Source organism: Thermobia domestica, unplaced genomic scaffold (genome assembly GCF_964235325.1).
Source record: "Thermobia domestica unplaced genomic scaffold, izTheDome1.hap1.1 HAP1_SCAFFOLD_534, whole genome shotgun sequence".
In the NCBI taxonomy this organism is placed as follows: domain Eukaryota; kingdom Metazoa; phylum Arthropoda; class Insecta; order Zygentoma; family Lepismatidae; genus Thermobia; species Thermobia domestica.
The window spans coordinates 1-127,064 of NW_027656244.1; the positions used below are offsets into that span (position 1 = coordinate 1).

General features: G+C 36.4%; 2 protein-coding genes across 2 annotated transcripts; one reads left to right on the forward strand and one right to left on the reverse strand.

Annotated features, from left to right (window-relative positions):
- Positions 1 to 3,947: 3,947 nt before the first annotated feature.
- On the forward strand, positions 3,948 to 76,453 carry LOC145677021 (transmembrane protein 26-like). The gene is made up of 8 exons (XM_081747727.1): positions 3,948 to 4,141; positions 34,910 to 35,060; positions 36,755 to 37,466; positions 43,441 to 43,607; positions 44,250 to 44,446; positions 51,723 to 51,861; positions 54,001 to 54,110; positions 75,754 to 76,453. Exons 1-8 carry the CDS (start codon positions 3,948 to 3,950, stop codon positions 75,845 to 75,847), a joined length of 1,764 nt encoding a protein of 587 aa, XP_081603853.1. The 3' UTR covers positions 75,848 to 76,453.
- A 4,825-nt stretch (positions 76,454 to 81,278) lies between these two features.
- Positions 81,279 to 89,223, reverse strand: LOC145677020 (uncharacterized). The gene is made up of 2 exons (XM_081747726.1): positions 88,664 to 89,223; positions 81,279 to 81,987 (listed from the first exon to the last, which is right to left on the reverse strand). Exons 1-2 carry the CDS (start codon positions 89,213 to 89,215, stop codon positions 81,604 to 81,606), a joined length of 936 nt encoding a protein of 311 aa, XP_081603852.1. The 5' UTR covers positions 89,216 to 89,223; the 3' UTR covers positions 81,279 to 81,603.
- Positions 89,224 to 127,064: the final 37,841 nt, after the last annotated feature.

The following is a 127,064-nucleotide window of genomic DNA, read 5'->3' on the forward strand; positions in this document are numbered from 1 at the left end:
CGCTGCAGCGGCGTTTGACTCCAGTTTGCACTCGTACAGCATAGACGCCCTTATGACGCTCTGTGGACATCCATAAGCTTTAAATGTGTGATTGATTTAATGTTTTTGATTAGTTGTTATGTAGTGTTTGTGTATTGCTTTAAATGTTGAAATATTTTTGGCAGCAGTTGCAAAGTTTTTAAGCATATAGGCCTAATTGTATTTTTTATTGAAGTTATTATTTCATAACATTTATTTGAGGCGTAATTCTAGCTCACGTATTTAATATTGTGGAGAATTACAGAGAAATTGTTACTTAAAAAAAATAACATACAGATTATGATGTTTGGAGTTTGAAGATAACATGTGATGGATGTCTCAGTTAAATTGAGACAGCTAACGATATAATATTATGTAACACTATGCCAATGGTTCTCAAACTTGTTGTTACCGAGACCCACTTTAAATATTAAAAAGTACTTTGTGGCGCATACTTTTATGGTGGTATTTCAAACCAATTAAATTTTGTAAATCATATTTCTGATTTTTTCACATAAAGGTAACACAGAGCTAACACTATTTTCAACTCAATGCCGTACCCCGTGACAGATTTTGACTCAGCCATTCTCTTTCCATCTTAACCCAGCATCTCTACTGACTGTACAGCAGAGCAGGGTTCTGAGTAACCACTTACTCTTCACCCCATTAACAAACGCTTTCAATTTTCATTTTCTGAATAGTACTTACTTTACAACATATGTTTCTGCATCAAAATAAAAGTTTCACAATTAAAAGGAAAACTTCTCGCGACCCACCAAAGAAACGGCCTGCGACCCACACTTTGAGAAACCCTGCACTATGCTATTGTGGAAATATCTTGAGGTTTTATATTATTACTTTTGCTGAGGTTGTTACCTAAAGTGCCTGTGGTTATGGCGTAGAACCACGCCATCGAAAGAGTGACCCGGAAAATTGAGTTCATGTACAAGATGGAATTTGGTTCAGACGTTCAAATTTGTTAAGGCAAGATTTACATAATGAGGAAGTTCATTATGTAAGTTAAACTGTTTTTAGCACATAAAGTGAATTTGCAGACAAACTTACATAATGACTTTTAACATTTTGTAATATTTTTTTTTTTTTTTAATTTTTGACTTGAAATTATGTGAAGGATTTTTTGTTGTTTATTTATTTATTTTTGACAATTAACTTTATATTTGAAGTTAAAGTACAAGAGAAATATGTTTTTAACTCGTCGGGTATAAAGAACCATAAAAGAAATCATATTTAATTAAGTCATTGTTCAAGTGGATTATTAGTATACTGTCTTTAAATATAGACTTCTCTTGCTTTCATTCTCGCAAAATCATAAATAAAGCCAGAGTAGTCCGGATTCATGTTCAAATTGAAATCATAGCAAGTCCTTCCAACCGATTTCTGGCTTTCTAGAGCGCAAATAAATTTCAATTAATAAGTTTTAGTTTTTTTTTTAAAAAAAAAAAAAAACTATCCGCTTGCAAATATTATTAGCAGTGACAATAACGATACAATACAATGTAATATGCAAATAGGACGGCCAGATTAGTAAATTTAATATCATTATCATGAAGTCAGGATTCAACGAGAAATAATTGTTTAAATAATTTATCTTTCAAAATTTAAATTTATTGTGCTAGATTTTTGCTGCCGTTCATAAATTTGAAGCCCTATGCAAATGTATTTGCTGTACATACGATAGAGCCAGCGTTGCATAGACCTCCAATTTAAGGTAGAATCCGAAAAACTTTAATAGTTGAATGCTCGCTAACCAAAATCAAATTCAGAACCATGTACAGGTAAAACGCATTTACTAGATCAGTGTTTTTCAACATTTCTTTCTTTTCGTTTGGGGCATACCAAAGTACGTTTCAAACTTTTGCGACACCCTGCATGTGATTTTTTTTCCCTAGATGCAAAAAAGCAAGCACATAAAAATACATACAATACATATTTTTAAAATTATGGAACGACTATGAGTTACAAATGAACAGCGTTAAAAGCGAACTTTCCAGCTTTAAACTTGGAAGACAAGTGTGAAATTAAGGTTGGTGTAAAAGGACACATTTTGCCGATAGGTGTCACTACGGTCTCCGTATCTCATGTATTTTTTACCTTTTACGAAAATTTACAATTTCTCTTACAAATTTTAACCTGGTGACTTCAAATTTTTAGAGAAGGAACTTCATAACCTATGGAAGGCAACAATTCGTGCTGATTTTTTTATTTAAAATTTTCTTAATTGTTAAGACAGTTCCATTGTTAAAGTTTTGGATATCCATCTTAATAATGAAGACATTTCAACAATGAAGAAAATTTTAAATAAAAAATCGGCACGGATTGTTGCCTTCAATAGGTTATGAAGTTCCTTATCTAAAAGTTTGAAGTCTGTAGGTTGAAATTTGTAAGAGATATTGTGAATTTTCGTGAAAGGAAAAAATACATTAGAGAGATACGAAGGCTGTAGTGACATCTATCGGCAAAGTTTGTCCCTTTAAACCAACCTTAAGTCGATTGGCGATAAATTTTTATTTTCTTCTAAAGATTATTTCTTTGCGGAAATTTTTAGAAGATATTAGAAATTACGAGACACACCTGACATATATTTGCGACATACCAATGTGTCGTGACACATCGATTAAGAAACACTGTGTAAGACAATAGACTAGTGTGGCAAACAATGTTATGCATATCAAAAACGAAAAGTAACAGACACTTACAAGATAGGCAAATGAAAGCGAATACATTTTAACCATGTAAGAAAAGAAAAAGAAATAGTATTATGTAGAGTGGAGTAGCAAAATGCTGGAAGGAGAAATTTAAGTTAAACCCGGAAGTGCGAGAGACCAAAAATGGAATATCAAGAAACTGAGATCGTTTCAACTACGCTTTCCATATTCCTACAAACGTATGTTTCAAGAAAAATAAAACATGGTAAATTGTGGATAAAAGCAGAAACTTAAAAGAACTTACAAGTATTCCTCACACATATGTAAAATATAGAAACATGAAGAAAAAAATACTTTAAAATATAAAGCAAAAGGTGTCAAAATAATGAGGAGAACGTTTTAAAATATGGAGCACGTCAAAATATAAAGAAAGAAAATGCCTTAAAATATGTAGTAAACTTAGTCAAAACATAAACGAGAAAAATGTTTCTAAAATGCAGAAGAGTCAAAATATTATATGTATAAAGAAAAGTTTTTCTTGATTTGAAGACGTATCAATAGCTAATCGTATACTAGCTTTGTCTACGTTATAAAATCCTTAATTGTTTTATGGAAAGTATGCGACGTACGGGCAGCTAAGAGAAAGCTGAAGAACGAAATTCTCTAAGTGACAAAGATCAAACTTACGTATCCATTAATTCACGGTCAATTGTTTTTATGATTTATTTATTTATTTTTTACTAAAGGACTCCATTAAGACAAAGAAATAGAAGTATTTTGGTTACATTATTTTATCAAAGAATCACACAATTGGCAACACTGCTGTCTAATGCGCAGTGATGAAACCAAGAACTCCAATCATGGTGAATTTTGTCCGAAATCTGAGAGTTCATTTGTTCTTCATCCCTTGTCCGTAGCAATAGGATTCATTTCATCAATCTTCTGTCTTTTTGAACGCCATATATCGTGATAAAAAAAAATCCTTCAACCTGCAGAAAAGAAGTACAATTTTGTGTGTGAAAATAACAAAGCAGAATGAATCTCTTGAATTTTAATTATTCTCTCGTTTGGCTATGACGAGAAACACATTGTGAATGTCATCTATATATATTTTTTCTCCTATCGTAAATTAAAAGCAAAAGTTGTGCAAAAGTTAGAATTACTTAGAAACTATCTGAATAATTTTTAATTGTGGTTCATTTTGCTTGTTGATATATAAATATATATTTTTTAAAAATAAAGTTGAGTGTTTCCTAAGGGAAAATGGCTAAGCTAATAGCAACTATAAAAGCTGTAATAACTAGACTTATATTCGCTGCTCATAGTTTCATGGCAATTCTCTATGTGACGTGGAAGAAGGGCAACCCTTTTTATTTGTACTTATCGTCTTCAATTCTTGCCTTGTTCTTCGAAGGAATTTTTACTCTTACCATCAAGACTAATATGGAATGGAAATGGTAAGTACCATACACATTTCTTTTTAGCATTGTTGCGCAGTGTATTACTTAAGGTAATTGAGTCGTCCGGTTTCAAAATGGCTCTTGTCCAATTACAGAAAACTGTAGGATCGATGCGTTTTGTAGAAATGGGAATATTTTAGGATGTTCAAATTTTTCACGTGAACACACTGAAGTATTCCCAGTTCTACAAAACATGCAGATCCTACATTATTTCTAAGTTTTCTTGGATTTGCAGTAAATAAACAAGAACTGTTTTGAAACTGAACTACTCAATTGATAAAGTGGAATAATATAAATGAAGACAATTTTATAAGTTTTGATTTTTTTTAAAAAAAAAATAAGAAACAAGAATATATCAAACTTTTTGTGTGTGGAATGTTGATTGATTCATTAGCAACAACATTCTTCGAAAAATTTTGAAAATTAATTAGAGAACATACGGCCTCTTAATAACAAATTTCGCTCTGGCGAAATGAGAACTAACTTGCCTACCTATACGCTCCTTCTATCATGCACGCAATTAGCTGTCGATATGTTATGTCCACGTGCCGATTTCTGTCTGGAAACATTTCACTTTCGATATGACTGTAAAGGGAACGCAAGAAGAGCAAACAATAACTTACTCTTTTCAGTTTAAAATTATTCATAAAATTTAAATAGAATTTTTTTATTAAGCGCCTAATATTTATGCAACTCAAACTCACATGGAAGTGTGGGTAATTGAAAACGACTAGATGTTCTGTTTACTTGATATTAACAAGTTTGAACATGTTTCTTTTCGTAGTAAGAGGGTAAAGAATATTATTTGCTACAATGCAATAAAAAAAACAATTACCGAAAAGAGAACTTTTTAAAATCAGTGTCTTTATTTACAAAATACACTAAATACAAGAGATTTTTGATGGGTTAAAATGTAAAAAATATGAGTTAGGTATTCTAAAAGCATTGGTTTGAGTTCTCCTAAGTTTGAGAAGTATTTTTATTGATATTAGGGAAATGGTTCGCTCACGCCCAATATTTTTAGTCTTAATCCCCTTTCTTCGTTTCACTCCAGCGAAGAAAAGTAATTTTTACTGTATTTAAAACAAAAGAAACTTTTGTTCATAAGCCAATAATATGCAATTACTCCACGAAAAATTCTACTTCTCAGTGCATTTTATAAATAAAAGCGTTTGCTTTTAAAAGAGCTTTTATGGTTATTGTTTTTTTTTCATTGTGAATGGTAAAATTTTTTTACTCTTATAAGGGAAAAAACATGCTCAAACTTGTTTATATCAAGAAAACAGAACGCCTAGTTGTTTGCAACCACCAATACTTAAGTGTGTGTGTGCTTGGGTTGTATAAGCAGCAGGCGCTTGATAATTTCTATTTAAATTTTATCAATAATTTTATACTAAAATGAGTAAGTTATAGCGAAATTTATGTGAAAAAAAATATTGCATTGACATTGAGTTTACGTATCTGTACAAAATTTCAGAGCTGTCCTTAGTATAGAAGTACGTAAGAGAACACCGTACATAAAGCATTGCATTTCCTCGTCTATCCGATTTGGGTGATTTTTGGATATGTTGTAGCTGAGGACCCTCAGGTCAATTCAGGCCGGTAGCCAACCCAAAAATGTAGGGGGCTCTTGCTGAAGTTAGGGAGGGCGATCCAAGCCATATTATAGTTCATCACCATCCTTTGCAAGCTTACCGTGAAAATTTTAGGGGGCAGCAAAAATTTAGGGGGGCCCGGCCCCCTAGACCCCCTGGATACGGGCCTGAGTCAATTGTTTATATGGGGCTAATTCCCTATGACCGACCCCATAACCTCCAGAGGTCACCAAAATTCACACCGTTACGTGAACTATCCTCATTTGCCACACACAACTATTTTTTGTATGCCAAGTTTGAACCAGTGTAACCTTTGGCGACCTCTCGAGGGCACAGGGTTGGTCATTGGGAGTTGACCCCTATAAACAATTTCTCGGGAGATCCTCAGCTACAACACATCCAAAAAATCTCCCAAATCAGACAGACGAGGAAATGCAATGTTGGTTATAAGGTGTGACCTTTGTTGTCCTCTTGAGGTCACAGGGTTGATCATGGGGAGTTAACCCCATATAAACAACTGACCAAAGGATCCTCAGTTACAACATATCCAAAAAATAATCCAAATCGGACAGACGAGGAAATGCAATGCTTTTGTACGGTGTTCTTTAAATTCCAAGAGTTAGATCTAATAATCAAACAAACAGAAAAGTAATGTAATAAATGTATTTTAATGAAAGGAAAAGAACACTATAGAACAAAGAAGTTTTCACATTCTTCAGCAGCAGCGAGGCTATGTACGTCGGGCTCACTGTTTGAGGTGAGATCTGAATTACTGTGGAGGGAGGGCACGGTGGCCCACTGGTAGAATACTTACCTTTGGTGGATGGGGTAACTGATTCAATCCCCGGACAAGTAAGTTTGTGGTGGATAACATTGTGTCTGTGGGTTTTCTAGGGGGTACTCCCGGGTATCAGCTGAACAATCAGGATGAGTGAGTGTGTAGCCCTTCTGTTTCGCAGCTGAAAGATGTCATGTTGGATTCCCAAGGCTGGAATCCCGGAACTAAATATTTCCAGAAGTTTTCCTCAATCTTACCAATAAAATGCTGCAGCGTCCTTTCAGTATATAAGCCCTGGCCGACTTAATAATAATAATAATAATAATAATAATAATAATAATAATAATAATAATAAAACTTTCTAATCTTCTTAATGTTTTAAAGTTATATATCACATCTACTGTATCTAAAACAAGTTAATAAATGGAATAACTTCACACAGAAGCCCAAAGCAAAACGAAAACCTATTTGTAGTGCGAGGGTAGCTGGTACCACCCCAAGCCGTGTGAATTTATGGTGGACAACACCATGACCGTGGGTTCTTCCGTTTCCTCCTACAGTCTCAACCACCAATTCTTTCATAAATAATCCAGGGTAATTAATCTGTCTTCCTTAACCTAATAGGCGTAAAAGAGGAAGTAACACAAAATATTTCATTTCAAAACAAAACCGTATCCCATGTCAGAGAGCACACTGAGCGTAATGACGTATATTCGTGTTTTCAACTCTTCATATGATATATTTTTGTAGCTCCTCAGCAAGTAACATACGTTTTGAAATTTAAAAAAAAAAAAAGCAACAGAATGAATGAACCAAATTGTATTATATACATTTGAAAGGTACACTCTTAAACTATTTTTCCATATAATCACCATGCAAATTAAGGCACTTATCATATACTGTGGCACAAGTTTTTCAATACCGTCGCAATAGAAATCTACCGCCTGCGTTTTCAACCTGGCTTACACCGGCATGCAGTTTGGCACCAGTATCAAAGCGTTGCGTAGCGAATCATGTGTTCATCGCTGGGAAGTGGTGGTAGTTGCTCGGCGCCAAATCCAGGCTGTATAGTGGGTGATCGAACATGGAACGGCTAGTTTTAAAATCAGTACATCATTGCCTCACTCATTATTCCATGTCCGTACACTTCACATAGTTGGCGGTGGATTTCAATTTTTTTTTTTCCAACGAAAACCTAATCACAGAATGCACCTCATAGGAGCCGGGATTTTCTATTGCAGCGCACATTGTAACACGCCACTGGAAGTACAGTAGAAGCGCCGCATTTCTCATGCTACCAGCTGGATGCGTACTAAATATGGCAACGTTCTAACCAAAAGATGGGGACTCTAGCCTCTCTAACTATAGCGATAGGCCAAAGCGTCTTGTACTTTCTGGACAACCCTCGTATTATTAAGACCAAAAGTTGTGTCTTGTTTCCTAGCAATAACTTCGAGGAGAATCAGAGGCACACTTCGAATCTTACTGTCATGTTTATGTTCAGTTTCACCATTTGACTGCTAAGATGGTTTAAAAAATACTTCGAATTTCGACATGAATAGATCTCTTTCAGTCTGTTTCTAAAGTTGAAAATTTAACCATTAAATTTTGTATAAACAATTCTATACACAGTGGCGTATTTGGGGGAAGCTTCCGGGCTTAAGCCCCCCGAATTCTTACTTACTATAGTAAAGTATATGAAATGTCTTGCAGAATTTTCACATTTTCAAAGCCCCCCGAAAGTTAGCAAAGCCACCCCGAAACAAAATCGTAAATACGCCACTGACTATACATAATATTTTATGAACAGTATAAGCCAAGCTAAGTGTCTGGTACGATTTAACGGTTGCATCTTATTATTATATTATATTATGTTGATTGATGGACAGTATGGCAAAAAAACATAAATGTATGGACCACTGCACTAAGCTTTCTCATTCACTTTTAATAAATTAGCTCAAGTCATGCTGCATTTATTACTGATACATTTATTTGTGAAATATGGGGCAAAAATGTAATCGATACTTTCGGAAAACTTCGGCTCAAAATTACCTAAGCGAACTTTCAGGAAATTGTAAAAAAAGGACTTCACTTCCAAGAATAAATTACCCAAATTGATCGTTTCCAGAGGAAAATGTATATGCCACTTACAGGATTATTGTTGAGGTATTTATATATGAAATATGGACAAAACCCCCTGCGTCATATTTTGAAAAAAATTTTTCAAGAAATTCCGCTCCGAAGAGTGACCCGTACAGATTTCTATAGTAAGCAAGAGGATACTGTATATTTGTACACATACCGCTGTCCGGAGAACGGATTTTTCTCTGTGCAGAGATGACTACCCCCAAGAATAAATTATCCCTTCTGTATTTTTCCTAGAAATACGACTTGTTATGATGAAAATTGCAGGGTTTATATCACATCTCATATAGGTTTTTTTTTTTATGGAATTTGATTTTATGAAGCACGAACAAGATCACTAGAGACGTTTCAGGAAAAAAAAAATAGCAAATTTTGACAATTTTCTTTCAGTAATTTACCTTATTTTAAGGGGTAAGAAGAGAAATACAAAGCCCCTTCCTGTAGAATCTTATAAAAACATTAAGTTTAAAATAGGCTACTGTGGTTCAGTGGTTTGCCTCCCCTTTAGTCTAGTTGCTAACACATGTGCCTTCGGTGTACGGGGTTCCGAGTGGGAGAGCCTTTGGAATTTTAATTGTCCTCGATGTTTCTGTGTTCGTGTCCCTGTTGTTCTAGGTTAATAGAAAAGCAAGTAAAACAAGAAAAAATCAGTAAGCAAGTTAATGAGACACGTTCGGTGAATCAGTTAAGTTTTTTTTTTTTAAAAAAAAAAAAGTGGTAGAGCGTTTCCCTCTGGTGCCTGGGGTCCTTGGTTCGATCTCAGCTCGCTCCAAATAAACTTTGTGGTAAACAAACACTGTATGCGTGGATTTTTTCCGGGTTATCCTGTTTCCTCCTTCTTTCTTCATTCCACTATTGCATTCGTTTGTCATCATCATCGTCTCCCTTAGCCTAGCCGGTATATCTGTGGGACGTAAAACTTATGGCCGTGTTCACCAACCCCACGAAGTTCAACTGTTCAATGAGGGTCATAACCATGCTCGGTGAAAGTGTCTGCTTCACCGACAACGTTCAAGGTTAAGTCTCGGTCAAATGGTGGATAAACTTGGTTTTAGCTTGAACTGCCGAATATGGGTTTAAACTTCGTTGATCCAAGTCAGTCCGTTTACATTCAATAATGTCTTTGTATTTTTCCACTAAAGAAATTACAATACCTTTCTCGTGTTCGGAATTTTTATTTTTTTTTATTTTATTTTATTTTATTTTATTTTATTTTATTTTTTTTTTGCTCGTGGTTTCATTATTTTTTCCATCACAATTACGATCACTGAAACTAGACTACTCACAACTCTATGTACACAATCTCGAAAGTCGAAAAGACCGGCACGCGATATACTTTCTTCATGTGTTACTTTGTTAAAAGAAGATTAGAGACAAAGGACAACAACCAATCAGACTCGAGTTTACAAATTGACCAAAGTTTACTTAAACGAGATGTACTGAACTTCGACTTTCAATGGTGCAACAAAAATCCTGGAATCACGTTTAAACTTGAAAGTTTAATGTTGAACGCGTTTGAGTGAACGCACGTTTAAACTTCGTTGGTGCACACGCATGGTCGGAGTTAGGAATTGTCTCCTGGGGGTGCAGACCTTTTGTCTGCTGGGGGGGGGGCACGATATATATATATATATATATATATATATATATATATATATATATATATATATATATATATATATATATATATATATATATATATATATATATATATATATATGAGAATTGAAGGATCTTATAGATGGTACTTTTATTTTAGTCAAAAAATTGGGGGCAATATACCCCATTCCCCCCATAGCTCCGCTTAGCACACGGCTGTTAAAGATTGCATTATTTTCTTAAATTTAAAATTTGATCTTGATACATTGAAGAGTATGACCTCGCGGCGAGTGAACATCGGGATGAAGGAACAGACGGAGAAACATCGGTTTTTCATTTCTCGGTAAAGCTTTGAAATCTAGATCGCTCGAAAGTAATAAATGAATAAATTGATGCGGAAGGACAAAACTGAAAATGAAGTTATTCAGGGAACAGTAAAGGTGAGACCAGTAGTAGAAAGACTGCAAGAAAGTAGTCTGAGATGGTTTGGGTATGTAAGAAGACCTTTGGAATATATAGTTAACCTTGGATGCTATAGACCTGGATGAGAAACAAGCCCGAGGCCGTCCAAAGAAGGGCCGGATTGTGTTAAGAATGATATGGTGCAGTGTATTGCCACAGCGAATATGATACAAGCAGTAGCGTACGCAGGAATTTATTTCGGAGGGTCCAAACTCAATATGAGGGTATTTTATATGAAAATTCCTAAAATTGCCCCTAAAATTAGGCTATATTTACACTAAAGTCGAAATTTCGGGGGGGGGGGGGTCCGGACCCCCAGGACCCACCCCCTGCGTACGTCCGTGGATACAAGATAGAAACAGTGGAGGACAGCGATTCGTAAAGCCGATCCCAACTAACTAGGAAAAAGGCTTCGTAGAAGAAGAATTTAATTAGAGAACATTCCATAAAGCGTTTGTTATATTATAAGGTTGAGAAAATATAGGGCTGATGATTTTTGACGATTTTTTTGAAACGTTTATTTTCTCATATTGTCTTCTTTTCAGTATTCGAATTCGCCAATTTGTTCCTAAGTCACTAGGAAGTATACAGTCTTGTTCAAAAAAGAAAGCCTGGGTTCCCATCTCTCGTTAAAAAAAGAAAAAAAGCCATACTTTAGTAACAACACGTAAGAAATTTTGGCTTTAAATAAATATCTAATTGGCAATTTTATTTCCATCTATGAAAAAGAATAAAAGAATTACATATATACAAGTATAAGAATAAAAGAATAAAAGAATTACATATATACAAGTATAAGAATAAAAGAATAAAAGAGTAAAAGAATAAAAGAATTACATATATACAAGTATAAGAATAAAAGAATAAAAGTATAAAAGAATTACATATATACAAGTATAAGAATAAAAGAATAAAAGAATGAAATAATAAAAGAAGAAAAGAAGAAAAGAATTACATATATACAAGTATAAGAATAAAAGAATAAAAGAATTACATATATACAAGTATAAGAATAAAATAATAAAAGAATAAAAGAATAAAAGAATAAAAGAATTACATATATACAAGTATAAGAATAAAAGAATTACATATATAAAAGTATAAGAATAAAAGAATAAAAGAATAAAAGAGTAAAAGAATAAAAGAATTACATATATACAAGTATAAGAATAAAAGAATATAAGAATAAAAGAATAAAAGAATAAAAGAATAAAAGAGTAAAAGAAGAAAAGAATTACATATATGCAAGTATAAGAATAAAAGAATAAAAGTATAAAAGAATTACATATATACAAGTATAAGAATAAAAGAATTACATATATACAAGTATAAGAATAAAAGAATTACATATATACAAGTATAAGAAAGCACCGACAAGTTAATAATTTAATCCTAAAGTAAGATTTTGTTTTTTAAACAACATTTAATTCTCTATTTAATTATTGATACAATATTTCAAAGAAAAATTCAACTAAATTACACTTTAAGATGTGGATTTTTTTTTTAATTGAAACACAGTTTTATAAACATTTCATAACAAAAACCGCTTAGAACGAAGCAAATCTTCTTATTCCAGACCTCTGTGCAGTTATTCCCCTTTCAGCCAAGACTGACATCATTTTTAACGTAGTTCATAGCTCCTAAGGGATTGTATTTTATGTGAGGCTTGTTAAGAGCAGCCAATTTCTTTTTTCTTTTAGCCCTCTCTTGTGGTACTACAATTTCCATTCAGGGGGAGTTAGGCGGTGAATCTTGCGTTATCTTTTTCTATCTTTCTTAGCTTTACTTTCTCCACATTTCGACTAAACAGATTTATATATAGGGGAAAATGAAAAGATAGTAACGTTCAAACAAACAAACAAACATCACCTGACTTTCAAAAACTCCTACATATGTACCTTGAAATAGGATTACAGCAAACGAAATACGTATAATAACCATATGCCAGTGTTTAGAAACTTGGAACAACACTTTATTTTTAATATAAAATTATTTTATGTTTTCCTAAGCAGAAAAAAAATCTACATATCTAAACTATTTTTTAGTATTCAGTTTCAACATGGAAGTAACCTTGCAAACAGTGACTATAAATCGCTCCAGAAGCGAATTCTTGTAATAAAAATTTACGAGTACAAGTAAATACATACGAGGGCGCGTCCAATAAGTTATCTACCTAGACCAGTGCCGTAACAATGGACGGTGCAAGCGGTGCAATGCACCGGGGCCCCGAAGCCTAGGGGGAGCCGTCGAGCCTGACATTTCAATTTGTGTTGATGCTAGTCATTTGCAAAAAGAAAATCCTAATATCCATGCATGTAACTTCTACAAATTTGCAGTCTTCTGATATTGATCTGCAAATAGCAGAGACAAATCTGAAGAAATCACTTCGGCAAATGAAAGATCTTCGGGGAAAGCATGACAAGTTTGCGAAATCCACAAAAAAAAAAGAAAAAAAGAAAAAAAGAAAAAAAAAGAAAAAAAAGAAAGAAAAGAAAAGTGCTCAAAATTAAGTATTTCAGAAACATTTCAAGAGAAATGCAAAAGGTTAGCAAATAAATATTTTGATGAACCGGCCATGGATAGTAGACTAGGTGTATTGGAAGATACATTTCGTGTTACTGTATTTTATCCTATTCTGGATAGCATTGCGTCACAACGTAGCACCGTTTTCACGGAATGACTGAAATCCTCAATAGCTTTTCTTTTCTCCCCCCAGTAACGTTGTTGTCTGCATCTGAGGAAGACCTTCTGACATCTGGATATGACTTTGCTACAAAGTACAGTAGTGATGTAAGCTCAGATTTTCCACGGCAAATACAAAGTACTGGTATTCAGAGATCAAAATAGGGCTGAAATAGGTAACCTTGAAACAATTCGAGAAATAAGTTAGCTTTGTTCTCAGTGGAAAATTAGTATTCTCTGTCTTTTCCTGATGTGCTTACCACATGTGTAATTTTTCTAACAATACCAGTAAGTGTGGCTTCTGCTGAACGCTCGCTCGTTGTCGAAATTAATGCTCATAAAGAACTACTTGAGAAGTAGTACCTCACAACAAAGGTTACCAAATGTTTTTATAAAGATAACCAAGAAAGGTCTGTCGCTTTTTCACCTACCATCTTCGAACATCGATATGTCACATTAGACGTACCTGGAAGATCAAACACAGTCCCCATCAGCATCGACGATCTTCTGTCAACCTTCTGGAAGGCCATGGATTCCATCACGGTTGACCCTTGCGGGCCGTGCAGCGAAGAAGGTATCAAGTGCATTTTTTTTACCTCTACTAAGGATTTGAACTGGCAACCTCTAAGGTGATTGTCCAAGGAATGGAACAAGTGATAATCGGACGTTGCAATAGTTTGGGAGTTTGGCGGATGCAATAGTGTTTCCATCCAAGGCGTTGAATAGTGTCATTCTAGCCACGTGGGGCTTAGCGTTGTTTAGTTGAGTTGAGTTGATTTTGAGTTTAACGTCCCGTTCAGCAGCGAGGCTATATGAGACGTGGACCTACTGATTAACGTGGAATCCGAACCACATGAGCTCCCGCCGGGAATCTTAGCGTTTTTTACAGCGCTTGGGAGGTGATTCTACAAATGAAAACAAGTAAAAATGTCTATGTAACACAATGTCCATCTCGGCCTCTTAACCGAGTTACGGACGTCCAAAAGGGTGGGAAAATGAACTTTGAAGGCTAATTCTGCCAAAACGACAAGAGATAGAAGGGCGGTGTTAGGCGGCCCACACAGACTCTCAACATGGACTATCCAAAGATACTAAGATTAGATGTGTACAAGGCGAGCGCAAGGGATTCCCCAAAGGATGCGAAGCATGCCGCGGACGTTATGAGGGCAAAGTGAAGTGAGAGGATGGATGTCCCTTGCGCTCGCCTTGTACACATCTAATCTTAGTATCTTGGATCCTGGTTGGATCCTGGGGGTTTGTACCCGCTGAAATCCCTACTTTTCTGTAATTTAGTGTAATTTCAGGGGCAATTTTACAAATATCATATCTAATTTGAACCCCAAAAGAGCTTGGGATCTTTCGAAATTAGTGATGGTACCGAGACCGAGACCAGTCTCGGTCTCGTCTCGGTCTCGTCTCGAATTATCGAGACGAGACCGAGACCGAGACGGACTTTTATATACCGAGACGAGACCGAGACCGAGACGGACTTTGAAATACCGAGACGAGACCGAGAAAGAGACAGACCTCTATAAATCGAGACGAGACCGAGACGAGACTTAGGTCAGTCTCGAAAGTCTCGGTCTCGTCTCGAATATTGATATTGATAAATACTAAAATTGTCTTCACTCAAAATTTCTTTCGTTGCTGTATTAGATAATATGAGAACAGTTGACTGATGTACAGTGGCGTATTTAGGGGGTGGTTATCGGGCTCAAACCCCTCCCGAAATAAATTTGTGATCATTTTTTTGCATTGAACGTACAACGTAAATGTTTCTTAGTCGTTCCTCAAGCCTCTCCCGAAACAAAATCCACTGCTGATGCAAATACAATTTTCTCTCTCTCTCTCTCTCTCTCTCTCTCTCTCTCTCTCTCTATATATATATATATATATATATATATATATATATATATATATATATATATATATATATATATATATATATATATATATATATATATATATATATATATATATGGTCGCGGTGCCCCCCACGGCCGCCCTGCATAGGTACCCGGGGCCCAACATTAATTTTAAATGGAAGCAAGGGGTGAGTGGTAACTCGTTCGATAGATCTTTAAAAACTAAAAAGCGTTGTGGCAAAAGATCTTTCATATCGGGCACTGTATTCAAAATGGCCGCCAAGACATGTTGCCTCTATCAGATACAGTAAAACGTGCAGTACCACTAATATGAAAACGGTTGAACATAAATGAACCGAACAAAAACTCAAATAGAAAATGCCATGTGGCACATCGATTGATATTGTCGCGGAGGCTTCCAGGGCCATCCTTCATGGGGGCCCAGGGCGAAACTTCAAAATTGTAAATGGAAACATGGGGTGAGTGATATCTCGTTCGATATATCTTTAAAAACTAAAGAGTGCTGTTTTAAAAGATTTTTCAATGTTTTCAAAATGACCACGAAGACATGGTACCTGCATCAGATAAAACGTCCAGTATCACTAATATGAAAACACTAGAACAAATATTCGAATAGGAAATCACAGAGGTATTTATCATTCTATAGCTCGGGAATGTTGCAATAGTCGAAAAGATTATTAGAAGAAATCTAACTTTTAGAAATTTATCCTAACCTCACTCCGTGAGTGAGTGAAGCGGAAAGGATCGGTGAAAATGCAAATGAGAGCCTTAGTTTTTGCAAATTGTATCTACGAAACAAAGTTATTTGAAATGTGTTTTTATAAGAGATAAATGTCTTTGTAATGGGATAAAGTATGTAAAATTCTTGTTAAATGGTATCTTCCATTTTGATTGCAGGCAATGGTTTGATTAAAAAATGAATCTACTGGAATGCGAAACAAATTTGTCGAACAATGCAATTTTAGAACAATGTTTACAAACGTTGGTTTTGTTCAACAGTCGTCTGCATGATATTGTTTCGCTTCTTTTCCTTCTATGTCTTCTTGCATGTGATAGAATATGAGTTTCACTGAGATGTCCACAGTTACATTCCGAATAACTTTCAACGGTAATTTCAGTTTGTAACGAAACGGTACATACTGATGCAGATATGTCCCAAAAATCTTGCACGCATTGCGTTAAATTATCAGGGGTGGGCAAAATGTTAAACTTAAATTTTACCTTATTTTTATTCACCTTATTTCACTTTATTTTTATTCATTATAGTACCAGTCATTTGTACACATAAGTGTTTCAGACAAACCATATCTATTGCAAATAAAAGTGAGGCTCTCATTTGAGATTTTACCATTCATTCCCGCTTCACCTACTTACGGACAGAGATCGGAAAGATAATTTTCTATCATTTCCTTTTTTGCATCATGTCAATTACACTTTAATAATCTTTTTCTTCGTTGCATTATACTTCAGCCGTGAAATGATAAATACCCTCTGTGCTTTTCCTATAACAGTTTTATTCTGTTCATTTATCTCAAACTATTTTCATATTAGGAGTCTAGTGGTACTTGGCGGCCATCTTGAATACAGTGACCGGTATGAAAAATCTTTTGCCACAACGCTTTTTACTTTTTAAAGATCTATGGAACGAGGTATTACTCGCCCCATGTTTCCATTTAAAATTTTAAAGTTTGGCCCTGGGACCCCATGAAGGGCGGCCCCGGGAGGCGCCGCGACAACACCATTCGGTGTGCCCCATGGCATTTCCTATTTGAGTTTTTGTTCGGTTCATTTATGTTCAACCGATTTCAAGATATCTCCGTGGAAAGATTAAAATGGGCCATCCTGTATATACATATATATATATATACAGCCGTGGACCCAGTATATGATCAAGGGAGGGGCTAAGCCATGGTTTGCCGCTTTATCCAGTGTAAATAAAGTAGGATTAAAGCTCATTTTATCCAGTGTATACCTGAGCGTTAGGGAGGGGGCTATAGTCCCTATAGCCATCCCCTAGGAACTGCGATATATACATATATATATTAAAAATGCTGAAATTTTGTACCAAGTTGGGAAATTCTTCTAAATACTCTGCAATACCACTAGATAAACAAGCAATGTTGCTAAAGCAAAATAAAGTTGTATTTTCTCAAATTGCGCTACGTAAAGTATTACATATTTCTAATCTAGTTATTTAACAAAACCACAATAGCCCATACATTATTTAGTGTAACAAAGGACAACACAGTATCACTAACATCAACATTTTGGAGATCTCTAATAACTCAAATGATATGGCCGGTGCAATGCGCATCAACTGTATCTTAGCGTCAAATACTATGATCATGGAATAATATATTTCGAATGAATGAAGGAACAAAGTTACAAGAAACGGAAAATTTAAATGTTTCTAAAGACTTTACTTCGAAAACGCGCTGACATATCACGTCTCATCATGTAGATGCTTCCAAAAGACTTAAATGCTTATAACGTCATTTACAACAATTACTTCAAATCGTTTCAGAGATACCAAATACATTGGTAGTGATTATTATACTGCTTAAAATGACGTATTTGTATCAAATTTTTATAATGATTATTGCTTTCCTTTGCTTCTATAACATTACAACAATAGTTTTTGGTGGTTTTAATTACAACAAGTCGCAGTTACATTATTTTAAGCAGTGTTGCCCACTTAAATATATTGCTAAATATTATTCTAAATATGCGCAAATAACGTAGATAAACTGCAAAATATTTTAGAATTACTCGTAATTTGTTTTATGGTGCAAGAATGCTTTCAAGAGGACGTTTTTCATAGTCTTTGGGCTACTTATTATGTTAATGTTTAAGTCGTCGTTCCAGCAATACATGTAAATGCAAATTGTAACTGAAATTAAATGTAACTGATACATTTTCAGTAACACTATTTGTTCCCCTAAGCCTTAGGCCTGGTGTACACTTTATATTAAGACCGTACTTAATTAAAGGTTCTAATTACAACCTAATTATATTTCACTTGTTTTAGTTTGACCACCGACCACCTCAAACTCGATCCATACCATATAGCTATATGCAATTATTCAAGGACTTACAGTTAGTAATACTCAGTGTTCATTCTTGTTTTGTTTTGTATTAGTTTAACGTCCCACACTTATGCTAGGGCGGCTAAAGGAGACGTGGAGCGAATGATTATAGTGGAATTCGAACCACTTCCGTCGTTCAACTTTGCCCCTACTGGAAATCGAACTTGGAACCACGCGAACGGAAATCAAGCGTGCTAGCCGCTAGACCAATTGGGGTTCCTCACATTGTGTTGATTTAAATCATCAGTCAGTGTTGCCAGATCCGAAGATTAAAAAGTAGCGTGTCTGTACTCCGAAAGTAGAGAATTCGAACTATTTGTAGCCCAAATATATAGAAATGAATACTGATGGTGCTAATGAAATAATTTAATATGAACTGGAAGATGTGCTGGACGTATTGCAAGAAGAAATTATGATCGACGGATGAAAACAATTCTAGACTGGATACTACGAGACAAAAACAGTCTAGGAAACCTCCGCATACAAGAAGGTGTGACGAAATCAAGCACCACTGAGGAGTAACCTGGAAAAGAAATGCCCAAGTTAGATAGTTGTTGGAAAAGACTTGGAAAGACCTTCATCCAGCAATGGATTGATAATGGTTTATTATGATGATGGTGATGATTTTATTATATCTGGACCTCGGAGGTAAACTAAACCAAGTCATAATTTCGTAATTTTAGAGAAGCGAAAAACCGGTTTCTCAACTAAGACTTATAGTACTGTTTTTGAAACTTACTAAGTAGTTACAAAGTAGTAAGATGCTTTCAGACTTACATTATTATACCACTAGAAAGAACATAGTCTATTAAAAAAGTATTGTTAACTCAATTTCAACCAAAAAGTGACTTTTACTAGGTAAGGTAGGGTAAAAATGGATCCAAAATTTAATGAAAGTCGTAGTGCGAAAAAAATATGACTATTCAATCCATCATATTGCAGCAAAACTACGAAAATTAATACAAAAGAAAACTAGAAAGTTAAGAATCACTTGTTTTGGCGAGTGAGAAAAAATAGATACAGATAACTCTAATTACCTATATACTTATCTAATATGTATGTTCAAGTTTCGCAAGTAATTTTCAATCAACATAAAATTTCAACGTAATGAACGCAGGATTAGTTTTCTCGAATAAAGATCACATGCACCGCTAAGAGCTAAAGAATAAGCTTAATCTATGTTACGGCACTGGATATGTGCTTACGTAATGCGTTACGCCCTTCTGAACTTGTATAAGAAACAGAATGCACTTAAAATGAGACGCGAACTATGCGAAACATCGGACTTTGAATCTAACTTGTTTTGTGATCCAACTCGAGACCTCACATAGCAAAGATGAGTGTAGTAGCTCCAACCACAAAGTTCAGGACGTTCGTGTTATAAAGTGTCAATTAAACACGGAGATGTGAACGGTAATAAAGCATTTCATCAATTTGAAACAAAATACGTATATTGTAGTAATAATTTACCCTATTTGTTAAGATAATGAACGTTATATTCTGTTTTTAAAATGACAGTCAAAGCAGAATCTATTAAATAATAAATGAGAAATTGTAAAATTTCAATTTCGGTACGATTTAATATATTCGTGCTGCTATATGTTGTGTTATCCGTTAGGAGGTATTGAACAATTCTGATTCAAAGGAAGGAAATAAACTACTGTAAGTACTGGAGTTTATTTAATAGAGTTTAATTGTATAGGCAGTTCTGAGGCTATATGAGACAAAGTCTATAGCTGAAAGTGAAATATGGGTTACGATTAAGGTTTTAGGGTGATATACCCACTGATCACTGAACCTGGAATATACACATGGAAAGCATTAGCACTAGCAAATTAGCTATGAAGAGGTACACCATACCATAATTCTATGTCCAAGTGAAAGGAAAAAATAAACGAAAACGACAGACTATACGAGAATAATACTTTCACTATTTTAATTTCACACTATTTATTTCGAGACTTTCGAGACTTTCGAGACGAGACCGAGACTTGGTACTCGAGACCGAGACCGAGATCGAGACAAGCATCTGTTGACCGAGACGAGACCGAGACCGAGACGGTGATTTTTTACTCGAGACGAGACCGAGACCGAGACCGTTATTTATCAACCGAGACGAGACCGAGACTGTACAAAGTCTCGTCTCGTCTCGTCTCGATACCATCCCTATTCGAAATAAATTCCTGTGTACGCCCTGGTGACAGTAGCCACATTAAGCTGACAATTAAGTGTACCAAAGGCCACGAATTCCATCGAACACCGGAAACACAACAGACATTGCATGATCTAGGGTTTGACTGTCTAGGTCATCCTCCTTATTACCCAGATTTAGCTCCCTCAGACTATTAGCTATTTCCCAAACTCAAACAACACTTGAAAGGACACAATTTTGGAACTGAGAAGGAGGTGATTAGTGTTACGGAACAGTGGTGCTAGGAACAGTCTTCAGATTTTAAAAAATGGTCTGCAGAAATTGCAGCACCGTACAAGGAAGTGTATTGAACTTCGGAGAGAGTATGTAGAATAACTGTAAAGTTTCACCATTCCATGTTCACTCCTTGTGGGTTGGGCTACGAACTTCTCAGCATCTCCTCGTATATTAAACTTTTTTTTTTTAAATAATGAAACCTCTCAATTTCGAAGTCTACACACTAAAGTGAATGAAAATGTGGTAGAATAATAAAGAACTCAAAAATTCAGACAATATCTTCATTTACCTTGGAAGGCTCTTAATTAATGGATTTTCTTTCTAATCTCGATCAACTTACCACCTGTAGAGCGACAATTTAATTAACAGATGTCACGACAAACAGGCATTAGAAAAGGCATCCCCTACAGAAAACAACAATTTAATATTTTCGTCAAATAACCATTTCTTTTCTCTTCCTTTGTTCGATTTCACGCAGCCATTAAAAAAAGCCATACCCATCAAGCCTTCTCTTCATAATACGTAACACAATGTAAACTCTAGTGACACGTTAGTAGGTCTTTGTAAAATATATGATAGTGACACTGCATTAAAAGGAAATTGATAGGATATTGTTTTCTCAGCAGCATCTATTTAGGAGAAATAGTGAATAGCATAAAGTTACCATATTTTCAGAGCACAAAATCGGAACATTTTTCTGAAAATTTCCAATTGAATGATAGAAATTTTATAACACATGACGTTATTAGCAATTTACTTTGGCGTGAAACTTAGGGTAGCTATATTATTATTCAATATTCTGCCTTTCGGCAGATCCTGGAACTAATGAGAATTTTTAGATTTGGGCCTAGAAATGTTTCTTCCACTTTTCTCGATCTTCAGCTTCTTCTTATAATTCCCAATATTTTCTCCTATCTTTCAAATCATCGATCAGCTGTGTTCTTCTTCTTCCTATTCCTCGCTTTCCTTCCATCTTTCTTTCTATGACGGTGTGAAGGAGACAATTTCTTTTCAAGATGTGTCCAATTTAATTGGCCTTTCTACGAAGGATGCTGGATAGAAGTGTCCTCTTCTCTCCTATCCGTTTTAAAACATCTTCGTTTGTTGGTCTCTCTGTCCATTTTATCTTCTCCATCTTTCTCCAACACCATATTTCGAAGCTCTCTAAATATTTCTTCTCTAACTTCCGTAATGTCCAAGTCTCTGACCCATACAGTCCAATGATCTATATGTAACAATTGACCAACTTCTTCTTAAGTCCAATATTGAACCTGCTAGTTAAGAGTGATCTTTTCTTGTTGAATACTTCTTTGACTATGGCAATTCTTGACCTGATTTCTTTGGTGCAGTAATCATCTTTCGTCAAAATACTTTCCAGATACTTGAAATTATCGACCTCTTCAAGTTCTCTTTGTTCTACTCCGATTCGTAAGGGTGTGTTTCCACGGGATTTCCATTCCATATAGTTTTCCGGTGTCAATCATATCCTGTAGTCCTCTTTCGGTTTTACCTATTATAACCGTATCATCACCTGCGTGCCTGATCTTGTTAATGATCTGCCCTCCAATCTTGAAATCTCCAATTCCCATTACTGCTTCCTTCATTAAACATTCACTGTAAATATTGAATAATTGGGGCGACAAACTATATTCTTGTCTGACTTCTATTCCAATCTCCACACTATTGGTTTCTCTTTCATTCAAGCGCAACTTCATTCGTTGTCCTATGTACAGGTTTTGAATGAGTCTTCGATCTCTTCAGTTGACTCCGGTTTCTTTAAGTATTTTCAGAAGTTTCGTCCAATTGACCTGGTCGAAAGCTTTTCGCCAGTCGATGAAACACAAACACAACTCTTCCTTTACATCAAGAATTCTTTCTGATATAATTATCATCAATCAAATAGCATCTTTGGCGCCTTTTTCTTTCCGGAATCCAATTGATCTTCTTCTAACCTCTCATCTATCTTACTTCCCAGCTGCCTGTTCAGTATGCGTGCAATAATCTTTCCAGTGTGGGAAATCAGGCTAATGGTTCTGTGATCGCTGCACGTCTTTGCGTTCTTTTTCTTTGGCAATGCAATCACTATAACATCAAGAAAATCCTTTGGCCATTCTCCACTCATGTGGATCAAAACTAAATGACTAAATCTGATTGCTGAATCTGCCAATTGTGGACCAATAGGATTACAGTATTAAGTGGCGGCACCACAGCCTCCACTCACGTAACAGCGGGAAGAGCAGCTGAAATCTCTTATACTACATCCTTTCTCTGTGGAAATGACACACCTTAATGATACCGCGGGCGTCAAATAAAGCTCTTGAGACGTTGTATATAACTTAATACAACTGAACAGAATAAAAAGATACTACGTAACGTACAGTAAATAGTATTACATGTATTTTAAAAAAATACAATCACTCATTCATTTTTTGACTTTTTAGTCGTTTCAGGTCGTATATGTAAATTATAAAAGTAATAAAACTTATGCGTTTTAAACATTAACTATTACAAAATGAATAAAACATACAAAAATATTTACGTACAGTAAAAACCACCATTAATACAAAAATTTCGCTAAAAGTAATTACAAACGACATCCACAGTGAACTGCAAACTGAATTTATCAAAGAGAGACTGCCATTATGGCAGAGTCTGCCATCTATGGTACAAAATTATTAATTGCCACAATGTTTTCGTATGCTGGATTTGCAATGTATTAGGTCTATATTATATTATTTTTGATATAAATACGTTACTTATTACGTTTCACACACAACTCCATAAGAAATTATGTTAAATAAATAAATTATATATATATATATACAACCACGGATCCAGCATATGATCAAGGGAGGAGCTAAACCATAGTTTGCCGCTTTATCCAGTGTATACCTGAGCGTCAAGGAGGGCTATAGCCCTTATAGTCCTCCCCTTGGATTTGCGTATATATATATATATATATATATATATATATATATATATATATATATATGTCAAAATCAGGTGTGGTCCACGCGGCTTCCCAGCTCACTTTTAAGGGTCTTCACTACAGCGAAATTAAACTACCGCTAATTTTAGAGTTTTTCTGTAATATATATATATATATTCGGAAAGCAGAAACGTAGTGAACTAGACAATACGGTTTTGCATGTGATACCTTTACCAGAATTCACCTATATGCTTTTAGTATGACACTGTTTGCAGAACCCGCAAAAAATGCTAAATATATCTACAGTTACAAATCAAAAGCAGATAGATGAGTTGTGGTAAAGGTATCACATGCAAAATCGTTTTGTCTAGTTCACTACGTTTCTACTTTTCGAATATTTTTATTTGTTTTGAAGATATTACAGAAAAACTCTAAAATTAGCGGTAGTTTAATTTCGCTGTAGTGAAGACCCTTAATTTGGAATATCTCAAGTTGCGAAAGACGGAACATGAAAGTTATTTCAGATTCATGTTGTTGGCCTTCTAATTTACAAAATATTTAAAATTCTGCTGTGGTCGAGTTTGCTTTCCTGCTCACTTCAATGTTCTACTACCTCGAGTTTCAGAAGTCGGAACGTCAAAATTTCTTCAGATTCACGTTGCTCGTGGTCTAATATATAAAACAACTGTAGTCCAGTTTGCTTTCTTGGTCACTTTATATCCAGGTATGTCGAGTTCCGAAAGTCGGGCGGTCAAAATTCCCTTCTCGTTGTCTAATTTACAAAATATATCCTAATCAGGTGTGCTCCAGTTTGCTTTACTGGTCTAAGCAATCCTGTAGAGTAGCGGATGGACCAACTTTATATAAAGTCCCACTGCTTGATCCTAATAGCAAGAACAATTAGACTTAGGGATGCCCGAGAGGGGTACCACGACATTCAGAGCGTCATAAATATTTTTTTTTCAGGAAACAGAGATATTTCAACTAATTAGGTCTTCTGTCTAAAATTGTGTTATATTTTCATCCGAAACAATGAATAACTTATTTGAACGTCGTAGTATCTTCCCTAATGATAGTGATTATAACTATTCATGGAAGATAGTATTTGATTTGAGAAGGAAGGTGTAAGTGCATCACATCAAACATTTTGTTTTGTCTAATTCTAGGTTGCAAACACTGTCAAGTCCTGGTTAACTTTGTTGCAAATAATAGACCAGTGGTTCTCAACCTAATTCCTATCACGACCCCCATTTTATCACATTCTCTTGCCAGCGATCCCCTTATAATTTCTGGTTTGTAATAACCTTGTGAGGGATTTTTAATATACCTATTGCGGAGATCTCAAGATATCCATCTATTTCTACAATAGTAGAATACTTTTCTTGTATATAGTAGATGCAGTAACCTCCCTAAAAGTGAATGGATTAAAACAAAATTTGGTCAGTTCATTCATAACACAAATATCGAATCCGATCCCTTATACTATCTCAAAATGGAGGCCACTTGAAAATTCTAAAACTTCATTACTCCCTTAATTTTGGGTCATATGATAAAAAATATAAAGTGATTTCTAATTTTGGTTAAAAAAAAACTTGGACAGTTGGTAAAAAAAAGTTATTCAGTATTTTAAATGACTTGATAACGGGTATCACGAAAATTGAACCAGACATTGCCGCACTAGTGAAATCATATCACGCTCAGGTATCTCATTATAGCTTTCAATTTTAATTTAATTTCAATATGCATGCAGTTCTTATTAGTTTCATATCGTACCTCTGTCATTTAAATTGATTTTTAAACAACTTTACACCTGTTGAAAATGTTTAGTTAACCCATGTTTTGTTGTTCTTAACAGTATGTATACAAATAAAATATACTTATCAGAACAAAATTCAAAATAATATCTATTTAAAAATTTTTCCGGTATTATATTCTAATTATATTTATCTCTTCTGCTTAACTTCGCGACTCCCTGAAACCCTCTCACGAGCCTCCTAGGGGTCGCGACTCCCAGGTTGAGAAACCCTGTAATAGACCATACACTGTGAACGATTTACTTTGAAATTTCCGTAAATCATATGATTGAACAATCTGCTTGGGGGAACAGAAACAATTAACTGAAGATTTAATAATAAAAAAATAATATGATTATTTGAGAAGAGAATCTCGTGGAATATTTCACATCCCTTCTGGAAATGGTACTAGAAACTATCCAAAAGTATGATATGCGAATTTCCGAGAGTTAATGAGAACTTCTGTGTTACTGAATATGACCAACACATGTTTTCCATCTTGCGTGCTCAGTGTCACGTGATATTTGCAGAGGAGAGCAAAAATTTCATTTAAAACTTATTTATACGAGGCGCTATCAAAAATTTCGTTCAATCACCTAGAAGGTGACGAACTACAGATCCTCTCAGACATGTATTTTATAGGTAGGTCCTTGTATGTTAACCATGCAAAGTCTGGACTAGTTAGAACAAATCTTTCTTTCTTCTTCTTTTTCCCCAAGTAAATCACTGAAAGTGCGATGATTGACAAGCTTGAGGTACGGAGCGTCATTAAGTTCCTCCACCTTCAGAGAAAATTAGCAAAACAGATCCACGAAGAGGTTAAAAAAAAAATATATGGGGATGAAAGCCCATCCTATGAGATGGTATCCAAGTGAGAACAACAATTCCAAATTAGACATATGACCACCGCGGACGAATCTAACTCTGGAAGACCATCTTTGACTGATGATGCCGCCTTGGCTCAGAAAATTGAGTAAATAATAATGGAAGGCAGGAGAATACCATTGAAAGTGTTATGTGTATCGATAGGTATGAGTTATGGATCTACCTGGAATCTTAGGCGAAGGAGTAACAAATAAATGAAAAGAGACGTAATTATAATACATTCATACAAGACATTTCCACTTTCTTTCCAATCCTATTTATTTACTGGGGTAGTCGCTAACGTTCTCGCCTTTTGATCAAGCAGTTCTGGGTACGGTTCTCTGTGAGGATACTCGGTCAGGGGTGGGAAAGATGTAAAAGTTATATGAGTGAAGTCACTATATCTCCAATTATAGTAGACTCACTCAAAACATTTCCACTTTCTTGAAATGCGAGTTCTTTGCAATCCTACCCGCACGGGTTCTTCTCACCCTCAAAACTGGCCCCTTTTATTGTTTGTAGTAACTTGTATTAGGAAGTAAAGTAAACCTTAGCTGTTGATGGCACGTGCAGTGAAGACTAGATTCCTCTCCACTATTTCTATAAATTATTATTATTTATAAACCTAGGTGGTTGGAAATGTTTTGAGTAAAGATACTATACTTCTAAGTATAATAATCTCGCTCAAAATGCTTCCATTTTCTTGCAGATAATATTACACCCTATCTAATTGTTCTATTTCAACTCCAAAACTGACCTGTTTGTTCTTCACATCTGTGATGCAACAGTTGTTAGTAGTACGTGCAGGAAGGATACAATTCTTGATATTATTACTTTGAACTATTGTATGTTCCGTCATACTTTTAAATAACTATCATCGAAGCCATATATGTAACTAAATCACGCTGATTTGCTGGTGAAATACTTTACTAATAAATAGAAACATATAACACTAATGCATTGGGTATTTATCTCTTCTTTATAGTGTTTGGCGCGCTCCCCAGAATTCTAGCGATACGCCTCCCCAATTAAAAGCAGTATTTTTAGACAATTTCAAAATTCTGACCTCCATGACTGACCTTCCTAACCCCGCTCCCCGGATAAAATTTTTATTGAAATGTTGATTTATTGTATGAAGTGGTAAAAGAATAGACTTTAAACATAGAAAAATCTGCTAACCGGTTCAAATGACACACTACATGACACTGAATGCCCCTTGGGTTGATTGTCATTTTATAAAACGCCAATTACAACTGGGAAAAAGAAGATAATAGAAAAATACGTATGTATTTAAAAATCCACTTTACCATTGTTAATTTACTGTACATCTAGTTACAAATAAAAATGGTATATTGTAATGTAATTTGTTTTCTCGACAGATCTAATTCCTCGCAAAGTTGTAATGTAAATATTATCCTTAATAATTAAAAGGTCAAATTGTGCGCACACATGATCTTGACTTGAAGATTTATAAGTCATGACGCAATCTCCTTTCTTACGTAAAGGTTGTACCAAAAGGTGAAATGTTCGTTGTTCCACGAGTCTTGTCTATTGATCTCTGGATGACCATCTCATACAAGGGTCATCTATATCAGTTCTTCGTTCGCACATCCATCAAAAGAAGTGGGGACAACAACACCCGGTGATGGGCAAACACAAACAAGGAAGGCGGATCACAATCCACACATCTCTTTCCTTCTGTCTTTTATTCTTACTCTTTGAACTCGCATTAGCAGTGGCTGTACATTTCAAAACTTTCTTCTTTGTTTTTAGGTGCTTAGGCTGAGTATTTTGTTCCAGTTACCTAACAGAAATAGACAAGGGCACTAAACCAGTAGAGTTACTATTGAATTGAGGCATATTCCTCTCTGAGATCGAAGAACTAACATATAGGGTGGCCCAAAAGTAGGAATACACCCTTGCACTGATCAAGTATAACATTCTAGCTTATATGTTTATGTGTTTCGGCTGTTCCGAGCTTAAGATATAAGTAAAAAAGACATTAAGAACAAATAATAAAGAAACAAACTCTACCTGATGGATAATAATGAGAAATGATATAAAAAGCAATGAGTTGATTGTATATGTACTTTTGGGCCACCCTATAGTTTTTAACAGTGGTCCACGGACAATGGTGCGAAATTGTGAAATCATAACAGTCGAAATGGCAGGGATAGAAGAGTGTAAGAAACAAACAAACAAACAACAACAAAAACGCTTCTCCTACAATGTTTCGACTTAGAGAATTCAAATATTTGAATGAAATTAAATTAAATCTTTAGGTTTTACGTCCCACAATTACGCCGACTAGGCCAAAGGATACAGTGATGATGAGAAATGAATGAAATGGTGGAATGAAGAAAGTGTAAAGAAACGGGAGAACCCCGAGAAAACCCAAGCACAAGGTGTGTGCCCTCCTCAAAATCAACTTGGCGCGAGCTGGGATCGAACCAGGGACCAGAGTCGAACGCTCTACTATTGAGCACAAATATTTGAATATCCATAATTATTAAAGCATGTAAGATTACGGAAGCTGCTAATTACTAGTTCACCCATTAATTAGATATGAAATATATGCTAATTGCGTATGAATTACTGCATTAAATTTGAAAATTTCTGATGTCACTATTTTGATTTATTCACTCCAACAATAGTGTTTTATTCTAACAATATACAGCTAGAGCAATTATGTCTGTCCAGTTCGTTAATGGATTCAATCCGTTAACATCTTCACGGATAACGGTGAGTTTAACGGTAGCTATCCATATACGGTTAAAAATTTATAACATTCCCTAGGTTCTATGCAACTTAAACAGTAACCAAGAGATATTGGTTACCTATAATTCAAGGATATGTACAGTAGCTTCTTTAACAGCAATTATGTTGGGCAAATTCGTTAATGGAGTAAATTCGTTATCATCTTCAATGGTAACGGTAACCTTAACGGTATCTATCCAGACTCCATATACGGATAACATAAGTTTCGTATGATCCCCTTTACTGTCTTAATCAGAGTTTATTGGTAACCAAATTTAAGGTTTGGGTTTAGTAAAGTTTACTACCAAAAAAAAATCACTAATTCGTAGTTAAAACAAGAATTACAGGGAAATACATGAAACAAACTGTTTAATTCAAAGTTAAACATTAGCCTGTTAACATTAAGTAAATGCATTGTGTATGTACAGGGTCCACCAGAAAGATGTATACATTCTTTCTCATTCTGTATCGGGATACTGGTATTGATAATTGTTCTGAAATTTAAGTATGTTGTAGTATGGATTTTCGGCACTATCAATTGTATTCAGTTGGGACGCTCGAGAACTTTCGCCAGAAAATTACAGAGACATGTGCATCGGTTTCCACTGATACACTGATCGCTATAGCTGCAACGACCGTCCGCCGTTCCATGCGTCTCAAACATGTCAACACTGCGTTTGATTGTTAGGCGGGTTTTGTGGTTCAGTACCAAACTCCCCTCTCCACTGACGCTGCACTTCGATGGCATTCCCAAACCTGATAAAACAACTTTAAAACGTACTTACGCTGCTTGAATATCAAGCGTGCACCTGCCATTTTCTTATCTCACTAACCGTGTTGACAGCACTGACATCTGTTGAGCGAAAAACTGTACTATAACATGTTAACAGAAAACAATATCGACATCTGTTGGGCGAAAACCCATACTACAACATACTTAAATTTCAGAACAAGTGTCAGAGTGGCAAAAGAGTGTGTACATTTTTCTGGTGGACTCTTTATAATAAAAATTCGTTAAAATAAGTGAAGTACGATCTTTCCGTATAGGGTAAAGTCATACTTGTTAAAAAAAAAAAAAAAACTTCGTGTTAAAAGTTCTTTTTCTTGTAATTCTGTTCAAAACCATGTTTGCTCTTAATACGCGAAGTAGGTAAACACATCTCAGTTTTAAAAATCTAAATTCACACTTGTATTCTCCTGACCCAATTCAAACCTTTTTCTCTAACTTTATAAGCGTCAAGTTTTGATCCATTGACACATCTTTTTACCCCCCGAAATTTCATCCACTTAAAAGAGGACATTTTCCGGAAGTGAAGAATCGATGGCGCTAGTGTAGTCGCCGGAAGTGTAATATCAAACAAGGAGCTCCTCCAACCGGAAGTGATGAGAGCTATCATTGGGTCGCGGAGAATTAGGACCCCATTAGAGAAGGTGCTACGATTTTTTTTTCTTTCTTTCTTTCTTACATCATTTCAGCTCAGTTGGTTGGTTTCACAAAAGGATTCATGGCGGCGCCCAAGTCGCAGAAGCCAAATATTCTGAGAATAAAGGAAATGGTAGGGGGTGACACGAGTAAAATCGATTACAGAAGCAAATCATGTTTTCTTTTAGGTGAGTCATGTCTCAGCTTCCATTATTACATTAAAAAGATATAGGTCATAGAGATGAATGTTTATTAGGGCCATTCAAATGAAGGATTTTCCTGATAATAAGTATTTCTAATCCCCTCCCCCCCCAAAAAAAAAGACATGTCGTTAGTTAACTGACAAGGACAACTTCTCGGAATCAAGGTTGTTCCCGAACTGAATGAAAATAAGAAAATCACCGTAACTTTGTAAATTTACTGAAAAAAAAAAAAACACGTAAACTAAACTTCCATTTGCTCAGGGTACGAAACCATCACAGTTGAAATGGCCAGAAGGCAAGGGAAAACACAGGAGTATTAAAAAGAAAGAAAGAAAGAAAGAAAGAAAGAAAGAAAGAAAAGAACCTGGAATACTTCGAAATTAAGAGCTCAAATGTTTGAATATCCATTATTGTTATTAAACTATGAAAAATTTAGAAATACTACTATGCATAGTGTATAGCAGTGGTTCTCAACCTGAGGGACGTGAAGAGGCGAATAAAGGAAAATGAAATGAAATCTTTAAGTTTTACGTCCCACGTTTATGCCGGTTAGGCTAAAGGAGTCCGTGATGATGACAAATGAATGAAATGGTGGAATGAAGAGTGGGAGGAAAAGGGAGAACGCCGAGAAAACCCACGAGCACGGTGTTTGTCCACCACAAAGTCCACACGGCGCGAACTGGGATCAAACCAGGAACCCCAAGTACCGGAGGTGAACGCTCTACTACTGAGCTACCGCGGCCCCGTAAGAGCGAATAAAGGGTTACAAGCTACTGATAGAAACAAAATTGTGAAATTATGAATTAATCACCGCTTGTAATGATCATTATTTACAATTTGGCTTCAGCAACCTCCATTTTGTCCATGTAATGGGGATGAGGGGGCCAAAAAGTATGCAACGTTTACGAAAGGGAGTGCCAAGTAATCAGCTTAGTAACTACTGAATCGCTTAGAATCGGTTTAATAAGTTGCATTATGATTCACTTCATAATGCCTTCATCAACAATACCCAGATCGTAATTAAATCTAGTTGTTTCCTGTGTTTGCCCATACCACTCGTTAATTAGATATGAAATAATGTTAATTCCATATTAAAGACTGTAATAAAGTTGCAGACTTCCTGCAATAGTGTCACTTTATTCATCTCCTGGTAACTTACTAGTGATCAGTGGTAGGACGCTCACGTCTGGTACGAAGAGTCCATCGTTCGATCTCCGGACACGCGAGTTTGTTATGTACTTACATCATGTCTGTGAGTTTTCTCGAGGCTCTCTCATTTCGACCCACACTTTCATTCCACCAATTATGTTATAATTACTCACTTTAATTAATCATCCGCCTTCTTTACCCTAAGAACAGTAGTGAGGGACATAAAACAAAAAGAAAATAATAATTTCACTTCTAGTTACAGAAGGCATATGGTGATGAATTATAATTTGAATCGAATAGTTACAGCATGGTATACTCACTATCAGGGCCGCCCCTAGGCAATTTGGCGCCCCATGTAATGGCATCATTTGCCGCCCCCTCCCCATTTCTACAGAAAGAACAAATCTTAAAAGCTACGATTTTAAGTATGCTACCCTATCATAAACAACAAAGGGAAGGAAAACAGCACTCGCACTCAGAAAGGCCAAAACACTACAAATATAATCTCGTTGTCTCTGTTCTTTTCTTTAAATTATAAACGGTTATGTTAGTGAAAGACAAAGCAAATACACCTGCAGAGAAAACATAGTAATCCTTTTTATAGGATTCAATATCGAGCTTCAATCTCAATATATCAGTTTGCAATTCCAGTGCAACTAACTCTTTCATCTTGATTTCTTGATTTTCCTTCTACATCTGCTAAAAAAAATAATTAGAAAAACTTGTTCCCACATTTAATGATAAGGAACTTGTTTGTGACAAAGACAAGAGTAGTTTTCATATCAAAACTGATAACTAAATGGAACAGGTGTTCGCTACTGTTCGAAAATTGAGTTCTTCAAGCAACTTATGCTGGGATTTGTTTCACCGTTTGCTTTAGCACTGTCCATGAGACCTTAAACTAATGCGACCTAAACATTATTTATAAGTGTAGTATTCAAATAGAAGGTCAGCTTAGTTAATCTAACTGCCATCATCATGAAGTCTACTTCCAACAAGAAATATTTGTTTTAAGTAATAAAGTTATGGCAGATTTAGCCGCCCCATACACATGCACGTGTTTATATACAGTACAAAAATGGTAGAGCCGGCCCTAGGTATATTTCTTCAAATGATAGAAGGTACATGATTATGAATATACCATTTGAATAGAATATTTCTACCACGGTATATCCATTGAACTGATACAATGCGTACAATTATACCTAGGCAGGGGTAAAAGTGAATCTGAAAACGTGCGGGGACTGTACGTAGCGGCATGACACCACGTCAATCCCCCTGTCTATCTTTGCCCCCCCTTTTTTTTAGAACTAGGGAGACGTCGTACATATTTTTTTCGAGGTGAGGGGACGGCGTCGCCCCGCGTTCCTCCTCACTTTTAACCCTGTACCTAGGTGAATCAGTATTTGTTAAAACAGCATAAATAATGAAATCTAAATGTTGAGGAAACTAGAGAAAACATTAGAAAATTAGAAGCACACTATGATGAGCATTTTCAAAAGCATTACATAATTTCTTGATTTATAGTGATATGTTATGTTATTACTTAAATTTCAATTCACAAACATAATACTGGAGCTTTTTTTTTTTTTTTTTTTTTTTTTTTTTTTTTTACTTTTGAGCGACAATATGGGAGAAAAAAACATCATGTCTTTAAAAAAATTGAATTTGAGATTTCCGTGGATTTACACATTTCTTGATCTCTACATACTGAAAAAGTGAGTTTTCAATGTCTGTTCGTCCGACCGTCCGTTCGTCACAAAGGAAATGTGTTTACTCACCCAGGGGCCATTCAACGTATCTGTACCAAATTTTAAACTTAAGGTTTTCTTTTTATTTTGTCTGACTTAATACTTTTAAATTTCGCTGAAATTCAGAAATCCTCACAGTGTGCCTTCAAACACGTAATTATTGTTTTTCCCAATAACGTTCATTCCCATTAGAGATGGCCGGGCCGTAGAAGGTAATGCCTTCTCTATGGCCAGTGGCGTAGTAGAAGGTTGGTCATGGAAATATTAGTTGGTTCTCAGGCTGAAAGTGGAATGTTGGAGAGTGAAAAGAAAACACATAACTAAAGACATATTGCAATAAATACGAAGATATTAACATTCTGTATGTACCTTTTAATTAAAGGCATATATACAGGTGTTAATGATCTACACAAACAAACTGTGAAAGGTGATTTTTCACATCAAAATAATATAATAATAATAATAATAATCCAAAACCACAGAAAAGCTACATTTCAACACGCGGTATTTCGAACACGAGAAACTGTAGACTTCAAATCCATATCAGCGTCAACGAAGTCATACATACACCATACAAATATGGATGTTTCTGCAATGTGCGACATGTGCACAAGGGGTTCCATACAACCCTAATTCCCAGAATGCTTCCAACAAAACTCTCAGGTATGCTTTGAAGTAAAGGTGGGTCCAAAATAGGCAAAAACATAAGCCAGTAAACACGTAATGCGTCGGTGGAAGTCGTAAGAATTAGAGATCGCCAGCTCTACGGTTCCTCGTGTTCGGAATAATATGTGCTGTGATGTACTGTTTCACGCTTAAACGTGTATAAAAAAAAAAAAAAACCGTGAAATATACTATGATACAATACAGTAAACGATAGTCCTATCCATATAAATTTTGAAAAGAAGAAAAAAATTAAAATACTGATACAAATACTGATTTAAATATATCGCTTGAATATTTACAGCACAGTATACAGCTTCAAGTGATAGAAAAAGAGAATAGTTTATGAATCTATCATTTGAATCGAATATTTACAGAAGGGTACATATCTTCAAGTGATATAAACTATTTATTTGACACAAATATTTAGCTCTTATGAGTAACTGTCTCTTTAGTCTTATTGCATGAAAATTAGAATGAGTCTAATTGTAAGTTAGAGTTGAGAGATAATATACTACTTCCTAAGTAATTCAATTAACTTATCCTTTTATTATTAAGTGTTTTTCTTGTAGGTTTTGTCCGAGTGTGTTTTTCTATTTGACAAGTGTGGTTCCCGCAATATGGTTAATTGAATTGGACAAATTAGAAGCCAGAATTGCACACAATCAAGGATCTAACGCCACAGATGCCAGCCATAATTTACCAAATCTTCCTGGGGGAGTTGTAAGTATAATGATCCCACGCAATAAACATGTAAATGAGTGACACTATATTAGAAAATACAAAATATGTTAAAAATCTTTTGTGTTATTTGTCGTGAAACGGATCACAAAGAATTGCTTAAAACAAAATAAACATTACATCATTTCTTATAATCAAGTAGAATACAGATTATGTTATTTTCTGCTCGTTATTATTGTCACAAACATATATATATATTAATTAGGTGCTATGATCACTCTCTCTTGCCTTGCGTTTTGCTGAGATTACACACCCCAAACTTTACAGATGAAACTAATTCCTTTTTAATTTTATCTTATAGATACCTAGACTCTTCTTATTATCTTTGTTACTTGAATGCCTTAATCCGGAGCGTAACACATTAACTATCTTAATATGATCACTGTGTAGCTTTCTCGATTGATAGAGTAGTTTAAACTCTACGTCAGGGAATGTTTTTCGGTGATTATTCCTCATGGGTGCGCGTGTGATTCTGAATTTCATAATCCTATGTCCTTTTCATAAGCGATCACTGTGATGGAACGAAATTCTGTCAGGATTTATTCAGAGATTTGAACACAATGGAAGGTCGTTGTGAGTAGGTAATTAATTATTCATTTTTTTCGCGGTTGTCAGTTTCTGAATCTGATAATTGCATGCTCCTTCCATCCGTGGTCATTATGACCGTACAAAAGTTGGTGAGGAATAATTAAGTGATTTGAGCTCCACGAGCGAACATGATTTAACGGTTATTTCTGTGAGACGTATGCGCTTCCGATCTGACATTTATAAATGCTACTATATCCTATGAACGATTTATTACGAGTGACCCTATATTTCAGTATCAGGCGGAAAGCTATTTGAAATAACCTCGTACTATGTCAAGTATTGCTGGGTCTCAAAGCAACAATATATTTATGTGACTTTTTTCTTAGTTTTCTGTTTAGGTCAATAACACTTCTTCTTGTTCACCTCAAGCATAGGTTGGTGAGGAACATGCAACTTTTAAAACCTCTCTCTTCCTTGGAAGAGTTGTTTTATACTTTGATAAGGCCTTTTCTTCCTAACTTCATCTAAATATTCTACCCTTGGTCTTCCTCTTCCTGCTTTTCCTTCTATCAACACGATGATCCAATCGGAGTGCCGACTAAGGTAATCAAGCATGCTGTTTCTTCTTCTTCCCATTATCTTCATGATCTGTCGTCCTTCATTAGCTTCCTTTAGTATGTCTTCATTCCTTTTCCATTCTGCGCCAAGAATACATTTCAAATGCTTCCAGCTTGAGATTTCAGCTTCTCCAGATTTCAGCTTGAGATTCCAGGTTTCAGCTTTTCTCAACGTCCACGTCTCTGATCCGTAAAGCGCTACACTCCATACCAAGATCTTAATAAATCGTTTTCGAACGTCCAACGACACATTTCTTGATGTTAGTAGTCCTCTTTTCCTATTGAATGCTTGTTTAGCCTATTCTGGATCTTACGTCTTTTTCACTTCTTCCGTCGAAGGATATTGGACTTCGTAAAGAGGGAAACGTCTTAACGTCTTCGATTTTCTCTCCGTCTAGCCATACGTTTGCTCCTTTCAGTCCTGCTCTTCTCCACTATATCACTTTGTTTTTTCTTTCTTATTTATCTTCGTTTTGCATGTCAATAACACTAGTATTACTAATATGTATATATTTATTTTCTTAATTTCAGATTCAAAATCTAACTTCTCACATGAGTGTTGAAGAGTTTGAACATATCTCAACGACTTTAATTGAACAGTTTTTAATGCTGATTCTGATCATTGGGCGCTGGATGCTTCCTAAAGGAGAACTCACACGAGATCAGTTATCGCAATTACTTTTGGTTTACATCGGCACAGCAGCTGATATCATCGAATTTTTTGACTCGTTTAAAGATGAAAAGATTGCGTTAAATCGAATCCTGTGTTTATTGACATTATCTATCTGGTCCTGGAGTTTACTACAATTCACGTTTGTACTTACAGCAACCAAATCACGGAAATCTCGCATTTCTTCTGACATCATTTCGAAGAAGAAAAAGAAGAAAAGGAGGAAGACGATTAAACATGCGCGGGAAATTTGTTGTTCCATAGACGTTTGGGGAATCCTAATCAACATTATTCTGCAAGACGCGCCATTTTTCACATTTCGTTTGCTCCTAATTTGTTACTATAAAATTATAAACTACATGAATGTGTTCTTTACGTGTAAAAACACGTTGGTTATAATGCTTCAGTTTTATCGGTTGTATGTTGTGCAAATGGAGAAACGAAAAGAACTGAAGAAAGAGCTCTCTGAGAAGGTAGAAAGTATTGCAATGATCACCAGAGCACCAGGAATTTACCCAAATGATAAAAATGCGAACCCCGGGAGTCGTGCTGTGAAATCTTCAAGCAAGAAAGGTAAGCATAGCTCCAGTAAGACATTTGTTGCATAATTTCAGTGAACTTAAACTAAAGTTCATTCAACGAACCTTCTGATCCTGATGTAAACATTGCAGAATGGTATTATTCCGCCAGTCATCGGATGATTGGCTATCGGTCAGCGCTTCTTTCGAGAAGCACGTGCTTGTACCCTGCCGATGGTTTACTTATTCCCCGCATGTGAGCATATTGTTAATTGTGATTCGCGCTAAAGTTGGGTCAAAACCACTTTCAATGCATGCGTATTCTCTTTTATTGCATTAATTCAATTTAGTTCTTAGATAAAGTGTTGTTTCTGTTGTCTAATTCTAAGGAATTCTGGTAATGAGCCTTATAATTAAGGACTATTTTCTTCTGCCGCATGGGTGTTCTAAGGCTCTCTAACCAATAAAATAAAACAATCAGCACGTGTATTTGTTTACATGAGGTACAGAACGTTCCTTGAATAAACTTTAGTATGGAAACTTAAGTTGTTTTTTTTTTCAGGGGAGATGAATTTTACCCATACAGTACCCAGCCATCATATATTATATATAAGGGGACACGGTGCTCCGTGGTAGAGCACTTATCTCTGGTGTATGGGGTACCTAGTTCAATCCCCGGACAAATAAATTTATGGTGGACAGCATCGTGTTTATGGGTTTTCTCGGGCTGCTCACGTTTCTTCCACATTATTATTTCACCAGTACATTCTATCATCATTCACTTGACTTACCATCATTCACGTTAAACTGAAAAATTTCATTTAAAAGATTGCACGCCTTTTAAAAGAATTTCAAAAGTAACACTATAGGGTCCATGTTCCGTTAAGGGGGGTCCAAAACTAACGTAACGTAACGTAACGTAACGTAGCCCAACCTAACCTAATATAACGTTATATTATGTAATCAAACAAAAATCAATGGAAAGAAGTGCAGAAATTGCAAATTTCGTGTGGAAGAAATTACTGGACCCACTTAACGGAACATTGAGCCACTATAGGTTAGTAGAATAAGTGGGGAAAACTTTCAGGACATGTGATGTCGATGGCTGCCATCTTGAATTCTGCCTTTTTGAATTCGCTTTTATTTTCATAAATGGAAACCATATGTTGTTATATCTTGTTCTCATCTAAAATTTTCCCAGGAATTTAATGCTGTGTTTTTGCTTTTCCACGTGCCATAACGAAGGTATGATTTTATATATATACATATATAGCTCTATGCATTCCGTGCGTATTGCCCATGTGAGCGTCATGTCGCGAACATATTAGACATGTCAAATATATTTTCAGTATAATATTCAGTTATCTGTAGCTATTTCAAATTTCTTCATGTTCAAGTTCTTTTGAGGTCAAGTATGAGGCGCACCTAGAAAGTAGGTTCCGAAAGTGCCACAAGATGGCCCGTACGGACAGATTGAGACTCGCTTGTGGAGGAATGAAAGAGGAAAACGAAGCCATAATCTGGCGCGAATGCAGTAGTATGGAGTTTGTGGAGATAGAACTGTGGTACGGCAAAGCATGTCTGCGGCTGCGCACATCTCTCCCTCTGAGTGTGAGCTTTGCGCGGTAATCAGGTTTCCTCACGCTAAAGAAGTTCTCGGCGTCAAAAATTCACTGGTATAGTTGTGTGAACGTATGGATCGGATGTCATGAATAAGGTATGGTCAGAATATGGTGGAGAAAATGCACACCAGGCTGCATCAATCTGCACGACGAACACCATAGTGGCTGACCACGACTGGTTTAGTTATTTTTGACCATTCTCCCAAAGCCCCGTCCTTGCATTCAGCAACTTCCACCTGAAGCTATTTGTGGTCCTACAACGTTTCGGCAGCGCAACTAAGCTTCAGACGCTTGTGGCATCATGGTTCCAGTTCTTGGTGGCAGATCTCTTTGACACAGTCATTCAAAAGCTGGTGTCACTTTAAGAAAAATACCTCGAAAAGGGCGGTGAATATGCTGAAAACTAGGGTGTGTATATCACTAACTCCATAGTAATAAAATTATTTTCTTCTTATATTGATCTTTCATTTTACAGTCAATCTATAACGACTCACCAAGGGTAGTCGTCAACCTGGTTCGTCTAAGTAAGATATACAAATATTGAGTGGTAGTATTTGTTTGCATGTAAAAATTATCTTTAATAATTATATAGCATTATTCTCACCTTTTCTATTAGAATGGTAACGTCGATGAACGTTGCTAAAATGGTTTATTAGCTGATATACTTTATAATATATTTTCCTTCAAACTGTCAAGCACACAAACTTGCTGACTAGGTATCCAAAAACATTTACATAGCAACAACTATCCCATAATAATAACTTTACATATCTTAAAAACATTCTTCTTCTGTTATTATTAAATTAACATTCTATGAAGTATAGTGCATATGTATGAGCACTTTCTGCCCAAGGTACAGGTAATTATTACACTATCCAAAGTATTTTGTTATATAAAAATGTCGCCCGACAAATGGACTGAATATAAAAGTCATAAGCGAGTTTGGCTTTTATGTTCAAGAACCACTGGTCCGTTTACAATACTGTTCTTACATTGCATATGTCCATCACATTTTGATCGCACCTCATATATATCTTCATTACATTTCATATATATATATATATATATATTTATAACAAATATTACACTTCATCAATACTTATTTTTAATTACATTCATTATATTATTATTATATTTTCTTATTAAAAATATCGTCGCTCATTTATTTAATCGTTGAAGGGTGCGAATTCAAAAATCGTAAGGGACAAACATGAGTTACAAATAGTCAGGGCGCATTATATGATAATCATTTTAGGTGATATTTTAAAATAAACATTAGATTAATAAGGCATCACAACATAGAAGAATCTCATTCAAGATAGTTGTCGAATATTTAGTTTTATAGAATAGATCTTCTTCTTAACATAATCTTTGACAGTTAAGTTTTTTTTACACAAATCAATCTAATATAAATAACCTTTGCTTTTAATCATTTATGAATCGAATTATAATTCTTACATATATTAAAAACATTTGAGAATTATCATTGATTAATGATAATTAAAGAGAATTAAATTGAATAAAAATAAAATAAATGTTCATGAAAATCTATAACTGATATGAATTTAACTTAATTTCATTAACGGTAATCAGGTTACATTCATACTTGCATATGAATTTAATAAAGTACATTGTACTGCACAATCATTATTATGTCCCGTATTATTGTTCTGTACAGGAATTACTTCAATACCTGGATCCGGATGTGAAGTGCCATCTCTTGATCTCCAATTATGTCTATCCGCGTAGTTTGCTGTATTCCTAGAATTTCGCCATACATTCGGTCTATTTTTAAACCTACTTTGATTATATGGTCTAACATATGGATTGCTACGATTAATTAGGTTAGGCGGATTCCCTACATAACTTTGTCTATTTTGCTCGTTTTGACTGCTAGAATTTACTCGGCTTAGGTTATGTTCCGTATTGTTCACACTTCGGATATTCAAATTCCGAACAGGCACAAAATGATCTGAATTATTCTTATTTTTACCCATTCCTGCTTGTTGATTCATAGCATGGTATTGAGTTTCATAGCATTGGACAAGCACTAATAAATGGTTGAAACTCATACACTGTGTGGAAAATAAAATCTGTTGTAATTTAAATGGAAGCAAATTTCGAATCGATGCTATCATTCTCGATTCCGATTGCAATGGATTAACGACCTTTAATTCGTTGTATGTATTTACAACAAACTCTACAACAGATTTATGCAATCGAGGATTGAAGTGTTGATTTCTAATGGTGGCATCTCTATTCGCAAGCAAAAAGTCATTTTCATAATTGGCGATTAGTGCCGCTTTGATATCCTCATATGTACTGATGTGATCACGTACTGCTTTAAACCATAATGAACAAGGTGGGAGTAGTACATGAGGGATTAATTTCATATATTGTGATCTATCTATACACATAATATTGCACTCGTCCTGGAATTTTTCTAAGAAAGAAGTAGCATTCTCGTTACACTTACCACTGAATTTGCTCATAGCTCGTATTTCACTCATCTTAACACTTAATTTTACCTTCCTTTTATCATTCCATGTACCCATTGGGTGACAGTTCCTATTCATGACGTGATGTGTCGTTACACCATCTATGTTTCGCCCATCTGTACTCTTCGGATGTATTTCTTCCAATATAATATCCTCATCGGACGCCGGCGAAGGCGAGTTCATCTCTGGTGAGTGGGGAAACTCCATGCGATCACTACACATGTTATTACGGTATGTGTTGTCCTTAACCTGTAGCATTCTAATTTCTTCTTGTAACGTAGCTATCAATTGCGTATTTGCACGTATATTGTTAGAATTATTGATGACCTGGATCTTTTGTTGTTGAACAGAAGATTCGGTTACTTCTAAATCCTTTTTTATATCGCTGATTTCTTGGCTCAGGTGGTTGTGATTATCCTGGCATTCCTCCGATATTCCTTTTAACTTTTCCTCGAACTGCGAGGTGATATCGCTCATCGTCTGGATAATTAATTGTTTCGTTTCATCCGACTTCTGTTCCATCTTCTGTTCTATCGTCTGCTTCAATTCTTCGTATTGCTTGTTAGATTCATCAGACTTCTGTTCTATTCGTCTACTTAATTCTTCGTATTGCTTGTTGGATTTTTCGGAGCTCTGTTCTATCGTCTGCTTTAACTCGGTAGACGTCTGCTTCAATTCTTCATATTGCTTGTTGGATTCTTCAGAGTGATGCTTCATCGTCTGCTTTAACTCGGTAGACATCTGCATCAATTGCCGCTGTAAGACTAGCAAGATTCGGTCTTCCGATGTCAATCCTGATGTTACACTAGGTTCACCGTTGTCACTATTAGTGGATTCATTCTCCATTATTTCAGTGTCCATTTTCCTTACAATTATTCTACCACTTCTCAGTATGGTCAAATTTGTATTCATTAACTTAATTGTAAAAGTAAATTCACCCTTACTTTACTTCGGGGTAAGAATTTATGAAAAATCCCGGGTTCCGGCACCAAAATTTTTATAACGACTCACCAAGGGTAGTCGTCAACCTGGTTCGTCTAAGTAAGATATACAAATATTGAGTGGTAGTATTTGTTTGCATGTAAAAATTATCTTTAATAATTATATAGCATTATTCTCACCTTTTCTATTAGAATGATAACGTCGATGAACGTTGCTAAAATGGTTTATTAGCTGATATACTTTATAATATATTTTCCTTCAAACTGTCAAGCACACAAACTTGCTGACTAGGTATCCAAAAACATTTACATAGCAACAACTATCCCATAATAATAACTTTACATATCTTAAAAACATTCTTCTTCTGTTATTATTAAATTAACATTCTATGAAGTATAGTGCATATGTATGAGCACTTTCTGCCCAAGGTACAGGTAATTATTACACTATCCAAAGTATTTTGTTATAAATCGGAACATACTTTCTGGATGTGCCTCGTATTTTTATTAAAACTTCCCTTTTCGAAGGTCTTCAATATATTTGTTCTTCAATCCAGGCCCGTATCCACGGAAGGCTAGATTGGGCCGCCCCCCAAAAAAATTTTCACTGGTCCCCCTAAAATTTTCACGGTAGGCTTGCAAATAAACTATAATATGGTGATGAACTATAATGTGGTTGAGTCGGGCCCCTCTAACTTCTACCGGACCGCTCCTACATTTTTGGGCTGGCTATCGGCCTGCTTCAATCTGTACACATCAGCGGCTAACTTTCACATTCATATAGGTCTACAGTAATACAACTGGCAAAACTGTGCGTACTTCACTTTAAATTCTTTGATACATGTAGGGACAATATTTTTTTTTAAATCAATATGCAGTAATGATAAATATTTCTCCCCAATGCTTTTCTCTATATTTCCTCTTTTATTTTAGCGAAAACATTGTTTATCTTTTATTTTCATCTCTAGGCCCTGCAAAACCTGCCAATCGAAAATCAGAACGAGAAAAAGGACGAAGTGGAGTGAAGTCGGGAGTGACTTTGATTCCAGATGACAACTCTGTTTGTTCGAGTCCTGTTCACAGTACTGGCTGTCTTCTGCCCATAGAAAGTGAAAGTCCTTTTAGATCCCATAAGGTAAGTATTCATTAGTTTAAAATATGCTTATTTTTATGTTATATCATCATGCGATACCATTCACTAGCATTTAATAGCCTAAACTTGTCACAAAGGTTTGGAAATTTTCCTGGAAGGTAATTTTTGATAAAGATTCGTAGTTTAATATTTTTCATTCATAAAGAAACTTTCTTTCAATAACAAGTTGTTTGTTTCGAATATTATTCCTTTTTGTTCTTGTTGCCAGATCATCAATTGTTTAAATTTAATTTTTCGATCAAAAGATCCAATATATTTCAATCAAAAAAAAATGTACCCTTTATAACTGGAGAACTACATATAGTGTAGCCAAATCCAAATTATCACTTAACTCAGTATGATGTGCTTATCCTGCAGAAAATACGAAGACTTGATTTAGGGTCCGTTCAAAAATTTTGTGGGCCCTGATCCAAGAACTAATTATGGGCCAAGATCGCAATCTTTTGATCCATTTTTTGGATCATTTCTAAAATTCTTAACCAAAATCGCAATCTCTTAATCCTCCTCCTCCTCCTCCTACTACTACTACTACTACTACTACTACTACTACTACTACTACTACTAATAATAATAATAATAATAATAATAATAATAATAATAATAATAATAGTTTTGTATTTACAGGGCCGTCGGAAATCTTTGTCAACGAGTAATCTTCATGATTTAGCCGAACTCTCCCCAGAAGAGGCGCTGTCTGAAGCTTCTAGAAGCCCTAGTTTAGATCATTTAGATCGTTATACGGATACACTCTCCACGCATCCACTGTTCGATGATCCTGATCTCACATTGGCTGAGCTTGAAGCTTTACGAAGAGCTAAAGGGTAAGACATTTCACTAGCGGACAATAATGTTTTCAACTATCGTCATACATGATTATACTTTCTCATCATAAATTCTATTTTTTTTTTCATATCAAATTTGTGACATTCTCCTAAACTGCGATCATAAGGCAATACGACACCTTTTAGCTAGACCAGCGTTTTCCTACCTTTTTCAACTTGCGGCACACTACGGATGTAAGTTAAATTCTCGCGGCACACTTATAGATATTATTATTATTTGCAAATGTAAAATATGGTAATTTTTTTTCTGTAATTACTGATATCCTTCTCACAGAGATGAAAGCTCGAACACTGTTTTCCCCTATGCTAATTCATTATGCTTATTTTTTATTATAATTTTAAAATAGAAAACAATTGCAATGAAATATAGGACTCAGATTTTTAAAATTACGCTTTCTTTTTCGAAAACTGTATCCAACCGTTCACTAAGAACGAAGATCAGTAAATAACGAACGAACAAACAAATGACTTGTACTTTTAACTTTGCTATTTTAACCAAAACCGGTGCATATTATTGCAATCACACAGATTGCGATGCGTCGAAGTCAAAACACAGCTGTTGAACAGTGTTGTTCTGTCATTCACGTGCGAATGAGTGTTCTACGAACGTTCATTTGACGCGTACCGTACAAGTGCTTCCATTTCTCGCTGTTAGTATGACTCTCAATTTAAGCGTAACATAGCAGCTAACCGTGGAAATATGTACGAGCCGAAATACTGTCTGCTACACAGTAATAGATGTAGAATAATATATTACAATTACAATAATTTTTTCCATGGTAGAAATTCATAGTAATGTGAAATACAAAAACATACATATTTTCCTATGTCTTGCAATTTGGTTGCTATAGAATTAATATATTTTTTTTTTCGATTTCCTCGCGGCACACCAGCGGTCCATTCGCGGCACACCGGTTGGAAAACGCTGAGCTAGACCACAACTAGCAACGCACAATGCGGATTTGCTTGAAAGTCCTGCAGTGAATAAAGGAATCAAAAGTAGGACATACGTGTTTTTATATATCAGCCAACGTGGGGAATGAAGGGGTAAACGTTACGGGCTATACACGATCAAATATTAATTAAACACTTTTTGTTACTCACTTGTTGATATTATTTCATTCGATTGTTTATTCATGTAACTCTATACATTTTGATATATAGGGTGGCACAAAAAAGAAAGAAAGAAAGAAAGAAAGAAAGAAAGAAAAATAATAGTTTCTGGTTTGGAAAGGGTACAGCTTTAACACCAAAAGTACGATTCTGCTCAAACTTTTATAGCAGTTACATAAACTCAAAGGTTTTGGTTGAATTACAAACACGCGATCGCCACCTGTTACTGTGAAACATCGAGTTGATAATCCTGCTTGAACTGCGTCTTCTGAAGCGTAACCGACAAAATGGAGTTTATAGCAACACTGATGCATTCCTGAAGATTATTCAGGGTTGTAGGTAGTGAAGGTTCACATATCAGGTCTATAAGTTCTTCAGGAATGCATTAGTGCAGCCATAATCCTTTTTACAGCAAATACGCTTTAGAACATGTGGTTGGAGCTGGATTATCGTCTCGGTGCTATGTGGCGCGCAGATCGCTTATTTGTAATTCCAATCAACACCAACAGAAACTTTATGTGTTTATGTAGCAACTTTGAAAGTTTGAGGAGAATAGTAGTTTTGGTATTAAAGTTATACATTTGCCAACCCAGGAGACTGTTTTGTGTTCGCCCTGTATATCAATAGAGAGACCCATGCCTATCTCTGCAATGTATCAAAACGAAAAGATAAAAATTTTATGCATAAAGATCATTAATCCCCTTTCTTCGCACGGGCAAATAAATTTACAGAAAATACTTGAACCCCTTCCATCCTTAATATACGCACTTCAATAAAAATAATCATTTCCCGACCCTATTCTTCACCTTTATATCGATGAAAAACGATTATGCACTTAAACGGCATCAGAAGTGTCACTATTCATCTCAGTGACCATGAAAACTATCGATTAGACACTTTTATTTAGTAGTTTTAGATAATTTTTACGTCACCCCTTCTCAACCACACCTCGCACCTCCATTACAATGATCCGGACCATAACGATGAGAAATGAACATGAATTTAAATAGTATCGAAAGCTAGAGGTTTCTTCGCATCGTACGGCTTCAATATGGGTGTCTTCATCAATTCCGATTTTAATCTATCAAAACTTCTCTGGTGTTCGTCTGTCCAATGAAATTTCACATTTTTTCTCGTCAGTTTTTGAAGAGGGTCCACTATTTCTGCATAGTCCTTGACGAATTTCCTAACATAATTCGTAAGTCCCAAAAATGATTTTAATTTTTTAGTTGATGTAGGTATCTGAAATGTTTTGATTGAATTAATGATCTTGTCCGAAATTTTGTAACCAAACCTGGATAATTCATGTCCTAACGCTATTACTTTATCGTGGATAAACTTACATTTCTCAACAGAAAGCTTCAGACCTACATTACGTAATCTTTGAAACACTTTTTCTAAAATCTCAATCATCTGTTCCTGAGAATTGCTTGAAATCAGGACATCATCCATATAACACATCACATGTTCAGGATAAACGTTCGCTAAACACATAGACATAATTCTACTAAATATTGCTGGAGAATTTAAGAAACCTTGGGGAATTGAACGATAACGAAATGACCCGATTTGAGGCAAATTAAAAGCTGTATAAGGTCTAGATTGTTCTGCCAAAGGAACACAATGAAATGCATTCTTGATATCTAACGAACAATAGTACAGTCTTCCTCCTATAGTAGATAAAATGTCATGTATTGGTGGTAAAGAAACGGATTGTAACACTGCGTGAGAATTAAGGAGACGCGAGTCCAAACATAGACGTAAATCTCCATTTTTCTTCTTTACAAACAGCACGGGCGAGTTATATGGGCTTTCACTATATTCAATAACTTTTTGGTCTAAAAGAAGATTGATTTGTTCTCTAATTTGTGGTCTAAGGGCCGCAGGAATGGGATACTGTCTTCTATAGAAAGGAACCTGTGTTTTTAATTCTATTACATGCTCATAATTCTTAATTCTCCCTATAGAATCCTCTGACCAAGCAAACACGTCGGCATACCTATAGCATAAATCAATCAATTGTTCTCTAATCTCAGGTTTAACCTCTGTACCAACATCTAGTTTTGTACTATCAAACAATTTCTGATCTTTCAACAACTGCTCTGAATCTACATCCTCTGACTGTACATTGAAACATTGAAAATCACTTAAATATGCTAGATCTTCGGCATACCCTAAAATCTCATTTTTCGTTAACGAAATTGAAGACACAAAAGGATTAATAACTTGTACAAAGTGTTGTTTGGGAGATAAAACTGTCCTAGGAATCAAAATTCCTGTCTTGTCTTGTAATGATTTGTTTGGTTCAAGTAACCATTCTTTTCCTGTCTTTGAATTCGCTAATTTTACTTCAACAAATTGTTTCGTTCGAGGCGGAATAGTAACATCATTAACCAAAACAAACGCAGGGTTCATACTATTACAAACTAAATTATTAGCCTGTGGTGATAATTCCTTTGAAATATCCCTGTTATCACTTATAACAAACCTAGGAGGTTTTCCAAATCTACATAGCAACAAAACATTTCTATTCAAGTCTATTTGTGCTCTCTGGGATACTAAAAAATCATTCCCTAACAACATGTCTTGGGAAAAATTGTTTAGCACGCGAAAAGCATGATGAAATGTTCTCCCATTAATCTTAAAACGAACAATTGCTATTTTATTTATCAAAAGAGAATTTTGAGTAATTCCTTTTATGCGTGTATCAATATTCAAAATCTTAGCCTTTGGTGAAACTAAATCTTCTCTAATTATTGATATCTGTGAAGCAGAATCTAACACAGCATGAGCATTCTTATCTTCTATCAGTATTGGCATTAAAATCATATTGTTTTGAGTGGTAATGGAGGCTTTTACAACATGACCCTTTTTCCCGAATACTGCGTTATCTGTAAATGTACCTCCCACATTTACAGACATTACGCGTTTAAAGACTGCTTCCGCAATAAACATGTATCCTCTGTGTGAAAACCATGACCACAAACAGAACAAATGGGATGTGTTTGTGCCTGAGTCGGATAATGTTGATAATTACTACCATACATAGGTGTTTGGAACTGGTAATTATGAAAATTACCTCTAGGATAAAATTGATTTCTCGACTGGCCTCTAAAATTTCTATAGTTACCACGGAATCGACCTCTAAAATTTCCTCTTTGACTAGAGTTATGATTCTGATTTCCTCTATTTTGTCTGAAAAAGTTATTCCCTCTTCCTTGAAAATTCTGTCTGTTTTTATTACCATTGTTTTTATTACTACTATTACTGTTATTCTGATCAGATTGTTGCTGACTAATCTGTAAAGTTAATTTCTCTAACTTTTCCTCTAACGACTGCAATTGATCGGAGCTAACTGGACTTTGTGCCTGATTACTTGATTGACTCTGCACTTTCGGTTCACTAGCCTCCTGCTTAACTAACTTTTTCTTTTTCTTCCTTTTTTCCTGATTGTTCAGCGGTTTCACCTCTACTTCACTATCTGACTCGACCTCGGAAGAATCTGCTGTTAATGAAGTTTTCAACTTTGGAAGTACGGATTTCCAAGATTGTTTCGTAACGGAAGTATTACGTTCGCGTTTTTCCCTTCTCTGTACACGAGCTTTATTTTTCTCAAGCTTAACTAAAACACCTAACATTTCTTCTACAGTTGTAAATTCATATACTCCAATGCGCTCTAAATAATAAGGTTGTAATGCAGAGGCTATAAGAGCAATCACCCTTTCCTCTGACAACTTGTCATCAAATCTCTGAATCAGCAAAAGCATGTCATACACAAAGTTCGTAACTGGTTCATCAGGTTTTTGTATTCTTTCTCGCAATTGATCTTCTATGTCTAAACCTAGTGTAGATCTACCAAATTCCTTAAAAATAAGTGTCTTTAAATTGTCATAAGATTGTGGCTCTTCACTTTGTCTCTGTAAAAATACCCGTAACCTTTTTCTAAATTGCCCTGTAAATGCTAACGGTAACATTTCCTTTTTCTTAGTTTCGTCCCAACCATTGATCCTACATACGTCATCATATTCTTCCATAAATAAACGTATATCATCACCACTTTTGACATCGAACCTCGGAATAGGCAACAAATCTCGAGCAATCTCAACCTTAACCGAATTGTTTGCCGGAGTTTCTGTATTCGTTCCTTGATTCATTTTGCTGTTTAGTCTAGTATTATATTTATGTGGAAATCTTGTTTGCGTTTGCGCTGACTTTTTCTTTAATTTCACTACATGTAAATGTATGTCATCTAACAATTCTGTTAACTCATCAATGGGCATGAGCAAAATAAGGCAAGAAAATAATCTTTTAACTTAAATAACTAATATAACTTTGTACTCTATGTAATATAACCTTAAATTTCTAAACCACCTTAAATACAACCTTAGCACTTAAATTCTAAAACGTTTAAATACACTTTGAAATATGATTGCACACTCCCGCTCTTGGTGAAACATTACGATACCGAAATCAATTTGAACAGTGAATTTCAACATACAAAATAGCTTGTAACACTATCCAAAAAACCGCGCACTCCACCATGCTAAAACCTTAAAGATAGGTTTGCAATCTACCTCAAACGTGACCGGTTTTGTGACGTAAAAGGCAGTTAGAAACTTCTGGAGGCATGTCGAACGGAGACCTCTTGTCTGGGTCGCAAACCCCAAACAATTCTCATACATGAAAACTACTGAATGGCCTTAACATCCACCCAGTTCCTCCAAGAAGTAATTTAAACTAATGCAAGTCTTGGGGGCGTAGATAGCGTAGCTCAGAATTAGAAACATGGGAGTAGAATTTCAAAGATAAAATTCGATAACACAGAAATAATTTAGAACAAGAATTTAATGAACTGATCTTGAATGACTGAAAAACTACAGAGCATGATGTGGACTGGTATGACTTAAAGACTAGAGAAGACAATGCATAATCACTTACTTTTGATAACGATGACGAGCAGAACCTCTGATGGACAAAATGACGGAGTGACAGAAACTAATTATGAATAATTTGACTCGCAGAGTTTCGACGTCAAAATAGAACTTCTCCTACCCGGAAGAGAATCCGGTAGTATTTATATGATTTTTCCGTCATGTCAACATTCTTGCACATTCTTTCTGAGTCTTCCTAGTTCTAGAAGTCATCGCCGGTCATTTGCATTGTAGAAGTCAAGGCACTCTAAATTTTCCATTGGATTATGAATCCTAAAGAATATTCAAACTGCCTTCACTTCATACATTGCCTGTTTTATACAAATTTTAAAATCCAATTAAATATTATGTTTCTTTACATTGTGGTACACAATACTATTTATCTCACAAGCAAGGTTTTCCAAAATACACTCCGATTTGCCTGAAACTTCTGCAGTGAATATAAGATTCAAAAAATGGGTTATACGTGCTTTTGTAGGTCGATCAAAGTGGGGGATGAAGGGGTAAACATTCTCCTAAACTGCGAACATGAGGCAATACGACACCTTTTTAGCTAGGCCATAACTAGCAACGCACAATGCGGATTTGCTTGAAAGTCCTGCAGTGAATAAAGGAATCAAAAGTAGGACATACGTGTTTTTATATATCGGTCAACATGGGGAATGATGGGATAAACAACCCCTAAACTGCGAACATAGGGCAATACGACACCTTTTGTCAAGGCCATAACTATTTATGCCGTTACAGATACACATTGGCTAATGTTGGAAAACAGCACCAATATTTCGAATTCTAGGTAATATCGCATTCCGTTTCTGTAAACACACTAATAATTAACAGTCCGCTAACCATTACCACGACAACTATATGAACACCTGTATCATAAACTCTTTTCTTCATTGAGGAGTTCATGGAAATACTCCTTCCAACTTTATTTTTTTTTTTTAATCTTTTCCTCATGCTAAGTGCTATTGTGAAACATATATTCTTTATCATGTTTAAATAAATTCTAAACTTCCATACGTGAGGTTGATAACTGCAAGGCGAACAGCAGTGTTTACGTTCGGAAGACCCAAGCGAGAGTGTAGTGGGGATTTTTTAGGTCTCCAATCAGGATGACTAGAGTAAATAATAGTACTGATTGGTTTAACTGTTAATGTTTTGTTTTCTATAGCTAGTAATGTTTTCTGTTTTTTCTAATTTGTTAACAGATTAGCAGCTGCTGTAGATAATGTAAGACGCAACAGACCAGGAGACAATAAGAAACGAAACTACAGACAAGATACAGGATATTCAACGGCATCAAGTTCTCATGGATCCAGAGAGTCTCCCAATGGAGCTTCTAGACGGGTAACTGTATCAAGAAATGTATTTGTTAAATAGTGATAACGAGCTACAGAGGAGCCCTCAGGGGGTTTAGGATGTAGATTTCGTTCATGTGATTTTAGGGAAGAGAACATAATTTTCCACTAAAAATGTGCGATATAACTTTAATTATACCATAACCATGATTTAAAGAAGGGTAAAAAGTCCCCAAATTGAAACAAAAATTGGTTTCCAAGGCAAGTTACCTTGATTCTTTCATTTCTATTTCAAGTGTGTCCCTGCTAGCGCTACTGTCGATGAATTTTTCACGTAACGCCCTCGAAAGACGAGGAAGTTACTATGACCGTCATCTTTCAATGGTTGGATGCGGATAAGATTGCCACATTGAATTATTTCACCGGCTTCGCTGAGCACTGACTTGTTAGCCATTCTAAGTAGCCTATGGTCATCACTTGCTAAGACCACACCACTGAATAATAAATTGGCAAACACAGCGGAGGTCATTCACTTCTTTCACCAAAGCAAAAGGTAGGTTTCCTCCGTTAAAGGGCTGCGAGGGTGGGGCCGAAGTATGTTTCACATGTTTTCCGAGTGCACACTTGCAATAGAATGGCTTTAACTCCAGCTTCTTCAACTTTGGGGAGTGGGTGGGGAAAGAGGAAGAATGGCAAATTTGGAAGAGCATGTGCCAAAGCACATGGCAGGGTGAGTACTTCTGATCAGCTACCAATACGAATCACAATTTTATGAATGAGTGATTGGCATATAACCTACACCCAAGATGTGTCCTGAGAGTAATGTCAGTGAATTTATTGTGACGCGACTGCACGTCGGAGCCCAATCAGTTTATTCCCCCCTTTTTTTTAAATTACACCTAAAATTGTTCTTTTCTCTATTACTATTTTCAACACTCCCTTCTCATTCGTTTTCCGTTCAACCCTGCTAGTTCTCTCTACTCTTCTTTAGATCTACTTTGAAAATCCTCCAGTTCGTTTTCACCACTTCTGCATTATATCTGTGTTTCTATCCCATAGATTGCATTACTCCACATAGAACTGCGAGACTATATTTTGGAGACCCGGCTTTGATTTCCCGTAGGAGTTCATGCTGTTCGGAACCATAGATGTTCATTTTGCTCTGACCTCACTCACCCTCACCCTCACAGTGACAGTTGATGCTCGCCCTCGTTCACCTTCGCCCTTGTGCTGAAAACTTGTCCTCGCCCTCGTGCACCCTCACCCTCGAGTTGAGAATTTCTCCTTGGCCTCGCGCACCCTCGCCATCGCTGCTCAAACTTGTCCTCGCCCTCGCATTGACATTTGGCCCTCGCGAAAGGAGTTGTTTATTCCCCTCGCGCACCCTCGCCCTCGCTGTCGAAGCTTGTCCTCGCCCTCGCGTAATTGTGGGCGAGGGAATTTGAGGGTGAGGATGCCCTCCAGAGGGCCACCCTCGCGAGGGTGAACATCTCTGTTCGGAACCCACGTTAAGCTGTAGGTCCACGTTTCATATAGCCTCGCTGCTGAAGAGATGCTAAATTAAAATCAACTCAAATCAAACTGTCTATGTTTTAACTCTTCATTCAAGTAACCAGAAAATAAACTTTTTTGTTACTAAGTGTTTCTTTCGTCATTTATATCCTTGCTTTTATTTCACATTCACACTATATTCTCTGAAAATCTAAAATATAGTGTATTTCACATTTCACGATTCGAATGTAGTCCTATGCTCTTCAATGAGCACTATCTAAAATATAGAATCCGGAAAGTATTGCTGGTGAAATTTTACGTTGGGCAATTCATTCAAAGCAATGATTATATATTTTTAGGTTGGTTTGGTTTAGTGAAGTTATAGTATTGCAATAGTGAAGGAAGTCACAGTGTAGAGTCGATTCACTGAATGAAATGGCTAAAGTAAAATCTTGCCGTATTGATTTCATCTCTACAGGACCTACCGAAATTGGCGTATTCATAATGAACTTCTTTTTGGAAAGAACAGGTATAAGGTATCATGCACTTTTTTCTTAGTATATACATTGGCGCTGGTACAGATTCAAGTATTTGTCATCGATATCTGATTTTCAAAAACTTAGACTACACATCTTAGCCACGCAACAATAAAACTCTTATCTGCATCAATTGCTTAATTCTCCATTTTATTGTGCAGGTAGTGGAAATCGGAGGTAGATCGTCTACTCCAAGCCGAGATAGAAGAGGTGGAAGAGCAACTGGCGTCCAAACATCAAGTTTTCAAACAAAATCCACTATGACCAGCAGGTAATTAAATTATCTTATTATCTCTCACAGCGGGAGGCACACTAATAACTACTATGTTTTAAAATTACTTTATAATTTAATTTAAATACGAATCACCCAACGTCCCTATTCGAAAGTGTCTCTATAAACATTTGAGTGCTGGAATAGAGCTTGTAAAGTGAAAGAATAGAATATAAAGATCTTTCAAGTGAAGAATCGTTATTCTTTAGTATTCAAGGAGTATGGGAAGGAAATAAATAGAGGAAGTTCGGGTATTGTGGAATAGTCGGATAATATGGAAAACCTCATTATCTCGCTTGTTATGTGTTACTTCCAAGCTGAGAGGAAAGAAACTACTACCTCACGTTCCCATGATACTCTACAGTCAGTCTCCTTGTAATTGAGACATTCGTTGTGTTGGTAGACGTGAAAATCTGATTTCTTATTCCTGAAAACTTTTACATGTAAGTGTTTTACAACCTGTATTTTCCTATTGAAATGTAATAGAACAATTCTTTGTTTACTATGATGTTGGTTATACAGAGTGATAGTTTGATAAGCGCCATTATCCTATACGCCTTCGAATGCGTTTAACAGCTCTTTCGCTTCCAAGGTGGCGTGGAGGGCAATATGGAATACTCGCAAGAAAAGCATGGTATTCCGTATTCCGTATGGTATTCCGATTACAAAAATATCTATCGGTATTGGGCAATTAAACGTACATTTATGATGGCAACAATGTTAAGTGTATTTTTTCTTACAGCAAATTTTCTGATGATACAAGAAGTGAGCTTGGGTCCAGCGTTCATCATGTTTAATGTGAGCATACAGTGACTGTGCCGATTCTGAAGCAGAGTATTATATTTGTGACTTTTGCAAGTAATCACATTCAGTTATGGATTAGCATTCAGAAGTTTCATATATTGTCACAGTATTCATTGTATGTTCAACAGAAAACTCATTTCTTTTCTATATAGCATTTGTATTCCATATTACCCGACTCTTTTATATTACCCTCCAAAGTGGTTTCTTTACAAATTATAAATTTTATCCACCCCTGTAACGAAATATCTTTATCAAGATACGCATAAAGAAAGCCAAATATCTAAGGCGTATACTTGTTTTCCTTTTTGTTTCAATGTGCAGTTATTAACTGAGTTACAAGCGAAATAAAAATGGTATTCCGTAATACCCGAACTTTCTCTATTATACTACTACACAGTCAACATGTTCGTGTACTGGACGCAGCGTGGCGCTATTGGTGTGGCTACAGCTGATAAGTGATATCCTGGAGGAAGCAGTGGAAGTTCATCTCTCGACCCACTGTTTCTATTGTGAAAGAAGTTGATTGCGCCGCGGCGGACTTGGAGAATGTCGCAGTTTGAGCAACGGGCAAACATCAAGTTCTGCCAAAAACTATTCAAATCCGCTGCAGGAACATTGCAGATGATCGGGCAAGTGTAGCATTACAACGCCCTGGGCCGCAGTGCAGTATTTAAGTAGCACCAACGGTTTACGGAGGATAGAAATAGTTTAGAGCAGCGTTTCTCAAAATATGGGTCGCGGGTCGTTTTTTTTCGGTGGGTCGCTAGAAGTTTTTCCTTCTAATTATGGAAATTTTATTTTGATGTTGTGAAGTACTATTCAGAAAATGAAAATTGGAAGCGTTTGTTAATGAGATGAACAATACAGTAAGTGGTTACTCAGAGCCCTGATTACTTCCTTAAAGACAGAAAAATGTAAGCAACAGCGATCGCGGGGATCAAGACTAAATACAGAAATCGACTGCAAGTGTCCAATTCCTTGCGCCTGATAGTAGCCTAATTCGTCAGCGTGGATATCAATACAGTTATTAATAAATAGCGAAAACAAGCACATGCATCGCAGTGACTCATTATGAATAGTTGTACAGAGATTTTGCTTTCCAATTACTTCTTGTATATCATATGAATTTTTATTTTATTTTATTTTTTTTAGTCTAGGAAATAACAAATTAGAGATATGCTTTACAAAATTTAATTAGTTTGAAATAACCCCCATTACGTAGAATGTCCATGTGTATTTGAATAAAAGTAGGTGGGCCACAAAATACATTTTATTATTTAATGTGGGTCGTGGTAACAATAAGTTTGAGAACCACTGGTTTAGAGGATTATGAATCAGTAGGTCGGACAACACAGAACACAGGATCGAAGAGGTTGCAATGGTTGTGCGGGCTATTGTGATGCCAAAATGTCTTGAGCCGTGGAAAAATGCGAACTAAATCTCACACCCTCACACACCCTCGCGTTGAGCCAATAAGGGTTCAGCTGTTGCTAAGTGAGAGAAACTGAGTGGAATTCCTTCAGACGATAGCAGCGCTTGCAACGGAAGACTAGGGATCAAGTCAATGTGGTATAATAATAACTATTCCCAATCGGTAGATGACATAGCAGCAGCAGTACGGATCAGCCATGGTATGTGTCACAACATTCCCAGAGATGACTTGAACACGTCGCGTGTCACCCAGCACCGTGTCCCATGCATTCTGACCCAAGACCAACGATCACAAGTGCTGACGCTGATGGAATGTTTCTGAACCGGATAATAACAGAAGATGAAATATCATCTCCAAAACGCTAACACCCGAGACAAAACAGATCAAAAGAAAAAATGATGCTTGAACTATTTTGAAGGTCCGTGTAGATCTGTGTAATTGTGTGTATATGTGTATGAGTGTGTGTATGTTCACATCGAGCACAGCAACCATAGGTTCTACTGGTTACCTATATTCTGAGTATCAGTCCACGAATTTATTGACTGTACTACTATATTGAAAGAACTATTGAAAATATATACATTATTGTCTTCCTCTTTGGTCAAAAAATTGTATGTATAGTGGGAGCAGGGGGGACGCGGCAGAAGTCCTAAATGGCAGAAGTCCTAAAATGCAGAAGTCCTAAACGGCATTAGACCTAAAATGCACAAGTCCTAAAAATTATTTCGCGGCACAAGTCCTAAATGGCAGAAGTCCTAAAGTGCAGAAGTCCTAAAGTGCAGAAGTCCTAAAATGCAGAAGTCCTAAAGTGCAGAAGTCCTAAAATGCAGAAGTCCTAAAAGGCAGAAGTCCTAAAAATCATACCGATGCAGAAGTCCTAAAGTGCAGAAGTCCTAAAGTGCAGAAGTCCTAAAAATCTCTTGTGGCGCTACCATCGCGTCCGTAAGAAGAATACTGTCAATCTGTTAGTCAAGTTTTAGATATACTGTTTCATATTACAGAGCCTTAGTTCTTACAAGTTATTTGTATAAATACATATTCTATCGTTCTGAAATAATAAATAAATAAATAAATAAATGAAGCCTATTGTCTTTTCTTACTCTTTCCATGATATATTTCTATGTTGACAAAATTTTAACTTTCTACCTAATGTGATTCCCAGATCTTTCATAATGTCTGTTTTTCTCTATTTCCACACCATTGACTTCATATTAGTAACATAATATTGTGTTTTAGTTATGTACGTCATAAATTTTGCTTTCCTTGTGTTGTTTTGAAGTAAATTATTTTTACACATATATTTCTTGTACAGAAGTCTTTCTGTAGCAAATAATTGTCATATTCGTAATTAACTACTCCTGGGATACGGCTGTTTCGGTGTAGGACGTTTTGGTGCAGGGCGTTTCGGTGTACGGATTGCTCGGTGTAAGGACGTTCGCCGGTTAAGGTCAGGCTGGTTCGGTGTAAAAGTTCTAATGTTTACACCGAAACGTCCACTCTTCAAAATGAAAATTATTCGTTAGGGAGAAATAAATTCACTAAGTAGAATATATAAATTAATAAATAAAATAAAAATTAAATGTTTCTGTAATTGGCAAGGGTTACTCATTTATAGTGAGTTCCCTCGCTTCACTCTATGTCAGAACTTCTTATATCCTCAAATGTTATAATTATTAATTGATTGGGAAAACGTTTTACGGTAATGATATAGCTATAGTAAAAAAGTGTGTGATGCATAAACATTGTGTACACCACACACACCTTATTACGGCAATAACTGTGCACAAATCGCAAAATGCTGCACAATCTTTGAAAGAAAATTTTCAAACACAGATGGTTTTTCTTCCAATAACCGCTTTTATATCATGCATACCCAATAAGATTAGCAAATCTAGAAAAAGAAAACTGATTATGAATCAGTGATGAGATCTTAATTACAGTATAACCTCGTTAACACGAACTCGCTTAAGCCGAACACTCGGTTAGGACGAACAAAATTTTGGTCCCGGCATCGCTGTACGTTATCTTATAGGAAGTTTTATCGGTTAACACGAATTTCGGTTAGCACGAATGACGAACTAATTTTTAGTCCCTTGAGTCAGTAAAGGTTTTGATTTAACACGAACTTTCAATCCTTTGTGTGTTTTTTTTTTTTCAGATCATTTTTCTTATTTCAGATTTCACTCCAGATCAGTTTTTGTCATACAGTATCTATACAGACGAAAATTGCCTTGTAAATAAGAGAAAAACCAAAAACAGGTATCTTTCCTCTCTTATGAAGTGTTGTTTCTGTCCTCCGTCAAGCGCTCAACATGCAGGTGCTTGGCAGACGAGCTGGCGACAGTTCGAGACAAAACATCTTCTCTCCCCTGTAACTCCAAACTGGTGACAGCAATCATAAATACCTTTCCGTTACTAGCGGTACTCACCCTGCTAGCGGATATATCAATTTTATAACTGGACCTGGATTTTCTGCGTGGAAACTTTTTTTTAAATCTTCGAAGATAGGATAATAAACTGATTGTAGTGTTTTCACTTTTCAGAGGATGGTACCGAGACCGAAACTAGTCTCGATCTCGATCTTAACCCGAATTTGAGACCGAGAAGTGCTTTTCGAAATCGAGACGAGACAGAAACGCTGTCTCGTCTCGATACGATTATGTGGATGGTATCAAGACAGAGAATAGTCTTGGTCTCGTCTCTAATTTGGAACCGAGACGAGACCGAGACTACTCAGTCTCGTCTCGATACCATCTCTAGTGTTTTCTATGACCACTATACTGTAGTGGTATGTATAGTTTGTATACTGTAGTGCGTATGTATCGAGAAAATGTATTCGAATAATAAAATTTGTGTCCCCGGTTAACACGAATTCTTTTAACACGAACTCCTGATTTTTCAGTCCCTTGGAATTCGTGTTAACGGGGGTTTACTGTATATTATTACGGAGATGTAAATTCATGTTATAGTTGTAGAGAAGGACAGTGTCAGAAAAATGTCTCAAGAAAATTTTTAACGGCCTAAAGAACACAACAAGAGGCTGAATCCTACCAGTTGTTCCTGCAGAAATTGTTTCTATTATGAGTTACTCTTTTGTTCTTAAACGTGTTTAATAATTACAACAAATGAAGGATGTTTATAATAGAATGTGAAAGAATACAGTTTTAAAAGAATTAAACTACGTCAACATGTTAAAATAATTAAAAGAACCTAATTAATTAGCCACTTTGTACTCTCATTTGCTTAACTGGAATAACCGAGGCCTAAAGAAAAAGAGTTTTCTGCCCAAATCTTATAAGCAGTGGGATATTTTAATATTATAGAAATTGACCCTCCTTCCCCTTAGAAGTGTAATTTTCAAGATACTGAAACATATAGTATTTTATTACTTTTAGTTAAAAGTTCAAATACCGAGTTTCACGCATCTAGCTTAAACAAATCCTTCCTTAATTTATTTACATATTTTCTGAGTAAGTAATGGGGAATTCGAACATTAAAAAAGTGCTCCCTTTGCTCTTTCCTTTTTATGTGTTCAATTTTCAGTTTTTTTTTACAGGAAAGATTATATGCCAAGTTTCATTTTACTAGCTTCAGAAACTTGCGAGATACACTACCCTTTAAAAAATCTTGCCCCACCCGTTTTACGATACTTATTTCCAAAAATTCTTTCTTATGTCCTGCTTTCATAAGAAAATTATATTTTATAATTAAAATTTAACGACTCTACTTGTAGTAGTATGCCCAAAAAATCACTCATCTTTACTCTTTTATATAAGAATACAGAAGATAAATACAGTCAAACAAATGGATTTCCATGAACAGTTTCCGATTTCTTATAACTACCTGATTCGTACATTTCCCACAAGCTGTGATTTTAAATTTACGCTCTGTCAAGGTCCAGGTTTCAAAAAGGAACTAACTGGAAATATAATAATATTATGTATTTGTGTACATGTGTAATATGTATAAATTTATTGTCTTATTGAAGCTTTCGTAATCTGGAAATAAACTTTTGATTTGCTTTTAATATATAAAAATCATGCTCCCCTAGAAAAATTTGCAGGCTACACCCCTAAATGAGTATTTAGTAATTTCTGCAAAAATGGCACAGGACCTAAAATTTAGGTCTAATGCCTATATTTTTAGGACTTGTGCCATTTAAGACTTATTAATGTCACCCACTGTATTGCATAATAAATGTTCTTTGCTCAATTTTAAATTTACTGCGTTCTTTATGTATACAGTTGGTATTTAATGTTCACTCGTGAAATGTCTAGTGTGCTTTTGTCCTAATTAAGTAAACTTTGGTGGATTTTTGTCCTACTCTTAATAAAATACGCTCCGCAAAGTATATATTGCAATTCTGAATGTTTGCTTGGTTTCAGAAGTCTGGTAAAATATTCTTTTTAAACATTTTTTATTATTTATTTATTTATTTATTCTTGTTTTAGGAATTTGTCTTGGGATTCTCGTATCTCCATTCGAAAGAAACGAATTTCTTAACAAATTATGTAATTAATTCTTAGAATGAAATAGGTTGTATTATGTAATTCGTGTATAAGTGCAGAACAGATAGTGATAATAACGATCTTAGTAGTACAAATATAGCTGTTACTGTTGGAATTAGATACGTTCGTAACATTATTGCCAACTAGTTGCTGCATCGTCCCAATTTCGTGTGGTGGTGGCGAATTTCAGAACTAAAGCAAGTGAATGATAAAGGCACAAGTCCTAAATGGCAGAAGTCCTAAACGGCAGAAGTCCTAAAAGGCAGAAGTCCTAAAGTGCAGAAGTCCTAAAATGCAGAAGTCCTAAAGTGCAGAAGTCCTAAAATGCAGAAGTCCTAAAGTGCAGAAGTCCTAAAATGCAGAAGTCCTAAAGTGCAGAAGTCCTAAAGTGCAGAAGTCCTAAAATTTAGGTCTAGTGCCCATATTTTTAGGACTTCTGCATTTTAGGACTTCTGCACTTTAGGACTTCTGGATGTCACCCGGAGCAGGGCAATCTCTTGTGCGCTAGAAGCTCATGTGCTAGGTATACACGACAGGGAGGTAATGATCGAATTCTTATTTCAATATTTTTACTAAGAATCGCTGGCGTACGCAAAGGAAGATTTCGAGCTTAACTTCCCCTTTGAGTAAGATTTTAATGAAAAAAATAAAAATTCATTGAGTTAAAATGCATAAATAGATGATATACATGGTATCCCGGGAGGAAGTGGCAATACTTTGTGAAATGGGAGTATGGATGTTTCTAAGCAAAAATGTTCATATGAACATGGGACCAATTTTGAACGATAACTGAGGTATGAACAGAAATAAAAAATACCATCACCAAAATCAATGCACTTTAGGTTTTGATTTTCTTTAAAAGGTAGGAGCTACGTAGTACAGTGCGTCCCACTAGCTTTCGAACCCGAAAAAAACGTTATAATTTCCGAACAAATATACATAGGAAAATGAAATTCACAATACACGTACCTTGTTTCATGCTGAATACATGACCGTCACAGCAGGTGCTGAAAGTGTCCTCCCTGGACGTCAAGACATGTTTGTACATGGCGTTCCATAATGTGAAAAGTCCGATGTAGAGTCTCCGGTGTGATCTCATGAATCGCATTCTCAATGTTGTTTCGCAACTCTTGCAATGATCGTGGGTTGTTTCTGTAGACACAACCTTTAAGAAACCCCATAAAAAGAAATCAGGTGGTGTCAAATCCGGGGATCTTGGCGGCCACAATCCTTTGGAGATTATCCTGTCACCAAAAAAGGACTCAATTTCTGCCATGGCCACGTTGGAAGTATGGCATGTTGCTCCGTCTTCTTGGAAATAACCGCGACGCAGTTCTTGATCCTCCAGCTGATTCACAAATTCACTGAAGATGTGTAAGTAAACTTGTGTGTTTACTGTATCTTCAAAGAAGATGGGTCCAATGATACGCTGTCGGAAAATTGCACACCAAACTCCCACCTTCAAGGGATGAAGTGGAATCTCATGGTACACATGCGGATTTTCGGCGGCCCACACCCGAGTATTCTGCGAGCTCACATAACCGGAGAGATGGAACCAAGCTTCATCTGTGAACCAAGTATAGTCTAGGATTCCTGGATTGTCATGCAACAAAGATTGCAACCAACAACAATACATCACGCGCTTTTCCCAATCTGTAGTCTTCAACTCCTGGACGACTGTAACGCGATATGGAAACAGCTTGGCTCTTTTGGCGGCTCTTTGCACAGTTGACTTTGACATCCCTACGTCTTGTGATAATCGACGCAGGCTCTTCATAGGCGACTCCAAAAGACGTTGCCGCACATTCTGTACTGTCTCCTCGGACCACTGGCGCAAATCCCGGGGGGACGAGGGGGACATGTCCCCCCCAATGTTGGACCTGGGGGGGACTGTCCCCCCCAATAATCTGATTTAAAAAGCGCTTTTTCGGATTTGCGTCCGAGTGCCCCAAAGGAATGTAAGATGAAATTGATTTCTCTTGGCTTTTCCATTTTTTTTTTAAAAAAAAGAATCGTATTCTATAGTATTTCAAACTGAACTTCGTGCTGTAGTGAGTTTAGTAGTCTCATCAATATGTATTAATTCCACTTCCGCTATTTGGGCACAAATTGCAATAAATGCCAGAGGAGGATATGCCCCTCTCCTCATGCTGGAAAGTTGTCTCAGCTGTAGGTACGGGCACAAATTCCGGGGAAATGGGGAGACATGTCCCCCCCAACATTGGAACTGGAGGCTCTCGCAATAATCCGATTTGAAAACTGCTTTTTGCAGATAACTGTGATGAGTTGTGTCCGACTGCCACAAAGGAAAGTTAGATGAAATTTGTTTCTCTTGGCTTTTCCATTTATAATGAAAATGAAGGCGTGCGACTGTGCGTGACGTAACCTCATATGAAATCTTATCTCCTCCTCTCCCCTAGGCCCTATCACACGAAGAGTATATAGACTATCCAATGTCAGTTGAACCCATCTTTTCAGTAAATGCGCATTTAATCTATTTGTAGTATCAGCCTAGGCATCTACTCATGCTTCGTAAGCTAACAAACTCTATAGCCTATGGAACTCGGAGGTTCAATGCCGCGTTCACAAAAGCTCTCCACTGACTTCTATTCTTAGCCAACTGGATCCAGTTTCTACTTTGTATTCCTATCTCTGCGAGATTCATCTTAATATTGTCTTCCCATCTGCGCCTAGGTCTTCTTAATAGTCGTTTTCCGATTGGTCTTACCGCTAACACTTTGAAAGCGTTCCTACTTTCTTCCATCCTGGCTACATGTCCTGCCCACCTAAGCCTCCTAGACTTGATGACCTTAACAATGTTTGGTAAGCCATATAATTTACGTAGTTCGTCGTTATGAAGTTTCCACCATTCCCCATTCCCGCTCCTCTTGGTCCGAATATTTCTCTCGGGATCTTGTTCTCAAATACTTTCAGTCTATGCTCTGTACTCAGTAAGCGTATGATTATCGTTTTATACATTTTAAGCTTCAAATCCCTCGACAGAATTCGCGACGACAAGAGGTTTTGAACTGAATAATAACACGAATTCCCTGTTTTTAGTCGACATTTAATTTCTTCGTGAATATGATTTTCGTCTGTTAATATTGATCCTAGATGTTTGAAAGTATCCACTTTATCAAAAGTATTATTTAATATTTTAACACATACATAATTTGCCGTATTACGGTCCCGACGCACTTCCATGTATTTAGTTTTCTCTGCATTTACTTCTAAACTCATGTCCATGCAAGCGTGTCTAATAAGACCTCTGCATTTCTTTCTATTTTTCTCATATCAACCCCTACTAAACTTACATAATCAGCGTACGCATAACCTGGTGAACACCGTTCAGCTCTAGGCCCTGGTTGCTATCCTTCATCTTCCTTATAGCGTAATCCAGGACAAAGTTGAATAATAATGACGACGACGCATCTTCTTGTTTCAGGCCATTCTTAACGTGAAAGCTCGTGGCCAAAACTTTTCCTACCCGGACTTTACTTTGGGATTCATTTAAACATGCCTTAATTAATCTAATTAGCTTTTTCGGTATTCCAAATTCTGTAAGAACGTTGTACAATGTTTCTCTCCTAACCGAGTTATAAGCCTTTCTAAAATCAATAAATAGTTGATGTACGGGACTACTGTATTCCCGCTTATTTTCGAGTATTTGGCGAATGGTAAATATTTGGTCGATAGTTGATCGATTTCGTCTAAATCCACACTGATAATCTCCAAACATTTCATCTGCGTATGCGCTCATTCTTGCTAATAGAATGTTTGAAAGGATTTTATAGGATGTTAACAGAAGAGAGATGCCTCGATAATTATTACAGTCAGTTTTGTCGCCTTTCTTGTGAATTGGAACAATGATTGATTCTTCCCACTCTTGTGGCAATTCTTCCTTGTTGTAGATAAGGAGAATGAGTTTGTGTATCTTGTTCCACAATTTTTTGCCTCCAACTAAAATTAACTCAGCCGGGATTTCGTTTACACCCGAGATTTATGTTTCTTTAATTTCTTTATAGCGATTTTTACTTCTATTCGATTGGGTTCTGGAATATATGGTTCTGCGGTGTGTATCTTCCTTTCTTCACGCACATTAGTTTTTGGCTGCGTGTTAAGCAAATCGTCAAAGAAATCTTTCCATCTATTTAAAATGCTATCTGTATCAGTGAGAACTGTTCCATCAGCTTTCTTTCATATATAAGAACGAGGTTGATAGCCTTTCTTAAATTCGTTGACCCCTTTATACATGTCCCGAATGGTTTTATTTTTACTATCTTCAAGTTCCTAAATTTTAGCTTTCAAAATATCGCGTTTTTTTGTTCTAAAAGTTTTGGAAGTTCCTCGCCTGATGTCTACGAAATTTTGTGTAGTTACTTCATTCGGATTTTGTAGCCAACGTAATTTTGCCTGTTTTCTCTTCTCTGCTAGTTCGAACCATGGTTTGTTCCTACGTATTATTTCCGCGTGTCCCAATTTTTCTTTTGAGAGAGGATGTTTCGTAAGCAAAGAAAAGAATTCAATTGCTGGAATATTTTTCTCTCTAATCTTCAGGTTACATCTGTTAAGTAAAGAGTATGACATGCGTCAGATTTCTGAAACGATTCCTGTAATGTTATTGAGATTATAATCATTTTGCTCAAAGAGTATTGTTTCGTCACACATAATTGATATTCTTTCTTCATATTTTTGGGGAAGTCGTCATTTATATTATTATATTACTATAAAACAATTTTAACGTGGATCTTTGTGGATGCCTAATTAGAAACATACCAATTATAAATGTGCATGTATTCAGATTTCAGAATGTTTTCACGGCAGTGATTTGTAATACTGATATGTACTACTACTTCATCTACATCACCTAATATATAATATACTCTACAACAGTTGATCAGATTCATCTACCGTAATATGAGTTTCATCTCCCTTATCTAGAATAAGCCTCAAATCTGCCCACCTTCCAATGTTGAAGACAACCAATGGCGTATTTAGGATTTTCTTTTGAGGGCTATGCCCAATACAAGGAAGGAAGTGGGCAATTGCCCACCTGAGTTTGAGAATTAAATATATTTTAATTTATGCATAAATTGAAGTTATAATGACAAGAATTACAGATCGATAAATCCTATATGATATGACACAAAAATTTAAAAGTGAATCTAACCCTTTATTCTATTCATACAAGAAAAAGAAAGCATCCTCTTGGCCGTCCTAATTTCCCGGGCTAATTATTTCCCCGTTTTGATTTTCTTTAATTCAAACATTTCCTTCTTTTAAAAATAACTAAACGATATAATTGTTCCTTTGTTATAATAACTAAAGTCTTGTCATGTTGATATCCGTGCATGTTGGTGTGGAACACTAGTTTCGCTTATCAACCCCTCTTAGTTTTGGTGTTACTGATGACGGCCAACTTAAATCACAACTGACAACGGTCGATAAAGTATGATAGGCGAAATGAAAGTAGTAACGTCAAGAAAAAGAAACAGAAAAATAGAAAGGATGACAGAAAGAACAATTAAGGACGCGGTTCTTACATGGAATGAAATTTGACAAATACAGTATTATTTCTAAACAAAAAGCATAAGAAAATGGAAAGTCAATGACATTCTTAGAAATGGTAAGAAGGATTATTGTTGTACGTGGAATGCGTAAAACTAACAAATTATTTCGAGGGGAGAATGAGCCCGATAGCCTCCTAAATTCGTCACTGAAGACAATTCTGCTCCCCTGATCCTTCACAACATTGTTTTTCAACTTCATAAATATTTTGAACATCGCTTATATATATATATATATATATATATACGGGACCATCTTACCCGTCCCCCCCAATGTTGAAGACAGATTTGCGCCTTTGCCTCGGACATCCGTGGACGCGCGCCTCCATGTCCCGTAAGCAACGTTCCTGTTGTTTCGAACTTGTTCACCAAATGATGTATTGATGATTTCGATGGTCCTTTACGGCATCCAAATTCACGGCAAAATTCACGTTGAACGGTCTGATACGATCCCGATATCCAATATTTTTTAACAATGAACATGCGTTCCTGTACGGTGTACCGAACCATCCTCGCGATGCAGCGACTCGAGTCACACTAACGCACGCGCACCACGCCAAGCAGCACTTCCCCTGGCGCCACCTATCGTCTTTGTTTTGACGTATGAGCTTCTGTTCAACCCTTTCTCGTGTTTAGCATGAAACAAGGTACGTTTATTGTGCATTTCATTTTCTTATGTACATTTGTTCGGAAATTATAACGTTTTTTTCGGGTTCGAGAGCTAGTGGAACGTACTGTAGCTAGTAGGTAAACCATCACGTTCCCTGACAATTACTAAATAGTAGTTTAGAGGCTCACACCTGTTAAAGTGATAGTCGATGATTAGGAATGTTTTATGCCGAGTTCGCAACATGTGGCAGCTCACATGATACAGTTCCAAATCAAAGCGTGATATTTACAATGTTGTAAGATGGTGTACCTGGAACATGTGCTCATTTATAAGCTGCTGTTACCTGGTTGTTTCCAAACTTTTCACACACAGTTACCGTAAAATGGCACCTACAGACACAAATAAGGAGGATGTGCAGTGGTGTTTGTGTGCGGGTTTTGTAACGGAAATACGCGGCTGTTGAAGAATACTAGAAGCATTTTCCATTACCTAGGGCACTAAATAAGGCAGTGCTTTACGACATGTTTCGTGCATTGAGAAGGTGTGAAACAGTTCCTAGTGCTAAAGTGACTTTTGAACGTGAAACGAAATAAAAGGAAACCTATCACAAGTACTAGACGAATGTCAAAACATCTAGACATTCTACATGATTTGTATTCACTTCACCACCAACCGATGCGGCACTTATATCCTGCTATTTTCTTCCTTGATTAATTCATAATGCAGTACAACTGTCATTCATTTTACTTGTACCCAGTGACGACGCCAGAGGGGGCAAGGGGGGCGAGCGCCCCCCTGGTGGCTACTCCTGCCCCCCTGAATGCCATCCAGACTGCCCCCCCAGACTCCTACAATCATAAAACATTCTACATATAGTATTTTATATCGGTATCATAACCAATCTCATTGTCAAATTGTAGTCTACTTTCCATGCATTTACTATGTGGCAGATTAGTCCTCAAGCTTTCTTCTTTGAGCGTCTGGGTATGCACGCATATTTCTGTTTTCTAAATTAGCGCCTTTTCCGGTAAATTTTAGCTATACTTCTTTCTTATGATTTTTAATTATTGTAAATAGCGAACAATAGTAGATTTGGTGGACTTGTTTTCTTCTCATTGGATCAACTTCGATTAGAAACAAAAGAAAGGTAAAAGCAATTACATAACTTGTTGGTGTCGTCCCACTTGCGACATTCCTATTAGCGACAGGAACTGTTAACTGTCCTATGAGCGACCGATTCGATCTGTTAACTGCTCTATGAGTCACCGATGCGTTCATACTAAGATAATGGAAGAAGGCAAGGTTCTCTCTTCTTTAACTTGTTTCATGCTAATGCGATTTAGAACCTAACAAAATGTACTACGAAAAATTTCGCTCTACCTTAATTTAATACGTGAGACTACTCTCATTACACTAACAATATTTTCTACGTTTTTCCTAAATATTTTTGAATTACTTTCTATGAATACAATGACTATATCAAGAGGAAAACTAACTAAATATTTATAGTAGCTCCGCCTTTGTCTATGATTCTAATATAATTAAAAATTTCATGTTAAAATGATGGGGAGCATAAGTTTAGATTGAATATGTTTATGGCATAAGAAAGAAATCAGAAAGAGGTAGGGGCGCCCGAAGAAAATTTTCTAGGGAGGGGCATCTTCATAGTTGCTGTACCATGTCTGGTATATCTGGTATTTAATATACGTGGTTTGCTATATTACGTACACATTTTAGTGAGCCAGGGGGGTGATCCCTGCCTTCCCATCGGGCGCCCATGGAAAGAGGGTGTTCACCACTTGAGGATATCAAAGAAATCTTTAAAAAAAATGTATTCGAAGAAATTATTACACAAGTTACAAATCTCTTGCAGGACTTAACAGTTCGTCTAGTTATAGAATAAGGGATTATTCGTATTTCAGATGGGGCTATACGACAAGCTTTTATGTATAAGTCAAAACAAGGAAGGAAGGCAAATTAAGCAATTAGTTTACGTTTTTGTAGCTTACAATAGGGAGGAAGGTAGTTTAAAGAGTTTGTTTACCTTTTATATTGTTTAGAGTGAACTGCATTGTAATTGGTGAGATTGGTTGAGAATACCCAATCAGATGTAAAGTATCTCAAAAGCTGTCTTTTATCATTGACTTTTTTTCATTTTATTCAGTGTCTTTGGAAGTCTAAAAAGTAGATAGTTAGCGAAACTGTTACACGCAGGGGCGGATCCAGGGGGGGCGATCGGGGCGATCGCCCCCCCCCCAGAAGAGGAAACTTTCATACTTTATATATATAAATAAAATCTATCCCAGAGTTTGGAGCCCTTAAAAGTTACATTATGACAACTCACCGCCCCCCCCCCAGAAGACGGTCCTGGATCCGCCCCTGGTTACACGTTTAAGTTTTTCAAAATAAAATGTATTACTGTGCTTAGTGAGTAATTAGATTTGAATCAAATTAAGTACAGAAAACAGAGCTTTTGAAGAAAGGGGATATTACAACTGGATTTTCAATAATTACATAAGAATATACTTTTCATGGAAATGTCCCTGTTGTCTCGCTAAGTTATTTGATATGTTTTATGTCAAATCTAAGTCAAAATTAAAATAAGTTTTATTTGCACTTACTGTAGAGGAAAAATATATTTGATGAACTGTATTACTGGCACGTACATTTTTCGTAGCAAGGTTGTTCGGGCGCTAATAACGCCAGAGGCAAACATATTTCACGAGAGGGAATCATATCATCTTCCATCATCTCAATGTAAATGAATCGGTCGCTCATAGGACAGTTAACGGTTCCTGTCGCTAATAGGACTGTCGCTTCTGGGACTAATTCTAACTTGTTTGTATTTATCCAGTTTTGAAGTTTTCAGTTTCATATTTTGTTTTGTTTAAAGGTTCTATATTTTTATTTCCTGAAACATTATTCTCGGCTTTCAATATTCGGAGGATGGGCTTATAACAGCTTAATTTGCGACTACCATGGCTTAATTTTTTGAAGGAAAAAAAGTTGTTTTCCCATCCTGCAAATGATAATAATAATAAATGTATGGAATTAGATCGATATTTTTTTAGCTCCCAATAAAACGTATTGTCAGAGTGCTGATCTTTAGTTAGTAATTGGTATATACTAGTGTTCCCTTACTTATTTTGTTTCAAAGTACTGACATGACGTCTACCATATTGACTAGAAATGTACGTGGAGCTGCTGAAAAATTCGGAGCCCAACCCAGGAGTACACGTGGAATTGTGAAGTTTTACTTCTTCTATACTTCCCCCGAGAGTCAATATACTACCTTGTACAGTGCTCCAGTTTTGCAGAAGTTAAAAAAAAAATCTGGAGACTTCCTCGCACCACTGTTCGTAACACTACCCTTATCAGATCTAAAGTTCAATCAGATCTAAGTTTGGGAAATAAATACAGGCAATAGTTAGACGGAGCTAAATCTGGGGAATAAGGATGATGATCTAGACATTGAAATCCTAGATTATGCAATCTAATTGTGTTCGCAGGGGTTCGATGGACAAGTGTATTCTCTTAAAGGAACACAATTTCTTTCTTTTCATTTTCCGCGGTGTTGAACTTTGAACTTTTCTTTAGTTATGTGAGTAATGTAGAGATTCTCAATTAAATATCTGACCGTTGCGGAGGTAGTCTATGAGTACGACTCCATACTTGTCCCAGAAGAATGTTGCAAACAGTTTTTCAACCTACTTCTGTGTCTTGAACTTCTTGGGCGAGGGAGAAATGAGTGCTACTACTCCATTGACTGTTGTTTCGTTTCAGGATCATAGTGGAACAACCATATTTCGTCCATGTTTACTATTCGTGAGCGAAATGATCAGCATTACATTCAAACTGGAAGAAGACTTCTCTTAATGCCGTCAGTCTTTTATTCTTCTGACAGATTTTTTGGGAACACAGTGTCGAGAACTTGCTCATACCCAAGCCATTCTGAATTATACTACCGACGCGTTCCAAAGAAATGCCCACAATCTCTGACACAAGTTTTACTGACAGTGAGACGGTAAAAACTGGGGAAGGGGGTTGCAGCCAGACCTCAGACTATAATAAGTATATCGTTTGTCACTCAAAAACTGGGGAGGCCTAGGATCCCCGGCCCCAGGTTATATCCACCACTGGCTAATATGCTGCAATTTTCAAGAATAATGTCACAAATTGCATCCATGACTTCGGGAACAGTCACTGGATGTAAAGCATAATTTGTTGAGAAACCGCAACGTTTGAACTTCTTCACCACTGTATATAATGGAGGAGAGTCCAGTAGTGTTTCACTAATTTTCTCATTAATTTACTTTAGTGACTATCCTTGGTGGAACAAAAATGTTATAATAGTTGTGATCTGGATGTTCGTGAAATTCGCTGTTTGGGCACATAATCACTTCAGAGGCCTGAGAAAGCAATAAGAACTTCATTATTAATATGAAAATTTGTTGAAAACATGTTTTTCAAAACTAGTTTCATCTTTCTACCTAGTACCTACACTACTTCTGGGTTGGATTACGAGATTTTTAGCAGCCCCTCGTAAATTTATTTATATATATATATATATATATATATATATATATATATATATATAACTTGGGTTTCAAAAGTTGCATTGAAAAATATTTCATGTGCAGACGTTAATTATTTGTTAGTTACATATTTTACTTGAAATACGTTTATTATATAGGCCTAATATAAAAACAACAACGAAATACACAATGTAAGGTAAGTCAAACATAATAAATGTGATTTTTGGTGTGGGAAATAGCCGCCCCCCCCCCCCCGAAAATGTATCTGCCCCTCCTTTGCCCCCCTAGGAACTTATAGCTGGCGTCGTCACTGCTTGTACCGGTGAGAATAATAGCCGTAATATACAAACTTGGGCTCGAGAAAACCCTAACTAACCCTTGTCACATGATACCAAGACAGATTTTCGATAAGTATGTGGTGTGGCATGTTTGGATACATTCTTGTTGGCCTCTTATCCTTCACGAGCTCTTGAATGCTCACAGGAACATTTGCCTGTTACAAAATGGTTTACCGGGTCAGTTGGACGATGTTCCTTTGCACAACAGGGCGGAACCTCATCTTGTAGCATGACGGAGCATTGGATCATGCCAGTCGGTAGAACATCGAACATGTGAATGCCACCTACTCTAATTGATGATTTTGTCGGTAGTCTGATTACTTGGCCACCTCGTTCTCCTGACCTCATCCTTCGATTCCTGTTTATGGGGATGGATGAAACAGGAGTTTACCGGAAAATGGTGAATACAATGCGTGAACTGCAAGTTAATTATCGAACATAATCGGAAGCTTCGTAGTGCAACAGATGTCCTCCGAGTCGCTCAGAAATTTATTGATGTTGGTGGTGACATTTTTTAGAATCTGCTGTGACCTGCTATATAGCCTTTTCACCTCATTACAATCGTTCGTGTTAGTACTGACCACCACGCGTTATCATAGTATTTTTCTCTATTAATTACTTGCTTAATTATTTAATTATCGTGCATTAATTAGTGCTATATCACAAATTAATCCAATAACAATTAGTACTATTGTGTCCCTTCTAGTATTTACTTACATAAGTGCCATTGTATTTCCGTGTTTTACATGTTTTTGTTTACACATTTTTCGACTTCATTTTTATTCTGTTCATACCTATCTTAGTTATCGTTCAAAAATGTTCATAAAATACTTTTTGATTAGTCATCCATACTACCGTTTCCCACAGAATTGGTATTTCCTCCCGGGACACCATATATATATACAAGGGCGGATCCAAGGGGGGCTAAGCGGCTATAGCCCCCCTTGACGCTCAGGTTTACACTGGATAAAATGGGCTTCAATTCAGCTTTACACTGGATAAAACGGCAAATTATGGTTTAGCCCCTCCCTTGGTCATATCCTGGATCCGCCACTATATATATATATATATATATATATATATATATATATATATATATATATATATATATATATATATATATACAGTGGAGTCTCGTTAATTCGAACTTGGATAATTCGAATACTAGTCCATTCCCCTTGAAAACTGTATTGAAAACAATAGTAAAAAATCGTGGATAAATCGAACTTTTGAACCTATGTTTTGGATAATTCGAAGTAAATACAGTTGAAAATTTTTAATTTTTCTCTATTGGACAGATGTAAACTGAGAAATACAATTTTAACGTATTTTCAGTTATCCAGATGCAGCCATAGGGAAGAGTAATACCTAAGATAAATAGAAAATATATGTAATGATAAAGATGAAGGTGAGTTGGGGAAGAAGTAAAGATAGAGAACGTGTGCCAATCTCATCTTGTTTCAGAATTGGTTGAAAATTTAAGATGAATTATTGATAAAGTCAACCAAATGTTATTAATATCGTATTCCACGCAATACATGAAATTCAAGATTTCTTGACCGTACAAAAATAATCAAATTTAAGCAAATGAGGTTTACGACTTCTTAAAAGTGAGAACAGAATATTCAAATTGTTACTGGTGTTTAATTGTTTGGGCTATTCAATGTATGTTGTAGTGTTGTACGTAAATATATTTTCCATTGTACATGTAGTTTGAAGTATGTGGAGTCAATGTCGTTTGTTAGTTTGCGGTATTCGATCACGCAAATAATAAGCTGCTTTAAAGGTAAAGTCTACACCATAATAATATGTTTTTGATGCACAGTACTTTGGTGTGTTTGTTGTTATATAAGTGAAAATGAATGTTGTTGGATAATTCGAATTTTGGATAATTCGAAATTTTTTCGTCCCCCCTTGGACTTCGAATTAAAAAGAGTCCACTGTATATATATATATATATATATATATATATATATATATATAAATCACCAATTAATCTGAAAGAGTATGAAATTAAACGTTTCAGCCCTCATTGATGAAATTCTGCGTATGCCACTGCTAAGAACCAGCAATAATTATCAGAGGATTGAAGCAGAAAGTAAACATTTTAATGGAGAAACGATATTCTATTTATAAAAACGAAATAAAATATTTTAAAAAATAAAGTGTTTCAATAGAGACATATTAGATACAGAAGCAATAGACATATTGAAACAGATCTACCATGTGATGAAGTCGCTAATCTATAGATCCACATTGTTCAGACAACATTCTTTAAATCTTTCAAGTAAATTTTATGGGATTTCTTAAAAAAAATTCTCGCAAAGAAAATAATTAAAATAATTGATTAATTATGTTATTATGTAATAGACATCTCCCTTACAAAATATTCTTTAAAATATTATTTTCTCCTTATTTCATTTTCAATAAAAAAAATAACTACGGTACTTACCCCACTTTATGTTTGGATACCTTTGTACTCGTATTAAAGTTGATAAATAAATAAATAAATAAATAAATAAACTAACATATGTATACCTGTTTCGTTCAATGAGTAAAATAAGTGTTTTCAATGTGAATACGAAGAGTGCACTTAAGCCGTACGTCAGATTTGGTAACCGTTGAGAATCTGTTAGCGTAATGTGGAGGGTAACCAGTGTTATTTTCGCTAAAGATCTCATACCAAGGGAAGAAGGTATATGTACTAGATATGTGGAATGTAATACTAAAAAACTATTTATGAAATAGCCTCTATGACCATATTGATGGCCCGCCAGGATGCCGATAGTGGCTGACGCCATCGATCTAATGCTCAAAATTGCAGTTTTCTTCTGATTCGATCAATCTTCGAATGCAATGTTATACTGCCTCCGTAATATATATTATCCTGCCAATTACCCAAGCAATGCGCGTTTGTCTTACTTCTTTCCCGTTAAAATTAACCCATATTTCATTGATAGTATCTCTCCCTTTATTGTATTTCTTGTGAATTATGACTAAACTAATACTAGTAGATATTTTAGGGAAAAAATCGTAGAGAATTTGTACTTAGAAAACTCCTCTTAGTTAGACTAGTTTAATAACCTTATCATAAATTACATTCCATTATTTATAAGAATGGTTCTGTGTTATTTGTCAGTGCTAATGCTATGAAAAGAGTAAACTAAAATTAGTAACAATACTTTGGTATGGTAAAATGAAGTTACAGTTATATAAGTGCAAAGATCTTGTATTGGATGTAGAGATATGGAAAGTTCTCATCATACATGAGTTTCATTGGCTACCCCTAATAATGTCCGATGAATATTACCAAAATGTTCTCATTGAGTGGTTTTCCCCTGTCGTAATCTTTGACTACCTCAATCTTACCAAAGCACTAGATACCACTAACATCTTGTTATCCATTTGCCTACAGCTCATTTGATTAATGGTTATTATGACATAGCCTATTGTGGCCGATAAGTTCGAGCGACGAATGGCTAATAGAGTTCTGTATTTGATTTTTAAGGGGGCGCGGTGGCTCAGTGGTAGAGTACTTACCTTTGGTTCGATCCCTGGCCAAGTAAGTTTGTGGTAGACAACATCGTGCTCGTGGGTTTTCTCGGGGTACTCCCGTTTCCTTCCACCTTCTCATCCCACCAATTTTTCCATCATCATTCACTTGTTTAGTCATCGTCTCCCTTAGCCTAACAGGCATAATCGTGGGACGCTCAACTCGTGGATTTCATTTCATTTTTATTTGATTTTTATAGATGTTGCAAAATACGTTATTAGGGTTCTTGGATGACACGCTTGAATTATTAGCTGATGTGCTCTATTGTACCATTTATCTCTTTTTATCCCTTTCAGAAGAGAATTGATGGTAACTCACAGACCTCATAGCGCTTCTGACCTTTACCATATCCAACGAAATAGGGCAAGAATATCCAACGAAAGAGTTTGACAAAGAAGGGCGGCCATTGTTGTTGTCTTCTTCCTGTTTCTTGTCATCATGAGCGTCTGCATGATTATTATCTATGCAGGGATATCCCCGGATGGAATTATCTTATCTACTCGAATTACCGTGAGGAATACGTCAACTGCACGACCAACAACTAGCTCTACGTCGGAACCTAGAATAACGACAACGCCAATTACTGTGACCCGCACTAAAACAATTAGAACAATTGCACCTGGGAATTTAATAACAAACTACTCGACTGAGAAGAATGAAACAACATTGAATTTTAACGTGTCCACTGTTCCTTTACCATCTATGATCACCACCAGTGATGTAATTGGTAAAGAAAATAGGTCTTTATTTGAAACTTCAACGCACAAAACAGATGTGATGTCGACCCTTGAGAGCTGGACTCTCAGTGACAATTCGTCGTCTGCACTGAATGAAAGTAAAACCAATGATACTTCTCATGAAAACTTCTTTAGGTGACAGCATATTTTTAATTCTACGTTCATACTTACTCTGTAATTGTTAGTAGTGGTTTAATGTACTGTATTTCATGTACTATTCTAAAGTTATGTACTATTCTGTTCAATAAAACTACATATAGAAAACCTCTTCCTATACATATTTCGTTGAAATATTTTATTCCTTATTCTGTATTTCTTGGTTGTATCATCATACATTAATATTCTATTTATTTATATTATTTTTTTTTAAAAAAAATGTGGAATGCACGTTTGAATCACTACAATCACTACTCGGCAATGATGTATTCAGCAAATTTTTCTAGGAGAGATCCAAGACTTTTCAGGGGGATTGGACTTTTTACATACTAAAAGCAAACCAAGTCTTCTTTCAGAATATGAAAGCATTAATAACGTTCCATATACAGTGTGTTTTAAAATAACAACATTTGAGAGACGATTCCCGACACCAAGATAAAACATAAAGTATAGACCATCCTGGGTGCACAAATGATTCCTTTCGGAGTTATAGGATGCCGAAAACATGAAAAAATGAACTTTAAAGGTACATAGCTCCAAAGCTATGGGACAGGAACTAATGTGTTCCCTATCCAAAAATCCATGTTTCAGAATCCTAAGGTACTCACGCAACAATTTTTGTAGAGGGAGTTTGGCTACAGGCATATAATTTGAAATACTCAGCAACTACCTTTATAAAAATAGTTGCATAAGTACCGCAGGACTCTGAAACATGGATTTTTGGATAAGGCACATACTAGTTCCTAAGTGAAGTCTTGACTCGATCACGGTATGTCCCATAGTTTTGGAGCTATGGACCTTTAAAGTTCATTATCCCATGTTTTTGGCAGCCTATAACTCCGAAAGAAAGCATTTGTGCACCCAGGTTGGTCTATACTTTTTGTCTTATCATGGTGTCACGAATTACCTCCCAAACATTGGCGGTGTTGTTTTGTAACACCCTGTATAAATAGAGGAAAGTTTTGTACCTTGTACCACTTTTTAGGTTTCGCAGTATAAGCAATCTGCTAATGATATAACTCCGTTCCAAAGGGCCGCAGTGGCTCAGTGTCAGAGCGTTCACCTCTGGTGTATGGGGTCCTTGGTTCGATCCCAGCTCGCGCCAAGTAAACTTTGTGGTGGACAAATCACGTGCATGGGTTTGCTCGGTATTCTCCCGTTTCCTCCCCCTTTCTTCATTCTACCATTTCCATTCATTTCTCATCATCATCGTCTCCTTTAGCCTAGCCGGCATAATCTTGGGAAGTATAACTTAAAGATTTCTGGCATTATTCCATGCATGTAACTTCTTAACATAAGTTATCTACTTAACAGCAACCTAATAACTTACGGCACTTGTTAGAAAATAACACACACTATATATAACTCACACTATGGCACAAGATAGATGATGGTCACGTACCTAGTGAAAGTAATCGTGTACTCCGTGCTAGATGAATTGAACTATCATTTAACTCAATAAAACAAATCATTGCACCCATATTGTATTTAATTACGCCTAATTATTTTGCAGTTACACAAACTGAAGAGTGACATTCAGTACAAAACTATGAGATCATCCCATGTTTACATTTTGCTACATTTTTCGATAATTGCCCTTTATTCCTGTACACAGGTGATGTGTCCAACGTGCGCACCTCGTGCACTTACACCATTCTCAATTTATGTCGGCTGGTTAGCGTTACACTAATAAAGACATTCATTCTCCTCCGTCTATTCGGACAATTGATTATCTAGAGATCTGTCTGTCAAATTTGTAGTCAAGAAATCATTCTCACTGAATTCCTCTGTATCAAAAGGATAGATACGAGATTTGCGGAAGACAGAATGTTATGCCCGTGGACAAGCTTTTCCCAGAACCCCAGCAATCAAGTAGATACGGTTAACACTAGACATCTCTACAACAGCACCGACTTTCTAAAATTTATGTGGGTGCTTATCAATGGCGAGCAGTGTTGTATGTTTTCAGGGGAGTATCGATATTCTTTGATTGATTTCCTTTTAATTAAAATATTTTATGAACACTATCTTAAAGGACTGTGCTGTGATAAAGTAAAATATATCGGTAACACGGCTGACTTAAACGCAAGAGATATGGGTTCAAACCCGGGTCCAAGGTTAAGTTACTGTAATGAATATTATCAACATATGTAATCGTGACATTGAGAAATATGTATTTTATTTTTTGTTGGGTACTTGAGCCCCGGAGCACCCACGTAGTCGGCGCGCATGCCTCTTGAGCCTCTCTAAATGAATTTCATGCTGGAATCATGAGAGTTAATGATTTTCAGTACATTTCTTAACACTATAGGATGTACAACTTTATGTTCCAGTTATATTTACTTCGTTGTATTATTGTTTTGGAAGAAAACAAACACAGCTCTAAGTATCTGCCAAGATAGAAGCAAGGCAGACAGACCAAGACAGTGCCAGAGAGTTTGCCAAGACAGACCAAGACAGAAGACAAGACAGTTTGTCTGTTCTGGTAGTAGAAGGTGGCACAAAGTACACGACCATCATTCATTCACAAATATCGAAGCCCATATATACTATTACCTATCATAGTAGAATACGGTACTGCTTGCTCTACTGACACTTTGTGAACAGGAAGTCTTGTACGTAAGTGGGGCGCTTTAAGACGGAACAATGTGTTGTCAGAGTGAAAAAGCGCTGCATTCCTACCCGTACGGAAAACAGATTACAACAATGCGCTATTCGACGCTCCGTGACTACTAACCAAATAGAGAACAGATAGAACTCGTGTAACATTCAGTGCTGCCAACTTACTAGAACAGAAATAGCGGGCAATTCAAAAGTTACGTTCTTTGTGGAATCTTCTGTGTCAAAGTAGATCAATATGAATGCATTCAGAGCTCAGAAATGTACCACAAATAACCTCGCAGCAAGTACCGTTTCCGGGAACATAAGCGAACATCTGGTACAGGCAAAGATAAATACGAATAATTATATATTTTTCAATCAGAGACATAGCAGTGAGAAACGCTAGAGCAAAGGAGAGGAGAGGGTAAAGTAGAAAAATGAAGAATTGGAACTGTTGGTAGTGTAGGCGTACTCATGGATTTACAAATATTGTGCTTGCAAAAAAGCATCAACTACACTATCGATGTTCTTATTTCATTGTCACAACTACTCTTTCTCAATGTCGGAGCTTCCATTGAAGGAAGCTTTTATTTAGCATAGCCTGAAGGGGGTACAGTGGCTCAGTAGTAGAGCGTTTATCTCTGGCGCGTAGAAGTCCTTGGTTCGATCCCGGCCAAGCAAGTTTGTGATCGACAACATAATATCTGTGGTACGCCCATTTCCTCCCACATTCTCATTCCATCCATTCCTTCATTATCATTGACTTGCCTTAATGTCTTCCTTAGCCTAAAATGCATAATCGTAGGACATTAAACTGAAAGATTTCAGCATAGCCTGATCCAGTTTAGCCTACTCGTCCTTGCATACTTTTCAGACCCTCAAATATTGTGGCACAACATTTTATGATGCTCTGTTTTAATGGGCTAAAAACGCAGAAAATTCCATGAAAATGTCTGAATGAGCGCTATCTAGTGGGTGATAAATGGCGTTATGTTAGGGATGCAAATAAGCACCGAAATTTTACTAGCCCAAGAAACAAGATACTAGCCCCCATCCCACAACAGAAATCATTTAGTTAACTTTGAAATAAATAATAGTAGATACCATATTAAAAACTCGCTCACACCAATGAACCACTCGCCCCGGATGAATGGGCGAGTGGTTATTTGCATCCCTGCGTTATGTCATCACTTTATATTAGATGTGGGTCCATTTGACCAGATGAAAGCAGATGCATGCGTGGAAAGTTTCCCTAAGGGGCTTATGGCAGTGACAGGGATTTGTACCAAAGAGTGGCTTTCTCTACATGGAGTGGCATCTAATGTGAAGATAAATGATCCTTATTACATAGAGCAGTTCTTAAATCTCATTGTACCTTCAACATGTCCTTGCTTTGTATGAGAATGAGACATCCAAAGACAACATTCACCTACACTAGGATTATGAAACATTATCGGTGGTGGAAAATAGGTATTACAGTCTAGGGCAAGCAGGTGCAATTTATTACCATGCATAAGGATGATATTATGTTCTGTATTAGATATGTTTGAGTTCCTGAGTAGCACAGCATTCCACAAGGTGCCCTTTTACTTAAGAAGGCAAGCCTATAGAAAGTATTCAGGTACACTACATGAAGTAATCTGGACGGCCCACTGGAAATTCCATAAATTTGAAGATAAGGTTTTAGGGGAACTTTTTGTCAAATTATTTGTGCACAAACCTTTCAAGGTCGACCTGAAGATATTTTTTTGTTTATGTTGCCTGTCGCTCAGGAATTGAGCAGAAACAGTTTTGGAAATAGTGATTTTCCTTGACTATCAATATCTGGAAATATTGGAATGGTGTTGGAGCTACCATTCATGAAATATGTTTCCCTAATTTATAGAATTTCTGTTAGCATCTACGGTAACATAAGTAACTATCAATGATTTGGAATGCAGAGACGGATCTAGAACATAAAAATTGGGGGGGGGGGTAAGCAGAACCCACACTATAGGTATATCATGAGTTTACTATAAACTTTCAAAAATATACAAGTAATAGCTTCAATTAATTTTGTCACACAAAAAACTGGGGACCTAGGCCCCCCTGGCCTCCAGCTAGACCCGCCTCTGCTGAAATGAAAACTAATACCAACATTCAAGGTGCAACATTCGGAAAGCAATGCATTTGAAGATGATTACATTCGGAAAAAATTGTAAATAAAAAAAAATCTCTCCCTGAATATATTAACATTATATTAAAAAACATTTGTCTGGAAAGTAATTAGCAATTGTTTCTAAAATGCAAAATAGTCATCAATATATTCTATGCACTAACATAATAATAATAATTTCTAAAATCAAATTAGGTAAATTTTAAATTCTGTTCCTGTTAAATCGATTATGCAAATTTACATCTAATGTTAAATAATTACAATATCTTAATCAAAACATTTTTAGTAATAAATTATTTATTTAATTTTAACGCTTAAATATCAATCTAAAATACTATTTCTGAACAGAATCAACACTTTTATATTCTCACTGTCAAGTTCGCAAACTTTGAAGCAGCCATGCTTTGTTGAAACTTAACTCTAAGTCACAACTGTTGCAGTTGAAAAGTTCCTGTCTTACATAAAACTAAAAATAAATAAATTTCAAACAATCTGGTTCATACAAATGTTGTAAAACATAAAAAACTCTTGTCTTCGTCTTCATTCGAAGTTCTAAGCGAATCTATGTACGAACGGCAAACCTCCGGATCCACATTGCACAGTTCAGAGTACATCGAAGTAGCTAATTTCAACAATGGATATTCAGGTTTCAGGCGATCAATGCTACGACAAAATTGAAGCACATTCAAGAATAGCTCACAAGTATTTTGTCTTATCATCTGCGGAAGATTGGCACAGTATGGCCATTCAGGACGTTCATGCATTCCGTGCGTTGGCCAATTGCGCATGAGATGTCCCTCAGAAAGGTCGGCTGGGTAATAAACGCTTCCCTCCGTTGCCAGGAGACGAGGCGATCGGCGGATTTGCTTCCTGGACACTTGCTGGAAAATAATAATATTATTAATATTAATAATAATCACAAACTTATTTTCCTTATCTGGAACAAGGAGGAATTGCCACATCAGTGCAAAGAATCAATCACTGTTTCAATTCACAAGAAAGGGGACAAAACTTATTTTAAAAATTATCGAGGCATCTCTCTTCTGTTAATATACTATAAAATTCTCCCAAATATTCTATTAGCAAGATTGACCCTATAGACAGATGAAATTATTAGGAATTATCACGCGGATTTGGCGAACTTGATTAACTGTCGGCTAGATATTTACAACTCGACAAATACTCTAAAAGAAATGAGCGCAATACATCAACTACAGTATTTATTGAGTTTAGAAAAATCTACGACTCGGTTAGGAGAAAAACATTGTACAACATTCTTACAGAATTTAAAATAAAGAAAAGCTAGTTAGATTAATTAAAATGTGTTTGAATAAATCGCAAAGTAAAGTCCGAGTAGGAAAATTCTTGTCCACGAGCTTTCACATTAATAATACCTTGAAATAAGGAGATACGTTATCGTTATTTATTTAACTTTGTTCTCGAGTACGCTATAAATTAAATCAAAAATAGCAACAAAGGCCTAAAGCTGATTGGTATTCACGAGGTCATGGTGTGTGCTGATTATGTAAACCTGATAGGGGATGATAGAAGAACAATAGAAAGAAACGTAGAGATCTTTTTAAACGCTTGCAGGAACATAGAAAAGAATATACAGTCGACTAAAAGCAGGGAATTCAGTTCAAAATCTTTTGCCGTCGCGAATTCTGTCGAGGAATTTGAAGCTTAAAATATATAAAACGATAATTATGTCTGTCATGCTGTATGGTTGCGAAATATGGTGGCTTACTCTGAGGGAAGAACATAGACGGAAAACATTTGAGAATAAACTCCTGACACAAATATTCGGACCCAAGAGGAACGAGAATGGGGAATGGCGGAAATTTCATAAGAATAATTGCATAATTTATACCATTTATCGAACATTGTAAGGGTCATCAAGCCCAGATGGCTCAAGTGGGCAGGTCATGTGACCGGAATGGAAGAAAGTAGGAACGCTTTCAAAGTTTTAACTGGAAGACCAATCGGAAAACGATCATTAGGGAGACCTAGGCGCAGATAAGAGGATAATATTAAGATGAATCTCGCACAAATAAGCAATACAAAGTAGAAACTGGATCTAGTTGGCTAAGGACAGAAAGCAACGGAGAGTCTTTAATATCTGATTCTAATAGAACTTTTCACGTAGAATTCAAATATATAATTAATTTTTCTCCATCATCCACCATTTTCCCGTGACACCCACATGACCTTGAAAATGGGTTATTTTGAGAAATTTGTTATTTACGTGCGAATAATCACATGTAACTTCCACGGTAATTACAATGTAAGCGCGACTTATACCTAATTGGATTCACAATGAAACACACTTTACAATGATGTATACACCGTGTCGCCATTTTTATATGAGGGAAATTCTAGAAGGTTTTGTGGGAAATTCCCTCCAAAAAGTAGTTTATAAGATTTTTTGTCTCTCTGTCGTTATTCATATAGTGGTACAGAAACGGGAATTGCACCAAAACAGATTTACCTCCAATTAATAAAATTATATTAATTTCATGTGAGGCGCGTTATTCTATCTAGAGATATAAATAGTTGTATCTATTTACAGGTTTAAATGCAAGGCGTTCAGCAAAGACAGAAACCTAACGTTGACGTATTGTTATCGGCAGATACACGGGCACAGGTACAAGCACAAATACACAAAAGCATACACAATGCAAGCATACTTTCTGTGGGAAATTAGTATATTTTTACGATTTTGACCTGCCAACAATGAATAAAAAAAATCTGTAAACAACAGCGAAAAAATTTAATTCCCTGAATTCTATTATATAGTACTTTCAAGACAAGACAAAAAATGGAATGAAATTTTGAGTGTTACGTCCCACGGTTATGCCGGATAGGCTGAAGGAGGCGATGATGATGAGTAATGAATGAAATGGTGGAATGAAGAAAGTGGGAGGAAACGGGAGAACCCCGAGGAAACCCACACACACGGTGTTTGTCCACCACTAGTATTGCGTGGTGATGCACTGAGTTAGATTGCGTTCTGTGTTGCTTTGTGATTTATGAAGTATAGGATCATGTGTGAATGTGTATGATATAGAACAAGATACAAGATGCCGAGGAAGTGTGTAATCATCAGGATTTATATATATATATATATATATATATATATATATATATATATATATATATATATATATATGTGTGTGTGTGTGTGTGTGTGTGTGTGTGTGTGTGTGTGTGTGTGTGGGAAGCTGACATTTAAATCGCAACGTCGATGTTTCATCCCACTGGTGAGTAAATGTTATCAGTTGTATTTTTGTTGCAGCATAGAAGACCAAGATAAGAACTGGGCTCCTTACCAAGGGCGCCGATCCTGCCCCCCCCCCAAAGCTCGTGTCCCCCCTTTTGTATTTATGAATATACAATATTTGGCATAATTTGAATGCAATTTGTCTTTAAATTCTCATATATATACCTTCTGCATCTGAATGGCCCCCCCAAATTTACAGAGAAATCGGTACCCTTGCTCCTCACTACATTTGTTGTATTTGCATGAAACGTCTGACTGGGTGGGCAAATTGTGAACGGAACATGGACTTCGGCGTACCCATGATCTGAAGGAACCAAAAGTTCTTTCTTCAAATGTTGTTTTGTATGACGCTGATAAAAGGAATAATCAGTAAATATAAGCACACAGAGCAGTACCCTAATTAACCATTAGCAATTAGGCCAGTTTCGCACAATGCAGAATTACCAGTGACACAACCTTCAGCGAGATTACGTACTTAAGACAATAACTGAAGTACAACATGAAGAGGAAGATCTTCCAACATGTGCAGGAAACACGTCTATATTCGAACCCCATCGAGGTCAGGGTGAACCAAATGACCTCGTTCGGAATTTAAAACTCTCCAAACTACAGGCAGATCTTCTTGCTTCTAGACTTAAAAGGCTGGAATCTATTTCATCGTGACATCGCGCTCCATCGTGCGTTTTTCGAAACCGTCAGGCAGAGTTTCAGAACTAGTATCCTACAGAAAATGATTTAGTTTATTGTAACAATGTTTGTGCTGTCATGGATACACTCCGACATAAATATGTAAGTACAGAATGGAGATTGTTTATTGGCTCTTCAAAAGCTAGTGTGAAGGCATTCGTTTTGCACAATGGCAACGAATTTCCTTCAGTGCCTTTGGCTTATGCAACTAACATGAAGAAAACCTACAAAAACATCCAAATATTGTTAGAAAGAATTCAGTATGAGAAATATAAGTGGACCGTTTGCTGTGATTTAAAAGTAATTTCTTTGTTAATGGGTCTGCAGCTTGGTTACACGAACTATTGTTGTTTCCTGTGCGAATGGGACAGCAGGAACAAACAGGAATATTACATCAAGAAGAATGCCAAAATGAGTATTAACTCCTAGACAGAAGAATGTTGTTTGGCCCTCACTGGTGAGCCCTGGTAACATTGTCTCATGTAAAGTTGGGGCTTTTCAAAAATTTTGTTAAAACAAAAGTAATGTGGGATTTTGTTATCTGAAGGAAAACTTTCCTCGAGTTAGTGACACTAAAATCAAGGAAGATATATTTGTAGGCCCCCAAATAAGGTATTTGATTCATGACCAAAAAAAAAAAAAAAAAAAAAAAAAAAGAGAGAGAGAGAGAGAGAGAGAATCTCTTAACTCCAGTTGAAAAAGCAGCTTGGTCTTCATTTTAAAGTAATTTTTAAAGAATTTTTGTTTTTTTAAGGAACCATAAAGCTCCAAACTAACGTACAGTTGTGAGTGATTTCCTGCAATCATTCAAAGAAATAGGTTTTGCAACATGTCCCTTAAAGTCCATTTCCTAGACTCCCACCTGGATTTCTTCCCTGAAAATTTCGGTACCTTTAGTGATAAAAATGGGGAACATTTTCATCAGGACATTTCAGCCATGGGGAAGAGGTACCAAGGACAGTGGAATTTACAAATGCTAGCAGGTTACTGTTGGACGCTCAAGAGAGATGTCCCAGAAGCCTCGACAACTAAAACACTTTAGTTAAGGTAAGTGTTCATTTGTTAACACTTAACACTGCTTTGGTAAAGTACATATGTGGCAAGTTTAGTTTAATTTAGTTTAGTTTAGCAATAGAAACAACTATTTATATCTCTAGATAGAATAACGAGGTTAACATGATTTATTGAGCATATGAATATTGACATGAGACAAAAAAAATTCTTATACATTACTTTTGGAAGGGAATTTCCCACAAAATCTTTCTATAATTTCCCTCATATAAAATGGCCACACGATGTATGCATCACTGTAAAGTGTGTTTCATTGCGAATTCAATGAGGTATAGACCGTGCTTATATTGTAACTAGCATGGAAGTTACATGTGATTATCGGCACGTAAATAACACATTTCTCAAAATAACACATTTTTTAAGTTTACGTGGGTGTCACGGGAAAATGGTGGGTAATGGAGGTAAACTGATTATATATTTGAATTCTATGTGAAAAGTTCTATTAGAATTAGGTATGTTCTCCCAAGTACGAGATATTTTTTGGTCGACTAATGTTTTCTGTTTCACGGGAACAAAAAAATACTTTAGAATGGACAGTATCCCTTCTCTAGCCTCATCTTGGCTGCAGGCCTGAGCAAGGACACATGTAAAAATTGTTATCTGATTACTTTCATTTCAACGCCATTTCTCGATTGGATAATTACAGGGAAAACTTCTTGCTCTCTTATTGAATATTAAAAGATATAAAATTTAACCCACTGAATCAGTTTATACCTTTTCTTTTTGTTCCTTTTTATGACTTGGTAAGCACATTCTACTGCACTTCTTTGTTATTTTAACTAAATTTTACTTATTTAATTTGCTCAATTGAATGGTGTTAATAATAATAATAATAATAATAATAATAATAATAATAATAATAATAATAATAATAATAATAATAATAATAATAATAATAATAATAATGTTTCTTTCTGTGCCATGAACAGCTTAACGGCAAAAGTGCAGCACTTTATCAGACAAAAATAAACACATATTGCATACAATGTAACCACGGGCGTCTCTGGCGGGGGGACGAAAACAATGCATTCCCCCCAATATTTTGAAGTACTAAATATTCAATATTTTATTCTAATTTAATTTATTTACTAACGATAGAATATGATATAAATAATAATATTTGTTTGGAAATTAATATTCAGGCTGTGAAACGATTGTAATCGAGTTCTTGATATACCTTAGGGGGTCCGTGAAGGTAAGCAGAAAGGTAACAAATGGAATCGAAGTTAATAAACAGGTTGGGCTAGGTACTACCATTTAAATCACTTTCTTTGATGTCCCCCCAAATTTTACATGAGAGAGACGCCAGTGAATGTAACCTACCTACTGAAACAATATAACATAATGATAAAATAAAATAATATTGGATTAATAATTCGTTGTCAAATTAATACCAAATGTTTTAGTCTCAAAATAGATACATCGTCAAAAATAATAAAAATAATATTTGTCAAACTCTAAAATTTATGCTTTCGTACTAATAAAAAATGAATTAAACTAAATTAAAGGAATTGGACAATCTTCTTAAAATTACAGATTTTGGATTCAAAGGAACTAATACTGATCCATTTTTCGTATTATACATTGGTACCCTTATGCCTATATTATGCAAGCAATATTCAGTATGATATCTATTGGCTAATATTTTCTTAATAAAATCTCTTTCAATAAGTTTTTTCCTGTTGTTTAATGCCTGTATTTCCCAATATTCATTCCAGTATTTATAACTATGTGAGTAGTAATTACTATTCATTTTATGGTATAGTAGCCTAATAAAACATTTTTGTACTGACTCAATTTTGTTTGCCAATGTTATGCCTATACTATTCCAAATAACTACACTAAACTCTAATCTAGAGCTTGCACGCATCTTCTAAACTCAGGTCATTGTTTCAAAATAAACCCTATTATTCTTCTCGTCCCTCGGGTTATATCATTTATATGATAGGTAAATTTCATATTTCTGTCAAACAGTATACCCAAATCTTCAATCTCTTCGACTTTATGCAATTTTATTCTATTAACTACATATTTGCTCACATAGTATTGGATTTTGTTAGTATATGATATATATTTAGTTTTCTCACAATTTATTTTCAAAATGTTATTTTTACACCATGTATTAACTGTATCTAGATCTTTCTGCAGTAAATAGATATTATACTCACTATTTACTATTCTAAATTATTTTCAATCATCGGCATACAACAAAATATTTGAGTATTTAATTTTCTCAGATAGATCATTAATAAATATGGAAAAAAAAGGAAGGGGTCCCAGAGGAGATCCCTAAGGTATGCCATTCTTTATTACAACCATAACTAAAGGTTATTTGACCAATTTTTACTTTAAATGTTCTATTTGCTAGTTAGAAGATAATAATAATAATAATAATAATAATAATAACAATAATAATAATAATAATAATAATAATAATAATAATAATAATAATAATAATAATAATAATAATAATAATAATAATAATAATAATAATAATAATAATGTAAACTATTACCCACTTGTTTACAAAGAGGCTCTTCGCTTTCAGATTCCTCCTCCAACTTCCTCTTCATGTCTCCGATTTTGGTAGGCCTTTTTAGGTGTTTGGGAGAAGCTGTGAATTCTTTAAGGTCAACTAATTCGGATTTATTTCTCGTGGATACACTTGAGTTTAGTTTTGAAGACACAAAATCGTCACATTTAATGGTTGTTTCACCATTGAAAGTTTGAGTGTTGAAAATACTATCAATAGTATCTGACATATTTACGTTATCCATATTACATTGACACAATTTTGATAGTTTTTTATATCTTTCCGGTTGTTTGTTCTGATGAATCACTCTTGACGAAAGCGCATTGGATATGTTCAGAGTTTTGGTGACCCTGTAATAATTATTGATGGTTGCCAAGTAACTGGATGAGCTTTTGTTGTGACCCATCTTCTGAAATTTGTGGTTCTTTGTACCTATTACTGCTGTGCTCTCCATGACAGGATTCAAATATTTTGCTTCAATTTCATTGAATGCTAAACCGTTGTTTCCAGTGCATTTTTCTCCATTTGTAATCTTCATTTCTAAGTAATTACCTACGGATGAGAAAAAACAAATTTAAGATATTACAAATCACGGAAATGATCAGCATTTAATATAAGGTATATATCTATATCTATATCTATCTATCTATCTATCTATCTATCTATCTATCTATATATATATATATATATATATATATATATATATATATATATATATATATATATATATATATATATATATATATATAGGTGTGTGTGTGTGTGTGTTTCACAATCGTTAACTAGTGTTTTCAGAAGATCTGAGGTCTCAAGCAGTATCAGTCTATGAAAAATTTGTGCAACGTAACGCAAATTGTTTCAAGAACTTTTGGTGGGAGAGTCTGTGAAAAATTACGGAGGATAGATAATTCTAAAAAGGCAAATTTACGTCACTGACGTCACGTCGCAAAATTGAATCGATTTCTGTTCTGTAACATTTTTTACAATTTTCACTTTTTTTTTAAATTGAGTATTTTAGAGGTAGATACAACGATTTGTGTTAAAAGAAAGTACCGTATATTCCTTGGAAGTGTTGAAAATATAAGCCATTGAATTATATTATGATAATATTATACTATGATATATTATATTAATGTGCTCTGTTGGTCGGTCTACTAGCTGTACTGGAATCTGGATAAACGCTCAGGAATTTCGGGAATAAAACTTAAAGAAAAATCTCATGGGTTATAAATACAAATCCTACCATTAAAATAATATTTTCTTATGCAATGCTATTTCCTTGCATTTCCAATTATGTCTCGTCGCACAACATAAATAAAATCCACCTAAACTTACTAATTGTCTGCTTTTTCGTTACACCAGGTGAAGATTAGTCTCAAAGATACCGTGAAAAAATTTCACCTTTTATTCTGGCACAATATTAAGGTTTGCATGATTTTTATTTAGCATGCAGATGGCCAAGGTATGTTCCAGTATTAACCCCAGTATTTCCTGATATGGATTGAAAATACTTTATAAGTCGGAGTAAGGCAAACAGTAACGTAAGGCCAACGTAGGCAATTGAATTGTTTGGCAAATATTCGGCAAAACGTCTAATTATAACATAGGGCAAATTATGCTAATTGAGTTGGTTGGCAAATGTTCGGCAAAGCGGCTAATTATAACATAAGGCCAACGTTGGCAAATTGTCTAACCGACCGTTTCTTTCTGTTGGTCCTTCTACCTTTGCTGCGAGGATAGTTCTTACTATTTAGTTTAGCAGTCGTTACATCACTGTAGGTCAGCAGTTCCCAAACTTTTTCATCCACGGATTTCTTTCTGGTGCAAAAGTTTCTTGTGGAACCCCACGAATGTCTAGCTCTGTCTGTCTATTTTTTGAAGAATAAAAGAATTTATTATGTCTAACAATTTTTGTCATTTTCATAACTGCCGCGGACGGAACCCAAGGACTTCGCAGAGCACAGTTTGGGAAAAGCTGTTCTAGAATACGTGAAGAACGAATTTACTAAGACAGATTGTTATACAGTAGGGGAAACCGGGGCTGGTTGGCAGCAGGGGCTGGTTGACGAACTGCATATAATTCCTTCATTAATTAACATACTGAGCTGTTACTGCTGTCGTAAAAGAGCGACCTATGGATGCAGCTGCCACCTTCATATGGAATTTGTAACTTGCGGATTATGGCGTGTATTAGACAGGGATTTATTTGTAGCTAGGGAAGCCTGGGAATTTCCCCCCTTCTAAGTTTTGACTTCCCTGTCTCTAGATTTAATTCAGTCTTCCCAGCCTGGGAAGATATTTTCCCTCTTTCTTAGGCTATACAATCTCTTTTTATAAAATCTTTGACCACGAAAAGTCTATTGCACAGAAGAAATGTTCACATGTCGATATGTGAACAAAGGGATACGGAAGAAATATAGGTTTCAATTGCAAATGCAGAAGACAGGTGGAAAATTGTGAATTAAATTCGTGTTAAAAAGACAACTACGATATTTACGACTACCTACGTTATTGTCAAAAATCGTCTATCGTTTACGGTGCTCCCATGTCTTATTAAATTGCAAGAAATAAATTTAATGGACCTCGGACAAGTTCTTTACTCGTATGTTACATGTGCAAATATTATTGGCTTTTAGCTACAGACAGGCCCGTGTCCAGGGGGTCTTCGGGGGCCGGGCCTCCCTTAAATTTTTGCTGCCCCCCTCTAAAGTTTTCACGGTAGGCTTGCAAATGAACTATAATATGGTGATGAACAATAATATTGTTGGATCGGGCCCCCCTCTAACTTCAGCCCCCCCTAAATTTTTGGACTGGCTACAGAAATGAAAGCAAACTGGCTGAGTACCTTGCGCGTCCCGTTGAACCCTTCGAGCTAATGGTGGATGAATCCTCCACTGTGTCTCATAAATCTGTTCTCATTGTATATATCCGTACTGTAGTTAATCGCGTATGTATCAATACCATTTTAGGATTTTTTGAGTTAAAGGCAATAACAGGCAGAGAGGTTTGTGATTCCGTGATTATGTGAACGTATGAATCTTTCCAAAACGATATTACGGGAAAGACTTATGTCAATTTGTCTGAGAGCGCCAGTAACATGCAACGCGAAATAAATGATACTGTCTCTTTACTGCAGTGAGAATTAGACACCAATTTACTCGTGTTTTACTACATGAGTCAGAAAATGGAACTGGTTGTTCACAACGTTGTTAATACGGTTTCAAATATGGTTCATTTTCATAACTTCGTAGAGCGCAGTGACCTAGGGAAGGGGTGCAGAGGGGCCGGGCCCCCAAAAGAGGTCCGACAATTCACTTTCGTACTTTGATGTTTGTAATTTTTTAAATATATTTTTTATGTTTATATATTTTTTGTTTGTAATTTTTCTCTGTGTACCTATAACAGCATTAGCCACCCCCCCCCCCCAAACACACATCCTGGCTACGCTACTACAGTGATTACACGGTGTTTACCCAATGTCCCCGTAGAACACGAGAAATCGAATTAATATCAGGAGAACTAGGTATTATCTTCTATAATATTAATACAGTTTTTGATATACGGTGGTTACGCTCTTCTTACCGTTCAGTAGAAGCATTGTGGAAATCCTACCCTGCGCTAGTGGAACACTTTCGAGAAGCTTCTACAAATTGGCAGAGGAGTTTTGAGCAGCGTGTAATATTTGCGGGCCTGCAAAATTTCGCTAAGTGGAATTTTGTTTATGAAATGTCCATGATCCGAGATATGCTGGAACCTCTAGATGTCCTTAGCCTGTTTCTACAAGAAAGGTCAGCATTCCTTGTACTGTACAGGCAATAAGCAAAATTGAAACAACTGTACGTGTACTGGAAGCGTTGCAATATAAGGATGGCATGTTCATGGAAGAATTACAACGTCAGTTTGGAGAAACTGGTCAGTTTTGTGGAGTCCTACTTGTAAAACCCTTAGACAGTTCTCTTGAGAAATACCAGCAAATAAGATTGCAATTCTGTCAGGGTCTAGCAGATAACATACGTTTATCTGTTAACATAGAAACCGTTTATCTGTTAAAAAAAAAAAAAATCGAATCTACCAGACATTACGAGACTTCTTTCAATGCAGAAAAGTATGTCATCAGCTGCATAAAAAGTGGATATCATGCTGCTACCGACAAATGAACTGGAGAAAAGCCGGTATCCGATTTAAACCAATCTCCTATTGCTTCACTATTCTAAAGTGAGGTACGGTGTGACAGTACTATTAATTCGATTGGTACTAAAAATTATTTATGGTATGAAGAATGACATTTAGTACCGTCTTTTCCCCTTCTATTTAATAAAATTAGATTAAAGTGTATGTGCATCTATCACTGTTCTGCAAAAAGTAAACTCTTAACTATTTTAGTATTTATTGTTCGGGCGATGAATTTCGTCTTCAATTAATAAGAATGTCCTAAAAAAAAATACTTGTCATAACAAAACAGTTTTACGTACGAGTGTGATACTTGTTATGACAAGTTACGCAGGTTGCAATGTAACTATAGGGCTTTTGCTGGATGCTGCCCACTTGTCCTCAGCAGTAGGACGAAAAGTAGCAAGGCAAGTAACAAATGTGATATAATCTACCTAACCAAATTTTATCTAACGTCCCCACCAATATTTATCATAAAATTGTTTAAAAAAAAATGAAAAAAAATATATGAACTTGGGGACTCCCTGAAACTAGTACCATAATTTCAAAGTAGATAGATTTAAAAATAACGTTGTTTCAACCTGACTTTATAGCTGTTCTGTTATACGGAATACAATCTTTCATAAATATTCCCCCCTTCTACAAAATCCACAAATAAATCACTGCTATTAGATAAAGAGTGTTTTTGCCAGTCTGAAGTATTTTTTTCAGTTCTCCGTTACAACATTACAGAATTGTCACTACTTGGAGTACACAGGTAAATAATATAGCAATAGTTAGATCTGAACTTTGTTTTTATGGATATTCAAACAATAAAACGTAAATGGCAAACAATTGCTGAGTAATTACGACTTTGTTGCACGACATGTGCTTGGGGTTATTTGGCGTATAGCATTTGGGGTTGGTTGGCTGGCAAGTGCGCCAAACAACCCCGTGTGGAATTTTATTTCATTTTACTTTTATCGTTACATTGTTTGTTTTATTGTTATGTTGTTTACAGTTCTACCAATCTTTTACTTCAATGTTAGAACAGCATGCATGTATTGGATTACTGTCAAAATTTAGAAATCGAGATAAGACTGTATGCCGGACTCTGAATTTCCTGAATAGGTCTAATTCTCAGGATCAAGAATATTTTGTATGTGCTCTTTTGTTACAAAAATAGAGGCCTAGCTATTGCTTTTTCTTTCTTTGTGGAAAGTAAGAAATAAACTGCATTTCTCGATAATTCAGCTAAAACCTCTATATCTTAGTTTCTCTTAGCTACTTTGTGAACAGCGGGAAATAAACTACGTTTCTTGATAGTTCAGTTATTTTAATTACATTTTGAAATAATATGAAGAATTAACCTACACCAAATCATATTAAAACTGATGTGGTTTGATACTCTTGTAGCTTTCAATGTCATGACAACCAAGCTAGAACGAAAGAAAGAAGTTTTCATATTTCATAATGCTGATTCTTTTAAATGTTGTGAATAAAAGCCATTTCAAACTTCAAATAGCCTACTTCATTGCATATATATAAAAAAGAATCCAGAAAAATAACGTTTATTTCTAATAAATCCAATTTTTGTTTGTGTTTTGCTATATTTAAAAAGTATGCCAACTAGCCCCACAATATTAACCAACCAGCCCCTTACTAGGGGTCGGTTGGCATACTCCATTTTAAAAGAAAGAAAAAATATTTCTCGAAAACCGTAAGCAACAAAAACAAAAATTGAATTTATTAGAGGAAAGATTGGTCTGTCCGTACACATCCATTACATTGCAATACAGTGCACCATCTGCTCATAAAAAAATAAAATAAAATAAAATAAAATAAAATAAAATAAAATAAAATAAAATAAAATAAAATAAAATAAAATAAAATAAAGAATGAAAAGTTCGCCAACCAGCCCCGATCTCCCCTAAACTGTCACTAATCTGGTCAGTAGTGACTCTTGAGAGAGTAAAAATTTATATTTTATTTCTATAAGCGAAGGAAGGAAAGCTTATTAAATGTAGCTTATTTAATTCTCAAAGCTGCATGAAACGTTCTTCTTTTAGTTTATAACGATAGAATGTATTTATTGATTACAGGTGTTGCTTCCCTCAACACCTGACTAACAGATACATGACCAATGTCCAATACATTTATTAAACAAAACGATAAATAAAGCAAGAAAATTAACTCTGATATCGAAATAATCTTTCTATAATCTAACCATGAGCTGAGAGACTGTGACACGTTTGCCTCTCCTATTGAAGGGATTGGAACAGCACACGGCCGAATTATGTAAAGTCAAATAATGTATTTACGAATATGGACATCTAAAGGCAGACATTTGCAAGCAGCCGATACATGACGTAGCGTCGTAATTTTATAATCCGAGAAATAGCAGAGAGAAACAGCATGAGCAAAGAATAGTAGGGTACGACGTAGAGGAACAAAAGTTGACAGTATACGCGAACTCATGGACTGACGAGCAAAGTATATCTACAAGACCATCAACTACGTTATTATTGGTGTTATTTCCCTGTTATCACTATCCTTTATCAACAACATGTTGTGTCAGGTCCTTCCCCTCACTGTGAAGGCAAGAAGAAAAGAGCAATTTTAGATATTATTGAGAAAAGAAAGATAAATTGGTTGGGACATTGGATGTATCCAGGGTCGAATCCAGGATTCTCTGAGGGGGTGCACCAATAACTACCAGAACATTTGAATTAAATTTTAGTTTTTTAAAAGCCTTTAGGCACCTGCGATGTGAATGAGGAATTCATTTGGAAATGCTAAATGTCTGCTGCTCTCGATGAATTCTTTTCCTTCAACCTTCAGAGAATTGACTTAAACTATTGATTTTGCAAAACTTACAGCTAGCTTCTGACTTTAGGTAGTGTATATTTACAACAAAGGGGGGGAGGGTACAACGATAACGTTGTATGTTTCATTTTGTTTTCTTATCAATCTGTGCCTATTTAATGAAAGGAATCAGAGGCGAATTATGTGAGCAATATGATGTATAAGGAAAAGAAAGATATATTGAGATTTCGAATTATTATTTAGGTAATCAGTAACAAAAATAAGTGTGAGTTGATGTTTCTATAACAGCGTCGTAAATAATATACATATACGAAGACATATTAACGAGTAAGGAAGTGAATGTATGAAGGAACAAATATTTTTATTGTATATGTAGAAAAGTCGATTATGTACACTTACAAGTGATCAAATATTAAACGACAGTTAAGAAAGTGATACAAGGCGTGTAAATTATTATGAAGATTAACTTTTAAGATAAAACGAACCAGTGACCCCTTACAATAATTTGGTGCCGAAACCCGGGGAGTATAAGTGTGTCGTTTCGAAGATCAGTAAAAACGGCATGTCAACACGTCACAAAATTGCGAAGTGGAAAAATTATTAGGCGAAATATGGATATGAGTATTGAGTGTAATAACATGACTGGTGAACAGAATGTATATCCCAAACCAACTTCGAGTGACAATTTGGCTGACATCTTAAAAGATTTGGGCCAGCAGATGAAAAACCAATCTCAACAAATTCAAGACAAATTGGACCAGAAATTGACTCAGTTAGCACAGGACTTTGATGAAAAATTAGTGAAACTAAGGCAACGTAATGAAGACAGATGGGAGCAGGTGTGTCATCAGCTAAATCAAATCAACCTCCAGGTGACGGAAAAATTCGAGAAATATGAGGAGAAGATAGGAAAGGTGGTACAAAGAAGTACAGAAATAGAGGAATCCATGGATGTTCTAAAATCAACTATCAACGTCCATGATAATCATATCAAAATGCTGCGAGATGAAGTTAATTACCTCAAAGAAAAATGTATTCCCGGAACTTCATTCCAGGATACCGAAGGCGCGAGTCATCATATAGCCACAGGTTGGGTACCTGATCACCATCCAAGAACAACATTGGAATTAGAGGGATCATCCAGCAGTGCAGAGGGTAGTGACAGAGAAGAACAAGTGAGACAAATATCCAAGCGCCGACACATCTCCAGTAGAAATTTGAAGACAACCACAGGTAATCGGTTACGTTTTAGTGAAATAAAGTCGCTTACCAAGTTTAATGGCGTGCCAGGAGATATGCCTGCCAGGTCATTTCTTGAAAAATTCCAAGATGAATGCGAGCTCATCGGTGTAAATGAGTCTCAATACTTAAAATTATTACCCCATATCTTGTTGCCACCTTGCCTAACGCGGTTTAAGGCTATTAGGGATAGTATCCATTCGTATTCAGATTTTAAAAATGCTCTTTTGTCAAACTACGAAAACGATTTTATGGTAGCAAATACAGATGCTATTTTGCGAACGAATCATTACAATCCTAAGTTACACCGAAGTATTACCGAATTTGTAGTGTCGACATATCATGAGCTAAGATCATTAAATCCTAACCATCCTGAATCTCGAATTATAGCTTCAATTAGGATCTTGTTGCCATTTAGATTACAACAGTTGTTAATGTCAGCTCAGTGTATTAATTTTAGTCATTTAATAATGCTCGTTCAAAGTTATGAGAGTCAGTTTGCAATTCAGAATAACAATAAAATGCAGGATAGAGGTCAGGGTAATTATGCACGTAATCAATTCCAACCAAGAAAGAAAGAGACAAAGGGGGTTTAAAAACAAACGATTGTAAATTGTGAAGTTCGAAAAACCAAAAGAAATAAAAGAATAAATTTCAAAATGAAGAAACTGTCAAATATAAAGTTCAAAAGAAGAAATAATCTATATAGGGTCTAAATAAAAATGAAGATGATTATGATTGTGACAATCTTGAACCACCCGACCGATCTCGATCAAATTTTCAACATAGATGACGTTCGGGCCTGGCATAGTTTTTATCATTTCACTTTCACGGTGCAAAGTAGGGGAGAGGAGAGGAAATATATATATATATATATATATATATATATATATAAATGATCGAAAATGACCCATATTAGTGTCAAATCCATAGTTTTCGGGATAACTGAGATGTACAGTCACACTTTCGATGGCGTTAAAATCTAAATTCTGCCCCACAACTTGAGAGAGGGGGATATAATCGAAAATGACCGATAATCAGAGAGGGCTTAGTAACAGTAAAAAGTGACTGATTAACGGAACATTACTATTTTTTTCTTGTTTTAACTGAGCGAAGAGAGTAATTGACGCTAGTAATGGATAAAATTCATTCCGTAGATAACGTTTTCTTAAGTTTAAGTTTTAGTAAATATATGTATTTTCTATAACTTCTAAAAGAAATACAATGGGTTAAAATAAAAGGTACGAATTCACATCTGAAAAAAAGAAAAAGAAAATGAAGAAAAACATATTTACAATTCTTTTAGTTTAAACATAGGTCTAAACGTATTATAAACAGTTAACTCTACTAACCATCTTAAATCAAAAATTATATTATTTAAATCTTAATATTTCTGCAAATTTAAAAACTAAAGTATCAGGAAACCCATACGCAAGAATTTCACATTTTTTGATTGCATTACTGAGGGTATGTTTACTGTGGAAATATTATCCTGCTTTGCCTCTACCTTTTACCCCTAAAACGAAAAGTAAACCTTTTTCATTTGAAGAAAATCGATTCAAACCTTCAAATGGCGTTAAAAAAAAGAGAGAGAAAGAGGGAGGGGAGGGAGATGCAGTCTGAAAGAAAGCATCAGGATTGATACAAGCGTGCTGTTTGAAAACGAATGAAAAAACTAGCCCATCTCAGAGACTGACTAGCTGTGCCATCTGTTAGCACCTGGGAGAATTACGTCCCCTTACTATTTAGCAATCTTCGCTACTAGAGGACTCGTCACGTCATATCATTGAGACTCCGCATATATGCTCATATATGCAAATTTCGAAGTCATAAGCCTTATAAGCATATGAAAAAATTACTTAATTCAAAGAGAATGCAAAACAATTAAAATGCATGTTTTGTTAAATAATAATAATTACAAGGAAGACTGCACCTTACAGAAAAGTATCACATATTACTTTTAGCGAGAAATTACTTTTTTCAACGCAAAAGCGAATATAGGATATGGAAAATGCTATTGTTACATATGCACGACATGATATTGTGGAGCAACAATGGGGACTGACTACTGGTTCCGTTTTCAAGTTGGTTTTCCAGTACTGACAATAAGTATGGTGTGTGTTATTACATTATAATTTCATACTTTTGCATCTGAGAGAAATAATGAAAAATAGCTTTTGATTTCATTTCCAATGGTCTGTCTCCCTATCACTTCAACTGCCCGACTGTTGAATACACACTCACGAATAGTCATTCATATGCATTTTTTTATATATATATATTTAAATAGACAATTTTGTAATTTAAACACTTAACGCTAATAGATCGGCGTCCAGATAGAAAATTAGGGTAAAGTTCAAGCCGCTGAAAACTTTTGAATGCTATTCACGCGTGCACCAAGATTATTTTTTCTTGGGAGGGGCAGGCCCGTAGCCAGCCCAAAAATGTAGGGGAGCCGGTAGAAGTTAGGGCGGCCCGACCCAACCATATTATAGTTAATCACCATATTATAGTTCATTTGCAAGCCTACCGTGAAAATTTTAGTGGGGGCAATGAACATTTAGGGGGGCCCGGCCTACCCTAGCCCCCCGTGGATACGGGCCTGGGGAGGGGTCCAATACTACAAGACACTACGTCCATGTAGTATTGAATCGAAACGATAGGTAATTGTTAAGTACTGTAACCTACATTTTCAGAAAAAAATAAAAAAAACCAGATTGATTTTATAAGAAAACAATGAAATTTTTTAAAACAAAACGAAATGAAATCTTTCACTTTAACGTCCCATGTATATGCCCTTTAAGCTAAGGGAGCTGAATAAGGTAAGTGAATGATAATGGACAGCAGAGGCAGATCTAGGGGGCGATCGGAGCGATCCCCCCTCGAAAGTAACCGAAGAGGAAACTTTCTTATTTTATATATAAATAAAACCAATCCCAGAGTTTGGAATTCTTAAAAGTAGCTCTAAATAGCAGTATTACAACCCCCCCCCCCAGGAGTACATCCTGGACCCGCCCCTGATGGATGAGTGCTCACCCAGAAGGTATTGTTGGAGAGGGGCTAAATACTACAAGCCACTGCGTCTATGTAGTATTGAATGGGTATTATTCTGCACCCGAAAAGAAGATAAGTACAGTGCACTGAGGAAAAAAAAAATGTAGGTGGCGTACTTAAAAAGATAGGTTCCATGCGTAATTCCTGTAGTTTTTGGACTTAACAAACAGAAGACGTATAACTGAAAACGCCATGTTTTATAATACTTTCTGTATAAGTGTTCCATCTATACGTACTTTCTATATGAAACAATGTAAGCCGTCAGGATCTCACATACAAATGGACGTATATAGCATATAGCTGACGAAGGTAACATAAGTATATGTATGTGATATACGGAAAACTGTTAGATGTCAGACATCCTGCAACGGCATGATGTAACATCTAAGGGCAGTGCTTACGTAGCATACGGATAACGTATGCTTCGTACTGATTTCTGTAGTAAGCAAGAGGATTACGTATATTTATACAATATACCACTGTCCGGAGAACGGATTTTTCTCTGTGTAGGAAGTCGAAAATCCGAACTAATTGGAACCACAGGTAGTTCGGATTTTCAAATTGTCCGGATTTTCGAAAATGACCAATAAAATGTCATTTAGGCTTAAATATACTGTACGGTATGTTTTTTTTATCGATACAGTGGTTATATAGTACATACAGTAATTACAATACCGTACGTAAGGCTACTTACATTTAATGTTTCTGAAGAACCTGCTCATACACTAAATTACACTGTTCTTGTAACTCACACTTAAAACTTAAGTTGTATAGTCCTAAGGGAAAATAATAATAAAAATATGTATGACAAACAATTACATATGAATAAGTTTTTGTAAAAACACTGACTTCACGCAAAGAAAACTGGATTAGTGTACTGTCACTAGCTACTAGAGACCGCGTTCGGATTTTTGACATTCGGATTATCGATGTCCTACTGTAATTGTAAAATACTCAATATTTTCATAGAAAAAGATAGAATTAGACTGTTTTTATAAGAGAAAGAGTACAGATGAAGTGTAAGATCAAATGTTCATGCTACATCAATCATTTCCCCGTTAAAGAAGTAGACCTACTATTATTGAGAAAGTTGAAAGCGAAACATTTCAGTTTTATGTCACACTCTTATGCAAGGGCGCCAATCCTAGGGGGGACGAGGCCCCCCCAAAGCTCATGTGAGCCCCCTATTGTATTTACGAATACATGATATTTGGCATGATTCGAGTGCAATTTGTTTTAAAATGTTAATATAGGCTATATACCTTCTGCATCTGAATGCCCCCCCCAAATTTACAGAGAAATTGGCGCCCTTGCTCTTATGCCGGTTGGGTTAAAGGAGACGGCAATGACGAGAGATGAATGAAATGGTGGAATGAAGAAGTGGAAAGAAACGGAAGAACCCCGAGAAAACCCCCACACACGGTGCTTGTCCACCACAAAGCTTATTTGGCGCGAACTGGGGTTGAACCCGGGCCCTCACGCACCGAAGGTGAACGCTTACCACTGAGCCACCGTGCCCGCCTTATTGACAAACTATACAAATATATGTTGAGTTATGAAATTTGGGAGATCTGGCCCCGCTGGACGCGTGTGGGTGCACCTCTGATGATAGAAGAATTGGTGGAATGAGAATATGGAAGGAAATGGGACTATCCCAAGAAAACTCATGGTCAGGATGTTTTCCACCACAAGCTTATTTGTTGGGGACCGAACAGGGACCTCACGCACCAAACGTAAGCGCTCTGTCACTGAACCACAACAAAGCTCTCCCCCCATGAAATCGTTTATTTTAACGTTTATGTAAGCTATAGGAGACGCTGATGATAAAGTTAATGAAATAATGGAATGAGAAAGTGGGAGGAAACAGGAGAACCGCGACAAAACGCACACATATAGTGTTATAAGGAAAGAAAGAGTAGAAATTAAGTGCAAGATCAAAATATTTAAGTTACATCAATCATTTTTCTGCTAAATTAGCATAGTTCTACGTGTACAAATATAAGTCGAGTTTCAAATCTGCGGAAAGGGGATACGGAGCAGGAGCGTAGGTGCGCTCCTTATGCTATTATACATTAGTCTAAAGTTGTTCTCATTGGTAGGTTAGAAAATTAAAACGATCAGAAGTATAATTCCAAAGACTAGTTGAGGAAGACCAATTAAGCCATTGATTGAACTCTCATTTAAAGACAATGGGCCTTATGGAGAATCGTTCTAACGCGTGATTAGTGTTATACTAAAGAGTTCGACTAACATGCGTTTCCTACAGTAGTCAGGCCTTTAGTAGGACGCTAATGATACGTCAAAACGACTCTGCATAAGGCCCACTATATTTTAGAATGGTTCCTAATATTATCAAAAAATAAGTAACATAAGGATACATAGAATCTTCTATAAGAACAAAGAAAAACCAAAGTTTACACTTCAAACTATTCAAACTAAGATAACGTCTCTCGATGAAACTATAAAGACGTAGCAATGGCATTTTTTAAGCTACGTGGAAACTTAAGTTTCGGCAGAATGAACCCACACAACTTTATTAAAAGAGTAATTAATAAGTCATCATCATCATCATCATCATCATAAGTATTCTGCCATTATTGGCAGGCCACTTGCTGCAACTGAGAAGCTTCCATGCTTCACGGTCTCCCGCCAACCTCTTCGTCTTCACGCGTGATTTTTTTCGGTTTTGATATCGTCCATCAATTGTAGCCTTCTTCACCTTCTCACTCTCTTTCTTGCCACCATACCCTCTAGTACGTCCCTCGTGATACATTTCCTTCTTATTCAATGTCCCAACTGGTTTCTTTTCCTCTTCTGGATCCGTTTCTAACACCCTCTCATTCGTTTTCTGCTCGACCCATCTAATTCTCTCCATTCTTCTCCACACCCACATTTCGAAAGCTTCTAGTCGTAGTCGTTTTTCAATCATCTTTGCGTAATGTCCACGTTTCTGTCCGATACAGTATAATATTCCGCAGGAAGCATTTTACAAGTTAATTTCTGCTTTCGCTGACAGTAGAAAGCAATCGAACAATATGTATCAAACAAACAAAAATTAACCACAAAAGAAAAAATCCAAACACAGTTACAACCCTTAAAAAATTATAATAATGGTGCCTTTAGATATTATTCAAATTTTGAGGATAAACTAAAACACTTTTAAGATTTCTTTAGAGAAATTAGTAATGAATACTGAAAAATAAGGCTACAGAATGGAGTGATCCCTACTCCATCTACTAATAAACACCAAAATAACCTTAAACAAATATAAATAAAAACTTTAATAACCCGCAAAAGAAACGATAATATAACAGAAATCAGAAAAAATCGCTAATGGAAGTGTCACAATTGATTTCAGCGACCGCGAAAACTATGGATTTGATACTAATATCGGTCATTTTGGATTACTTTTATATGTCTCGGTATCTCACCCCACCCCCCACCGGTGACTCCCGGCTCGGAGCCGAATAGCGTGAATTTGGAAGTTAATGCGATTGGAGTTTCACCATTGATTTCAGCGACCGCGAAAACTATGAATTTGACACTAATATCGGTCATTTTCTACTACTTTTACATGTCCCGGTAAACGCTCCCCCTGGGACCCCCTGGTTCGAAGTTTGAAAAAAGGACTTCGTCTTGATCTGGGGCCTGGGCCAAGGTACCCCTGACCAAAATTTGGTAACTCTCGGTCTACTCGTCTGGTCCCCAGGACGCACACAGACAAGTACATCATACTCAGTTAACTGATAGTTTGGGTTTGGCTACACTATTTGTAGTTCTCCAGACATAAGGTCTACGAGAAAATTTTTGATTGAAATATATTGGATTTTGGATCAGGGACCTCAATATTTTTGATCGGCCCCTAAAGCGAGTTTTCGTATTTACTACGAAATAAGCACATCATACTGAGTTAACTGATAGTTTGGGTTTGGCTTCAGAGACGCAAATAACCACTCGCTCACTCGCCCGGGGCGCCGGGGCGACTTGTTCATCAGTCCGGGCGAATATTTAATACCATATCGAAGATAAGTAAATGATTTCTATTGTGAGGTGTGGGCTAGTAGCTTTTTTCTTGGGCTAGTAAAATTTTGTTGCTTATTTGCATCCCTGCCATATGTAATTCTCCAGATATAAGGCATACAAGAAAATTTTTGATTGAAATATATTCTATCTTTTGATCCAATAATTGAAACGCAAAGAATATACCATACTTTAAAAAGAATTCCACCAAATACAATCATGTAAATCAATAACAACAGCATAACTAATAATATACAAGCGTCGTTCAATGAGTTTTGCGCAGAAGGTTATAATATTGTTATTGGATGCAATATGATGATAAAATTTTAAGTGAACATATTTTGATCCATTGGCAACAAGACCATATCCCAATGTAGTTTCCATCTGCCGTGACGCATCTCCTTCCAACGGGCTTTCCATGCCTTGAGTACATTTTGGTAAAAATCAGGTGGTTGACTTTTACACCATTGTTTTACACATGAAATGAGGACCTTGCCACTGTTGAACGTTTTTCCTCGCATGTGGGTCTTCAGACAACCAAACAGGAAGAAATCCGAAGAACCCAAGTCCAGACTATAAAGAGGCTAAGGGACAAATTTCTTATCCCAGTTTCATGATTTTCTGCTGTGTCATCATGGGTGTGATGCTTGACATAGTCATGGTAAGTTTCCCCATAACCTGATCTTGCATCTCCGGTCTCCTGATCCGGAGACACGTCGTGCCTAATTCAGTGACAAACAATAACCTCCTTGTTAATCGTGGAGCCATGTTTCAAGGCGTCTATGAAAATGATATCGCGCTGGTCCCAGAAAAAGGGTGCTATAATTTTCTGGCTTGATTTGGAAAGTCTAGTTTATGAAACCGCTGCAATGAACGCTGGGTACTGGCGCGGTCCAAAGTAATTATGATCCCCATAAACCAGAAGCAACTTCCTATGAATTAATGTACCTGATTCACCACCGGTTCTGGACAGGAATTTTTTACTGACCGTTATCGGGTTCTGATGTTTACTCCAGTGCCCATTGTGGTTTAGCTGTGAACAATGTTTCTAATTTGCACTACCGTATCGTTCAATCTTGTGTTACTTGAATATCTGAAAAAGCAGAGTTCTAGTTTGATCACAATATGACTCCATCATACTAGTCACACACTTCTAGAGTATATGAAGTCATACTCCATACACAATTCAGAACCAGATGCTTACATACCGAAGACAGTTGAGAACTTCTATTTTTTTGTGTTGTAAATACCTAATGAATTAGGATTAGGCTAGTTAATTTCAAGTTGAACAATTGAAAATACACATATTTTATCTAACACAGTACTATCAAAAATTAAAGAAAACAAGCATTTCTTTTTGAACCTCAATAGCACAAGAAATAATAAAAACCATGCTCATTGACAGGTCCCTATGTATATTTGTTTTAGAAAACACTTAAAAGGTTCAGAAGTTTTATTTCACTTTTCACAAACCTTGTACGATTGTAATCGTCGAGAGCGTCTTCAAAATTTGACGACAAAGGGCTCCACAACTAAAGTCTTTAGTATTGTTTTTCGAATGCTAATAGAACAAGGTTATATTTTCTATCGTGAGTCATTGATTCTCTTTGTGGTGTAAGAACCCTTTTAAGGTAAGAAAATATGTTTTCACATACTGCTATAGAAACACCAATTGTAAAAGCCCCTGCATCCTGTAAAGTTATCCTTTAGGTAGAGCTTAAAAATAGCACACAGGGATTTTGGACTTTTCCAATCACCTTTTATCCTAAAATATCCTCCTATGTACAGTAATAATAATTTGGTCTCAAATATTAACCCCTTTCTGCATGATTTTTTTCTTTTAGCGAAAAAAATAATCAGTATTAGAAATCCTCAAATGGGAACTTTGAAAAATGAATTAAAACTTGAAATTTTAGATTTTTCACTTAATTCGGACGAGAAATAAGTAAGTGCCATATATGACACACTTACAACTCACAAAGAACATGCCAGATGACATCAAAATCTCTTATTCATACACGTCAATATCTCACACAACAGACAAAACAGTCATTTGATGCCTTTGATAAATCACAAAAAAGCTAAAGTGATAAAGGGTATGTGCCATATATGGCACGGCATGCGGTAAGGGGTTAAATTCTTCTTATATATTTGGTAGTTTGTTGGTAATATTATAGAACCCAGAGACCGAGTGTCCTAAGGTGACAGGATCCAAGGCTGTTGTGACCAAGGAGTGTTACGTACAGTACGTACCTCTTAGAGACCGGGCGTTCTAGAGAGGAGGATAAAACTCAAAGACCAGGCAGGCGTCTTAGAAAGTGGTGAGGTTATTACGAGAGCCAGGTGTCCAAGTGAAGGGAAGCTCTCAGAGACCAGACATCCTAGAGTATGGATGTGACGATCAATAGGTGAAGATTGATGCCTTCTGTGATGCTCTGACTTCTTTTATCCTGAAATGTTGCCCACTTCATTGACAATCATTGACCGTAGTTGATGATGTTTTCTTCGTGGTTGTCGTCTGAACTCGTTTACAGCTAGCGCTGGGGTTGGGGGCACGTGTAGATCATTACACTCCCGTGGTATAAATAAGACAGTAAGCCTCTGGATGCTTGTTTGTTTTGTTTTGGAATTTGTACATTGGTTGAGGTATTCGTTACAAAAGAAGCACTAGAACATTGAGCACTTATATATATTAAAAAAAAAAAAAACACTGTCCACTTATGCAACACTGTGAAAATTGAAAATTTAATGTGAAAATTTAATGTCCATCAATGAACTCTGATAAAAATAATGTAATAATATACAGCTTGGGTGTCAAATGTCACTGTTAGATTTCTTCGCTTCTGGACATGTTTAACTTAAATGTGTTTTCGTGATAATCCGAACGTTCAACATACGAGTATCAGTCTCCTAGATTTTCGTAAACAATTATAAAAATGATCCTAAATCTTCCAAATACGTACAGATAACGATCACTAAAGTTCATAATTGACTTTTGATATATCACATGATTACCTTTCCATAAAAAAAAAGAAAAAAAAGAAAAGAAAAAGAAAAAAAGAAAGAAATCACAGATTTTAAAGTCGCGGATTTCAAGATGGCGGCGGAAGTTCGTGACCTACTCCGCCCATTCTTCTTTTGCCAATATATGAAACTACCACCATTTGCACTGTCTGTATTTCACTATTTTCACGATTCAACAGTTTATTTAAGGTATTTCAATAACATAGCATAGCCCTTCTCCCACCAACTTTAACACCTTCCCCCTCCATTTCTTATGGCGCTCAGCCGCTATAACTTTGTGCAAATACATATTTTCACATCCTCTATCAGGCATTATGTCTCATCGTGCAGCTCGGTTAATTCATTTGGATCCTTTACTTGTCAAAAGATAACCAAGAAAGTTCTGTAGCTTTTTCACTCACTACCTTCGAACATTGATATGTCACCTAAGACGTGCCTGAAAGATCAAAAATAGTCCCATCAGCATCGACGACCTTCTGAAAACGTTCTCGAAGGCCATGGATTTCATCATGGTAGACACTTGGTGGGCCGTGAAGCAAAGAATGTATCAACTGCATTTTGCACCTCTACTAGGGATTTTGACTACTGTCCTATAAGGTGATTGTCCAAGGAATGAAACAGGCGATAATTAGACGGTGCAATATCCGGGAAGTATGACGGATGCAATAGTGTATGGCAGATGCAATTCCCATCCAAGGCGCGTTCACCTCTGGTGCTTGGGGTCCCGGGTTCGATCTCAGCCCCCGCCAAGTAAACTTTGTGGTGGACAAACACCGTGTGCGTGGGTTTCCTCGGGGGTCTCCCGTTTCCTCCCACTTTCTTCATTCCACCATTTCATTCATTACTCATCACCATCGTCTCCTTTAGCCTAACCGGCATATTCGTGGGACGTAAAACTCAAAGATTTCATTTTCATTTTTCCCATCCAAGGCGTAGAATGGCGTCTCGGGTCATCCTAGCCGCGTGGGGCCTATCGTTGTCCTGTAACAGGGGGCCCCCTTTGCGTGGTTGGCTCCAGATTTTTTAGTTTTTTTCTTGAACGCGGCTCAACTGCTGACCGTACACAGTTGCATTGATGTTCTGACCAGCTGGTAGCAGCTCCCGATGCTCGATGCTGCGAGCAGTCCACCAAACACACAGGAAGACCTTCTGCTGGTGCAGTAATGGTTAGGCTGTTTTGGAACCAATTGACGGGATGCTAACCAAAGATGGCAGCGCCGTGGACTTGCCTTGTACAGGACCCATTTCCTATCACATGTCAACACCCTGTTCAGAAATGGATCCTTCCTTAGACGAGACAGCAAAGAATCAGAAGTGTCTGCTCGCGAAACCTTCTGGCCTGGAGTCAAATTATATGGGATCCATTGACCTAACTTGTAGTGCTTCCCAGGTTGATGGAGCTGGTGCCGAATGATTTATCTACTCACACTGAATTGTAGTTCCAGTTTCTCACACGTCTGGCCATTGTTCGCTTCAATTGCTTCCTGTAGATCTTCATTTTGTATATGTATTGGTCTTCCGGCACGTGGTGCGTCTTCGAGTGTTTCGTCACCGTCCTTGAACTTGTTAAACCATCGCTGCACTGTTCGCGTAGTCATGACACCCTCACAAAAAGCCTGACATATCTTCCACTCCGTTGCAATGACGTTTGGCCCCAGTTTGAACTCGTACAACATACACGCTCTTATGACGCTCTGTAGAGGTCCCATGTTCACTCTGTCCTCAAGCAAGTTCACGGTGTAACTGAACTACCACAAGTAGGTAGCATGTTGGATATACCCACACCAACAACTAACCTTCGCCTTATCTTCATTCGCATTCAACTCACAGTATGAGGGCCAATTGAACACAGATCTCCACAAAAAACGACAGAACTTTCTTGGTTACCTTAATAAACTGTCTATTTCGCCCAATATGTCGTCTCCTAAGGCACAATTTTACAATCAAGCTTTTTATCCAGTCCAATGTGTATACTATACATATCTTTGCAAATGAAGTGAAGTGAATTGAATTTCTTTGTCGGTGTAGCCTATAGTGAAGTCAACATTCTTGTTTCACATTCGTGGTGTCTAATGTATCCAGTGTTTCTTCCAGACTTGTCTTTTGGGGGGACACTTCCCCTCCCCCGGAGCTCTGTGAGTGCCCCCGGAGGAGAGCAAAATTATACGTCTACAATATAATAATAAATAGAATAGTACCAGCAGTGTCCCCCCCCCCCCCACCGGAACATTTTTTCTGAAAGATCGACTGGATTTATCAAGTGTTTCCATCATGGCCAGGTGCAAATGTTCTTTTCAGGAGAAATATTCAGTGGAATTTTCATTTATAAATCGAGGAAGAATTTATCATAAGGTGGATTGTAAAATGTGCAAGCGTTACATTAATATCCCCCATGAAGAGCGGATATCAAAGACTACATAGCATGCGGAAAGCATAAATTAAATTAGCAGGGCTTGACAAGCTGCATTGTTAGCGCCAATATTTTTGTTCGAAATAATACTAACTGCGCCTGTATATTCAGTACATTACGATCTAGTGGAAAAGAGTTCAAGAAGTTTGCGAACATTACTGTAGCAGAGGAGGGAAATTTAGAACACCTTAATAATGTAACTACAATTTTTGCCAGCAGAAATTTACACCAGTGAAAAAGTATTGTGTAATAGCAAAACCCGTGCTCTTGTGAAGGGGTATTTTAAGCTTTTGCTCGATTTATTACTTTCGCAAATTAATCTAAGAGTTCGAATGATCTCTTACGTGTTTTATGCATTTGATGTGAACAATTTGCTTCATTTTTCGAACAATTCACTGCTATTATTGTAAGAATAATATGGAAGGTTACCAGAGTGTGTATCACATTGAGATCCGTAGTCTTACATCGTAAGTTTCATTTGAAATCCCATTTGAATGATTACACAATTGAGTTGTCTTTAATACTTTCCCATATGTGGATAAATATCTATTTCTAAAGATGTTGTACACTCATTCAATAGTGTTGAATTTATATTTTTTCCCTTTATCTAATAAAATTTTCAGTAATTTTTAGGTTAAAATTCCGTAACATCTTATTCTAGCACAGAGAGTGGCAGTTGAACACATAAAGGCATGCATCTTGTTTGATATAGATTTTTTTTTACTGCCAAGCTTTTGGTGAGCAAGAGTAAGTCTTTAAAGAGATTTACTTTTTGTTTATCGTTCTGAATTTAGCGTAAATGTATTTTTCTTGCTAAATACTAAATTTGTATTTCTTTTAGTGTATAGTGTTTGACTCAGATATTGAAGCAAGAAAGAAAAAAAGTATCTCTTCGATCATAAGGTGTCGTAATTGGCGCAATATTTAGAATCTGTTAAACCAGGGCGCAAAATTTCAGTCAAACGCACTCCCCAATCCAAAACTGATGGTCACCAGTATCTCTCACGTATAAATTATGAGAGACCCTCTCCCCCCCTCCCTCGGCCTTTGGTTTGACAAAGAAAGAGATTACATCAGGGCATAAAATTTCAAAACCAGACAATTCTATTCAGGATAATCAATTTTGAATTGGACAATTCATATAAGTGACAATTATTTTCTCACTCACTTACAACTATTTTTGTGCAAAACAGAAACTCCGCAGCCCAGTCCGGAAATTTTGCGCCTTGTGTTAAACTAACTAACTCTATGGCCTATGGAACCCGGAGGTTCAATGCCGCGTTCACAAAAGCTCTCCACTGACTTCTATCCTTGGCTAACTGGATCCAGTTTCTACTTTGTATTCCAATCTCTGCGAGATCCATCTTAATATTGTCCTCCCATCTGCGCCTAGGTCTTCCTAATGGTCGTTTTCCGATTGGTCTTCCAGTCAAGACTTCGGAATAAGGAACGCCAAGCAGCTCTTCTTATGTTACCTTTTCACATTCTTTATACATCCCTTATGGGGCTTCGTTTGTAGAGATTCTTATTTAGAGATTCTTCAACAACAAAATCTTTTAAAGACGGTAGAATCTTCCGAACTCGCTTCAACGAAAGGAATCCAGGATCTGAAACTTTAGTGTAAACCTTCTGTAATTTGTCTTTGGCTGTAGTAAGCATGTTGTCAAATTCAGACTGTCTTTACTGCTCCAAAATTGACAGAGAATACATCTCAACTTTATCTGCTTTTCCAATACATTTCTCTGTCTTGTAATAAACTGTTAGCTGGCTGAAATATTGATAGGATTTGTAACATTAGAGCGGTAATGAAATAGAATTCTAAAGTGTAACAATTTTTTAAAAAATCCCGTAGCTTCAATAGATAACTCAGTATTTATATGGTTCAGTTTCCCTTGAGAAAAAGCCTCAAGAACAAATAAATACTGTATCATCAAAATTCTCTTGAATAGCTTTCACTGTTTCCAAGTATCTAGTAGTACATCGTTGATCCCAGGGGTAAAAGTGGATTTGAAAAAGTGGGGGGACGGTAGGTAGCGGCATGACGCCACGCCGTTTCCCTGCCTATCTTTGCCCATTGTAATTTTTTTTTTATAAACTGGGGGACGGCGTACATATTTTTTCGAGGTGGGGGACGGCGTCCCCCGCATTTTTTCTCACTTTTGCTCCTGATTGATCCATCAACCACATAAGTTTCTGACCTTTGTAGTATATCTGTGACAATCGATGTTTTCTGGAAAACCTGTACAGCAATTTAGCTAATATAAAATACTCTTTCATATTAGAGACCGCTGAACAAGTATGAATTATTACGATATGAAGTTAATGATTATTGCAACGAATATAATGGACTGGTTTTTGGAGAGCATATAGTAGTTTTTGAACACCTTCCTTTCATCCTGCCATCACACAACACCGTCATAACACTGACAAAGTATTTCTTCTTTTCGAAGTCCTGTATGCCAGAGAACTTAAAAGGCTTTTTCTAGTATGCTTTCGGATGATAAATCCAATAGTTAAAGAAGGTCTAATAAATATTCGTACACTTTCCTTCTTCGGATTCGATTTTCAGCGTGAGCTCATGTGGTTCGGATTCCACTTAATCAGTATGTCCACGTCTCATATAGCCTCGTTGCCGAAACTGACGTTAAACTGAAAATCAACTCAACTCAACCTTTCTTCTTTTCACAAATCTCACAATCACTGAGAAGTTGGCCATACCAGAGAATTCTTGCATATGCTTTCAAGGAAAGAAACTGTGATTCATTTTCGTCATATTAAATTCTTATTTCGTTCTGAACTTCAGGTGATGTATATTGAAGTTCTAAAGAATATATATGACTATGGATCTCGGTTCTTTTTCCCATTATGTACTTGAACATTGCTGTGAAAAGTTCAGTAGAATCCAATTCATAAGAATTTAATTCTTGCAAATCTTTGAGTACACATCCTCAATCTCCACTATATGGTAGCTCATTTACTGCGAGAAACTACACTACTTCCGCTGCAAACTTAACATAGTACTTGTTTCTTGCTATATGCTCCACACTTAGAATTATATTAATATCTTTCACCCTGCACTGTTTAAATTTGAGTTCTTGCCAAATTTGAATTGCTTCTATGTGGCTGTTAGAGGAAGCATGATTATCAAATCCTTACCCAGCTCCAATGCTGACTTCTAATTGCAAAATCCTGTCACAGTAAAAGTCTGATCCTATAGACTGTTACTTAAAAACGTCCTACAAGGATAGGAGAATGCTTGGATCCTTAAAATGAAATATTCTAGCCAAGACTTTGTGTGATACCACTGACTTTGGAAATACGATATTTCACACCACTATCGTCTCCTTTAGCCTAGCCGGCATAACCGTGGGACCTAAACCTTAAAAGATTTCTTTCTTTTGTCCATTCTACTCTTCTGTTTCTTTTTCTTAGTTCTTACTTTCTTCTGTTTTCCTATCATACTTTCGACCGCTGTTATTTGTGATGCATGTCGGCCGTCGTCAGTAACATCAAAACTAAGAGAAGCTGATAAGCGAAACTGGTGTTCCACACCAACTTGCACGCATATCAACACATAACGGGACTTTACTTATTACAGCAAAGGAACATTTACATCGTTTAGTAATAAAGAAATGTAAATGTTCGAAAATTAATAGGGGGGGGGGGGTAAGTAGCCCGGGAAATTACGTAGGCCAAGAGGATGCTTCCTTTTTCTTCTATGAATAGAATAAAAGATTAGATTCACTGCTAAATATTTGTATGTATCATATCACATAAGATTCACCAGTCTGCAATTCTTGCCATTAAAACTGCAATCAATATATTTCAACTTCAATTTGTCTCAACATTGTCTGTAGCTATGGTCTGCACCAGACATGTTGTATTGAAATGTAAAATAAGTAGGTTAATATAAAACTGTTCTTTTCGGTATACAAAAAGAAAATAGCTGCCCCCCCCCAAAAAAAAAATTGTCCCTCCGCTTGCTCCCCTAAAGAAATAAAAGTTCTTGGTACCCGAACTCGTAAGTTCGACACACGCTGAACTAACCTTAGCCTCACAAAGTGAACTTAATAAAATGTCGAAGTGATGCGCGAGATCAGGATGTGAACAGGATGTTGTGAACTTGAATGTGATGTCTATATATTGTGATCGTGAGTTTGAGAGAGCGTGATGTGGAAAAGATGTGAGAGTGTGGTCAAGTGAACATAATGACGAAATGATGTGTGTGTGGAAATGATGGTGGGTGTAAAGTTGAGTGGCTATTGAAATAATGTGTAACGAAGAGTGAGCATGATGTTGAACTGATGGCGTTGATTGAGGTAGGCCAAAGGAAGTTGTTTTCATCGTGACTGCATATACATTCTTAAGAAATAAGTTCATAGGGATTTTGTCTTATTATTTTATGAACTTTTCCTTAAAATTTGACGAAAACCAAGGGCGCCGATTTCTATGTAAATTTGGGGAAGGGGGCATTCAGATGCAGACGGCATATATATGAGGATTTTACGACAAATTGCATTCAAATTATGCAAAATATTGTATATTCACAAATGCAATGAGGGGGGCCCACATGAGCTTTCGGGGTACCCGGGGCCCCTTGGCTACCCAGGATCGGCGCCCTTGACGAAAACGTGAGTTTGATGGAAAAATGAAATGAAATCTTTCAGTTTAACGTGCCACGGTTATGCCCTTTAGTCTTAGGGATATGATTTACGCAAGTGAATGCTGATTAAAGAATTAGTGAAATGAGAAAGTGGGAGTTCCGCTAGAATACCCATGTACATGATGTTGTCCACCGAACCACATTGGCGTCAGCAGCACGTACATTTTGGGGGGACAGACTATCGGAAGGAGTGAGGTGTATGGAATATCCCCAGGAAAGCGGGAGTCCGGGGATCCTTCTCCGAAAAAAAAAAGTCTTCGCACATTTCATTTTTGACTTAAAAAGCAAACAAAAACTTACAATTTTTTTGTGATTTATTTTTACTTTTGATAGTCTTTTTTAAAAAAAATATGGTACTAAAACACACATTTTATAGTTTGTTTATTGAAACAGTAAAATACAACCTTTTTACAATTTTAGTTAAACTTAAATGATCAAAAACAAAATAATGATAAAAGGTAGTGTGAAGTGAATACTTAGAGCCAATAAAATTGAAAACATGTTTTAGACTTACAAGCCTACAACTAATGTAAATGAGGCTCGCGTATTTAGCTAAACTCAACTTACTTTTCTGCTCGCTATCTAAACAAGAACAGTTTATTACTTTACAGTTTACTGCACTTTCACCTTCATAGGGCCAAAAACTAACTGCCTTTTTTCACAATTGAAGACAAACTTTTGTGCTACTTTTTTTCATATCAGCTTTGTCTAACATTGTTTTGTGAAGGTAGCAAACTGCTACATGGTTGACCTAAAATACTTGAAATATTGGGGGAGGACGAAACCGTTTCACAATTATTGAGGGGACACGTCCCCAGTGTGGAATTAGCGTCCGTGCACAGAACCAGGGACCCCACAACAAGAGGTAAGCGCTTTACCACTGAACTACCGCCCCCCCCCCCCCCGAGTTTGATAGACTAGCATTGAGAGGCCCGAAGCGAAAAGAAGCCATCTCTCCCCTAGGTGCTGCCACTCAATACGGATAAGTACTTTCTATCACATATTGTATCATTTTACATATTTAATAACATTATTTTTACCTTCTCTGATAAAATGTAAAATAAAGAGGAAAAAACACATGTTAATGGCCTCTATATTCGTCTGACACAAGGTTAACTTTCTCTCCTTTGTTTTTAACGTGAGATTGTTTCCAATAATAACACTAATAATAAAAAATGCGGATGCAAAAGAATCATTTAGTGAACTTTCACGGAAACTGTGTTATCCTTCACCGATTTTGCTTAAAAACATCACTACCAGATCATACAGTTTGTTCAAGCAAGCGGAAAGTGCAGTGTTGCCAGGTTGAAGTAGAAGGAGTCGTTTCCATCCTATTAAAAAAAATAATAAAAAATATATATTAACATGTGAATGTTGTCGTAAAACAAGCCGATCTCACGATGCTAAAGTGACTTCACTATCTGCTCTCGATTTATGTGCGTGCGTTATCTGCGTTCAGTCAGCCACGCTCCCATTTTGTCTTGTTTCGGAAAATATTTTTGTGAGAACAATGGAACATTGATGTATGTGGGAGAGAGATTGTATTGTATTGCCTTTCTCTCTGTGTATAGGCGACGCCTTTTCATGTGCTCTACAGTTCCTACAGTACTCATTCCTCTGTTAAATCCCGTGGGGTAAACACAGCGCTCCTATCAACTGGTATGGAATGTTGGCTGCTGAGAAGGTAAGTCTCAAGTAACTAACTGACTTTAACATTTATTGAGTTCATGCAAACACACACACAAGTATGAATAAATAGTGAAAACTTTTGTCTCTGGATCGTAAGGTTTGCATGTTCGAAGCTTGATAGTAGTATATGGTTGGTTGGATTAGGAATTAGCGTTCGTTTCAGCACCGAGGTCATATCAGACGTGGGCCTATAGCTTAACTTGAAATCCGAATCATATGCGCTCCCAGTTGTAATCGAACTCTGTACGCTGAAGACACGTACGCTAACTATATAGGTACTCTATATATGAGTTTAGCGGTAAACAAACATTGAGCTTTTAACTGAAGAGTACAATTTTTTCCTTCACCATCCATTAATAATATTATTAGTGCCTTCTTAATTCCTGGACATCCATGTTTTCTTTCCGATGATGTGGGCTGATGTCGTAGTTGTCCCTCGAAGCTAAATAAAGGGGCCGTGGTGGCTCAGTGGTAGAGCGTTCACCTCTGCCGCATGAGGTCCTTGGTTCGATCCCTGCCGGCGCAAGTGAGCTTTGTAGTGAACAAAGACCATGTGTGTGGGTTTTCTCTGGGCTCTCCCGTTTCCTCTCGTGTTCTTCATTCCATCATTTCATTCATTTCTCATCATCACCGTCTTCTTTAGCCTTACCGGCATCAGCGTGGGAAGTAAAACTCAAAAATTTCATCTGATTTCATTTCGAAGCTAAATTAGATTAAATGGCGGTTACATGTCTCTCCTTTGCAGGACAAACCGTTCAACAAATAGTGTTTTGTCTCTTCCCCCGTACATTTATTTTTCTGAGAGAAAATCTGTTGGGTATTACTGCATAACATTTAATAAGAAAGACTGCCAAATATATTCCACTATTATATCCTGCATTTTAGAGTCGCTTTAATGACAGAATGTCCGCAAAGTTTCCCTGTAAAGTTGCAGTTATTGAGAAATATGTTTGAGCACACAAGATGAGCGATTTTTTTTTCTTACATGTTAATAAATCTTTAATATGCCCACCATTTATTGCACGTAACAAATTTAGCCAACAGTACAGTTTCAACCATGTATGCTGCAGTGAGTGTCCTTAGCAATTATCGAAATGGCAGAGAAGATCCTCATTTTAGGTGATCGATCCCGTGGATATGATGATATCCTTCACATGTTCTTATACAGTAAGGTCCATAGGTGAAACGAGATGACAATGCAATCGTATCGCCCATATAATTCACTTCTCAAGGACTGTTGTATTTAAAAGGCATCAATCGTGCCGTTCCCAATGTGCTGGTGCATCGTCTTGTTGCAAACACTATTCTTGGTTGAAGGTCATCTAAGTGTAGTATAGCATAGCATACATAAAACATCCTGGTATTGCTTTCAGTTTTTATTTAAAAAAAAAAAAAACAGTCTAAGGAATCGGTTAAACATAATGCTGCACTATACGTTCAATCTCAGCTCTCTTGAGTTCTATAAACGCATGAGTATTCTCAGATTCCAGAAAATTACATTGTATATGGATTTTCGGCCATGACTACTGCGAATTATTTTCGTTGTGGTTTAGTGTCCGATGTAAGTACTTTCAACCGTTGTCTTCGTGTTTGTATAGGTGATAACTGCCAATATAAATTGTTTTATGTGTACCGGAACCGGAACATTTGTTGTCCTGCAGCGAAATAAGTGGAATTCTTCTGATTTCGTAAAAATCAATCACAAACACATTTGGTATCTTAATTCCAATGTTCATATTGTTGCCAACTAGTATCTTGATACAATACAGATCCAGACTCCATAAATTTATGGTCCCTTTCGCGGGTAGTAGGACTAAATGGTGGACTTTTCCCATACTTAGAGTGGAAATGTTGCGTTTGTGACTCAGATTTTGTTTCGATATACCAAGCGACCTATTACGCTTTCTCTTCTGGGACTAGATTTTCATATAACGTACCCTGCTACAACAGTGAGGCACTTGAAACAGACAACAGTAAAAATTCATTATTGATATTTTATTATACAGTAAATATCATGAACTTTCACCATACAGGATGAAAAGCTGTAAAGTGGTTATGCCCTTTTGGTTAAAGAGATAGATGATCAATGAAAGTTAATAATTGTGAAATTGAAATTTCTGAGTTTCCCACCGGAAATCGAACCTGGACCAAATGCACCAAGGCAAGGCGCTAGCCACTAGGACAGTGGCTCAGCGGTAGAGCGCTGGTTCATGGGGTTCCTAGTTCGATTCCCGTCCACCAAGTAAATTAGTAGTAAATAACATTATGTCTGTGGGTTTTTTCGGGGTACTCCCTTACCTCCCACATTCTCATTCCACCAATTGAATGTGGATCATTCATTTGGCTTAATCGTTCGTCTCATATAGCTTGAAAGACATAATCGTGGGACGTTAAACTGAAATATTTCATTTCATTTTTCATTTATTTCATTATAAACATAGAGTATTATTGTTGTTTAAACTGATGCCAAACGAATGTGATTCCCAGATAATAAACGTCAAAAAATATTAGTAAGATTTAAACCTCACATACTTGGGGTAAGAGACAGTACATAATACTGACAGCTTCGACTACCAGCATATATTCATTCGTAAATGTTAAAATCTGAGTGACTATTTACTGTTTTTACTAGGATTAAATCGATCTCTGAATTGTTCTTCCGTCTTAATAGAAATCAATTCTTCACCAGTTATTGAGTTCTTCCAAATAGATTTCAAGATTCCATGCGTCCTTCAAGACTTTCATAAGCAACGCGTACTGAATTTCGGATTCTACATTAATCAGTAGGTCCCGTCTCATATAGCCTCGCTGCTGAAAGAGACGTTAACTCAAAATCAAGCTAACTCAAGATGAAATCCAGTGGTCTCCCACTGGGAATCGAACCCGTGACCTCGTGTACTAAAAGCGCACGCGCTAACCCCTATTATTTTTTTTTATATAGTTTGCCCCACCGGGACACTCTCTCTATAATCATTTCTCGTAAATCTTCGGGAGCAGGATGGCTCAGTGGTAGAGCAGTTATCTCTAGTACGTAGGGTCCCTGGTTTGTTCCCCAGAGGAGTAACTTTGTGGTGGACTAGATCGTGTCTGTGGGTTTTCTCGGGGTACTTCCATTTCTTCCCATATTCTTAATCCTTCAATTCTTCCATTATCATTCATTTGCCTTAATTACTATCTCCCTTAGGCTAAAGAAAAATGAAAATAAAATGAAATCTTTAAGTTTTACGTCCCACGGTTATGCCGGTTAGGCTAAAGGAGATGGTAATGATGAGAGATGAGTGAAATGGTGGAATGAAGAAAGTCGGAGGAAACGGGAGAACCCTGAGGAAACCCACGCACACAGTGTTTGTCCACCACAAAGTTCACTTGGCGGAGGCTGGGATCGAACGCGGGACCCCAAGCCCCTATCACTGAGCCACCGCGGTCCCCCTTAGACTAAAGAGTATAATCGCGAGACGTTGAACTGAAAGCTTTCAATTCATTTCATTTTTTCCCCTCATAAATTCTACGTAATCCAAACACGACAGGAACACGAACAAAGAAATATTGAGGACGGTTAAAAATCCTGGCTATGCTCTTCAGAGGGACTCAAATCCCCAGTGGATTGCGCTTCATGATCCAAAGCCCGAGACTACTGACAGGCTACTTTTTTTTAGCAATCTTGTTTTTATGTCTTTATAATATACAAAATTATGGTTCCTCATGTGGTTCGGATTCCACGTTAATCAGTAGGTCCACGTCTCATATAGCCTCGCTGCTGAACGGGACGTTAAATCCAAAATCAACTCAACTCAACAAAATTATGGTTCCTTTCGAATCAATAGTCCTTTCTGAAGTTATAAAGGAAAGCAAACAATGTGTTTGACCATCTATCCCCTCTAAGTAATTTGTTACTTAGTTTATAATACCGGAAACAATAAACATTTACATGAAACACGAACAAAGGAATGACATAATTTTACAGCAGGTCATATTTGCATAATCAAGAAGTTTTTATGGTATACATATAAGAACATAAGAATGTAAAGAGCCTTATTTTTGCCTCTCAGAGTCGGACTGTATTAATAATAGAGGTTGCTTGTGAAATTCCACAGTTATAAATTTCCCCAGGTATGCATGTGTAAAGCACATATGCTTCCAGATATATAGCCTCCAGGTCATTTTACACTGCAGTCACCAAAAATAAACAATGATAATAACAAGAACAAATTGTATGAAATTTCTGGTTTAACTTCCCGCGGTTATGTACAGAGGATAAGTGAGGCAGTGATGATGTTAATGAATGATATGATGCATGAAGAAAATGGGAGAAAACGGGATTATTTACGCACGCGGTGTTTGACCATTACAACGCTCATTTGATACGAGACAAGATCAGAGGCGGATCCAGGGGAGGCGATCGGGGCGATCCCCCCCCCCAGAAGAGGAAACTTTCTTATTTTATATATATAAATAAAACCCATCCCAAAGTTTGGAGCCCTTAAAAGTAGGAGTATGACAACCCACGCCCCCCCCCAGAAGTCGGTCCTGGATCCGCCCCTGGACAAGATCGAACCAGGAACTCTACACACTAGAGGTGCATGCTCTACCATTGAGCCATCGCGTTCTTGTTCACATCGTAAAACAATGCTTCTACATCATACATGGCCAATTGTATACGAAGGTATTTCCAGAAGTTTACGCCCTGATACTGAAATAGGATGTCACTGATAATATGCCCTTCTTGACATATAGTGTCATCTATGGAAAAAAAATACAAGGAGTGACCAAAAAGTAAGGTTACAAAGCCTGCAGTGAAACATGTATATATTATTTCATACAACCTATACAGCCAACAGATAATACATACATTAGGTTATTTTTCGACATAGTCTCCATATCAGTTGAAGCACTTATCGCATCGTGGGATGAGTTTAAAGATTCCCTCCTGGTAAAAATCCTGTCCTTGCGTGTTCAACCACGTTGTCACGAAGTGTTTCACCTCCTCGTATGAAGCGAGGCGACGGCCTCCCAGGTACTCCTTCAAGTGCAGGAATAGGTGAAAATCGCTTGGAGCGAGGTCCGAGCTATAGGGAGAGAGGTCGGTGATGTCCCAGTAAAACTGCTACAACAGCGTGGTGCGCTGTGTGCGGTCGCTAAAGACATATTACAGGTCTTTCCGTAAACCTCTACCAGCTGCCGGTAAATTTCAGCCACGATTACATGTTTCGCGTACAGAAACCAAATAACTGAGTGGACTTCTTCGAAACGGGTCGCTATTTGGTTTTACCTACAATTAGCGCCGGCTGAAATTTTGTGGCGGCCGGTTGAAACTTTGCACAGTTGCCAACTCCATATATTAAAATTACAGCACACTCCTCATTCCTTTATAAAGAAACGAAACTCCAGAAATATTGCCTTTGTAACCTTAGTTTCTGATTCTCCCTCGTACTACTAGTTTTAACTGTCAGTCGCTATTTGCTGAACTAGCCGATCCACATGGCTATTGTTGTCAAGGCTGTAGTATTAAATGTGGGCTGTAGGTTCGGTAATAAATCTCGAAACCAGTATTTCACTGCACCCTTGCCAACAGCAACCGTGTAGATCGGAGCATTGTTATGCAGTATGCGACCTCAACGCAGAACGACTGATTCAAATAACTGTGTCTGAAGTTCTAACACAGCTAGATGACTAAAACTCATACATTATTTCGCCCATAGATGGCGCTAAATACCATGAGTGGTGCGATGCAGTGTCAAACCAAAAACTTTTGGAAATACCCTTGTGTGACTGTTTTAGAAACTACGACGAACAAGGTGCCGATTAACCATATCCCAAATATGTTCTATGAATGATATATCAGGCGAATATATCAGGCGACCGTGCAGGCCAAAGAAGCACTGATAACCATTATTTCTCTACGAAAGCACACACATATATTACATTCTGGGATAGATGTGGCCGGGCATTGTCCTGCTGAAATATGGTGTCCGGAGTTGTCTAGAAGAAGAGGATGGTCTCGACCTCAGGAACTTTACTAATCAAGCGGCCAATGGTGACGTGGCCCTCAACGCATAGCAGATCTAAGCTAAATCTATCCGTAAACACAACTGTCTGCCATTCAGCATACCAGTGACGGTGCACATTGTGCAGGGTGTCCGAGAAGTCCCGTATTCGTAAGTTATCTATGCTGCTAGTCCAGAAACTTCTCAATTACGAACGCCAATGGAAAATTATTATTATTCCGTAAATTAAAAGTATCCATTACAGAGAGGTTACTCAAATTTAGATTATTCACAGCTGATGCAGTAATTGTATGCAATATACAGTAAATTCATTAGCAGTAAATGTAAATATAGGCTAATATAAAAAACATTCTTTACTGGGAAAATCTCCCTCTGTAAAGAAACAAAAGTAACAACGTGTTTATATAAACATGTACTACAAAATACAAGGTTTTTATGTAGTTTCCTTCTCAAGTACTTTACAAGTCATGCCTCAATAGAAGCCCGATAATCCGCTTACTGACTGTAATGTAATAATTAACGTAATAAGAGCATGCAACATTATTATTAAATATTGAAAATACAGACGGAACTAAGCAAACACAACGTTTCATGAATTTCTCGGAGAAAGTGTACAATAGTTGTCTGCCGTGTAGTCCTGAGAACAATAGTTTCTGATCGAAATTTGCATGTAACTGTTGAATCAATTGAAAGGGTCAATTGAAGATTTATTTTCAAATCGCGTAAAGTGTTTTCTATGCTAAATGCGTATAAACGAGAATAGTTCTTCACCGTTGTGAAGATTTTACTAAATCGTTGGGGATAAAACCAGAGATAAAAGTGAGGGAGAACGCGAGGGTACGTCATTCCCCCACTTTCAAATATCTATGGCATCCCTCCACTTCCTAAAAATTACAGTGGGCAAAGATAGGCACGGGAGACGGCTTGACGTCTTGCGTCTCTCTATCTTTTCAGAACCACCTTTACCCCTGAATAAAACGATGACTGTCCGTAAAAAGGAAAGTTCTCTCCCATAATAATACATAGTTCCCTGTATTTTTACCGGGATAAAAAACAAATGTTTGTAAGTTTTCACTATAAAGTCAATTTTGAAACAGACCATACCAGACAACGCCTGCAATACTGGTTGATTCTAATCAGTGCTTGTAGTTTAAGGGCAATTTTCCTAATCTAGGGAAATTTCTTAGGTAAATTTAGCAAAAAGGGAAAAGGGGATTATTTTTTTGATAAAATATGAAAATCCAGGGGCGAGTGACCAATTATAATTGCTTAAATTTTTCTTTATTCTTCAGAATTAAACCCAATATAATAGCAATACTGTGTGTGTTGTATGTTTGTTGAAAGTAGAATAATTTGTACTCTTTGTTAGCTGGGTGTATTTGTGTTTTTTTTTTTTGGTACAAAAAGTGAAGGAAAACGTAAATAATAATAATAATAATAATAATAATAATAATAATAATAATAATAATAATAATAATAATAATAATAATAATAATAATAATAATAATAAAAGCAAATAGCAAATGAATAAAACAAATGTGAGCTAAATCAATCTTATTACATAATTTCTGTCATAAAAATTGGACACAACAAATTAGGGAAAATTTGATAAAAGGGAACAATTTTGAGTCATTAGAGGGAAATTTTGTTAAGAAAACCTAACAACACTGATCCTTATGTGTCGTCAGTAGGGAAAAAAAGCACTGGCTCATAGAAACAGGAATTGTGAAACTAGGTTTGATACGGGGCTACGTGGCTCAGTGGTAGAGCGTTCACCTCTGGTGCTTGGGGTCCCGGGTTCGATCCCAGCCCCCTCCAACTGAACATTGTAGTGGACAAACACCGTGTGCGTGGGTTTTCTCGGGGCTCTCCCGTTTCCTCCCACTTTCTTCATTCCACCATTTCATTCGTTACTCATCATCACCGTCTCCTTTAGCATAACCGTGGGACGTAAAACTCAAAGATTTCATTTAATTTAGGTTTTGATACATTTCGGGTTGCAGAGTTTGCAGGGTGACAGTATGATATGATTGCCTATAACTTAAACTAGAAATACAAATTGCTGAGCACAGCAACGTTTATTTAAAAGTACTAAATGTGTAACAGTTTCGCCAACTAACTGAACATATTGGCTCCCTCAGACACTCATGAAGCCCCCCCCAAAAAAATGAAAAATCTTTGAATTTTACGTCCCACGGTTATGCCGGTTAGGCTAAAGGAGACGGTGATGATTTGTAATGGATGAAATGGTGGAATGAAGAAAGTGGGAGGAAACGGGAGAACCCCGAGAAAACCCACGCACCTCATGAAGCCAAGTCTAACTGAGAGTGTCTAGTGAAACCAATATGTTCAGTTAGTTGACAAACTTACACATTTAGTATTTTTAAACAAATGTTGCTTTGCTCAGCAATTCGTATTTCTAGTTTAAGTTAAGACAGCAAAGTTAGTATGAACCAGTTAGGTATTGCCTTTGTGAATAAATCATGTCGGGGGAGGATTCTAGGACGGACTTCTGGGGGGGGTATAATACTGCTACTTAGAGCTACTTTTAAAAGCTCCAAACTCTGGGATGGGTTTTATTTCTATTATAAAATAAGAAAGTTTCCTCTTCTGGGAGGGAAGCGATTGCCCCTCCCCTGGATCCGCCACTGAATCATATAATCCTACTGTTAGTCTGAAGATACACTTACAAAATGGACTCTTTCGACCCCATCTATCATCTCTAGAAGTCCGTAACAATCACGGAAACACTCTGTATATACATTATTGTATTATAGAACAAACTCTCAAAGCAACAAGGAAGAAAATAACAAGATACATAAATAATAATAATTCAAGATGTTATCTTACAGTTAAACAGAGGAACAATAAATCATGCAACATCGTACCATACAGCACAGCAGCTAGAATGCACATGACTTTCGTGTATTGCGTTTACCGTCAGAAGAACCAGATTCGCCTAACACAGCTCATTATGTAATTATAAACCAAAGTGTGAGCATTTGTTCCGCAATGGCGGTTATGAAAAACATAGAGAACATACGAAAAGCTAGGTTTGTTATCTTTCACACTTAATAACAATATAATTTACGGCATCTTTGCTGTTTTATAATAAAAAGATGTCTATCTCTTGAAATTAAAGGGGAAAGAAATTACTTATTATTTCATTAAATTTTAATTTGCAGACTAATTTGAGTCGCAAAGCTTCAGTTTATTAAATACGACGCAATTAATACTGAGATAAATGTGGTTTAGTCTACTGATTCCCATCTCTTGTTCTCGGTTTATAGCTGAAACGGGCGTTAAAATTCCAATATGAATCTACAGGGTTGCCCATAATTAGGTATGTGATGTTTCAAAGACTGTGGTAAAGAAACTAGCAACATAACTTGAATACAAAATTCAACATAAACACATTAGTCTTATACCTTTCCGTACAATAATTTTAATCTCTGTTTTCCATGGCAAGGTCCACCAATGCTCGATCCAAATCGATATATGCCTGGAGACAAAGAGCAACGTTGTCACAAGCTGCTTGTGACACTGGTATCCTGTGGAACTCTTCTGTGATAGCTTCCCGTAGTTCGGCCAAATTGTCTACGTAATGTTGATACACTTTTTCCTTTAAAACATCTCCATGGTATGGTCCACCAGTGTACCATCCAAATCGATACATGCCTGGAGACGAAGAGCAACGTTGTCACAAGCTGCTTGTGACACTGGTATACTGTGGAACTCTTCTGTGATAGCTTCCCGTAGTTCGGCCAAATTGTCTACGTAATGTTGATACACTTTTTCCTTTAAAACATCTCCATGGTATGGTCCACCAGTGTACCATCCAAATCGATACATGCCTGGAGACGAAGAGCAACGTTGTCACAAGCTGCTTGTGACACTGGTATACTGTGGAACTCTTCTGTGATAGCTTCCCGTAGTTCGGCCAAATTGTCTACGTAACGTTGATACACTTTTTTTTCCTTTAAAACATCCAATACGAAAAAGTGAAGTAGTACCAAATCGGTAGATCTAGCTGGCCACTCCATAGACCCACGCTGACCGATCCAGCGGTTCGGTAATATTTTGTTTAGTCCCACCATCCTGTCTGGCATGCATGAACGATTCTAACTTCAGTTACCGTTATCCCCACTCTCAGCGTTGCCATATCGAAACTTTTTGGCCAGAATTTCAAATACTACAGTCAGTCAAACATCATACAAATAATTATGGGACACCCTGTATGATCAACATATAAAGAAAAGTAACAATAATACGCGTGGAACGAAGGACAACAAAAGAAAGCATCTGCCTTCATTTGAATCTCTCTCTACAAAAAAAAAAAAAAAAAAGTCCTAGCTGACTGATCAAGTCAGTCAGTCAGTCTTAAGTCAGTACGCTACAAACTTGTGATTTTTACAGTGCATAGGATTTATGACGTAACGCACCACTAAGGAAGATTTTTTTGGAAGTTCGACGTAGAAAAGGGGATGAAGGGAGTTGCAATTATTATAATACCGGAGATGTTGATGTTCCGGTAGACACATAAGATTTGGTATTTAGATTTTTCATTTAAAAAAATAAACACACGTGTTTCACCTTTTTAAAATGTTAATATTTGCCTTAAAATGGAAGGGAGGGAAAAGTGTTGGGAGGGAAAGGAGATGGAATTAGCAACTATTGCATTGTCATATCTCGGAACCCTTAAAGTTAGAGACATGAAGTGTAGTATTTGAACTTTTCATTTAAAATAATTAAACACGTGTTCCAATGCTTTTAAATATTTCAGTTTAACGTCCCACGATTATGACCTTTAGGCTAAGGGAAACGATGATTAAGGCAAATTAATGATAATGGAAGAATTAATGGAATGAAAAAGTCGAAGGAAACGAGAATACCCAGGGAAAACCCATCGTTCGGAAATCGAACCAGGGACCCCACGCACTAGAAGTAAGCGCTCCACCACTCAACCACTGTGCCCCCCCCAGTTATTTTAGATGTCTCACATTGAATGGAAGAAGAAGGGTTGGGATGGGGCGTGGGGGTTCATTATGATCCCCATACGAGTTCGAATTTCGTGCGAGACTTCGAATTATTGATTGGTTGGATTAGATTTTAGCGTACTGTTCAGCAGGCTATATGAGACGTAAATCTACAGCTTAACGTGGGCCGCCGAGAATCGAACTCAGACCTCCTGCCCAGTAGACGCGTATGCTAACCATTATAGTGCAAGACTTCAATTTCAGACGAATTGTATATGAAAGTTGCTGAAGGAAGAACTCAAAGTATTGTGCAAATGCAATGGCGCCGATCC

Coding starts and splice junctions, on each gene's coding strand:
- LOC145677020 (XM_081747726.1), bottom strand. CDS start 89,215: ATGAAGATTACAAATGGAGAAAAATGCACTGGAAACAACGGTTTAGCA. Junction 81,988..88,663: donor AAGAGCCTCTTTGTAAACAA/GTGGGTAATAGT, acceptor ATTATTTTCCAG/CAAGTGTCCAGGAAGCAAAT.
- LOC145677021 (XM_081747727.1), top strand. CDS start 3,948: ATGGCTAAGCTAATAGCAACTATAAAAGCTGTAATAACTAGACTTATA. Junction 4,142..34,909: donor ACTAATATGGAATGGAAATG/GTAAGTACCATA, acceptor TTTTTCTTGTAG/GTTTTGTCCGAGTGTGTTTT. Junction 35,061..36,754: donor CAAATCTTCCTGGGGGAGTT/GTAAGTATAATG, acceptor TCTTAATTTCAG/ATTCAAAATCTAACTTCTCA.